Below are 144,179 nucleotides of genomic sequence, written 5' to 3' on the forward strand. Positions count from 1 at the left end.
GAAAGTTCAGTGTCTGGTACTGTACAGAAACATTCTAGGTGTGCAGCAGAAAATGGAAGCTGAAATGCTGCATATCCTATTTTTTGTGCCCAGATTACTGAAGTTTGTTTCTGCTGTGATTGGCTTTATTATAACATCCTTGTAACATTCCCAGTGCTGCTCTCTTATAACTGTTAATTATATTGAATCTAAGCTCAGATTATCATCATACCGTCTGCTTTTCTAGTTACAACACATACAGGCTTCCCATTAAAAGGAACTTATTTTAGCATGATTGATGGGTGAAAAAAAAATGTAAATTGTGAGCTTTTATGTCTCAAATCAACAATACATGCCTATCTCATTTAATTTCAACAAAGTTGAAGACATCAGGTAAATCTGTCCTTAATAACTATGAAAGGGAGCTGGGTCTGGATAAGTCTTAAAAGAGGCTGTAGTGAACCAGCATTGCCTTGTGTATTTTCCCCCTGCTGCTCTGTGATTTTAGGAGTCTACATTTCTGTTCTATTATTTAATAGATTTTATATTTATTTGTTTCATTGTTTTCAACCTTGATGTTTTGGGCATACCTTAGGCTTCAGTTGGGTTGAAAGGCATAAATATTTTCGTAGATAAATAAGAAAGGAGGCCTTTGATGAACTGCAGTGGGTCAGCACATCTGGCTGTTAACCAGAAGGTCATTGGTTTGAGCCCACCCAGGGACAGCTGTGGGCAGGATTCCTGCACTGCAGTGGGTTGGTCTAGATGGGCCTCTGTGGTACCTTCCAACTTTGTAGTTCTGCAATTCTATGAAGCATTAAGCTTTCAAATTCATATATGTTGATCAGATGTACTCATCAAATGCTAACTTTAAATTTACATTTAGTGTACAGTTTTGATCAAATGTGAAATTTACGTTTTATTCAATATAGTGTGTGGCCAAAAGGCTGGTTGTCACCCTTGCAGCATAGCTCAGTTGGTTAGAGCGTGGTGCTGATAATGCCAGGGTTGCAAGTTCGATCCCCATATGGGACAGCTGTGTATTTCTACATTGCAGGGGGATTGGACTAGATAATCCTCAGGGTCCCTTCCAACTCTACAATTCCATGAAATCAAATCAATCCAAAGACATAGCAAAACAAAAGTTCATAACAATACACCAAACACCAGTAAAGAGAAGGCCAGTTGGCCCATCATGGATAGGGAGTCACACAGCATGGACAATGCAGCTGGAAAGCCTTTGTTCCATGTCCCTACCAATCACATTTCAAAAAGCAGAGGGGTACTTTTGAGCAAGCACTCATGACAGCAGTGGAAGAGCAGGGTTATAGAGGGAAAAGTGTTTGCTGTATATTATCATCTTCCCCTCTCCCATGTTTATTACCATTATTAATGGCTTTAAAGTAGTTTAATTTGCTTTCCCATTCTGTATTTGAAAACTAGAAAGTAGATTGGCATGCAGTGCAGAGATTCTAAATTATACAATTCATTTGTTTTAGTGTTGTTTTTTTGTTGACCTCCTTTCATCACGGGATATCTCTGCACTCCTGAGAGAAACTATTTCCCCCTTTTAAAAAAGAACTGAGAACCGGATGTATATTTAATCTGGTATCTGAAGCGTGAAACATGATAAAAATATAAAGGCAATCAACATGCTACTGTGATCCATATGGAATGGATGACAGAATTAAAATGTACATAAACACAGTAATCTATCTCCAAACAGAGATTTCCCCAAAGCTTTTTGCTATGACTACTTTTCAAATGACTTTGCCTATTTAATTCTTTGGTTTTATTTATTTATAGACATTTGGTCTCTGAGGTTTATATTTCTTTTGAAACACATTGTTCCCGTTTTTCTTAGTCTTTCGGGAGGGGTGAATACGAGCATATTTCTTTCCTTTGAATGATGACCCATAGATTTTGAGATTTAGGAATGGCAGTGTACACGCACAGGTCCCTGTCTGCAAGGGCTTTCTGGTTCATTTCTGGGGGGCAGTGCAGTGCAACAGTATCAGACGCCCTGACTTCACAGGCAGCTGACTCATAGACAAAAAACAACCCCAAATCCGCAATAGCTTTTAAAGCTGACTTACATGAGCAAGCATTTTTCTCCCAGTTAACAGTTACACCCAATGTTTTAGCTTATATTTTAGGGTCAGACATTAATTAGAAATCCCACTTTTCAGTTATACCCACTGGGTCATACAGGTTTGCTCCTGTTTGGGAAGGTACTTTACCAGCATAGTTACGCCTTGTGCCAGCTGGAGATTATCCAGCACAACCTTTCTGCCATGTGGGGTGAAATTCAAGGCACATACATTGGCACATGCATAGAACTCTACATTCCTTCCAAACCTTAGAGGTAGGCAGGCTACTGAGAATGTTGGTGGAAAAAAAAGTTCATTTCCCACAATATTTCTCTCTACAGAAGAGTCTGTCCCCAAAGCATGGCATTGTGGGTAAGGTGATCTCAGAATCTTTGTTGGCAGGCTGCAGCAGTAAATACTGTTTAAAGTTTCACAGTAGTAGTAGTTTAAAGAGGCACTCTCTGGGCAGCTTTGTCCACAATAGATCAAGGCAAAGGTTGTAACCCAGAGAGCACATTAGGAGGTCCACCACCAATTGGTTGCAGTGGCAAACTGGTGTTGGCATTCCTGAAGTCCTAGGCAGCTGTCATCAGCCACCTGACAACCGACCAGGGGCCAGACAGCCTGGAAGGCAGCATGAGAAAGCAAGCCTTGGTGCTTGGTAGCCCTGCAGGCAGGGGGAGGCAGTGGTGAATGCATTGGGGGCATCAATTTGCCATCATCTCAAGACAAGAGGCTCAACCTAGCTGATGAGAGGGCCAGCCCTGACGATACCAGCTTACTGCCTGGGCAGATGTAACATCTTAACCAATTCAGCTTTGGGGAATTCCTCCAACTGGGTCTAATCATGCTTAATCATATTGACAACATTAATCATGGTTAAAACTAGGCAAATGTTTCCCCTTTAGCTTATCTAAAACCAATGAAAGCTATTTCAGATCTGAAGCCAAATAGAAACTCTAGTTAGTTCCACCTATGTGACTGCGTTGGAAGCAGTTAGTCACACATGGGTACGGTGGAGGAGCTGGTTTTCTGGAAGAGCGATGGTGGTGAGGAGGGAGTCCATAATACTTTTTGTTTAACCACAGTTAACCAATTAGGAACATTATATTATCTATACAGGTATGTAGTGTTATGCCAAGAGTTACTTTTCATTCCAGAGCTGCAGTCCATTACATAGCAGTAAGTCCTGCTGAAATCAATGGGGCTTTTAATTTTTTTCCCTGCCGAAAGGCATACAACAATAACAACAACATACTTTCAATCAAAGGATTCTGTCAAAGATATTTGAAATATTTGGCTCCTTGGTTCAAATAGCTTGATAGCATGCTTTGTTTGAAACGGGATTCAATTAATGCCCTGAAGTCAGTAATATATTTAAGTAGCAAATAAAACAGGAATGCACGGATATATTGGTGTCTGCTTCAGAATCCAGTGTTTACAGAGAAAATTAGGCTTTGGGTACTGTGAGCTACAAAGTAACCAGGCTGTTGAATGATATTGATGTCTTGTTTTAAAACATAGCTTCACTTTGATCTTTCTTATTTACTCTCATTATTTAAAACCATGCCGTGCAGTATTGGCTCTTGAAAGCAGTATTCCCTGCAGGGAGAGCTATGGGAGATGCTGCTGAGAAATTAAACTAGTCCCTCTTTGAATTCTCTCCTTTTCCCTCAGCACTGTAGGTTCCACAAAGAACCTCTAGTGACCTGCACAATTTCCTGGGAGAAATCAGAAACTTTTGAGCTCTCAACACCATAATGTATTGTTGTTGTTGTTGTGGCTCTGCCTATTACCGTTGGCTTATATAAATCACTCTGATTTCCCATCAGTTTTATAACAAGGATCATGATAAAAAGTGATGGCTGATATTGCTTAGAACAGGTAACACTGATTTGCTGTAGGATTAGTTTTCTTTTAACCTAATTTGGTGGATGCTTTGCAAGCCTTTCCCATGACAGAGAGGCCTATGTTTCCTTTAATTTTCAGCACCGCTGCGGCACGTTGTCAAGGCAACCAGCTTCAGTGTTTTCTTTCCACTAGTAAACTGTGCCTCAGACATGGCCCACCTTAAATCACTGTCTTTCCTGGTAATACATAAGGTCAAATACTTAACCGTTATGCACAATATTTCCCTTTTCTTTATTGGCTATCATGTTGTTATGGAGAACAGCTAGAGTCTCAGGGGAAGGTGTGTATATTAAGGCTTTTAAAGTTAAACTAATTCTACAGCATTTAAATCTGGTTGTGATACCTTGAGGAAACAAGTCCTCCTGATACAGCCTTTTTAATTTTTTTAGCAATAAACAGACAGCTATTGCCAATTTGTATATAAATGATCATGCCCACTAGTTTTTACAGTGCAGGCTTTCCATGGCAAACATTTGAACAAAAAAGTAGGTCACAGATCTGAGTTTTAGGTGCAGGCTGGTTCACACTGTGATTTGCCATAAAGGCTCTCTGTCTGCAGTCGGCCCCACCGTGTGTGGGATAGCATGCCTCTCTCAGAACCTACACAAGTAGAGGTGATCTGTTTGCCACCAAGAAAGAGGTTTACAAATCATGGAAGGGAATGGCATGCACCTACAGAATGTAGGTCACACCTGATGTTTCAACAGCTTTAGCAGCAGTAGAAAAATGTAATGAAAGCCTTGCTTCTCATAATTTACCTGATACAGTTTTGGCTTGCATTCTGAATTCATGGAGAAAGAGGCTGCATGTCACTCTCTGCAAAGGTTCTGTGCTTTTCCTGCTACCATGAGTGTATTTAATTGCACCCGAGGAAATCTAATTAGAAATATAGTGGCCTTCTCCTTCCATTTTTAAACAGTGGGGGAAATGTATAACACAATGATTAAGAAAGTTGGAGTTAACAAAGAACCACAACTGTGCATCTGTGAAATGTTGGCAGGTATATAGATTGGAAGTTAATTATATCCATTTCCATATATGTAGAAAATGGGACCAGTAAGTCAGAACACTTTCGATTTTTGTGTCTTCAGTTATAGGGCTGTGAGAGGCAATTGCCAATGATCACATGTTGGGAAGAACAAATCCAGCCCATCTCTACAGCGGGAAATCGGCACTGTTACAAGACTGCTAACAAGTCATTGGTGAATTTCACAGGCCTCATGCACACAGCCAAATTTTAGCTTGGTGTGAACATCAGGCTCCCAGAGAGCTTGTAGGCTGCTTTGCTCAACATGAACTTGTTTGTTTTAATGCCCTCTATTCAGGGTTAATGAGGATACTGACAGGAAGGTGATGGATATCTGATGAAGGACCCTGCATGAGAGGCAGGGAATGGAAGATATTGGGGGGGGGGGCTGGGAGAAGAAAGGGAAGTTCCCAGGTGAGAGCTGGGATGGTCCACCCCGATTTGTGTGGGACAAGGGTTACGATCTACCTCTAACAGAGGGCTCTCTGTTTTTTGTTGTTAACTTCCTTCCCCCCTCTCTCTGTTCCTTCTTCTCATTTAGATTAGTTTGACTTTTTTATTATATTTTGAAAAGTTTCAATTTTTAAAAATTATATAAAGGGGGGTGGCAGGGAGGAGCAAAGCTGCTGTGCACTCATCCTGAAGCTCACGTGTTCATGCTAACCTGAGGCTTGTTTTAGCATGATGCATGAACCAGGCCACAGCCTATAACAGACTTCTGTGCTATTTGTCCGGGGACTTGGGTGGCGCTGTGTCTAAACCACTGAGCCTCTGGGACTTGCTGATCAGAAGGTTGGCGGCTCAAATTCACACGGTGGGGTGAGCTCCTGTTGCTCTGTCCCAGTTTTTGCCAAGCTAGCAGTTCAAAAGCATACCAGTGCAAGTAGATAAATTGATACCGCTATGGCAGGAAAGTAAATGGCGTTTCCATGCGCTCTGGCACTTGTCACGGTGTCCTCTTGTGCCAGAAGCAATTTAGTCATGCTGGCCACATGATGCAGAAAGCTTTCTGTGGACAAACACTAGCTCCCTCAGCTTGACAAGCGAGATGAGCGCAGCACCCCATAGTCACCTTTGACTGGACTTAACCATCCAGGGGTCCTTTACCTTTTACTGTTTGTTAATACATTTTCTCAGACTTAAAATTTCCCTGACAAGAAGCCTGGGAATGTGACAAAATGCAGATGCCATTCCTCACTGTGATCTTTTGCCCTTTTGCTATGTGATCATGCACTACATTCCTAGAATGTCCCCTTTGAACCATTCAGTTCTCTGAGTTGCTTCAATGGCACTAGCATTCAGGACAGTAACTGACCTGGACTTGGAGCTGTCATTTCTCCTTTGCTAGCAGACTACTGAATTTCTTGTGCTCTGAGGAGCCTTCTTTATCATCTTCATTCTTTTGAAGCTCACTACAAAGGTATGTTTTCCCCTGTTGCAAGCAGTTCTAGGGTACTACAGTTATGAAATGTCTCTACATTTGCACTTTTAATTATATTCTCTCTCTCCCTCTCTCACACACAGACTGATTGCATCTCTAAATGACAAAATTGTCTATGTAAATAGCATATGGTTTGGAAGCTTGTAATTAGATGCAAAATTATAGGAGTACATAAATTACTGTGAGCCAAACCTTTTCATTTAGCTGGAGGTTATGGGAGGCCTTGATGGAGATCATGTGCGTGAGGCAGGAGGCTTGCTATACAACATTGATGAAGAAATGCCTATGCTTTTCTGAGAGCTGTTGCACAAATTCAGAACGTATTTTGAAAGGGAAGAGGATGCCTCTGTGGTTCTGGGGAAGCTTGCTTGATGAATCTAAACATGATTGTTTTAAACAGCTGTCTAATAGAGTGAATGCTTTGCAGGCCATAAGCCCCAGGTTTAAGCCCTGATATGTCCACTTAAAGGGATCTCAGGTGGCAAGACTACAACTCTTGGGAGAGCCTGCTACTCAAAATAGACAATGTGAGTGGTCTGACGCAGTATAAAGACTACTGACTGTATGATATGTGTAGGCTGTCCCTGTGAGCTGGAACCCTGAGCGCTCAAGTTTCTAACTCATGGGGAGAGCTTACATGTCTTGGCAGCCTGCCCCATGCAGCCATGCTCTTAAACATGTGGATAGCATTGGGGAGGAGCCAGCATAGGCATGACAATAAAGGCAGGCTGAGTGAGTTCTCCCGATTCACTGAATTATCATTGCATGCCCTGGATGTTTGAGTGGGGCTAGTTTATTGCAAAATGCTGCTTTGGACAGTCACCTTGCAGTGACTTGGGGTGAAAGAACCTGTTCTAAAGGAGTGCATCTTCTGCAGAACTAGCACTTGAGAGACCCCACCACCAAGTGTCTGGCAAGCTTAATATGCACAAATAAGATAAGAATGCCTGGCATTTATACTTTTCCAAGTGCCCAAAGGGCTTTAAGAGCATTCTCCACAAACCTTAGCAACCCTGTAAAGGAGGCTATTATGACCATGCTGCCAACTAAGGCTCTGAGACACTGACTTGTCTAAGGCTACCCAGATTATTCCTTGCTGGGAGGGGGATATGATGAGGCTAAGGGCAGTTTCCTTTGGGTGGTTGATTATGCATAGGCTTGCTCCTAGGTGCATTGGTGGTCATTTAGTGATTTTGCTGTTTTATGTTGTATTTATTTAGTTACTATTTTTATTTAATATTTTGTTGACCGCTTTGGGAGCCTTTGCGTAAGAGAGCACTATATAAATAAAGAACAGCAACAAGTTTATAGTCAAGTGTTTTGGAGACTTCATGTGTTTTTATTTTATGTTTTAAAGGTGTAAACTGCCCTGTGATTTTCAGAAGAAGGGTGGTATATAAACTCAATAAATGAAAATAAAACTCTCCGAGCTGCTACACTGTAGTAGCTTTTGCAGCAGCTAATTTTTTTTTTTAAATTTATATATTTATTAAGGTTTTTAAATACAAGTGCAAAAGTAATAAACAATATAACATGTATCATAACATAGTTTCATAACTTCTTTGGACTCCCTCACGTCTCCCGCTCCCACTTACATCATTATAAATTTTTTCCAGCAATTTATCATCTTGTTTACATTCTTGTGTCCCATTCATTTAAATATAATCCAATAATTCTCCAAAAAGTTTATATTTCCTTTGATCTCATTTATCATCCTAATTCCACCTAATTTAGTGGTGCACAATTATTTATGATCTAGCATCCTTCTTAACAATCAACCAAATTACAGTATTTTTGTAAGTAAATCTTAAATTTCTTCCAGTCTTTGCAGCAGCTAAATATAAGAATGTATTTTATGCAGACCACCACTGTGAGCTGACTGCCCAAGGCAAACTAAAAATGTTTTTCATCACTTACGAGAGGCATCTACTGCACTGTTGCTCTCCTGATGTTCTTAGTTAAGTTTAGAGATGCTGAGCCTCTTGAGGCAAAAGCAGTGTCTCTGGGATAGCATCCTGTGTTTAAAGCAGTGTGGGAGAAAAGCAAAGGCCAGATCTGTGGAAATGTGTCAACAAATAGTACAGAAGAGAACTAATGAGGCAGAATCTTTAGGACTGTTTCACATGATCTGGTTCCACTTCATCTCAAAAGTGCTGTTCCACAATTGTGGCAGGAAACGGCATAAATTAAATTGCAGACTGAGAAAGCCATCAGCCATTTTCTCGGCTGTACCTCACTTTCCCCAGCTGGTGTGATCACAAGAATCAGAGCATGACCTGCTTTGCACAAACATTTCCCCATCTGATCACGGACACATGTATGATTGAACAAGAACACTAGCTGCTTGAAAGTATGGGAATTTTAAATTTCAACTATGCAAATCAAGCCTAAATAATAGGAAATGTACTCTGCTTAATGATGGTACAGCTGTTTGGATTCATGTTTTACAGAAGGCTCAAGCCAAAATGAAATGCAGTGCAAAACTATATGGTGTTCAATATGATTCCCTTTTTGCTTTTAGTCTAATGACAGAGCTGATAATTGAAAATGAAAACAATATAAAATTGGCAGATGGAACAGTCAGTCTATAAATATACGTTGTTTTTGAAATTGAAGGTTTTCTTTCAGTGGTATCATTTAATTTCCATTTTTAGGCAGTTTTATTTAGTGGCTATCTTTAAATACTATTGAAGTTCTTAGATGCTATTTTTGATTAGATTGTTTTTCAGTTACTCTGTTTTTGTAATCCTATGTAGTTTGGGGGGGGGGGAGGAGGCCTAGATACAGTATTCTAAGAAATATATTTTAACATTAATCTAGACATCCATGGTTGTGCTTAAATCATTGAGAATATGGAACATCTTTTGTACAGTCCTTTGCTACCCTCTAGTGTCTAACAGGCTGCACTTCTAGTCCTAACATTTCAATGTAACACTATTGAAATTTGGAATGTCTGGATTACTACATTGTGATATAACTAGGTGCAATTAATTCAGCAAAGTGGGACATATTTCTGAGCTTGCAAACTTACTTTTTAAAAATCCATGTTTTTATTCTCATTTTGACACTCTGCAACAGAAAATACAATAATCTGACATCAGTGACCAGGGTCATAGTTCAGTGACTGAGCATCAGCTTTGCATGCAAAAGGTACCGAGTTCAGTCCTTGGCATGTCCAGGTATACTCCTTTAGATACGCCTGAAATTACAAATTGTCAAAATAATCAAGTAGTAGACAATCCTGGGCTAGACAGACAAAGTCTTGACCTGGTATAATATACTCTATTCTTCCTTCTCTTCCTGGCTTGTTCCCTGTTGAGTGTGGCTTTTTAGCTCTTTCTTTAGGAACATGAGAAGAGCAAACTGGACCAGGCCAATTGTCTACCTAGTTCAGCAAAGCTGTCTTTGAAGTGGCCAGTCAAATAACTATGGGAAGGCATATGCATTTTCTGCTTCCAGCTTCTACCCCATTTGCCTCTTTCTAGTACTTTTATCAATGCTATTGCTCCTTCCATTGCACCCATGGCTCTTTAGCTATTTTCCCTTCCCCAAGAGCTATGCTGTCTCACACTCTCTATTTTTCCTTCATCTGTCCCAGTCTCATTTTCCTTTATTGCAATGTTTTGCCCACAAAGCTTTAGTTTGCACTTGGTTTGAATGAGGAAGTCGAATACAGCAGACTGTGATCATGAGACTTTCTGACCGACAAGGTAGTTATTTGGTGTTTTAATCTGTCTGTTAAATTTTTGAGTTGTTCAATGGTTGCATTCCTTTACACACTATTAATAGACACCTTGGAAGGCAGGATATATGGTAAGCTGCCCAACAATTAGGTGGCATGATATCTATGAAATTGTAAAAGAAATACCCTAAATGGGGGGGTGGACGAGCATGCATTACTGTCCAGTGCTTTTTTTTCTGGGGGGACGCAGGGGGATGCTTACCCCTGAACACTTTGTGAATCTTCGTACTTTTGTCCATTTACTGTATTTTTCCCCATTTTGAACTATAAAATGGTGATTTTCTTGAGTCAAAATGAGAGTACCCCTAAACATTTTTTTTAGGAAAAAATGCACTATGTCCACTTCTGCTCGTCCCTTGGTTTTTTTTTTTTTTTTTTAAAAATGTAAAACTCAATAAATATGAAAAAGCGGGAGGCAGGCCAAACAAAAGCATCATTAAGTTGATTTTTCTTTCCAAGTTTGAACTTGCTAGTAGCAGTGAGCATGAAGAAAGTGTAAGTCATTCTTATGATTTTTGATCGCTTTCACTTGCACATCTTTTAAAGAAAGCCGTCTGCTGTGCCCACTCCCCCAAAAATTCTCCAAATAAATGTATTGTGCTTCTGTGCATAATTGACTTGGTATCCTGTTGGGGTCGATAAAGTATATCCCCATCCTTTGCTCTTCAGCCGAAAGATGTTCCCATAGTGGCTAATCTGATGCTAGAGTTCTACTCTAACAGTACCTCTAACACCTTACTGACACATCTTGGGCAGATGGTTCTGCTTACTGCAATGTACGTTTTCTGCTTGTGTGTCAAATCTCATAATCACTTCTGCCTTAAGCAGCCATAGTTTCCTTTCTTTTGCCATGGGGGCAGGGGCACACATCATTGTCCAGTGATGGCGTTCTTTTAAATAGTATTAAAAGACAGGCAGGATGTAACTTGTTACAAATAAGAGAAATAGAAATATTTCTGACTTAGTGTGGCAATACTGCACTGGAAACGTCACAGTACTGTATATTGCAAAAAGCAATTTTAAGTTGAGCAGCTTATGACAATGTGTGCAACTTCTGTTTGAAGCTGAAAGCAATTTCATTGGCATGCAAAACTCACCTTATTTCTTCATCTTTCTCCAAGTTTTGTTTTTTATTTCCCTTCTGGCCTTATCAACTATTTGGAGTCATTTTGGAAGAAATGTAGCACGCATATTAAAATGTTGCTTTGAACATGCACTTCAGCCATGTAGTACTACAAGTAGCAGGAAGGTGGCAGTGTTGCACTGCATTACTCCACCACTTGAACAATATTAACGAGATTCAAAAGATGAAAAGCCTGAACAGCTCAGCATTTTAATCTACTTATGAAAGAGGAAAACATGATTTGCATGAGGATAAAAAGCCACATTTGATCCAGAGAAGAAAAATGCTTTTTGCTTAAGTTTCTAGGCCCACTATTGGGTTAATTCAACGTTCCTTATGACAGCTAAGGGACAAAGTAAATGTGGCATTGATTGCATGATTGGCCCTCGCTTGCTTTCTTATTTTGTTACTAAATAGGAGCTGTGGTAGGAAGGCAATCCAGGTTAAGACCACAATGGGAGCAAACCATGGGCATGATCCAGATAAGACCCTACACCTTCAGTTGATATACTTCTTGTTAAAAGCAGAGAAGGAACCAACCATGTGGTTAGTATGATGTCTGAATTCACCCTGAACTCCTCTGGAATTCAGGGTTGAGTGTCTTTCTAAGAATTTCTTAGAGGCCATTTAGTTTCCTTGTGTATATTAGGCCTCTATACCTGCCAGAAGACATTTTAAATACATGCAACAGACTTCAGAGTCGCCCAGTATGGGCCTGGTTCTGTCCCAATAAAAACTGTACTAATTTTAAAAGGAGATAAACTTTCCCATTTCAAGAGTGCCTGTAGTGGCAGAATTCTCTCTTCAAAATCAAACTGCACATACAGAATATTATTTTGCTGGTAGCTGCTACTATAGTCTTTAATGGGACAGGGAAACTTTTAAACAGTTGCTCAGCACGTCACAAAACTAATGAAAGGGTGCCTTCCTTGATAAGCCTGAATAAAATACATCATGGGTTTTCTCCAAAATTGAGCTTATTTTATTAATTTTGCTATTTCCCTTCAATTAAGGAAGCCCTGAATGCCTGTATTTTAGAGAACAAGTAGGAGATTTCAAAATTAAGTCATCCTCATTGCTAAATTTAGCGGGGCAGGGAGAGTTTAGTAACATAAGAACTCCTGCAAACCCAACCATTTCTGTTTGCCATTTGCAGTGGGAAAAACTACAGATGACAACAAGTGAGAGGAGGAAGATTGTCTGCTCGGTCACATTCCACATTATTGCTATTACCTGCGTAGTTTGGTCACTGTATGTACTAATAGATCGGACCGCTGAGGAAATTAAGCAAGGCAATGACAATGGTGAGTGTATTTATCATTTTCTTTATGTTCTTAGGTAGTATGATTTTAGAAATGGAGACAGAGCAAAACTGTAAAGGCAAGTGAGCGCACAGAACCAAAAGCAACAGGTTCAAATGGGAGCATTCACCCAACTTCCCTAGTTCCAGTGTTCTGAGAACTTTGGCTTTTACATAAAAGAAGCAGGTTTCTAGCCCCTTAGACTCCAGGCAACAGGTTTCAAAACCTGTTGAATTCCTGGGAATTCCAGCATCTAGGGGGGTTTGATTGCTCTGCATTGCTCCCCATCCCTGCTGACAGAGCAATTATTCAACATGGGGTTGCACTGCATGCAGGTGGACCCAGGCTCAATGACCAGCATTTCTACATAGGGCTGAGAATGTCTCCAGTCTGAACCCCCAAAGTGTCAGTGTAGACAACACTGAGCAAGATGGACAAATGGTTTGAGGCTCCTTCCTATGTTTCTAAAATGAAGCATATGCTGGCATGGTTAACATGATTTATCTATTCTCAGAAGACGTTCTGACTTTACAAAGCAGCCCTGGCTACTTCGTAGAGTAGCCACTGGGTGTAATGATAGTCTAAAGACAAGCATCTGAGTATATCTACATGAAACAAACACATTGAGTACAGTGGTGCCCCGCAAGACGAATGCCTCGCAAGAGACAAAAGGGTTTTCCGTTTTGGAGGCGCTTCGCAAAACGAATTTCCCTTGCTTCGCAAGAAGCAAGCCCATAGGGAAATCTCCGGGGACCTCTTTTAAATGCTAGCGGTGGGGAGCAAAGCCTCCCCCCCTCCGGCCTTCAGAAGAGGTCCAGGAAGGCCGGCGGGGGCCGAAAGGCTTTGCTCCCCACCGCCAGCATTTTAAAAGCAGTCCGGGATAGCAGGGAAGCACTTCCTGCTATCCCGGATGGCTTTTGAAGGCAGGCGGGGGCGGGGAGCAAAGACTTTTGCCCCCCGCCCACCTTCAGGTCCTGGACCTCTTCTGAAGGCCGGCGGGGGGCAAAAGTCTTTGCTCCCCCCTGCCTGCCTTCCCGGGAGAGCGGAGAAACGCAGCGCAGCGCGTTTCTCCGCTGTCCCGGACGGCTTTTGAAGACGGACGGCTTTTTGCTCCCCCCCCCCCCCGCCTGCCTTCAAAAGCCGTCCGGGATCATTTTAAAATCGCCCCGGGACAGCGGAGGAATTCTCCGCTGTCCCGGGGCGATTTAAAAGCCCCCGGGAAGGCAGGCAGGGGGGAGCAGACTGTCCCCGGACCTGGTCTGAAGGCGGTTTCCATAGGAACACATTGATTGATTTTCAATGCATTCCTATGGGAAACCGTGCTTCGCAAGACGAAAAACTCGCAAGACGAAAAGACTTGCGGAACGAATTAATTTCGTCTTGCGAGGCACCACTGTATCACTGTGCCCAAGATTGCTCTGAAATACAATTTCCAACATTGCATTTTTCCATTTAAAAATGTATATATGCATGCCTTATTTTTCTTTTTCAAGCTTAAGAGATCCTGCTAGGCAAAAAAATAAAAGAAACACAAATGATATTTTACTGATGTGTTTAACATTTTCATGCACCCTGTAAAACTGCCCTCGGCAAGCTTAAATTATGCAGTGGCAAATTATACATTTGGCATTCAAATAGGCAAGATTCTTAATCTCAGCGGCATAAGAGCATTTTAAAAGTTATATTCTGCAGGAAACAATTTCTCTTTCAGCAAATCTTAACTCACTCAAGAGAAATATCTCCTGGGTAAAAGGATTTTCTGTAAATAAATGTTAAAAAGAAATGCTCTGCCCAAAGTAGTGACTTGAAGGTCCTAAAAGTCAATTGCAAATGTGGGTATCTGACAGGGGGTGACCCCCCAAACAAGTGATTTCCACATCCGGTTTAAAACTTAAAGAGGCCTAAGGGACCCATTTAATCCAGTGTCCTATTCACAGTACCCAACTAGATTCCTATGGGAACTCCATAGGCAGGATATGACAGTCTAGAGCTTCTCCCCCATCTAATCTCATGGAATTGAACCCTTTCACATAAATGTCAGGAAAGTTTAGCTTGCATGCATGAGCAAATAATCATTCTTTCTGTTCAGTACAGGCAAATTCATTACTGGGAACCCTCCTATATCTAAAACCATAATATTAAGAAAACTTCAGAGCTTCACTGCTCAACACGAGGAAGCCTTAGGAACTGAGCTGGTAGGGGGAGCCTTTGCATTCTCCATGTGTCAGGAGGTTTCACTAAGCGCAATTTAGAAGCAAATAGCAACTTTGCAGGGAAATGAAACAGTAATATTAACTCTACCTCTTTCACCCCCTTTTTAACTCTGAAAGGTGTGCTGGAGTGGCCATTTTGGACAAAATTGGTTGTGGTGGCCATTGGGTTCACGGGAGGCCTTGTCTTCATGTACGTGCAATGTAAAGTCTACATTCAATTGTGGCGGAGGCTTAAGGCTTACAATCGAGTGATATTTGTTCAAAACTGTCCAGACACTGCCAAAAAACTAGAGGAGAAAAATTATTCCTCCAATCAGAACACTGAAATCAAAGACTCTGTAGTGGTGCCAGTATCACAGACAGGTACAAACTCTCAACAATCAGGAGAAGAAACTGTTTCTGATGTGATGCCAGTTTGATGGAAACTGTGTTTCTCTTATTTTACTGAAGAACAAAGTAATGTGCTTTCCTACTGTTCAGCCACATTAAAACAGCAAAACCACTAAGTAAATCTGAAGGAAGAACAAATGGGGAAATCGATCAAGAGAAGCTACAGGTTACCTCTGGAATGTAATTGTGAAGTGGCTAAGCATAGTGAAAATGCAAAGAAGAAAGCGCATCAGAGATGACTTTCGAACAGGCAAACAAACATGGCAAGTACCACTGTTGATGGCTGAAAAGAGCTGCATATGCAGATTTACTACCAGTGTTCTGTTTACAAGGAGAAAACCCTTACATCTATTTGTTTCTATGGTCTTTTTTGCTAATTATCGTAATCTTGGACACACTCTCTTCAAGGCAATTTTTAAAATGATTCATATTTACCCTTAAAGTCATGGAAAGAGATATGCACCATAGCACAAAGTACCCGAACCTCGTAATGTGATAATTTTACAAAGAGGTGGCTGACCTGCAGCATATATGGTTTGAAGGCGATATGAAGGAAATCCTTTCCAAAAGTTACCATTGAAAACGTATGTTTAAAATGTGAGTATTTGTAAACTAGGTAGCTGAAAATATCCCTTGTATGCACAAATGATCATTTTCTTTCACATTTTTATATTCATTTGGTGCAGCAATTTGACTGCTGCTTATTCATAAGAGCTAAAATTGACAGAATATTCCTGCCACCTCCAAAATCCTGCTAAAGGGTAATATGTTCTATAATCAGAGATATATTGCAGACAGAGCAGCAGGAAACCTTGAAAACATGTTTTTAGTACTTACATATTAGTGTGTAAAATATGCAAAGGGTGGGAGATTAAATTCTATTCTTTTGTTTAAGAGATCAGGATAGAACAGATTCAGAAACTTGTTAGGACAGTATTGAAAGAGTCAAAGTAGGCAGCATTACCCATATCCCAGTATCTCTCTGATGTCCACTAAATTGACAAAGTATGTGGTACCTTCTATACAGGAGTAAAGCTGAATCATTAATGGTTCAGTAGTTCAGTTGTTACTATTGTGGTTTTAGCATAGTAATGTAAGACTGAAGTGTGACTAAATAGAAAATGCAGAAGATATATATCAGTATCATGTTGTACCCAGCAGGGATGACATGCATGGGGGGAAAGCCAATAACTTTGGCATACCATTTCAGAATGATGTACCTCAGCAGACTAAATGATTGGATGTCCTAAAAAGAAAGGGCACTGCACCTGTCCTTATACCACTCTTATGCTTGTTGAATGTATTGTGAATTGTGCCCAAGTAATGTGAGTTATTCAAGAACAGTGTTACTAGTAATGAGAGGAACTTATGGTGGCAAACTGCAGTGGATTAAGTAATTTTTACAAAGGACTATTTCACATTTCATACTTATAAAACACAGTAAGACATAGATTCTGAAAAGACTCAGCAGATGTATGTGATGGATAAGCTGAGACATTGCAAAAAGCACATAGCCTCCTTAAAATTAATGGGCCTTTCCCCAGTGATTTCAGTAGTTGAAATAAGGCCTCTCTTATTGGAATCATGGCACTAGTTGGAAACATTAAAATGAGATTATGTAAGATAATAGTTTAGCAAAAAGAGTTGATAATGGGGATCTTGAGTAGAAGTTGCATACATAACCCATTGATGAAGACTTTAATGCTAAAATGAAGAAATGCATTTTAACATTTAAACTGTCAGATGAAGGAGCCGCACAAATTCTTTGTGGGGTTTAGAACACTGTGTATTTGAATAGAGGTCATAGGAGGGACTGAACAAAATTAAGATCAGAATAACATTAATTCCAAACTGAGTGGTTCATATCCATTTCACTAGGAAAAAGACACACACACACATCCAGATATAGTCTAACTATAAACTGAAGTGATAGATAACCTGGTGATTTTCTGCCCAGCTATAGCCATTTATAATAATGTACCATTGCTTTGCATAAACAGCTGACTACTGTGATATAAATACTTTAAAAGATAAGGCAGCTGCAGCACATCACACCATACTGGACAGGGCACAATATAAATTGCTTACCGAATTCCACTAAAATGCAACCAAATCATCAATGTTTCATCTTTAGGTCCCCATGCATTTAGCACATTAAAAGAAGGCCAACCGATTATTTCTCCCAACAGCACAGCAATCAAGCATTGGATTCATGGAGACAGGCATGACTATAAATCACAATGCATAGGGCAGAAATAGTTTTTTTATCACCAGGAGGACCATGTATGGTTCCATTGCTTAGAAGCAAGACCTTTCCTTTTTAAGATGATGCTTCTGAAATTCACTGCAGCTGGCTGAAGCAGCTATGAAGGAATAGTTACCACTTTTTTTCATGAAATGGAGATGCCAGTTGTCACATACAGACTATAGTGTTATCTGTCTTTTCTAGTGCCAGTTAATAGATGACCATTAGAGATATCAGAAGTTGTATCAAAGAAAATGTTTACATGGTGGAATAAGGTTACCGTTAGAAAACAAAGATGGTGCAAAGTTAACAATGAGGTAGTGTTAAATGCCAAATTAATTGTCTTCATCAACTCTGTATGGGGCTATCGGGGCGTTCCCCTATGGATTGTTCTATTAGCTTTACAAGCATAACTAAGCAGCCTACTGGTGCTATTGCCACAGGTGGAAAGCAGTCAATAGTTTGGTTCTAAAATGTGTACATCAGTACACAACTCCACCACCAAAATTAGCAGTCAAATTTTGAAACTTGCACTGCAATGCAATCTATGATGCAAATATTTTACTGTGTATATTGTTGAGACCCAAAAGTTTTGTTACTTGTTTACCCAGTTCTCTTTTGCAAAAGAGCTTAGATGCTTTTGTGGGTGACTTGTGTATTAAAAAGGTATTTGGGATGGGAAAGAAACTTAATATAAACTACTAATTGTTGTGGAACAAATTTGTATTTGTATTAAACAGATGCCTCTAGGGGTTACTTGTAAGTCATTTGCTTTTAAAGTGTGATCGTATATGTTGATAATATGGACTGCCAACCCTTTCCGAGCCAATGAATGCATTTCAAATTTTGAGAAAATGATGCAGCAACTTGGGGCAGGGGTGTATGTGGCACAACACAATAAGGCTGCTAAATCTAAAGAGCAGAAAAAGATAACAAGGCCACAAAATGGTAAGAGCCATCCCACCATGCACCACCTATAGAGAAAAGAACATTTCAGTGCACAACAGGCCAAGCCAGCGCAAACAGGCACTGTGAGCAAGAGGGCCAAGTGGTCATACACTCTGGATTTTTGAGGGCACTGCAGGAGGTACTGGCACCCACAAATTCTGCACTGGTAAAACCTGAAAGCGGCCACTGCATGGTGACAATTTTATATAACAGTCTTAGCCAGGAAGAAGGGAGGTAGGGTGGCAAGGAGACACCAGTTTTCAAGAATGCACCATGTTAACATCATCCTCCTAACCCAAGCATGAGTGCTTAACCACTGACCCTCCAGATGTTGCAGAACCCCAACTCCCAACAGCCCCAGACAGCATGGCTGACTGGGATGCCAGGAATTGGACTTGGACAACATTTGGACAGCCACAGATTAGCCATCCCTGCCCTAAACCTACTGAACAACAACCCTGAAAGCACATGATAAAAATGGATCCATTTGGGCCAAAATAGACATTATGGCAGCAGAACCCCTTTTAGGAGTCAGGTTGCCACCAAATTCAAGCAAGAAGGAATGTAGCTAAATCAGAGTGTGAGCAGGCAGGAGTAAGGGGACTGAAATTGCCTCCTTGTCTCTATTTTACTTCCCAGCTTGATATACCCCAGCAGGTTTAATGACTGCTGAGCTCAGGTCTGAAAGGAAACCACTCCTTACCCTCCAGGTAAAAACCAGCTGGGAAGAACCTGTCAAAAGGAGTAGCTTTTTCACCCTTCCCTTCTCCTGCTGCTTTAAATAAATTCAGCATGGTCAGAGTACCTAGTTGCTACGTCTATGAACTTAAAATATTTTAATGTTTTTCAAAAGACAATGATGCAACATCATGTTATTACATCATGAATTGAAGGCTAAATTACAGTGCTGGTCATAGTCAAGATAGCTGGGTCCTGCCACATTTACACTCAAAATGTGATTTAGTCTAGCTCTAACTGAACATTAAAATAGCAGCTTGGCAATTTGCTTCAACTGTCATTTCCCATACCAGCAAGCATTTGTTTCTCTGCATCCTTTGCTGCATCCAAGTCCATCTCAGCTTCAACTGTTGCCTTCTTAGTTAAACTGCTAAGAGCATCTTTACTGGATATCTTCCTCATTTTAATGTTTGGTAGCTTCTGCAAATCACCATCCCAGGTACTGTGAAGTAGGGAAATGAGGGGAAATGACAGTAGTTTAGACCATGGAAACCACTGCTAATCAAACATTTCTACCAGTGAATTTAAGGTGTTCCGCCTTAAATTAAGGACTTGGGAGTGACCAAACTTTGTTCTGACGTGAAGACTGCCCCACACTGACACCCCCCCCCCGAACTGCTACAGCATGAGTGAGTTTAAATAAGAAAACAACTCACCTGAATGTTTTAAGGTGCTTCGAGATCACAATGTCAGGGATCTCTGTTGGAAACGGAATAAAAACCAAGATCATCCAACCATTTCTAAACAGAAATTTTGATTTGAGACACTTTAAAAGGCTAGCTGAAGGACCCTCTACTTCTGCTTCTGATAGTATGAAAGAGACTAATCAATTTGCTCTGAGACTTAGTACCTACCTAGAAGAAACTGAGAATTTCCACACCCCCGACCTTCAAAAAAACAGAAAACAAATACTGGACTCTTGCCAAGAGTTCTGTCTACTATGAAAGAAAGAATTATTAGGGAAAGCATCTTTAGCACCAACCTGTTAAGTACTGCTATACATCAGGGGAGGGTGCTTCTTTTGAGAGCTTTTTGAATTTGGCTAAACCTCAATGATCTTCATGCATGTATCAGTGGTGATAATGATAATACCTCACTTCTGATTCCTTTGTCCAACAGTTTACAGCTGTGGTTATATTACTGGTCACATACTAAATCTTACAGTATCTCCAAATGCACAACACCATAGATTATATAACATCTGTGCTCAGAGGTTCTGAAACAAAAGAAAACCTTGCCAGATAGTGCACTTCATCTACTGAATTCTCATCATTTTTCTACTGATTATACTACTTAGAAAGGTCAAAATAATAGCAACTCTAGATGTTTTCAGCTACAACTCCTCTTGGTCCCAGTCAGCCCCCTACCCACAGTTTGGAGAACACCTGGTTGGGGAAGGCTGCACTGAAATGAAATGGTAGCTGCTTTAGATGTCTCAAGGTCATGCCCCTAACAAAGAGCAAAAAACAAATTGTTTAAAGAAAGCTACCATTAAAAGCAGGGCTGCAATTCAATTGAAGACACTTTAAATTGATCATATGATATGAGTGTCAGTTGACTGATTAAATTTGCATAGGAGTGTTAGCTGGCTGATTAAATTTGTATATAATTAATAAACATTTCTGAAGCAAGAATACTTCCCCCCCTTCATTTTGGATGAAACAAGTATTACAGCAAACATAGTCTTAGAAGAAGCATATCTCCTGTGTTTGACACAAGGGAGAATGCTTCAAGGTGGTGCTTGCCGTATGGAGTTTCTAGAAACACTTGTGTTTAAAAATATGTTTTGAAAAATTCGATGCCCAATCAGGGACACCATTTTAGTTGATTGAAAGCTTTTAATCAAACCACTCCTAATCAGAGAAGTATATTTCTTTGTCAAATAGAACTAGCTCATTTGAGAATCCACTGAAGTTAAGACCCATAACAAGCAGGTGTCACAGCCGCCTTGCAATTTCAGGGAGCAGATTGGGGCAGAGCAGGGTAGTCATACTAGCAAATTGCTCATTCAACATAGGTGATCGTGAGAAAGGTAGAGCAGAAAAAAATTATCGGTGCAGAACGAACACTCTTGACATTGAGAGCATTAAAGCATGCAGTTCCCAATTTGACTGCTGCATGAGATTATTCTGATGGACGCTTTGACACTAAATATATATTGCAATGTTCTGACTGAATTAACACTAAACTGTCCATTGTCTAGTAGTTGATTCATACAGCCATTGTGTGTGTCAGGGGTGTAAGATTTTGGATTTATTTTGCAGATTACTGACATCAGCATGCAGTTCCCCAAAATGGAGCTATTAACAGCCAAGAACAGAGTGCTTGAAAGCCCAAACTGCTCATGTACCATACTGACGGGAACAGGAAGGGGGAAGATAAAATTTTCAGTGAAACCTCCTAATTCCGTTTTGCCTTCAGCCAATGACACAGCACAGCAAAGGAAAGTGAAAAGAATGATGCATGGAAAGTAACATCAACCACGTGTTTGGGGGTTTGATATATTAAGGCAGGTATAGAAACTCAGGGAAGGTCACAGAATCTCTTTGGAAACCCCTGTCTCCAATTGCCAGAAAGCCTCTGATCTTTAGGCAACACCTGCTCATTTGCCTGGACAGCCCGGTTTGTTACTGTACTATTTTTAAAAAAACATATGCAGCTTGCTGAACAAACACTTGTGTTATGTGAGCTGCCATCACACCACACTCTCAACTGCAGTAGTGCTACTGTTCACCAGGACCAGGATGGGGTGTGACAGCAAGAGCAGAGGAGTAAAAGGTAAAGGACCCCCAGACGGCTAAGTCCAATCAAAGGCGACTATGGGGTGCAGCGCTCATCTCGCTTCAGGCCGAGGGAGCCGGCGTTTGTCTGCAGGCAGCTTGTCATGTGGCCAACATGACTAAACTGCTTCTGGCGCAATGGAACCCTGTGACAGAAGCCAGAGCGCATAGCAGAGGAGTACCAGGTTGATGGCAGTAGCGACAGGAACAGATGTGTGGGCACTTGCAAGTCTTGCTACCAATCTTGTGATTTCCCTGCCCTCACTGCCATGCCCCAAACTGGCTCCAGGACGTGGTTAGGAGGGCAGTGCGCCACCATGCATCATGACAACATAAAGTGAGACAGTTTGCTCATTGCTTAACACCTACAAATCTTGGAAGGACACATAAGCTTTCCTATTTTGCTGCTTATACAAGTCCACATAGTCTTATTTTTCTCTTCCGAAAAGGGATGAGAAACTTTATCTTCGGCAAGAATTAATTAAATCAAGTCTACATAAATTCTCTCTCATTAAGAGAAAGGAAACTGCAGGGTGGGGGGAGACTTCCTGGAGATGCCAAAGGTTTTAAAACTAAGTTACGCTACATGGTCTAAATGACTTCTTGATTTTAGACTGCAGGTTCTAATTACACTATCTGCTGCAACAATTTTCCTTAAATTGAAGCTCAGTACAGACATTGTGCCAACATCCACAGGAGGAGCATTAACAAGGAATGAATGATTGGAGGTTACCTTTAACAAGGGTCACCAACAAATCACACTTTCTGAATATTGCTGAGGTGTATTTTTAGCTTGTATACAACATGCAACCTTTAAAATGAGTTTTCCTTCTGCTTCTTGAATAATACAGAGTTGCCTGTCTTGTGTCTCTCTGTTTACTCTGCATTTGGAAACCTTAAGATATTGTAACCAAATTTTGCACAGTGGGTCCTGAGATCGAAGGCAGGTTTTCATCTACATTTAGATACAAATGGATGTCGTTTTTAATCAAGATGGCAGACTAACCCTCTCAAAACTGCACTGCCTTTTTTTGATTCCTAGGATTCCCAAGCAACTCAAGTATCTACTCACCAGCTTCCCCCCATGGAGATTCTAACCCACTATTGTGAAGGCCATGTGAGATACAACTGCACTGGGGAGGGGAGGGTGTCACACAGTAAATTAAAGGAAAATAATGCTAAGGAAACTGTTCAGGTTATGGAAGGGGTTATGTCCAAAAGCAGAAATCCAGTGAACTACTGCCCTGTATAGAGTTCTGATTTGCCTGCAAGAAATTATTCATAACAGATTCAGTAGCATGGCAAGGCAGTAACGCAGTCATACCTAGCCCATATCCTTCATACATCTGTCTTTCACGTTCCATAGTCTGTTTGATGGCTGTTTCTCTGGAACTGTGCTGTCTGCCCTGCCGTCCTTTAATACTGTTACGCAGTTCAATCTGCTCCAACTCATCGCTGAAACGCTGCAAATAACTGTAACACAGTAAAAATGTCAATGTGGGGAAAGGTTTTCATCCTTCAAACATTACACCCTTGCAGTTGCTCTACAAAGTCCACAAGAACCAGCTCTAACAGAGGTCTTAAGTACTGGCACCTTTTTAACAACAACAAGTCACTGTCTATACCAGAGTTTCCCAAACTTGGGTCTCCAGCTCTTTTAGAATTACAACTCCCATCATTCCTAGCGAGCAGGACTAGTGGTCAGGGATGATGGGACTTGTAGTCCAAAAACAGCTGGAGACCCAAGTTTGGAAAACACTGGTCTATACCTATGATCTATATGCATCACAAGAGTGAAGAACCTCTGGCCTGTAGGACAGATACAGCCCACAGGGCCTTCTGCTCCTAGCTCCAACTCCATGCAGCAATTAGGCTTGAAAAATGCCTTCCACTGGCATTGAAGTGTTAACTGCTTGGGGGTGGGGTGGCAGAAGGGGTTGCAGACAGGCACCTCTGAGATCACCCTCCCTCTGGAAATCCCTGATGAAGCAATTAAGATTTTTTAAAGGACTTACACTGGCTCCAAAGGGAGGCTTCTTCGGGTGTCATTGCTGCAAAAGAAAGGAGTGGAGGAACAAGAGCAGCGTGGTGTGGGCGTTTGTGTGTGAGAATATGAATGAATGAATGTGTGCTATGTGAGAGACTTGGGGTTGCCCCATCCACTTTTGGCTCCATTCATAGCTGCCATGTAGTGACGCCCTCCATCTGAAAAGCATTCCCCACCCATGATTTCACATGACAGAGCAGGAGAAAGCTATGAAGGGAACAAAGTGGCAGGGTGAAGCCACTATGCTAGCTTCCCAGAAGGTAGAAATAAAATTGGAGGGTATAGGGTTATTCATGCTTCCATGATAGTACCATACACACCCACACTAAAGCCTGCTGTAGGAAGAGCAAGGTGGCATAGAGGTTGCTGTCTTCTCTCCTCTTCCTCTTGATAAGCAACTGAGACCCACTAGCTGGGAAATTGTCCCAGCTCCTCCACCCCACCCAGTAAGCAGCTTTCGGAAGAGGAAAATAGACCTGTGTCACCTCTTTTGAACACATTTTGACCAACCATATTGATTTTAACATCAGTTCATTAAGTACTAGATTGCTTATGTTGCTTTCACTTACTTTCCCTATCTCCTGGCTTCAAATAACTTAAATAAAAAACGAGGTCAAGTATTTCACAGATACTTGTAAATAGGTGCAAAATAATTCTGCACAACTGAAATAAAATGATTCTGGAACATTAATGAGCTAAGGATTACTAATTATTACAGTTACTTTTTTGGCCATGTAATACTTAAGTCTTCTACAAAGTCATGAAAACTGAGCGCACATAAAATGTTAAAATAAGACAAGAGTTGGTGAACATCAAGGGGGGAATAATGGCAAAGGAAAGGCATCCCATGCATGTAAACACCAGCTGGGAGAAGGCACCTCATCACTCTTGCATCCACCAAATCAGGCCTTCTGTTTCCTTGTGTGCTGCAAACTTACTTTTCTGTTAGTTCACAGGCTTCTTTTTTTGTGTACTCCACTTTGTCGGGATCAAGGTGACTTTGAAACCAAAGCAATTTTTCCCCTATAAGAAAAAAAAAAGTGCTCAAGAGCTTACTACACCTGTTATATAACACAAGTGAAGTAAAAGCCTTCCACTGTTTCTGGAACAAATAAGAGATAAATATTTTAAGGGGCAGTTAGCTAAATGATGAGAACTTGTTCCACAGAGTTGTATAGGATCCAAGAATGAAGTCTCGGCTCCCGGACAGGCCCCTGCTGCCAACTCCCATGAAGTGGCTGTTAGAAGACAAAAGGTGGTCAAGAGCCATGCATTTCCTAGAAGTCAGAAGAATGCCCAAGAGGCATGATGGGTTATGGCAATCTTTTGTCACTTATTTTATCTGCCAAGGACAGTCTTTAATTCAGCTCAAGGGTATCTGCTATAAACCCCCAAATGCAAAGAAGGTACAGTGGTACCTCGGGTTACATACGCTTCAGGTTACATACTCTGCTAACCCAGAAATAGTGCTTCAGGTTAAGCACTTTGCTTCAGGATGAGAACAGAAATCGTGCTCCAGTGGCGTGGCAGCAGCAGGAGGCCCCATTAGCTAAAGTGGTGCTTCAGGTTAAGAACAGTTTCAGGTTAAGTACAGGCCTCCGGAACGAATTAAGTACTTAACCTGAGGTACCACTGTACGTGCAACATATATTACAGGAAAAGACGCATATGAGTTCAGACACTTTACACATGAAGTCAGTTCACACATCTGTCCTGCTGCTTACTTTTCTCTAAGCAACTGCTCTTAAACATTCTCAAACAGACCAGCTGCATAAAGTAACATAACATGTGACAATATAAATGGATACACCCAGAGGGATTTTTAGTAGTAGCTGTAACATTTTTTTTTAAAAAAATCAGCTCATTGAACATATTTGTGCCACCTGACTGTGTGACTCCAGTTGAGTTCCTTGTCTTGACTGAAAAAAAGTACGAGCATCTTCAAGATTGATGGCGTGGAGAAAGCAACCAGCAGGATACATGTGGCAAGTGAACTGTAGCTTTCCTGTCTTATGGATGCCATGGGGGTTTTACCCATCCAAAGGCTACGTCTCCGCAAATACAATGAGGCATCTGAACATCCTACAGTTCCACAGTGCACTAAGATATCTAGGAAGATGGAGAACTTTTAACGTTTTCAGCAGAGGACTAGGTGGCCACTTATGAGAATCAACTGGATTGGCTGTGAACAGGACATAGGTTACCTTTATCAAATGTTTATGCAAGCTATACTTTACAAAATGGGAAAGTGGCAAGAACCACTCTTCTTAAGATTTTGTAGCTACCTGTTTTTAGATAGGAGCAGAGAAGCAGCACAGCCAAGACTGACTTCCTGCACAAATGTGACAGTGATGTTCCTAACTAAAACTTCAATATGCAGGAGCCGTGTCTATTGTTAATACTAACAGTGAACAGATAAAACTGCCTCACCATCAGACAATTTAGTCCAGCCAGCCTAACACTGCTTGCCAGGATATGCCATAACTCTTCCTATGTCGAAGGAGGTTCTTCCCTACCCTTCTACCCAACATCCTTTGTGGGGAAGGAAGGAACTTGGAACCTTCTGCATGTAAAACGTATGTTCAACCACTGAGCTGCAACCTTTTCCCATTCCCTCACTGAAGGAGAAGAAAGAGGAGCCAGGCAAGGTGTTTGCTAGTTAAGCATCTTGGCAATGTGATGCGGAAAACTAAGTTAGTCCTCTTGCTTGTAAAAGGCAAAAAAGTTTAGATGCACTAAGTGTGAGTAATGGCAAATCAGAACTTTAGAAACGCTGATGTTTGTTTGTTTTTAAAAAACATCACACAACACAGTTTCCAAGATGCACACTTTAAATCCAAAGCAAAAAGCTGATACCTTTAGCTAGCCACATGTGGCCAAATTCTATTTGCAATTCTATTCTGAAGGATGCCAAAATGCCCACTGCAGCTCCACAAGGAAGCAGTAATAGAAATGTCTGCAAGTGCTTCAAAGAACAGACATCAAAGGAACCAAGTATCCCAGTAGCAGTGACTTCACCAGCTTTCATGAAGCCAAGCTGAGAGCATTGTCATTCTAAAGGTATAGAGCATGTTGCCTTATGTAGGCTGCCTTTTTTCCAGAAAGGCTTAAAGGCTTAAGGCATGCTACAAAACTTAATTCTGCTGAACTTGGAGCCTAAAAATAAAATAGTTTTTCACACTCACCCACAACGCTGAGACGATAGGCCTTTTCATTTTTCAACCTGCAAAAGGATAGCTCCAATTTAATAATTCCCTATATAAAGAACTTATCTCTCTCACATACCCAAACACACACATAGCGGGGCGGGGGGAGACAGAATGGTAAGATTAAATTTCTCACGTTCATGAGAAGGAGGCAGAGTTTTACAGTGGTTTGACTCCTGCTTATGGGGTCAGTACCAAAGAGCATTATTGGGTCACTGTGGCTCAGCCCCCTGCAGGATGCCATAGGGCACAAATCTGTCCCCAGTGCTATTCAAAATCTATATGAAACCACGGGGGGCAGTTAACAGGAGATTAGGATCAGTATACTGATGATACCCAGCTCTATTTTCTCTTGTAATAGCTGATACAGGCAAGGCCATGCCTGAATGCAGTTATAAAAATAAAGTTAGTCATCCATACTATCACTAAGTTTACTAGCATTGCTATTCCACAAATTCAGATTGTGGCAGATCTTCAGAGAAGCTGCTAGTGGGAGTTCTTGAGGGGAGGCATAGCTGTAAGTAGATGAGGAATGAAGTAAATATTGGGGGTGAGAAAGGAAAAAAAATTATGCATCATTTGCTAGAGTCTCCAGAAAGTCCTCTTCTGTCAGTTCAATATTTTCCCTTGAAGTATTTTTGCTCTTTTATAATCTTTTATTTCAATAGGTGAGCAACATATATTTACAATAGAAATAGCATTACACGCCTACAAATGCCATTAATACTTTCCCATATAATAGTCAACGGAAGCAAAACATCATTACTCAGGAAGACAAGGTGAACACCTTTGAAAGAGCATCCTATATGTAAAAAGCTCTGCATGTCAACATGAAGGCGTATATTTCTAGGATATAAATACAGTTAGAATCTCAGTTGACATATTACTTCTTGTGAAATACAGGAATGTCCTGGCACTTTAAAATATGTGCATGATCCATGATTCACTGGCAATATAGATGCTATTCTAAGAGTCCGCCTCTACATTAAAACTATGTAACAGAAAAGCATGCTTTTTTAAGGTCACAAAATGTTAAAGATTATTATGAAGTAGTGCAAATGGGTTCCTTATACCTTCCTCTCTGTGTACCATCACCCTTCCCACCCCCCTCTCACACATATACCAGACTTTCATGGGCTGTAACCCTGATCCATACAGCTGTAAAACAGGAGAAAAGCCACTGTCATTGTCTCTGGTACTGCTGACTTTGACTGTTGTACTAGCTTCTCCTCTTCTACCTCCTTTCCTGGGATCTAGTGAGAGCATTTCACCCAGAGCAGGTAATATGTAGAAGCTCAGTCAATCTGCATTTGCAGACCTTTAGCAGATGCACCTTCACAGCACTCGCTCCCTGAAAAATGCAACCTCTCACTTCCCCCACCCCTTTCACATACATGCACACAGGTAAGTCAAGAATGTGCAAGCCAAGAAAGCGCTGCTTTTCTGGAGCAGGATCAAGTGAACGTCTACACCACCTGTCCAATGTCTCCCAATTCTCCACTCCAACTGCATTTGCCTACCCTATATCCGAAGCCACTCCTGAAAATCCCCTGACCTACAGCAAAAGGGGGCAAAAAGATCCCTACATTGCAAGGGCTTGAACTAGATGACCGTCAAGGTCCCTTCCAACACTACAATTCTGTTCCTTCGAAAACCACATGAGAAATGTCAAGCGTTATAAAACTGAATCATGAGAAATGGCAAGATCTTCTGACAGTAGCTTTCGTTGATGCAGACATCAGAAAACAGTTATGCTGAAGAATATTTGTGCAGTGGTTGCATGGTCAAGATGCAACAGGTTGAGAGGAAGGCCTTTCAGTAGCTGATGTTTTCCATCACAGCCTCTAATGTGTCAGCAATCCTGTGAGATCACAGGCGAAAGTGTTTATGGCCTTAGTGGTAATTGGCTGTCAGGGAGATATCTACCTGTAAATTCATCTTATTGTTAACCCACTTTAAGAGAAGCTTTGCAAACTCAGTTATTTCTTGACATTTCTAGGGCAAGAAAAATCTCTGAAGAACCCAGCAGGACAGTATTTCTCTTCCCTGCCTCTGAAGAGTACAAAGGGACTCACTTTTCCTTTCTTTCTTGTTTGTGTGCTTCTTTTGTAAGCTGAGCAGCTTTTCTGCTGTAGGGATGGATGACTTTCTTCTCCTGTGCTCCCCTTTTGCCCTTTGCTGCTTTAGGCTGAAAAAAAGAATCAGAAGAAAGACACAGTAAGAATTTTGAGAAGTATTTTCCTTCAAATGCTTCTTGGGAGTTATTGCATGCGGGTGAAAGGCAGCTCAGAAGCAGCAGGACCTGATGAAAAATAAACAGTCAAACCTTAAATTCAAGACAGATTATGTCACTTAAAACATTCTATTTACCAAAGTAAGGGTTTAAAATGAGATATTTTAATAGACTCAACGTATTTAACTACATATTGATGAAATACAAACACACCCAGCTAAAACAATAAAGCTATTATCTGAGATAAAGCAAATTTACATACCAATAATAATTTCTAAATGCACAGCTGATAAGACTTATTCCCGACACCCCACTGCTAACAGACTGGATCCTGAGCACTGCTGTCATCACGTGGCAGCAATGGACTTGATCTAGGCCTTTGCTGTACCAGCCTGGGAACAGTGAAGGGCCAGTTTTTCTTCCCTCCCCACCCCCAGCAAATTTCACCCTGGCTGGTATGTGCAATAGGATTGTGGGGGTGCTACTGGCTACACAGCTCCTGTTGCAGTCTACCTTTTGAAATGTTAGTGATAATAATCAATACATCCAGTGCCCTTGATGTGTCTTGGTGACAGTGTTATTCAGTTTGTAGGATTGATGCCAAAACTAGGTTTACAATAATGAGAACATACTAACAAATATTAGAAGGAGCACTAAAAACAACCAAGGGGAGAATTATGAACAGGATCTATATAAGGCACTTGGTAATTAATCTCAAACAACCACTATGGATGTTCAGTTTTTACATCTGCATTAAATGTGTCGTTGTCCTCCAGCTCCACAAACACTTATAGTACATCAGCTTTCTGAATCCCAGGACTCTTAGCTGTGAACCAGGAAACAGCAATGAGATGCACTGGTGGCCTTACTATCTGCATAGTGTCTAGCAGGTGAATCACCAAGGGGGGGGGGGGGAGAGAGATAGAGAGAGATGAAAAAGGTACATACCAGGATAATCAAAAGAATCCAAGAGTAGATGCATTCAACACAAAAGAAAGGCTATGGTGTTTGAGCTTTTTAGAGGGAAGAAAAAGATGACCAAATAGAGACATCGACAAGGTGTACACAATTATGGGTAGAATAGAACAAGGTGGGGAACTTCCCCTATTACTCATATACCATATGTGACAGCTAGCTGGGGCTATCTGCTCTGTTGCACAGGTGATCCAGCCATGTCTTTACCTGCCCACAGCTAAGATTACTTATGAAATCAGAAGTAGGGCAGGTGGGCATGGTTTGTGGAAAACTATCACACTGCCAAATTTAGCCTGTGAGCCAGAGTCAACTGTTGTAGAGAAAATTGAGATTTTTTTTCCTCCCTCTTCCTTAAGACTAGAACTTGGGGGTCACTCTGTGAAATTGATTGTCAGAAGATTAAGAATAGATAAAATATACTTTTTGTTGCAGAGAACCAATGACAACTGCATGTCTAGTACATATGAAAATTATGTATAACTTCCAGGACCCATTTCCCTCTCCCTCAGTTTTCCTCAGTACACTGGTGACAATAAAAACAGCACGTGAAGTTTTGGTGTCTATGCACAAATACAGTGGGCAAAGCAAATGCAGCATACTGTTATCCTGCCAGCTCCTCTAGAATAGAAGGGGCTATAACTAAAATAAGATGAAAAATATTGAATTGCTAAAACGTTTTCCCCCCTAAAAAGAGAGATAAAGATGGGTAGCTAGAATAGAATGAAAACCTACCACTATGAAGAAAGAAAAAATACACTGAATGGGCTACAAAGAAATTACAAACATCAAAATAAAGTTTATTTCTGGATACAGATAGGTAGCCGTGTTGGTCTGCCATAGTCAAAACAAAAAAAAATTCCTTCCAGTAGCACCTTAAAGACCAACTAAGTTAGTTCTTGGTATGAGCTTTCGTGTGCATGCACACTTCTTCAGATACACTGAAACAGAAGTTTCCAGACCCTTCTATATAGTGAGAAGGTGGGGAGGGGTATTACTCAGAAGGGTGGTGGGAATGGGTGATTGGCAGATAGCTGTGATGAGCCTGTTGACGACTCTTAACGGCTGCAATAGGTCTTACAGGAAAAAGCAAGGGGTGAGAAGGTGAAAAGTGGCTTTGTCATGTATAATGAGATAAGAATCCAATGTCTTTGTTCAGACCAGGTCTCTCCATGGTTTTAAGTTTGGTGATAAATTGCAATTCAGCAGCTTCTCTTTCCAGTCTATTTCTGAAATTCCTTTGTAGTAAAACAGCTACTTTGAGATCTTGTATAGAATGTCCTGGGAGATTGAATGTTAGACGATGAGCAATTAAATAGTCCCGAGATGGTATGTGTGATGTTGTTGGGGCCAGTAATGGTGTTGTCCGGGTGTATGTGGCAGCAAAGTTGGCATCTGGGTGCTCATCGACTAACATTGTGTATGCCATCAAATGCCAACAGTGTCCTTCAGCTCTCTATATTGGACAAACAGGCCAGACCTTACGCCAAAGAATAAATGGACATAAATCGGACATCAGGAATCACAAGACAGAGAAACCAGTAGGAGAACACTTCAGAAATAGACTGGAAAGAGAAGCTGCTGAATTGCAACTTATCACCAAACTTAAAACCATGGAGAGACCTGGTCTGAACAAAGACATTGGATTCTTATCTCATTATACATGACAAAGCCACTTTTCACCTTCTCACCCCTTGCTTTTTCCTGTAAGACCTATTGCAGTTGTTAAGAGTCGTCAACAGGCTCATCACAGCTATCTGCCAATCACCCATTCCCACCACCCTTCTGAGTAATACTCCTCCCCACCTTCTCACTATATAGAAGGGTCTGGAAACTTCTGTTTCAGTGTATCTGAAGAAGTGTGCATGCACACGAAAGCTCATACCAAGAACTAACTTAGTTGGTCTTTAAGGTGCTACTGGAAGGAATTTTTTTTTTTGTTTTTATTTCTGGATTTATAGTAAAGTATATCTTGTATTTGTCTCCTGCAGGGAGAGGCAACCAGTACCCTTCCAGATGTTGTTGAACTTCAGCTCCCATCATTCCTAGCTAACATGGCTGAGTCAGAGATGATGGGAATTCAACAACATTCTTGGTATGAAAAGAGAAGAAAGCCAAAGACAAAACTGCACACCCTATATTAGCAACTTCATTAACAAATGTAACAGTTGCTTAATTGTTCTATTTAAATGTATTTCTGTAAAATCAGGCACGATTTTGGTTAAAGGGTGTATTTTCCTAAGGTCCATTATGAGAATTGGAATAGCAACATTTTATGTATTCATACCGCAGAAGGGTACCATAAAAGCTGCATTATCCTGTAGCGATTTTTAAAGTCAGAAACATTACAATACACTCATATTCAGCTATCAAACTGGATGTGTAGGTGGGGGTTGTATAACTGAATGTTAACACATATAAAACCCGAATATCTTGGAGAAGGCTACACTTGGACCCTTCTACCTATATGCTGTCTTTCCACAAGGATTGTTCTGTTGATTATGTAGGATGGCTCCAATATAATTTAACCTCAAGTGTATTCTTTGACACAATCTCCCTATTATCTTCCAAACTCAATTCAAAATTAAAGGTTTGAGTAAACAGCCCTTCGGGCTTTCTCCCTTATATTCTGTGTCAATCACCAAGAGTTCTAAATCACACTATTATTCTATGTACAACAAACTTTCCCAGAGTCTTGTGTAATGAAAAGCACATTTCCACCTTGGCAGGTTTAGTTTAAGAAGGGGGTAATCATTTTCCAAACATAGTGTTCCATCACATTTTTTATTTTACTGCCAGCCAACTCACACAGTTGGGGGACATCCAGAACTAAAATAAAAATGTGTTTCCTCTGCAGCAAATTATGATAATAGGTTGCGCAGATGGTGTGTTTTTCATTTTGTATTCAGTACAGTATTACTGGGGACATTTTTGAAGAGGGTGACAATCAAAAATAGAAGTATTGCACAATGTAATGCTATGCATCTCTTTTCAATAGTATGCTCTACTGAGTTCAATGGGGCTTGCTTCCAGGTAAACAGGCACAGGACTACAGCCTTAATTTTCTCTGAAGCATTTCAAATCAGATTTTATATTTTTCCATATGAAGCCAAAACATTTCACCTCCTCTTCTGAATTTCTTGTGATGATGAAAGTATTCAAAAGCAGTTATTCATGCACTTATGCTGCCCAATAATATGGTTTGCAGAAATCTCACTAAGTTTAATGGAAAGAATTTTAGTCTTAGACTGGAGCACTGAGCATATTTACTCAGAAAAGATCCATGAACATAACATCAATGAGACTTATTTCCAAGTAAAGGCTATGGGTGGTTACAGAATGAGTAGCATCACCACACTATTCCATACTGCAGCAACTAAGAGACTGACCTACAAATCAGAAGTCAGGAAATTTGGATCTCACCTCTGTCATAAACTCACTAGGTGGCCTGAGGCAAGACACTCTCAAACTCAATCCCACCCCATCTGCAAAATGGGGGATAATTATATTGACTTACCATGCAACATTATTGTAGGAACTACAATTACACAATACAAGTGAAGTGCTTTGGGTACTTTAAAGTGCTACAAAATTAGTATTGCTTATTATTGTTCATTTTTATTGTTCTTCTTCTTCTTCTTCTTCTTCTTATTATTAATTACCAAAATAATATAATGATTCAGTTAACAAAACATTTCCACATAACATGTAAAAGAAGAATGGTCACAAAGATGTACTTGGAAGTTTGAGGGGGAAACCTGTTGAAATCTAAGACAGGACTTCCTAAAAATATCTCAAGGACTCAAAGAGAGACTTCACTGCCCCCTATAGGTTCTTCATCTTCCCTAAAAGTAGCAGAAAATAATTGTGCAAGAGAGTAAAAATATTAATTATACAGTGCAGAGAATAACCTTTTCTTGTAGCATCTGAGCACAGATGCTACCAATAACTTGCCAAACACCATAGATTATCTAGGGACAAATGCTGCAAACACCTGATATAGGCTAGCTGTTAGCTAGCAGTGAATAACCACTAGTGATTAAACATGTGCTCATACACAAGCAATAATACAGACAACCATTTACTATATGCAGTACTTTTCTACAATATATGGCAGCCAGCTTGGCTGTAGCATCTTTCTTTCTTACGTACTTACTTATTTATCCATGCCTCCATCCGTTCCCCCCTTCCCTCCCTACCCCCTTTTCCACTGCGTGTTCTGTGTTTTAAGATTGTAAAACCTGTAGTCAGGGACTGCCTTGTTTCAATTGATGGCCAACCTAAGCCATTCTGGGAGCCTCTTTGACTGAAGAGCAGGGCACAAATGTTCTCCATAAACATTAAATAACCATCATCGACAGGACACAGCCAGTTACTAACTTACTAAGCACAAGCAGGTGTGAATGGGTGGGGGGACGGAACGTTGTTAACCGTTTGCAATGTAGTTTCCAGGCACGTCTGCTTAGAAATGAGTCACACTGAATTCACAGTAGGACTCAAGTCCTGATGATGATGATGATTTATTGAATTTGTATACCGCCCTATACCCAGATGTCTTAGAGACAGAGCAAAATCAATATATATGTGTGTGTGTTTGTGTATGCATACACACACACACACCAATAATTCCCCCCCCCCCATAGTAGCAGTTGCAATCCAACAGCATTTGCGGCCTGCTGCAGTGGCCGCAGCAGTTCAGGGGCCCCTTAAAGGACAGAAAACCTATTTTTGGCCAGAGCTTTCCGGCCACTGGAAACGAGCCGGAACAGGCCTGTCTCTCTCGCACGGGCCTTTGCTGCGACAACCGCGCTCGGTAAAGAGTCGTGTACATTCCCCCTCGCCTCCGCTCTTTCCGAAGCCCAATCGCCCTCCCGAGCTCACCATGTTCGCGGAGGAAGAAACCAAGCAGAGCTTCCCGGCACGCTCGGCGTGCGCCTCAGAGTGGGGGAAGGAGTCCGTCGCTGTAAACCACCCGGCTAGACCCTGCGACCCACGAGCCCTCGGTTCCGCTTCCTCCCGCCAATTAACAGCAGCCTCCCGGTGATTCGCCGTTGGCTACGTCACTCCTGCTTCCGAGCTGTGATTGGGAGGAGCGGGTGTTGTTCAACCGTCAGAAGAGCGAAAGTACCCGCCCGCTTGTTCAGTCTAGCTGCGTGCGCGTCGAAAAAGCGCAAAATTCGCGGGTTGCGTGTGTGCTATTTTCCTCTTATGAGCGTTTACAGTAGCTCCTTTAGCGATCAAAAAGGATCCTTTAGAATGAGAGCTATTCAGTTCTAGGTCTATTTTTAAATTAGCTCTCTGGTGAGTTTTATTCACAATAGCGCCTGCATGCACAGAACTTTAGAGCACATTGAGAGCGCACACGAAAAAGTTTATCCCTGCTCACAAAACTGCAGTTCCCAGCACCCTTAACAAACTGTAGCTCCCGTGCTTTTGGCATGTGGTGCTTTGAATGTGCTTTAAAAGTGTGGTGCGTATTTCACCACTAATTTGGTCCCCCCCCCCCCAAGAACATGAACTTCTATTTTGAATTCAAGAAATAAGTCCTTTTCAGGGGAAAAGGCAGGGCATAAAGAAATAAATTGTAATAATAATATTCCTACTTAGAAGCGGCCACCTACCACGAGGTTGCAGGAGGCTGAATGGTTGTTGCTGTTCTTTTAACTTAATTGATTATTCAGTTTAGCCCCACATTTCCTCCAGGGTGCTACTGGTCTTATTAAAAAGAAATAGCAGTAGGTCCCATGACCCACTAGGCGACCACCCATTGATAAAGTAATTTGGGACAGGGCACTTGAATCAGCTAGCAAAACAAGCATCCAAATGAACCGTTGTTTATTTGTATGCCATCTTTCCATAGCAAATTATGGACAAGTTGGCTCACAACATTAAAAGGTCTTCATAAGTCCAAAATGGTTTTTCTGGAGTGTCCTACAACTCTCAGGAGCACGAAATGGGAAGTGTTGCCACTGCCTCTGCTCCCACCACTGCTGCCACCACCATACCTACCGCCACAGCTGCCTACGTCACCTGCTCTGCTGCCACTCTGCCGCAGCTATGACTGGTGAAGTGCCACCAGCATGGGCACACATTTCAGGCAAGATTGCACCCATTTGGGGCGAGGATTCTCTCAAAATAGATGCACCTATGGTAGTTCCACTTCCTGCTGCTGGCATGGGCAGGCAGGATATCTGCAGGGATGCCACCTTGGGGAGTTTCTGCCACCTGAGACAGTGGCCTTACCCTGCTTAATGGCTCTGGTTAGAAGGAGTCAGGTAAGGAAAAACAGAGTCACCCCAAGTTGCAAAAGCGGAAGTTATTTGCATTAATGCAAAGTCACCACTGGATACAATCCACAGTATTTCGTGGGATTGATTCCTATTTAAAGGCACATAAGATTTGCAGCCTTGGCACCAAGCGCTGCCCCCTATCTCCTTCTGTAAAGACGGCAGCAACTTACAACAATTTACACTGCTCACACTGCCTGGATGGTTATACACAGGGGCGGCGCATCCTTTTCCACCAGTCGAGGCGAAATTGAAAATGCTGCTTGCCCTGCTGCCGCCGCCACTTCTGCCACTGCCTACCTGCTCCTGCAGCTGCCTGCTCAGCCACTGCCATGCGCCCTGCTGCATCGGCGCTTATTTTAGGTGAGGTGGTGCCAATTTGGAATATTTCACCCCAAATGGATGCTTTGCCCAAAATCAGCACCAATGACAGTAGTGCTTCTCCACTAGCCAGGATTTATGTTAGCAGGGACAAGCTTCATGGGGGGGGGGGGGCAGAACCTCAGTTAGTTATTTTTATTGATTTACTTGACTGGGGGGCAGCTGCCCCCTTCCCCGCCCATTGGCTATGCCCATGGCACCCATGGGTGTACCACCTGGGGGGCACTTACCATTTAAGGCAGTGGCCTCATCCTGCCTAATGGCTGGGCCAACTCTGGTTATCCATGTTGTTACCTGCTATCTATATGTTGCCTAACACAGTTAATTCTCAGGGCTACTGACTATTAGGCTTCATGTTCTCTAGCTAGTGGGACGCAGGTGGCGCTGTGGGTCGGCGGTTCGAATCCCTGCGGCGGGGTGCACTCCCGCTGCTCGGTCCCAGCGCCTGCCAACCTAGCAGTTCGAAAGCACCTCCGGGTGCAAGTAGATAGATAGGGACCGCTTAACAGCGGGAAGGTAAACGGCTTTTCCGTGTGCGGCTCTGGCTCGCCAGAGCAGCGATGTCACGCTGGCCACGTGACCCGGAAGTGTCTCCAGACAGCGCTGGCCCCTGGCCTCTTGAGTGAGATGGGCGCACAACCCCAGAGTCTGTCAAGACTGGCCCGTACGGGCAGGGGTACCTTTACCTTTACCTCTCTAGCTAGACAGCCATGCTGATTTGTGTAGGGAAATGTGAGGTGCTTTTTGTAATGCTGCATCCAGTGTCTAGGTATTTGAAAAGCGGTTTTCTAAATGGCATGAGTGAGGTGAGAAATAATGAATACGATTTCACGGCTTCAAGAGAAGATTGCCCTTTATTGAGCCTTGATTATGGTAACTACAGATGCCAGTCATGATATTCTGCCAAGTCTGATTTAGGTACAGATGAATACATTTACAAGGCTTCTGCAGAAATTTACTGTACTTTATGGAATGCTTCAGTTGATACAGATTCAGTTCAAGAGGGTTTTTTTTTTGGGGGGGGGGCTTATATATAAAAAAATTCTTCTGAAACAAGAGCTAGTTTTATACAGTGCCGGAGTGTCGGGTTTGACAGTGGGAGGTGTAGAATGGGGCATGTTAAAACATACAGTATATGATTATGCTGCACTGCTTGTTTCTTCAACTACACATGACAAGGGAGGCATAGATCACCCGTGCACACAATTCGTAATTTGGATCTTGGCTCTGTGGTTTATTCAGTGGTTTTAGATTACTTAGTTACTCTCTTGCAATCTAATCTACCTTGCTTGATTGTTGTGAGGCTAAAGTGCTTCTCTCTGCACCTTGCAAAAAAGGGTGGAAAGAAAATGGCAGATCAGGGAAGTATCAGCACAGCAGTGGATAACAGAATCTACATCTCAGGTTCCCTGAGGATTATTGCACAAATCCTCATGAAAATTGGTACCTCTTTTCCTATGTTTTTTTAAAGGTACTTCTAGTTTAGTGTTAAAGACTAGCACTCAAAGAAGCTGCTATCTGGACATAGTCTGGTTGGATAAATATTATTTTTCAGTAAGATATAGATGGGAGTTAGGGTCTGATAGGGCATTTTCTATTAACATTTTGGAATAGTAGTTTCTAAATTTAAAACACTGAAACACATTTTCAAATATCTATAGACAGGTTTCGACTGTGTTCTTGTTTTTTATTACAAGAACTACACAGCTTGCCTCCTATAGTGCATAATATTTATATTTCCCCTCCACTCCAACTATAGGATTAAAATAAGGGGAAGTAGGTCCAATTCACAATCTACTAATGGTCTTGCTTGGTTTAAAAGAACCAAAAGACCAAAAATCACTTTTCAAAATGAAAGTCCTATATTAACTGATTGTCGTAAGAGTAATAATAAATGTGATGTGCATCTACAGCCCGGATACAGAATGGAAAATTACAAGTAATGTAAAAAAAAAATGATATCTCTTATTTTAAATTATCCTGCTCTTTATCATATGTTTGGTTTATTTAATATAATAAACTTGCTGATCAACAGCTAATCCCTGTGGCTGTGCCACTAGACAACTTAAGAAGCTGTCCTTATCAGGGAAGGTAGGATTAGTCAGTGCTAAACAACACACCAGCAAATCTTTAATTGATTTTAGAATTACCACAATAACTGAGGAGTAAATAATAGCGCTCATTCATTTGGCTGGAACAATAAGATTAGCACATTTTCCATTACATGCTATGAGCAAGTGTCATTTATTAACCACAGGCAGTTGTCATGAAAGTCTTTGAGGACACACCAGTCAAGGAGCTAAAAAGACACTTTATCATTTCACTGCGCTATGCATTTAAAGCAGCAGCACACCACTTTAAATGGTCATACCTTCCCCCAAAGAATCCTGGGGAACTGAATTTGTTATGGGTGCTAGAAGTCCTCTATTTCCCTCACAGGACTACAATTGCCAGAGTGGTTTAGCAATCAATGTCTCTTCCAAGGGACATCGAGAAGAATATCCTCTTCTTGGATGCCACTCCCTGAACTTCTGGGTGTGATGAAACTACCAAGAGGTCCCCCTCTACTAACCTTAACATGCAAGAGGCTCTGTAGGGAAGGATGTAGCCCATCCAATATTTGGAGCCTGAGTTGTTTAGAGCTTTAAACACTAACACATGCACCTTGAACTGGGCCCAGAAATGAGCTAGCAACTTGTGCAGCTGTTTTTAAAAAGGGCTGAGTTCTAAATGGAACCCCTACTAGAAATCTGGCTGCTGTGTTTTGGACCAGTCGAAGTTTTAAACCATCTTCAAGAGTAGGCATAAATAGAAAGCATTCCAATGATCAAATCTGGAATAATAGAATTGTGGAGTTGGAAGGGATCCACAGGGTCATTTAGGAATGCAGGAATCTTTTGCCCAATGTGGGGCTTGAACCCATGACACTGAGATTGTGCTGTGTTGATTACAGTAGCAAATCGTCTCTGCTGAAAAGTGGTCATAGCTGGCAAACCAGCCAGAGATGGAAATGGGTACTTCTAACCACCAAAGTCACTTGAAACTCTATTGACAATGTTGACCCCAGGAGCACCTTCGATCTATAGGCCTGCTCTTTCCAGGGGAGTGCAACACCAGCCAGAACAGACCATCTCCTCATCTCTCAGACTCCAGAATTCAAACATCTCTGTCTTACCATAATTAACCCTCAATTTATTGATCCACATACAGCCCATCACCACTTCCAAGCACCAGTCTAGCACCTAAACCAGCTGTAATTAAGAAGGCAGGCAGGTGGTGATGGGGGCTGAATGATGGCCTACAGAGGCTGGTGAGGCAACATGCCATTCACCCTAACAGACCAGCCTCCTGTGCTGCATTATGTCTTTGGTAAAATAATCACCTTCTCGGTATGAAGTGGACAATATTTCCATATGAATATATATTAATAGCTGTCTTGTCTTAGGTTGGTTTTATATTCTGCTGCCTGATATGGTAAATTAGCTAACTGGATCTTTGGGTAAATAAAAAAGACTCTCAGAATAGATTTTCCATCTTTTCCTTTGGACTGAATATGTCAGTAAACATAGCAACCAATGAATAATAATGAGAAATACTTTTTTTCTTTTAACATCCTTGCTATAGGCATGACTTTTAGCAACCTAACTGTAGGTATTCTGTTTTAACTGTTTTTAATTCTGAATTTCTTGTAACTTGAATCCATTAGTTTCGGACCTCCTCTGGAGCAGGAGAAAAGAAGCTTGATCCATCTTCCATGCGAAAGCACCTAAGATACTTGAAGATGGCTATCAAATCTCCTCTTTTACAGGCTAAACATAGCCAACTCCCTCAACCGTTCCTCATAGGGCTTGAATTCCAGACCCTTTATCATACTGGTCGCCCTCCTCTGCACACATTCCAGCTTGTCGATCTCCTCCTTAAATTGTGGTGACCAAAACTGGACACAGTATTCTAGGTGTGGTCTGACCAAGGCAGAATAGGGCGGTGCTATGATTTCTCTTGATCTGAACACTTTACCTCTGTTAATGCAGTGTAGAATAGCATTATCTCCCCCCCCCCCCCCGTTGCATCGCACTGTTAACTCATGTTAAGCTTGTGGTCTACTAAGACCCCAGATCCTGTTTCAGTCATAATTTTATTGAGATTCACTCTTATGGAAGTTTAAGTAAACATGATTTGTCTTGGTGACATATGTTCCTGCCCCCTCCCAACCATATTTTAATAATATTGATTCCAGGAAATCATTCAGCCTTCTGTGCTACAAAACCAAACTGATTGTAAAGCACTTTACCTGCCCTGATTTCTCTAGACCTTACGTAAAGATCAAACCACCTTCCCATCACACCATCAAGTTGAGAAATTTGGCCAAGGATCTATGAAAGCGACAATGGCATTTGCAGCAAATCGCACTGCTACCCAAATAAGCAGGCTAGCAGTTATTTCTGCAATTAGAATCTCATTAAAATTCTTTCATTAATGTAGCCTATGAAATTAATAATATTCGGGCAAAGAAGATGAGAGTTGCGGCAGAGGTTTAGGTATTGACAAGGGCAATAGGCTACTCCAGAATCCAATTAAAAATTGTTCCATTGCTTCTGCTGCTGCCTTCTGTTTGTGTTCATTGCTGCATTTGTAAAGACATGTTGAATGTATCTGCTTGTTAATTTCACATGCAGTATTCCTATTAAGTGCCCTGCTTTTAATAAAGCCATGGTGAAATAGAGCAGCAGTGCACGCAGTGTGAAATATCTTAGAGGAGACTGTGTCCTGCTGTATATTGGGGCAATAAACTGTCACTGGGATGGGATAGAGAGAAAGCAGGTTGCCTACAGCCCATATCTGTCATTACTGATAGATTCATAGTGGGTGTTGCTAAACAAAATCAATATTTATTATGTTGTTGTTGTAGTTTAGTCATTTAGTCGTGTCCGACTCTTCGTGACCCCATGGACCAGAGCACGCCAGGCACCCCTGTCTTCCACTGCCTCCCACAGCTTGGTCAAACTCATGTTCGTAGCTTCGAGAACACTGTCCAACCATTATACCATGCTCTTAAAATTCCCTTTGGCTACATGGATATAATCAGACAGCCTACCTAGGAAGGACCAGCAGAGAAGAGAACTGAGACAACAGTGTTTTACTTATCATTAGTCTTACCCACTGACTGAGCAACAGCTAAAAGCTAGCTGTTATTGTGCTTCTCTTGAATCTGGCAGGCCACAGGTTTGCCCTCCCTGTTCTAAACTCTAGGATGCAAGAGGATTTTCCTGCTGTGCTCACTTGTTTGTCACCTATCTGACACATTTTAGCAAGAGAGTCATATCACAGAGTGAGAGTTTCATAGATGAGTTCTTCCAGGCTTCATGGGGACTGCTTTGTCAAAGGTGCTGTGCTGATCTTCATCCTGTTTCCTTCATAAATTGATTTGATATTTATAACCAGCTGATGAAAGTCAATAGTCCAATATGTTTGTCTTTTAGCAAGCATAACAGTATCCTTTAATAAGCATTCAATCACCAGGAGGTGTGAAATCATTTATGGCTAGTGTTGCCAACGAGACAATGATTGTGGACAGAATCCACACCTTAGATAGAGAAGCAAAGGACAAGTCTTGTTTTGAGGTTTTCAATGGATCCCATGTAAAACATTGTAAAACGGTACCTTTGTAAAGCAGAGATGCACATTAGTGACTCACATCCAACTCAGGGACCGTTCAAAGAAATAAGCAGGTAAGCTCCATGCATTATGAAAATAAATGATGAGGCACTAGTAAGGCAATGGGGACCACAGCTCAAGTAATTTCAGCCTCTCCCTATGGCAAGCCTTGTGTATCTCCTGGTTTCCATTCTGCTGCTCTTACCAGAAGCTGCCCCCAGATTTACCAGGCAGCTCCTGGTATGGCCTGCTTTAAGCTTGTTGCTGCTGCTATTCTTCCTTGCAAAATGCTTGTTCCCCTCACACAGACGCCAATGTGTGCGTGTTTGGTGGAGTGTTTTGAAAACAATCTCTGTGGGAACATTATTCCCATGGTGAGATTCAGGCCCTTCCCTTTTGGGAGCCCATGGGTTCTCCATGCAGGCTTCCTACCTGCTGGGTAATGAGGGTGGCATGGCTGGCCCATCCATGAGGCAAGGTGAGGTGACTGCCTTAGGCAGCAGGACCCACAGGGGCAGCAGAGCCTTATATCTTTATTGCCCTCTTGTTCCTGATGTAGATATTCGCTCATCCCTTATTGTCTGGTGGTGGGCGGGTAGCTATTTTGTAGTTTACCTCAGGTCCCAAAATGTATTGTGCTGGCACTGGAGGGCAGTTACCAGTTATGATAAGGCTGTGAGGCCTTCCTTTGCTCTGTCAGTTTCCCTGGCAAAAGGGCAGTTGTTAGCAAGCTGACATGGGATTCAAACTAAGCAAAGGGCTGGAGCTTGCGTTCACAGGTGGCTGTTTCGACCTGTCCATTGCACTAAGAGGGCTTGTTCTGGTGCATGTGCATGCTGTATAGCAGGGGTGCCAAACCTTTTTCAAAGAGGGCCAGATTTGATGAAGTGAACATGTGTGAGGGCCAGCCAAAGTTTTTAGGATTAAAATTGAGCTTTTAAAAAGATTTTACCCCAAAGTTGTTGAGCTTTTTTTTGACAGGGGCTGGATAAAACTGGCCGGATTGGCCCCCCAAAACAGACTTTGGACATGCCTGCTCTATAGGGTATCATTGGCTGTCTCATTGTGCGTGTAGAGATAGAGAACCTGTGGCTCTCCAGAGACTGTTGGAGTCTGACTCCCATCACCCCCAGCCAGCATGGCCAGTATTCAAGGGTGATGGGAGATATATGCTGCATACTGTGCAATGACTATCGATTGGTGCTTTCCTTGCTTGGGGTGGGGTCATCATTAATGCATACCAGTAATTGCTGTGGTTGGTAGATGGTGTTACCATGGACATTCTCTCTGGATGTTGTCACGTAATCTCATTTCTACTGATACCATTTTGCTCTCTCCTTTGCTACTAGGAGTGCATAAGATGGGCACTATCTTACACTAACATAATCACCAACGTATCAAGAGCATAAAAGCTGCCAGTCGAGTAGGACCATAAGATCAGGATTTCACTATGTACCAATCCCATGCTGCCTGGATGAAAATAAGGGACTGCCTGGTAGAAATACTGCGGCAACATTTTAGTGCTTATTCAATTTTCTCATCATTCTATGTTCATACACACACACACACAAAATGAATGCAAAACAGCATGAAATAATATTAATTTCATCTAGATGTGTTCATATATATAACAAGTTAGAAAAAGACACCCATTTGAGCATTCATTTATCCATGTTTTTCTTTGTAAGCCTATGGATTTATTAAAATGTCTAATTTAATGAATTTATTCTTGGCTTGTTGCTATCAGATCTTGCTGTTCTGCTCCCAAAGATCAATTTAATTTTTCATTTAAGACCCTGGATCAACCACCAGTTATCTGTGTTGATATTTCTTGTTTGCCAGGCTTTAACTTTGTATTGGATTCTGCACATAAACTCACCACTGTGCACTTAAGGCAGGCTGCAATATTGATCAGTTCTTATGTATCAACTGGCTTGGGCAGTTAGAGAGTCTAGACTGTAGCTGTAAGAGCATGGTTGGGGGCCACAGATTCTTTTCTTCACTCTGAAATGGTGGTAGATGACAGGAACAGTCACTAGGGTCTTCTGTCCCCAATACAGGGGGATACTGCAGTTTCACAATTTATGGAAATGAGTCCCATTCCTTATGTTAGAGTACCAGTAAAACATTGAAAGGTCCACCTACAATTGAAGAGCAGACATGATGGGGATATGGGATGTTTTCATGGTACCAGTTTGACACCCTTAAACCTATAGTCCCATCTGTCTTTTATTTACACAACCTTACACTTGCCAAGCTAGCATAGAAAGGCTCTGCAATGGGTCTTAGAGAGGCAGCTAGAGCAGAACGGGAAAGCTGTAGCCAAATTGGAAAACAGCCAATGTGATTATAGCACCTTCTGGGGCACAAAGATATGCTTATGCTGAGAGAGATATAATGGGAGATATGACCAAGTTGTCATACCGCACTTTAAAGAAAAGATCAGCAACACAGCTCAATTCTTTCAGAAGCAAGACATCCCCTTGTTGAGCTAAACTTTGGTATTAAAGTATAGCCGCTTGATCCACAGTACAGACATACCAAAGTGCAAGGATTTACGTTCATGCAATCCCACTGAAGTCTCTGATGTGATATAATACAGTAGGCGGCTCCAGAACAGGAGTGATACAGAGTATTTACTTTTTTCTGTCTCCTCTCTCAAAGCTGCACTCCAGCAAAACTAATTAGCTGAATCCTGATTTTAAACTTTTGCCTCTCTTTTTTACTGTATATCTATGTATGTTTGTTGTAAACCGCTTTGATTTTTTTTTGAAAAATGAAGTGTTATACAATTTTTTTCTAAATAAATAATCTCAAGCAAGAGTTCCCTGATGCACGTGCTTCTATTGTACTTGTCTAAAGCGTAGCTTGCATCCCACATTAATCCTACTCACAGAATACCCATTGAAATTAAAGGACATGAGTAACTTAGGTCCATGGACTTCAGTGGATCTACTATGAGTATGACTTAGTTGAGACAGCCCTCAATATACACAACATGGGTACGTGCTAAAATGTAATGCTGGTTCTTTCTTATCATTGTCTCTTCCTTCCCTCTATTGTCTTATTTAGATTGCAAGCTTCTAGAGCCAAAAACTCTGATACAGTAGTACTAAACAATAGAAAGTATGCACAAGCTTCTTTTCAACCAGGTTTATCCAATAGCACCCAGTTTCTTAAAATAGAAATTGTTTATATCATGCAATAAAGAGATTGCCTTATTTATTCCATTCACACAGAAGCCAACAATTTATTTAAAAAGAAATATTGCCTAAAGAGCAATGGGTTCACTTAGGACAACGATACATTGTTCTTAATATTTGATTGTTACCTCATGACAATACAAGATTTGCAATCTATATATCTTTGACATGATGTTAAAGCAGCTTTAGAAGGAACTTTGTGGAACTGCGTTTCAATATTGCATTTCTGCTTATAAGGTAGCATCCAGTGATATTTTTCTAGAAAGAGAGGTTCCGGGACTCACCATGAACACCTCTCTTGTTCTCTTATACAGTAATGACAATGGCGCGCATCTGAGAAGTGCAGGAACTGAGTTCTGGTGAAAAAAAGCCCTAGTAGCATCCAACACAGTGCTTCTCCTGACGCAAGGATTTTTGACTACAAAGGAGACCTTCCCCTCTGTTTTCTTCTCTTTGAGCATCCTCTAAATCTGTCCAGGGGATTCCCCCAACCCTCTGGAGCAGATTTGGGGAGGGCATGGGGTTTATGGGTAGAGGGAGGGGAAGTTCCCTTGCACAGGTCAGAATCCTTGCACTACCAGAAATACTTTGCTGGATGCCACCCATAGTGTACATATTGAAAATGGTCTGTTTCTTTTGTACATCGAATAGATGCCTCCTGAAAGAAAATCTGACATGAGTGGTTGTCATAGAGGGAATGATGAGAGGATTGTAGATTGACCATTGACACCTGGCATGTTTACAAACTGAGAAGTGTTATCAAATCATCCAACCACTGAGTTAACCTTTGTCACATTAAATGGCCAACAGGAACTTTCCGTAACGCATTCCTGCAAGCAGTCAGATGATATGTTTCACAGTTTGAACCTGTGAGGATAGTAATTTGAGATTTATTGTTCCATTTACAGCAGTTTTATGATAATTGTAAGCATGGAATAAGGGCCATCAAATCAGCTTTTATGCCGTTATTAAGAAATCCATATAGAATGGGATTTAAACAGCAGGACATCATGCCCAGCAAATGACAAATACAGTACACCAATTTAAAATGCTTGTTTGAGATGAGATTGCCATTAAAATCTGTTACAACGTGGAAAACGTGAAGAGGCATCCAACTGACTGCAAAAACTATGATCAGCACCGTCAGTCGGCAGAAAACCTTCCGAGACCTTTTCCTAATCCGAGTGGTGGATCGGGCTATTGTAATCCCATCCTGTGTTTCAGAACTCTCTGGTTTCACCTCAAAGCAGATGGGAATCCCTGGGATGAATTTGCTGGACGAAAGATGACTTCTTTCTGTCCCTGATGTTTCAGGGAGATCCCCAGAAGTATTGCCCCGATGGTGCCTTAATATTGCTGGCACCACGCTAGCTGTCTTTTTGCTGTACCTCCTCCGATGTTTCCTAACTAAAGTATAACTCCACCTCTCGGAGCTAGAGAGCTGTCCCTGAGGCCCCTGGCTCTTGGGTGCATGGAGGGTTAAGTTTATCATCTCGTTCTCTTCCAGTTTGTTTTCTTTGCCTGACAATCTGGAACTTACGGACCTGCAGACTCTGGTGTGACTGACGGTGAGGCAAACCAAAGGCAAAATGTACTGCATGAGCAACAAGGAAATAGTGAATGCAACCCTGTAGCATGTAGATGGCCAAGACTCCACACACAAGCGCTTGCTTTTCAGTGCTTCCAGGTGGAGATCTTCGAGCTTGTGGAAAACAAGCAGAGGGGAGCAAATGGCTAAGCCAAGAGTCCAGATGGCGAAAATGAGGTAGCAGCCGTGTCTCAGCGTCAGGTTACTAGAAAGAGGGTGGCGGATCAAACGGTACCTGACCACAGCAATGGAAATCAGCATCCAGGTGGACAGCAGGACAGACACACATTGGAGGAAAGGCATCACATGGCACATGACTTCGCCAAACATCCACTGATCAAGTAGAACTGAGGTCAAGGTGAAGGGAGAGCAAAAGACCACCACTAGTATGTCGGAAAAGGCTAAGTTGCCAATGAGGAAGTTTATTATGGTTTTTTGCTTGCACTTCATTAGAGCCATGAGGATCAGCAGGTTTCCTATGAAGCCAGCGAGGCTGATGAAAGTGTAAAGCCCAATCAGGAAGTACTGAATGTCATCTACGCTGTTTTTATAGTCTTCCCAGGTAGGAAAATGGGAGCCCTTGGAAGGGGCTGAGTTGTTCTCTGTGGCAAGTGTCCTGTTACTGTAATCTTTGAGGTCTCTGTCCATAATGAAGTCCTGTTTGGAACCAGAAATAGAATGATTATCAGCTGCAGAAACAAGGGCACTCATGCAAACCACATTTCAATACCTAATAAATAAGTGTGGTGCTGTAATTTTACTTATGTTAAGTGGCAAATGTATTCCAAAGAATGTATTCTATCCAAAGCTAAATTTCAAAAAACAGATTTTTCTCTCAATCATCTTTCAGAAGCAGCTTTTTAAAAATGATGCTCAAAATGTATTTCCCACCTTTCTCAAGGCAAGTTGCAAAACAAGAGAACTAAGATAATACATAAATAATACAAACAACGACACATATCACAATCAGCTAAAAAAGAAGCAGCAGTGTAAAATCAACTTAATGGAAATAATTTGCAAAAGCTCACCAAAGTGAAAAACTGTCTGCTGACTGTCTAAAAGCAGGAGGCTACTCCAGCTCTTGGATGCAACGGCCAAACTCTGTGCAGTACCCAGCCATAGTACTGAAAACGGTTCTTTTCTGTGAGAGGAGAGAGAGAACGCAGGCAGGTTCTAAGAAACATCAGAACTTCAAGGAGAGTCTTTTGTACAGCACATCATATCTGGTTCCCAAACCTTTCCCTCCTGTTGACCACTTGAAGACTGCTGAGGCTTTTGGCAGATGACTTGATGATTTAAATTTTGATTTCAAATACAATAAAATGCAATATAAAAGAATGAAAAGAAGCAATAAAAATACAATTGAAATGAGTATGGATATTTAACGTGATGGATGTGCCATCTTCTGCCTTCAACCACAAATCCACAGAAATGCCACAGACAACAGGAATGAAGCTCACAAAACACTGGTGATTCACAGACCACAGTTTGGGAGCCCCTCAACTAAAGCATGAACCAATGAGACTACAAAATTATTTTACCATTCCCCCTTTTATTGTACTGCGACTCCTTTTCTCCACCCACACATAGCAGTTAATAGCAGCCATACTTTCTACAATACAAATAATTTGTATTATGCAAAATGTGAGTTCTGCCTTTCCCTTCCACAAATATCTGTATTATTTGTTATGGAAGGAAATTTTCAGATTGTGTGCCAGCAAGATTTTGGGTACCGCATATGTGCTACCAGAGGCTGTATTATTTGTATTTTGAGGATCAGTATTTTGTCTGCTTATATATAATTTTGCTGGGATGAAATACCAGTCTCTTTTTAAAAAATTAAAATAAAATAAAAACCTCACAAAAATACAGAATTCCCTGGAATTATTCCAATAATTGATTCTTCTCACTAGGCAGTCAGCATTAATGTGAAAAAGCTCTTCAGTGGTGTCAAGAGATGGCTCTTGATTTTGGTTACTAGGGTGAAGTAAGGACCTCTTCTGATTAGATAAGGGATTTTGTGTGCAATTAACATGCTGGGGTTGTGAGTTACTTTTCCCCCCTATCCCCTTTTGCCTGAAATGGATTGGTAATAAAATACCATTTTCTTTTGCAAAACGACACCACACATTCCCTGAAGGTTACTGCCTTATATTTGATCATTAAGTTCTACAGCACTCTTGAAAAACAAATAGAGATAGATGATATAATTCCAGCAGCTTAAGTTCTCTAGCAGGTGCCTATATTTTGTCAGCATGAAAATTGCTATTGATTGCCTGTATCTCGGTCACAGGCTTCACTAGTTCCCTGCCCACTGTGAAATAACCAGACCTCTTATATACTTTAAACAGCCTGGGATAATTTTTCTAACACCATTCTGAAAAATGGGTAGTAAGCATATATTGAATTCTTAAACCTGCTTAGGCGAACAGGGCTAGCCTGAAGGATGTAAGAGATCTGAGCAAACCCAGACTCCACCTTTCTGATTCATGTATTATATTTTCTCATTGGTTATACTTATACAAAGAGGCACACACTTTCTCATGTTCTACTCATTCAAAGCCTGAAATCTGCCAAAGGCCAGACAGTGGCGCCATTGCTGTCCCAAGTATTTTGCATTTAATAAAAAAAGAGAACACAATCATTTTGTTCTTTCCAACTGATTGAGAGACACTGTGTTCTAAAATAACTCTGATTAAAGACTACGAGCCTATTCTCCTAACCATGGCACTTTAGCCTGTAGAGGTTGCTTGATAAACTGTCTTTGGTTTCCAGTCTATGGTGCACCAACCATGCCTCTATACTTTATTTAATTTTCTGTATGCATTAAGAAGTCCTTTTTCTCATGGTTCCCAGCAAAATTATATTCTCTGCATGGCAGTGTTTGCATATGATCAACTTGCCATGCTCAAAGAATCAAAACTCACAGGCTCTTCTCACATCTACCATGATGATCGTAATGAGAATAGATTAAGATACTGGTAGGTAACCTGTTTTCCATCAAATGTTTGCCATCATACTGCAATTCCAACCATCCTTGACCACTGGTCATCTTGGCTGGGATGGATGTAATTTAAAGTCCAACAACATGAGGAAAGCCACAGGTTTCCCCATCCCTGGTTTAGGAATTTGCGTATCACAAGGAGGAAGTGATATCATCATTGATGGTCCATTCTATTTCCAGCCAAAGCTTTCTGGGAAGTCAGAAGCATGAAGGCAACAGCTGCTTCCTACTGTTTGTCCACTGTAACTTTTAGATTGCTTTGCCTCCCCTAGTTTATAATATGCCTTAATACCAGCAGAGGCACGTGCCATCATTTTGAGTGACAGCAACTCTGGCTCCCAAGAATCAGATGTATTGAACATAGATTACAAACCACATATAAGAAGGGCCAAGACATGATTTTCCACTGCTAGTTCTTTCTTTCATGAGGGTGAAAATGTATTCCTGTTATACTTTTGATTTCTGCCAACAGCTTAACATGAATGAATCAGGGGTTGTTTGTTATGGAGATGAGGGATTAGCAAACCACATGGGCTTCTCTTCAGAATTGCAACATACTGTAGTATTATTCGTGAATGATACCAACTAAATAGGCAGCCTTTTTACTTACTGTTGCCTCACCCCAGCAGCCAGTCCTACCATTGGACATAGTGGTCACCTCAGGCATCTGATTCTTGGTGTCACAAATTTGGAACAAAGTGCCATCAATATACAGATCATACCTAGCTCTGGCTCTCTGTTCTATCTGAAACAGGAGAGGTGGTTGAGATGTCAGACCAGTGCTTAAAGGCAGTGATGGGCTGGATGTGGGCCAATAAACAGAAGCAGAATCTTGAAAAGACAGAGGTTTTGCGTGTCCTCATTTCTCATGTCTAAGAGGTGGGGAGACGGCCTGCCCTGGATGCGGTTGCACTCCCCTGGAAGAAGCTTGGAGATTCCTGGATTTAACACTGTCATTGGACCCTCAGATGACTTCAGTGGCTAGGAGTGCCTTTTTCAGCTCCAGCAGCTTCACCAGCTACAACCACTTTCGGACAGAAATGTCTTGAACTCCATGCTCTGATAACTTCTTTTGCAATATGCTCAATGTGGAGACATTCTGCCCTGGCACCTGAGGTTTCACTTTTCTGATCTTCCAGATCTCTTAAAAAAGCACCTTTCAACTGGAGTTATCACTGGGGTCATATGCACTTACTGGCACAGATGAGAAAGCGGAAAGATAAATTTACTGTAACAAATACATGGATTCATTCAAGTTTGGCCCATTCTGTGTCTTACTTTCCTCCATGTTGCTTCTGGGTAGTTTATATGGTACAGTTAGCTACCACGGGAGACGAAACCATTGTTTTTACTCATGATGTAAAATGCCAACTGGCAGGAGAGGACCTACTTCTTCTCTTACAGCTTTTTGGGGGGGTCTTTCTTTTCCTCCAGGTTCAAGCAAACAGCATATTTATCACTAGGCAATCCCCACTGCAGCAGACAATTGCTGTACCCAGTTCTGTCACCTTTTTAAAAAGAGATTGATAATTTTGGCATCCCTGAAGTCTGCTGGGATCGCTTCTCTCTCCCAGATTTTTTTGATGAGCTTGTGAAGTTGTTGTGTAAGTTCAATTCCACCCACTTTGAAGATTTCAGCAGGTATCCCATCAGGTCCACTGGCTTTGTTGTTTTTCACTTGGTTAATAGCTGTACACAACTCTCCCAGATTTGGAGATACTGCAAGCTCATCTCTAATTTGTTTTTGCGGGATTTGTGAGAGGACCTCAGCAGCTATGGGGGAGTTGTGGTTAAGGAGATGTTGGCAGTGTCCTTTCCAGCACAGTGCAATAGCTTCTTTATCTTTTAGAAGTGTGGTACCATCTGCTGAGTGTAGGGGGGCATATGCCATGATTTATTGGTCCATAGATGGTCTTTGTGGCTTTAAAGAAACTCTGTGCATCATGAGTGTCAGCTAAGTGCTGGATCTCTTGAGCTTTTTTTTTTTAATCCATCAGGTGTTTTTTAGTTCTCTGGTTCTTAGCATTGGCATATTTTTTTTTCTTAGTGGCACAGTTTCTTTCTCTTTGCCAGATCTGAAATGCCTTCCTTTTCTTGTCAACCATGGCATTCAATCTCACTGTCCTTCTCATCAAACCAGTCCTGGTGTGTCTTGGTTTGGTATCCAATAGTTTGTTCACAGACTGTAATAATGGATGTTTTTAGCTTGGTCCAGTGTTCCTTGATGTTATCGGGGAATTCTGAAAGCAGATGGTCCTTAAGAGTCATTTAGAAGCAATCCCGCTTAAGGGGAACGTGAAGGGCTTGAGTGTTCATTTTGTGCCTTGGTTTTCTTCCCTGAAGCCTGCGTTGAGGTATAATCTTGATAGCCATCTTGGCGCGTATTAGTTGGTGATCTGTCCAGCAGTCGTCGGTGCTCGTCATAGCTCTGGTAAGGAGCACATCACGTTGATCTTTAGCACGGACAATAACATAGCCTAATAGGTGCCAGTGGTTTGACCGAGAATGCCTTTCTGTCAAAAGAGTGTTTTGGTAATAACAAGGTTGTGCGCTGCACATATCGTCAAAAGTAAGATTCCATTCTGGTTGCTGTTGCCAACTCCTTCTTTCCCAATAGTCCCAGGCCACAGATCAAAATCTCACCCAACTCTTGCATTAAAATCACCCAGAAGGATAATTTTATCTTCCTTAGGCGTCTCTGATAGGATGGTATCCAGCTGAGAGTAAAAAAATTCTTTAATGTCTTCATCATCATCCAGTGTTGGTGCATAAGTGCTTATAATAGTAGTCTGTTGGTTTTTTGTGAGCTTTATTTGAAGGGTTGAGAATCGCTCATTAATGCCAGTAGGGACTTCTGACAGGAGCTTCACAAGGTCGTTTTTCATAGCGAAGCCTACCATGTATTCAATGTTCTTGTTCAGATTGACCTTTCCAGAAGAATGTGTAGCCTCCTTTTTCTTCCTTCAGTTGTCCCTCGCCTGCTCTTTGAGAGTCTTGAAGCGCTGCGTTTAGGATGTTCGCTGTCTGTGTTATCTGACAGTCCATATATTCCATGTTCGAAAGTTCAATTGTCTTTTACGACCCCTGGGTGGTGACCCCACTGGGCGTGGTAATCCAGTCAGGGAAAAAGGGAGGCAGACTATGTTTAGGGCACCGTTTCCAGCCCCTTCCCCTTTTTTGGGTGAGAAGAGTGGATCCTAAAAAGGGCTGCTCAGTCATGGATACAGCTGCTGAGGTGCTCAACTGCCTCATTCCTTGAGTCAGAATGACTGACCGCCCATGTGTCGGTTCATGGCTAGGGGCTTCCAGATTTCACATTCCTGCCTCCGTAGCCATTTAGTGATCGCCATGGGGGGGAGGGTTTGCGGGGGTTGGGTTGGGTTTTTGGAAGACGCCTGTGCGTGAATTTGTTTTATGTGTAGAGATCAGTGCATGCTGACCAACACACAGTCTTCGCAGTAGGGCTCTGTTCTGATGGCATGAGTAGTCATGACGAACTGGTGGATCCTATCTGCTGCAGCCTTCATCCGCCTTCACAGCCGTTGTAACACACTGCTTGTTATCACCCGCCTGTTCTGCCACTGAGGACTTCTTGGATCATTCTTTGTCCAGCTCCTTCCCTGTTATGTACTAAGCTTGGATCCTAGAAGAATAGGCAAGTAGGATCCTAGAATGCAAGAACTGATTGGCTTGCAGGAAAAGACTAATCAGGCTCCAGGAGGAAAGCAGAATCAGCCAATCAGACAGGACTCATTGTGTAAATAATGTATATAAAGGCCTGAGGTTTGGGGGGAAATTCAGTCACTGTTTTACATGCTGCAATAAAGAGCATTAAATCACTACAGGACTCTGAGCATATTTAATTTTCTTTGACCTTACCGCCTTGGGTGACCCTGCTGGGAGTACGAGATTCCCGACGGCTTCACTCACAAGGGTCATATGAATGTGCAAGCCCACTCACCATGACAAGTGAGAGAACTGAGATAGATTGCACTGAGCCCTGGTCTCATTAGACAAAGCGTTCCACCAAAAAGGCTCTGGCTCTGGTCGAGGACTGCTGGATATGTTTTGGGCCAGGGACCACCAGTAGGTTGCTGTCAGATGAGTGTCACAGTCATGGGGGGGGGGTTGTATTGGAAGATAATTCCCACAGATAAGAAAGGTCACAGACTGTTTAGAGCTTTAAAGATTAGCACCCAAACCTTGAACCTGATTCAATACTCCACCTGGAGCCGATCCAGCTGATGAACAACAAACTGAATGTGGGCTCTCCACAAAGTCCAAGTAAGAACCCATGCATTTTAGACCATTTGGAGTTTCTGGAGCAGTCTCAAGGGTAGCCTGCATCTCTCTCTCTCTCTCTCTCTCTCTATCGCATTTATACCCTGCCCTCCCCGGCTCAGGTGTACAGCAAGTTAAAGTAGTCTAGTCTGCAGGTGACTATTGCATGGATCACCATGGATAGGTTGGAAAGTGACAGATACAGTACCAATCTCCTAACCGACATAGATTAAAAAATGCCAGTTTGGCTACATTTGTGACCAATACCTCCATAGAGACAGAAGCAGCCAGGATCACACCGGGACTCCTGATGGCGGCTACAGGTGACTATTGCGCCCCATGAAGAGCTGGGAGCAGGCAAACCGAACCAAAATCATTCTGGCCCAGCCATTGGAAGACCATCTTTAATAGAAATTCGGCCGACTCAGTTTCCTCCATCCCAGCCCAGCACACCCACCTAAAAAGTGGTCTGTATATCCAGGGTAGCATCTGGCCAGGGCCATGAAGCAGTAGATACATAATGTTTGTGGTCAGATCTGTGGTTATGTACAAGATATTTGAATAAAGGGTGAATTTGGGGTTCCCCAATGCAAAAAGCGTGAGGATCCATGAGGATATGTGATTCAAAACCATGTTTTGGGGCCATAGAGTGGCCAGGAAGTCGTGGATCCGTGATTTTTGTGGTGCAGGCTGTGCCCCTGGCTATGACGTGTGATCTGACGGTGAGTTAGGGTTGGCCCAATGTGAAAAGCGTGAGGATCCATGAGGATCCGTGCTTCAAAACCACATTTTTGGGCTATGGAGTTGCCAGGAAGCCGTGGATCCGAGTTTATGTGGTGCAGGCTGTGCTCCTGGCTATGACATGTGATTTGACAGTGAGTTTGGGTTGGCCCAATGCAAAAAACGTGAGGATCCGTGCTTCGAAACCACATTTTTGGGCCATGGTATCACCAGGAAGCCATAGATCCGAGTTTTTTGTGTGTGTGCAGGCTGTGCCCTTGGACATGATGTGTGATTTGACAGTGAATTTGGGGTGGCCCAATGCAAAAAGCATTAGGATCCGTGAGGATCCGACCTTCAAAACCACATTTTTGGGCCATGGCGTTGCCAGATAACCGTGGATCCATGATTTTTGTGGTGCAGGCTGTGCCCCTGGACATGATGTGTGACTTGACAGTGAGTTTAGGGTGGCCCAATGCAAAAAGTGTGAGGATCCATGAGGATCCGTGCTTCAAAACCATGTTTTGGGGCCATGGTATGACCAGGAAGCCGTGGATCCGTGATTTTTGTGTTGCATGCTGTGCCCCTGGCCATGATGTTTGATCTGATGATGACTTTGGGCTGATCTTGTGCAAAAATCATGAGGATCCGTGCTTCAAAACCATATTTTTGGGCCCCCGTATGGCCAGGAAGCTGTGGATCTGTGATTTTTTGTGGTGGATGCTGTGCCTCTGGCCATGATGTGTGCAAAAATCATGAGGATCCATGAGGATCTGTGTTTTTTAACCAGGTTTTTGTGCCCCTGCGGCCCCACGAAATAGTGGATGCATGCTTTTTTTGATGCTGTCTACAGAGTAAGATATGGTCTACACTAGTATCATGGTGGTTTTACTTAATTTGAATGAAAAAATCATATGAATTCACGAGGATCCGTCTAGATCCGCCTTTTCGCTTTTTCCCTTCTCCAGCTAGGACTGGAAGACTATTTTTCTGAACCCTGGATATCTGTTGCTAAGCAGTGGATGACACTGAGTTAGATTGCCCAATGGTCTGATTTGGTATAAGGTACAGTGGTACCTCAGGTTACATACGCTTCAGGTTACAGACTCCACTAACCCAGAAATAGTGCTTCAGGGTAAGAACTTTGCTTTAGGATGAGAACAGAAATTGTGCAGCGGCGGAGCGGCAACAGCAGGAGGCACCATTAGCTAAAGTGGTGCTTCAGGTTAAGAACAGTTTCAGGTTAAGAACAGACCTCCGGAACGAATTAAGTACTTAACCCGATGTACCACTGTATTGTTCTCGGTTTCTATACATTAGCTATGCATCCAAAAAACCAGCACATAAATACTTAACAATTTATTCTAACAACGCAGTGCTAAACATATCTTCTCAGGAGTAGCTCCTAGTGGGTTCAGTGGTCTTTTCAAATAATCTTTAATTGTGAATCTGCCAAATGGATTACAACTAACCTGTTGCACCACCGCGAATCCAGAAGGCAGAGTTTCTGAACGCTCCGTTTAAACAGAAGCCTGGCTGATATTCCCCAAAAGAGCAAGAGTTTGATTTAGCTTTAGATAAAACACGAAACGTGGGATAATTAGAAACCGATTGGCAGCCAAGTCAAGCACAAGGCAATTAGTGACGGTTTGGCGAATTACGCCTTCGCCCGTGGCGGAAAGTTTCCACCTTCTTCTTCTTTATATAAAAAAAGATTTCCCACTTCTATTTCAAGCAAGGCTGAATAAAGTAGGAAACGCTCATTATCTGAAGGACGCCGCGAGAGAAGAAGTTCCTTAACCCCCTAATATCCAAAGTAAGGGTGTTTTCAGAGAAGGGTTCCCCGTCTGGGTCGCGCTTTGGAGGGCGTTGCCAGGGGCGGGTGGAAGAAGCAGGGCCCGGAGATCCTCGCCCCTGCTTCCTCCCCAGGGCCGCCTTCTCCCCTTCATCCACCACCTAACCGCGCGGCACTGCAGACCGCGGAGGGAGAAGAGAAGGCAGAGATTCGTTCTGGCACGGAGTCGAGTTCCCTGGGTTCTTGGTGCGAAGAAAACGCTCTTTCTGGAGCTTCTGGGCGCACGCAAGCTCTCCAACCGATGGGCGCGCTGAGAAGTGTTTTGGGTTTAAGAGGAAAAATGGGGAAAGGCGGGTTTGTTGACAAAGCGGTTATGAATCTAAAAGGCGCGTCGATGAAACCGCCGTAGGCAGCGACGCGGGGAGCCTTGAGCCAAAGCTACGGAGGATCGGGCTGCGCGTCTTTCTTTACTGGCCCTGCGCGCCTTCCTGGGGCACGGCAGCGGGGCCCTGTCTCGGCGTCTCCCCCGGACCCCGCTCCCAGCGCGGCCCTTTCCTGACCTCGCGCTGGCTCCGGAGGCTAAGCTCGGCTTCCAGAAACCTTCCGGCAGCAGCGCCCCCCGAGGACCGGCTCGCCCCTGGCTCCGCGTTGTGCCTGGTTTGGGTCTATCAAAAGCGCCCCCAGGCAGCCAGGAAGAAGCTCTCGCCGACCCGCTAAAGCTGCCTTGGGCATCTGCCTTTCGAAACGCTTAGCGGGGAGAGCAGCGCTTACCCGGGGTCTCGAGGTGCTCCGCGCCGGATGGGGAAGAGCCAGGCTGCCCGTTCCGCGTCCGCTCGGTTACAAGGAGATGTGCGCTGCTGCTGCTGCTGCGCACAGCGCGCTGCCTCGCCTGGCCCCCCGACCGCAGCGTCTCCCTCGGCTAACTTTCCGCCGGATCGATCTCCCTTCCTCTCTCCGCGTCGATTTCCCAATTAAGATGCCGAAGGGGGGGTGGGAGACACCAGCCGCCCCTTGCCTGCCTGCGTTTTTTAGGGTCCGCTGCTGCAAAAGCTGCAGGAGGTGGAGACCGGCAGAATGCTCGGGCTGTAACTTCTGCAATGGTGGCATATTGGATAAGTTGGTCGTGCGCGGAATATCCTGCCTGGCGAGTTAGTCACACAGGAGATTTATCACGTTTGAAATAAGTCTTCCTCTTCCTCTTTCTCCTCTTCTTTAAGATTTGTTTCTCATAATTCACACTTTGTGTTACTAGGAAAACACCGATCAGCGGTGGAAGGAAGGGTTTTCCCTTCCCGTTCGGACTGCCATGCTGTTAACCTGTGCGAGGTGAGCTGTGGTTGCTTTAGCAAAGAGGGAGATGCACTCTGCATACGCTGAACAATCCCTTCTCTCTATGTCATTATTTCCACTGTCCAGAGCGGAGTCCTGGTGTTAAAGCGACGTTCCATAGCTGAGCTCTGTGTCAATTTAATCTCTGCATTTCCCTATTTTATTTCATGAAAAAGGCCACTCTTCACCATTTTATGGCAGGACTTTGGCTTTTCAGCCAAAATGTTTTCCCAAGCATCATTTCAAAATTCATCCGCTTCTTTCAGTGCTGTGGGGAGGGGCAAGGCAGCGGACCCTTTAATGAAACCTACAAGCCCATCACACCTGGACTTCATTTTATCTAGGAACATAGGAGGCTGTGTTACATCATCAAGCCATCAAGCTCCACACTGACTGACAATGACTTTTCAAGGTTTCAGACATTCCAGCCCTGCCTTGGGACACAGGAACTGGCCCTGGGCTCGTCTGCATGCAACAGGTTCATAGACTAGAAGGCCACACTTAAAATTAAGGGGCCAGCCCCCCCCCCTGGAGCTTGAGGACGAGTTTCTTCCCCTGCCACCCCACGCCTGGTTATCTTCTTTTCTGACTTAATTTCATCACAGACATCACCAATCCACTCACACTTTCTCCATTAATTCTAGCGCAAAGAACAGAGCTGTAATTATATGTTCTTAGAGCCCCTCTTAGGCTTACCTGAAACAGCAAAATTCCACCTGGAACACATTTTTGCATAGGGAAATAGCCTGTATGAAAAAGGTTTGTATATTATTATTATTATTATCGTACATCCCCTTTTTGTGTATGTGCAACTGGAAACAATGGGCGATTGTTTCCCAATGTGTATACATACAGCAGCATTCATGAATATGAATCATGACACCAATTATCTATACTAGGGTGGGAAATGCCCTGCTCTCCAGATGTTGCTGGACTTCAGCTTCCATCAGCTCCAGCCAACATGGCCAATGGTCAAGTATGATGGGAGTTGCAGTCTAGCAACATCTGAAGAGCTGCAGGTTCCCATCCTTCATCTACATCAATCTTTGCCAATGTGGTACCCTCCAGATGTTTTGGATACACCAGCCCCAGCCAATACAGCCATACTGGAACTGATGGGAATTGTACTCAAAGACATATGGAGAGCATCAGACTGGGGAAGGCTGAGCCATGCAATTATTTCATGCTAGTTCCTTTGCAGTAGAGCAGGAATAGGCAAACTCAGCCCTCCTGATGTTTTGAGACTACAATTCCCATCATCCCTGACCACTGGTTCTGTTAGCTAGGGATGGTGGGAGTTGTAGTCTCAAAACATCTGGAGGGCCAAGTTTGCCTATGCCTTCTCTACTGCAAAGGAACTGGCATGAAATAATTGCATGGCTCAGCCTTCCCCAGTCTGATAAAGTAAATAAAATTTATTATTATTATTATTATTATTATTATTAGTCCCAAAACACATGGAGGGCCAAGTTTGCCTATGCCTGCAGTAGAGTATTTCATGTTGGTATTTGTGTCTTCTTTAAAGCACCCCTTGCAATATAAGTTCTTTTCACCTCCATCCTTGATCAAGAAGGTGGGGGCTTTTATAATTGTGGGCAAGTCTTTCCTTCATGCTAATTGTCCAATTATTTTGAAATGTTCATATAGGGTAGAAGAGAGACCAAACCCACTAATTGACTCTGGCCTTTCAACTTCAGATTTATGGATGGATGAAAGCAGTGGTGCAATAACAAAGGGAAATGCATACTTTGTCAGGGTTCACATAAGGAGTGGGCTTCAAGAGCTCTTGCATAAGAAAGCATTCAAAAGAAAGGCTCTTTTTATTTATTATGGTGTTTATTTTAAACGTTTAAAACATTTAGAATGTATGTACAGCGGTACTTTGGTTGTTGAATGGCTTGGCTCCCAAACAAATTGGCTCCTGAATGCTGCAAACCTGGAAGTAAGTGTTCTGGTTTGCAAACGTTTTTTGGAAGCTGAATGTCCGACGCAGCTTCTGCAGTTCCGATTGAGTGCAGGAAGCTCCTGCAGCCAATAGGAAGCCACACCGAATGGACTCCCGGAATGGATTAAATTTGAGAACCAAGGTACCACTGTATTCCCATTCTTATCTCAGAGTGGTGGTCCTTTGATAGCCAAAGTGGTAATCATCCCCACACAAGAAGGAGGGATCCAGAGGCTTGGCGAAACTCCCAAAGTTTGTTGAAATACAAAAGCGGGTGGGAGGGTTAGAAGAGTATTCTGGGCATCAACACCAAAAACAGCCCAATGAGGAATGAGCATGCTCAGTGGCTGCAGAATGCAGGGTGAAGGAATGTGAGAAAGGGAATGAAACGGAGTATCTGGAACAGGAGCATTTTGCACTGAAACATTTTTCATAGATTCAGATGGCCAGAATCTCAGCAACACTGCACTTTGCAGTGTGACAGACGCTCTGTAAGGAAAGCTGAAAAAATAAAATAAGGTTTCAAAGGGTCAGAAGATCAGGGGGCTGGCTCAAAAGGGAAGAAACTAAACTCTGTGGCTTGCCCCATCCAAGTCCCACTTGTTTGTGTTTTACTACCACTGTCCGAGGTAGTATGCCTCTGAATAGAAGTTGGGAAACACAGGTGGAGGTGGTGAGAGTGCTGTTACCCTCAGGTTCTGCTTCTGGGCTCCCCATGGGCACATCTGGTTGAACGCTTTGGTAACAGGATTCTGGACTATACAGTCTTTGGCCTTGCGGTGAGAATTTACTTCTAAACCACCTCTCAATAGTTCATGCCCAGGTGATGGCATGACACTTTAAAGAAAAATACAACCAAGAGAGAAATATGAGCTCAGCATCCAACTAGGGACCCAGTTTGAGTGATAAGCTATTGCAATAGCAACAGTTACTCAAACCAGGAGTTCAGAGAACCACCAGTTAGGAGAACTGTGTTTGAGACATGTTTTAACACATCTTTTATAGGGTTTTTCGCTCATAGAATGTATGCATGAAAGGGAAGGTCACAGGTCAGGGAGCTAAAACTGTCTTGCTTGTCTTAGTTAGCTCATTCCATCCATTATCTTGGGTGCCCCTTGGCATCTTAGGATTTAACATTTTACTCACTTATTGTCCTTTTTCTTGACATCCAGACCCTCAAAGAGTGCGCAACATACAATTTCTATAGTTTCCTATGCCTGGAAGGATTCAAGGTAATTTCACATTAACATTCCATTCTTAAACTATGCAAACAACACTTAGAAAGATAGGAGGGTCAGGGCTGAGAAGTCCACACGGCATAGAAATTAGAACATTGATGCATAGGTTCCATTATAGAGTGTAGCTGCAGGGATTACAAAAGTACATACATTTTTATTCAATGCTAAATTCTATACATTCTATCAAATGCTAAACGGGTTAACTAATTTTATAACAGCTTGATCCAGCAGGGCTCATGTTCTTGCATTTCTTCTGGCTGAAGTAAAGCCATGGCGATGACTATAGTCTTTATTCCCCCATCCCATCTATGCAAGCCATTAAAGAGTCACACTTTCTTGAAGTTCTGCTGAAACAAAAGGTCACATCATTATTACAGGGGACGTCAAGGCAGGAGTGTGGAAAAAGCTTTATTGAAAGGGGATCTTTTAGAGAAGTGCAAAAAATGCTTGGTTACACCCCTGTCAAGGGGCTGTTTTAGGGACTTCTGAATATTTCATGCTGAACTTAGCCTGAACTTTAGATTATACGTTCTGTGACAGCTCTGCCGTTTCTTTCTGCGAAGTTAGAAGTTGCTCAGTGGAACATTTGCGACTTTTATACCACAGCCAAAGGAACAGAAGCAGTGCTTGTTCTGAAGTGTGGGATGTGGCCACATCCGTACCTTACATTTAAAGCACTATAATAGCACATCAACAGCTGTGGCTTCTCTCCAAAGAATCCTGAGAACTGATCAATCATTCTCATGGTGGTTTATGAATTATTCTTCCCAAGAACCTCTGGGGGTTGTAGATCTGTGCGGGGAATAGAGGGCTCCTTAAAATTCCCAGTGCTTGAAAACAAACTATAGTTCTCTGGATTAATTGGGGGAAGCCATGACTTTTAAAGTGGTATTGGTTGGTTGGTTGGTTGGCTGGCTGGCTGGCATCCATCTGTTTTGGAAGACAATGGAAGAATGTGACTTTGAGGGTGAAGTCAAATTGTTAGAAGGTTACAGCACCTGCTGTAGACACTGATACAGGAGAGACATGTTTTGTTGCAGCTGGGGCAGATGATGGTGTCCAGTTGTGCTGCTGCAAATGCAGCATGGAGTTTCTTCTCTCTGTGCTCCTACCAGCAGTCATTCCTCCTCCAGTCACTGCAATGGATTGTACTGCAGTCGCCAGCAAGGGATTCCCACATGGTGGGGTTGATGTTGCCAGCCTTCATGCCATGTTTGCAGACATCTTTTTAGCACAGAGTTTTTCCGCCAACAGGCCTGGGGCCTGAAACCAGCTCCCTGTAGAGCACATCCTTGGGGATCCTGCCATCTCCCATTCTGTGGACATGACCAAGCCAGGAGAGAAGTCACTGAGAGAGGAGTGCAAACATGTTGGGAATGTGAGCTTGGGAGAGCACATCTTTGTTTCAGACACTAGCCTGCCATGTAATGCGGTATAAGTGTGCTTTAGATGTGTGGTGTGGTGTGACTTCTGTTTAAAAGCACCGTCTCTTTGTCTGTTTAGGAAAGTGCTGGGTACATAAGATACCTTCTGAACATACTGTATGGGTCTCCCAACTTTTACAACACAGTGCTATGTAAGTTTACTCTGGAGTAAGTTCATCTGTGTTCAAGAGAACAATGGTTCCCATTCTTTCCCCAGACCACTTGCAAATTGCTTAGGGCCTCAGTGGACTACTTTAGGATCTCTCTGCCTATTGTAGCAATTATAATGTGCCGTGCTAAATAATGTATGGTTTTTTATTGTATTTTATTGCTTCAATTGTTTATTATACATTGTGTTTTATTATATTGCTTTTATTGCAATGCAATGAAATACAATATCAGAAATAAAAGATGCAATAACATGCAGTTATTAATTCCTGTATTGCAGGGGGCTGGACTAGATAACCCTTGGGTCCCTTCCAACTATGAGTCTATGAATTAAAATCAATAGGAATATTTAATATGACGAATGTGTCATCTTGTGTCTTCAACCTGAAATCCACAGACATGCCACAGCCCACCCAGCTGATGCTTGTGGAATAGAGTTTGGGACCTGCTCAATAGAGCTTACCTGCACGTAAGTGTACAGAGTTTTGCACCCTGATGTCATAACTTTTTTTAAAAAAAGTCAATCTATTTGTTTTTATTGCTAGATTTTTTTCCTGGTCTACCTGAAGGAAAAGGGGACACTTAATACTACTGAAACTTCTGCTCAAATCAGTAAGATAAAACTCTGTATTAAACTGTAGAATGCATTATCGTAAAACCAATGAATATTAGCTCATGTTTGCTAAACCCAAGACGTTTAATTTATCTGTCTCTTTATTTCTATTGTTCAAATGAGAGTGCAGATGCAGGCATTTATGTAGCCAAAATGGTGGCATCCATGCTGAAAAGTGAATTCTCAGGAGACTTGGGGGAATGACAAAGTACAAAAAAAGCTTAGGGGGAAATAGTTAAAAGTAGCAAGTAGGGAGGATAACCCAATGGAGGCTGAGTGTGTTGAGTCGCTGTGAATGCTGGCTGACTGTTGGGGTGGGTGGGAAACAAATAACCAGGCAAGAGATCACAGAAATGAAAGAAATCATAGAATTGTAGAGTTGGAAGGGACCCTTAGGATCATCTAGTTCAATCGCCTGCAATGCAGGAATAATGCAGCTGTCCCATTTGGGGATCGAACCCACAACCTTGGCATTATCAGCACCACACTCTAACCAACTGAGCTATCCAGGATGGATTAGAGTGTCTTGGACGAGGGTATAGCTGGCTGGCTGGCTGGAACCCTGAACAAAAGCACTCCACACTGCAATGTTTGTTTCAGGTCACTTACTTTTAAAAATTATTATTACCAAAGGAGGTCAGGGTGACATACACGAGTTTATTTATCACCACAGCAGCCAAAGGGCAGTCTGTTAGGCTGACGGAGAACACCTGTGTCAGCTTAAGTCATGCAGCGAGCGAGATGGCTGAACAGGGATTTCAAGACATGTTTTCCTAATCCATTAAATCACAACTGGGTGTTGAATCCTACCTGGCAGCCCAAATAAGAAAGTGTTGCAGCATTCCCAAAAGTAATTTCTGTGGGGAAGAAGCTTCACAGCTTCCACCAAGAACAGCTCTCACCTTCTTGAATACAGTGTTCAAAGGGTACAGCCATTAAGGCTTTAAAGCCATGATAGAAGAAATATGTGTAGACTTGAAGGGACTTCTATGGATGAAAGCAAACACTTTGTGCCCAGAAATTAATAGGAAAGCAGCTTGGATGATAGAATAGTGGTGTTGTGTGCTTGCGCTGAACAAATCTCTGTCATCTGCTGTATTAGGGGGGCTCTGCTCCTCTGCTGTGCTCACCAACCGGCTTCCAGTGCTGCTCGGATTCACTCCGCTCTGGCCTCCTCTTTCTCCACAGCTCACTCCCAGAGGTGGACTTTGGTAATATGGCACCCAGAGTGAGGCCAAAATTTGGTGCCTCCACATGGACCTTCTCAATTATGCATCTTCTCAATTTTGCATCCCCTCGGCTTGGTGTATAGTTAGCACAGAGGTGCACGCAGAGCTGGGCTCTGCAGGTGAAACATTTTATAAATTCTTTGTGATAGCCAGGATGCAAAGGGTTCCATCACACTCTTTTGCAGTCTTCAAATGTCACTCCTGGAAGTCCTGTGCATCTCTCTGAAGTCCATGAGACATGCAATACTATGTCCACTTAACTTGGGAGTAAGCCCCACTGAACTTAGTGGGATTTGCTGCTGAGTAGATGTGGGTTAAACCACAGAGCCTAGGACTTGCTGATCAGAAGGTCGGCGGTTCGAATCCCCGCGACGGGGTGAGCTCCCGTTGCTCGGTCCCTGCTCCTGCCAACCTAGCAGTTCGAAAGCACATCAAAGTGCAAGTAGATAAACAGGTACAGGCTCTGGCAGGAAGGTAAACGGCGTTTCCGTGCGCTGCTCTGATTCGCCATGCTGGCCACATGACCCGGAAGCTGTACGCTGGCTCCCTTGGCCAATAAAGCAAGATGATCACTGCAATCCCAGAGTCAGTCACGTCTGGACCTAATGGTCAGGGGTACCTTTACCTTTTTACCTTTAGATGTGTATAGGATTGCACTCTTAGACTTAACCAGGTCTAATCTCAAGTGAATCCTATTCTCGGGTGAGTAGAGGATTGCAGTGTTTGTCATTATGCAGTGCAAATCCACCCCCCATCCTTTATGCAAATATTGGAACTTTATATTTCACAACAGCAACTACTGAGAGGTTTTTGGTTTTAAAGAAAAATATGAATGCAACTGGGTTAAGTTTTCAACTGTTTAATTTTTCAATAATTTCCCCCCCCCCCCTTAGGAGTTGGAGTAGGGAAAGCCCAAAACCATTAGTGTGCTTCACTCAATAAACCTTCAGATTACATTTTTCCACTGAAGCGGACACGTCAATAGGCAGGAATCTGTTTGAGAAGGGCTGGGAGTTATAAAAGTATGAAGTTTTCAAATGCATGCTAGACATTAATTACAAGGCTAATTCAATGTTCCTTAATGCCTAGAAAAGAGCAATACATTCTTGATCTGTTCTGCCTTCCTAATTATAGATTGTTGGATGCTGATTTTATTACGAACTTGGCACTTTTGGGCAGGATTTCAAAGCCCAGTTTAATTAAAGCTGCAATGTTCTGCACACTAACTTGGGAGTAAGTCCCAAGGAACTAATTGAAACCTACTTTGGAGAAACATGCAGGGGATTCGTCTGCACAGCAACCTAATGGTATCATTTGGTGAGTTTGGTGGGGTGGGGGAGGAACAGAGCGCTCACAGGGCTGCCGTCCTATGAGATTCTGCCGCCCCAGGCAGCTGCTTCAGTCTGCCTCATGGGTGAGTTGGCACTGCTTGCTGTGAGTGGTCAGATGGGGAGGAGGCAGTGGGAGGAAATGGGAGACTTGGGAGGAAACCCAGCAGGTTGGGAGGCAATGATCAGGACCCAGGTAAGGACTCCAGTGGATGGTTAGGACAGCAACTGGTCCAGGTGTCAATGGATACATTGCATACTGCATCCCAACCAGCTAACTTGACTCCACAGCCACCTCTTGTTAGCAAAGAACCATTCTTCTCAAGAGAGGTGCCTATGGATAAATTGGACATCAAGGTAGCCCCACCTCTATCTTCAAGGCCGTGAAGGCAGCCTCAGTGGCATGAACACAGTTTGCACGTTCAGCCTACTTAAAGGAGTGCCCACTTGCTTGCCCAGTCTTGAGGTTGGGGACAACCACACGAATGACCGTGTCCTCCCCACTCTGCAAAAGGAGAACTTATGGGACATGGCAGTTGTTGGGACAGCATCTTAGCTTACACCTGGCCATGTACCTTAATGCTCTGCTGTGCCTTCTGACTTTGTAACCTGTAACATGAACTATGTTGGGGCGCTGTAGTGAATTTTGGAACACGCATCATACCTGAGCCAAGAGTCCGAATACTGAGTCTGAAACTGGGAGCCAGGTCACCTTTGTACTTCTGCATTCATAGCTTCTGAATATACACACACTCTGTCCTCCATCCGAACGAACAACAGTCATTATCAGAGATCAAGGACACCTTCCAGTCAGGCAAAAATCACTCAAGGAGGGTGTGAACCAAGGCCAGTGAGGGGGCTGGCCTGGAGTTGTGGATTTGGCCCATGAGCCTGAGTTTCCCACCTCAGCTATAAAGGGAACCCAAAAGCAATTTGGCCAAGGCACTCTGCACCACCTGTAGTTTTTAAGGTTTAGAATTTGTGACAGAAGCTGAACCTGGACAGGACCAAAGCATGGCTGGCAATAGCAAGATCTGCCTTCTCCAGAAAAGGATGCAGCTGGTGCACAAACAAGGCTATGGAGAAATGCTCATAGTTGCAGTTGGAACCTGAACATCCAGGAGCCAAACCATGTCTAGGAGCACCAATGAGTTTTTAGGTGCACAATGATCATCCCTTGCTCGATATCAGAGAGATACTAAAGTTAAATCAAGATATTAGGCTTTAGTTCAGTGGTAATCTGTGTGGTTACCCTCAAGGGGTTATTGGGCTAGAACTCCCATCAGCCCCAGCTGGTATGGCCAAAGGGCAGCGATGATGGGAGGTGTAGTCCAAAAACATTGGGAAGGCGCCACATTGACTACTCCTGCTTCAGTGATCCCAAACCCGTCTCAGAAGCAACTGCATGCAGTCTAAACAGGGCAACCAGAAGCAAAGGAGGGACTTTAGAAAATAAAATGAGTTTGGCTTAATATGCCAGGATGAAAAAAGCTGGGCTAGTGAAACGCCCTCATCTGACCAGCCTAGGCCTTATGGATATGCTCTCCACGTACTGCATCTGGGTTAAACGCAGCAGTCAGTCTGACATTTTCTTTCCTTTGCCAGTTATTGTTTAATCAATAGTCTTCTTCCAGGAGCACTGAGATGTGTATCTGTTTAGTATCCTTAGTCTGTTGGGAGTATGACTGATAATTATTCATGGCATTCATCCGGCAATTTGAAATGACAAGCTGGTCCTTGGCTTGGAGCCTGCCACAACAGCTACAAAACAAGGTGCTCTCAGTTGGGTTTCTTTTCATTTTCTTTCTTTAAAAAAATGAATGTGGCCTTGGACTCACAGCCTCTGAAGCGTGAGCCACCAATATGCAGGATCTATTCTGTTTTTCGTGGGTGTCAAAAATCTATATTTCTCTTACATTTTAACTTTGGCAGCCAAAAACCACCTTTCTGCTCCAATCACAACAGTCACATCCACGGGCATCAAACTTCTGCTCTTTTCGCTTTGCTAAGCCTGGCCTAGGGGAGTTCTGCACACAAGTTCAATGAAACAGGCTCAATGTACATACAGCTGTATGCTGTGACCAAGGTGCAGAGCTACTGGTGTCCAGGGGGTGGCTGCTGCATGGCTCTGCCCTATCACATGGGCTGCAACTACAATGGTCGGACCCTAATATGACCCAGCATCAGCTACCTGCCTCAGGATGGGTCTCAGAAGGAGGTGGGCAGGGGACGCAGTCCCTCCTTTCCCTGCTCACTCAGATGCCCTGTACCACGAGGGAGCAGACCTCTCAGGGAGCACAAGCAAGATGGCTGCTGCTGCCACCAGAGCGTATCACAAACTAAATAATTCTGTATGTGATTTACAAAAATTCATTGACAGTAATCAACACCACCTAATACTTAAGAGTTTTAAATGCTATCTACAATGCCGAAATCATAGTGACACACACAATTCAATATATCGAAGTCAAATATTCCAAATAGAAAACTCTTATCTTTGTAGTTGTCTGCTGTAATAAGAAGGATCCAGGATGTCTGGGCGTGGCAAGAAGCCAGCAAAGCCTGCAATCAATGTTTTTTTTAAAAAAGGCATTCCAAATATTCCTGCAATGAGTCCAAGAGAATAATTCTCGATGTGTATACTTGTTGCTGGTGCAATTGCAACAGAACTCTGACAATGAGATTTCAATCTCTGTTTCATGAATCTTCTTCTGGTTGGGCCAAAAAGGAACTATGCAAGGGCAATTCACTGCTCAACTGTTGCATGGTTCCTTTTTTGGTACATTACTGTCAATGAATTTATTCTGTGATATTCTCTGTATTCCTTGGAAAGTGGTACTGAGCCACCATTTAGCCTCGGAGGCTAACTAGGAAGGCCATCAAAACACAAGGACCTCATTAGGCTCCCCTCTGCTGCCCTATGCAATGAGCCGCTGGATGTCGCTTCTGTTCCATGGCTGGAGGTAGTATGCTTTTGAATTCCAGGAAAGCACAGGGAGAGTGCACTTCTGTTTTGGTTTCTCACAGGCATCTAGTTGGCTGCTGTGAGAACAGGATGCTGGCCTAGGTGGGCCACTGGCCTGATCCAGCAGGCTTTTCATATGTTCTGTGGCTGCACTTGCAGTGTCTCCTGGCCCCAACCTGGGTGGGTCTTGCACTCTTGTCCAGTGTGTCTGTTGGCGTGTGGGTCTGCCCAGGGAGCTATATAGAAGTGATGTCATGTGGACTCTCTTTCTTCCCTTGTGTGTGTTTGCTGAAAAACAGTAGTTGTAAGTGTGGCATTCGAACGGAGCCCCCGGTCGTCTCATGGACTATTGACCCATACACCACTAATCCGCTGCCACCAACCAGGTCCTCCCCGGTAAATCACTTAGTCTCAGTCAGCTTCTTAAGTTAACAAAGAAGAGTGTAGTTTATTGCAAACACAAATAAACTTTAACTGCATTCAAAATGTTGTTACTCTTTACCTTCTTAGTCTTATTTTATCCTGTCTCTTAACTCTTCTACCTCCCCTCACTCAAGAACCAACTGCACTAACTGTCTCTCTAATTCCAACTGTCGGCCAACTGCTTTCCCAACTGCCTTTTTCCAACCAACCAACCAAACAAACCATGGACTAAGCCCTTTTATAAACAGGTAGGCTCCGCCTCTGGCTTTTCTAGTGGTCTACCTATTAACTCTTTCTCTCCCCCTGTACAGGCATTTTAAAAAGAACGGGCAAATGCCACAGTAAGGAACACATGTGGACTCAAAGCCCTGCCTGAGAGCATGCCTGGGGACTGGTGGCAATAGGGTGCTTGCTAGCTGCATCACCATGGCTTAACAGAGTAGGGGGTTCCGTGTTGTCATTTTGTGGTGATGATGGGGTGCAATGGGTGTGTCCCAATTGTGCTGAGTTCATTGACTGCCTCTGTGGGGGAGTGGCATCGCTGGGCTCAGCACAGCTTTGGAATGGTGGGCTGCGGTTGGAGTTTCCAGAGATGCCAGGAGACTGTCTGTCATTTCCCCAGAAACATCACTTTTGTATTTTATGCTAATTTCTCCCTGCCATCTTGGGCCGGGCACACATTGGATGTGGTATCCTGTACTGCCAGCATAGCAATGGTATATCTCCAGTTCTGGACTAATGTATTGCTCTGTTCCTGCCAACCTAGCAGTTCGAAAGCACGTCAAAGTGCAAGTAGATAAATAGGTACTGCTCCGGTGGGAAGGTAAATCGTGTTTCCGTGTGCTGCTCTAGTTCACCAGAAGCGGCTTTGTCATGCTGGCCACATGTACACTGGCTCCCTCGGCCAGTAAAGCGAGATGAGCACCGCAACCCCAGAGTTGTCTGCGACTCGACCTAATGGTCAGCAGTCCTTTTACCTTTACCTTTTTTGCTCTGTTAGTTGATTTCAGAAGTGATAGCTCATCTTCTTTGTGTTTTCCATTTAACTAATAGATTTTTTTTATACACACACAAACACACACACAAAACGTTTGGGCCTCTCCATCAGTCGAATTTTCTCATTCGAAAAAGCCGAGGGTTTCTTTTTTTGGGGGGGGGGGTCGCACATGAAATCACATCCCAGCTGCCACTCCCGCTAATGATCGTTTTACATAACCCCATGCACAGAGAAGGGTTCGGCACCGACGGGCTTCGGCCACGAGGTGGCGCAGGCTCGCAAACCACCACGCCGACAAAAATCCGGATTGCAGAAGCATTTCAGAAACTGTCTCCCACACCCGAGAGCTCTTCCCAGCCCCTTTCCTCCCCGCTCCCCCTCCTTCCCTGCAGTTTCCATACTTAATTACATTTATTTCGGAATTACTAGGCAACCCACCTCCAGATGTGCAGCTTAAAGGTGAGGCGCGTGTGCTGGGATCTTCACATCCCGCACCGCACACCGTCATGTGAGAGTGGGAGAATAAGGTGGAGTTCAGCTTTAAGGGGGACGCCTCCTGCTCCGCTCACCCAATCTTCGGGATCCGTGGTGGGCAAATGCCAGCGGGTCTATCCTTCTTTTGCCTTTCGCTTCCCAAGTCAGCCGTCTCTTATCCTCTCGCTTCAGCACTTAGGATGGTGCTTGGAAGAAAGGAAGAATGCAGGTGAGAGACTCTTTTGTGGCTGTTATTATCCTTTTTTTAAAAAAAGCCAGCGGATCTCTCCCCACCCCCTAAAGGCGTTTACCTGTTCCCATTTGCACATTGGACGGAATGACCGTGCCCGCGAAACGAGCCATCTCCCCAATCTGGCACGTGCTAGACCCGGGCTTCGCAGGAATGGCAAGAGAACCGCTTCGAGCGTAGTTCTCCAGCCGAGCCGAGGCAGTGCCGTCGGACGCGCCTGTTGGGCATCTTGTAAGGGGCGCATCTCAAGCCACCAAAACTTGCGAAAAGATCGGGAAGAGAGAGGGAGGGAGGGAGAGGGAGAGAAGGAGGGGAGAAGTGGTTTTTTCTTTCTTTCTTTTTTTGCTGGAAGAGAGAGGAAAGAAGCTGTGAGAAGAAGCCGAGGGCTGTTCTGTAGGTCTTCAAGTCAGCCGATGCTGGGGAGAATCTGCCAGCAACGGCGAAGGGCGAAAGGGCAGGCAGAGGAGCGAGCGCTTCGCAGAAGGACCTAGGCGCACGATCTCTGGCCCCTTTCATCCGCACGCCTGGCTCTCCCAGCCAGAAGGAATGTAAACATGGGGAAGAAGCTGGTATACAGGGAGGAAAGGAGGGGAATTGTAGGGGGTTGGGGTCCCTCAGCCCATTGCAAAGCAGGAATCTCAACTAAAGCATCCATGACAGATGGCCATCTAGCGTCTGCTGGAAGTGAGAGTCTTTTCGGGTTTGGGTAACCCGCGGAAGGGAAGTAGGACCGCTCTTTCCGTCGAAAGGGACAACAGTGGGAAGCCTGTGTAGCCCTTCAGATGTGGTGGGGCTCCGCCTGCCCTCCTCGCCGGCCAGCATCCCCAGTGGTCAGGGGTGATGGGCGTTGGAGACATTTGGAGGTTCCCCATCCTTCTCCAAGCCTGTATTTTCCAGAAAGTATACGGAAGGGGCAGTAAATACCCCGCTGAACCTTGACCCTTAGGAACCTTCGGCAGACGCAGCAGCTTTGGCTGCAGGAAGTCGCCTGTAGTTAATGTTTAGGGCAGATCCGGACTGGAGGGTCCGATTGGAGAGACGCGGTGGGATGGGACCGCGTGGGTGTCAAGTTACAGCCGGTCGGCTCAGGAGCTCATGAGGTTCCCAGGAGACCCGGGGGGCGGGGAGGACAGCACTGTGGGTAATGTTGTATTGGAAGAGAAGGCGATCGTGGCAAATAAATGACCCTCGTTTTCCCAGAACCAAGACACAGAGGAGGCTCAGGTCTCCTCCGCAGAAAAAGCGCGAGCGCAGATGGAATTAGAGCAGATGGAATGAACTAGCCACGTCTCCTCAATTCCCACGAGGGGGTTCGTCGTTGGTGGAGGGTTCTCCCCATGTTAAGTGGGGGCTTTTGTTGCATGAAAGCAGAGAGGCTCAAACAATGGAAGACAAGTGGAGGAAGACGGCCTGACGTCTGCTGCACTCCACAGACTGGTCGTGAGGATGAATCGGATTGAAGCCGGTTTAGATCCCACTTCCCTAACCTCCCTTGGTTGCGTCCACACACAGACAGGCAGATCATTTCCCCCTCCTCCCTCCTCTTAGGGTGCTGTTTTAGGTTCCCAGGATTCAGGAGCCATGCAACCTGTGAGAGAGGGGGTTGTGGAAGATGCTGACTTAATGTGGGAGCTTCAAGGCTGAAGAGGAAAACTGGAAGTCTTGCATTCTCTGCCTCCCCTCAACACACACACACACACACACACACACAGCGCGTTCTGCTGATGCACTTGACTATGTCTAGTCTCATCCTATGTATATTTTCTCCCATTGAGTTCAGTGAGCATATTCTCATGGGAGGGTACATCGTTTGCAACCTGACATCTCATCCTCAATATGTGAAGGCAGACAACTTAATAATAATAATAGGTCTCTCCCAACAACAATAGTATAAATGTATTCAGAAGATTTCAACAGAGATCTTTTCTTTGTGTTTAAGAGTAGGGAGTGGGGTTGTGCATGTTTATTTGGAATCAAGTCTCACTAAGTCCAAAAGTTTGCCATGCATAGAAGCCAGTTCCTCAGCTCCCCATCCTACGTCCTTTGGCTTAACTGGTTTCTGGATCGGGCTATATTGGGGTCCATGTAAGTTTTCTGTCTACACCTCCTGCTTTTTGCCCTTTTAATGAAGCAGAAAGGGTTGAAGTTTGGTCAGTGACTGTGATCCTCTGGAGCTATGTTTTGACATTGGAGCCAACTCCTAGGGCCCAAGGTCCCTTCTCCCCCTCATAAAATATTTGAGCCCCTCCACCCCCATTGATGGGCATTGCCATTCAAACCGTGTGCATGTGTGTGTCTTGTGATTGATTATGCCCCCCAATATTGTATTCAAGTTGGCACCCCTGCGTTCTGATGTGAGGATTTGCCTGTGTCTGGGTCAGAAAGGATTATCAAGATTCCCTTTCAGGAATAGGCTCTTGCCCAGTGAGAGCCAGTGTGGTGTAGTGGTTAAGAGCAGTGGACTCGTAATCTGGTGAACCGGGTTCGCTTCCCCGCTCCTCCACATGCAGCTGCTGGGTGACCTTGGGCTAGTCACAGATCTCTGAAGTCTCTCAGCCTCACTCACCTCACAGAGTGTTTGTTGTGGGGGAGGAAGGAAAAGGAGAATGTTAGCCGCTTTGAGACTCCTTAGGGTAGTGATAAAGCGGGATATCAAATCCAAACTCTTCTGCCCTGGCAGTCCAGCCTCTGCTCAGGGCAATCAACTTTGGAAAGTTTTGATAGATGGGAAAGAAGGCAGGGTGCGAATATTAAACACCAGCATGATCTTAACCATGCCTTTCCTTACTTAACAGTGCAATCCTGTTCTACTGGGAACAATTGGGTTCAATGGGGCTAACTCTCAGTTACCGTAAGTGGTACAGGAATGCATTCCAAAGAGGCAGTTCCATTCCCTCTTATCTGACAGCAAGCCCCACTGAAGTAAGAAAGACTGACATGCATAGGATTGCACCATTGTTCTTGTTGCACTATTAGTGTGTTTAGGGTGGCACCTATGCAGCCTGATACCAAAGTATAAGTTTTTCCTAAATTCCTGGCGCCAGCAGTATTAGAATTTAACAAAGGCTTGGGGGTGTTAGAAGCAGGAAATAGCCAGATTCTGTGTGTGCATCAGGCCTAACCCCTGTGATTAGGCTGTGTGCTAGACAATGCTAATCCAAGGGAATCAACATAAATTAAGTGTTAATTAAGTCAGACGCATCCCCTTTGAGATGGCAGCCTGGGGGTAATATAGCACAACACAGGATCAAAGCGAGTGGGACATCTCCTCTGCCTGTGTTGCAAAAAGCTAGGAAGAGAATAGAGAGTTAGAAGTAATGTGGGCAGAAGCTTCGTGCAGAGTGTTGTAGAGTTATTCAACAGAATTAGTAAGCAGTGGGCTGGAGAGAGAGGCAGAGAAATGGCAGGTGTCTGTTTAATTCCAATGCTGCCTCCCTCCAGCTTGGACTCAGGTTGTATATATGTGTAAATGAACTATACATTCTCCGCTGTGCCTCATTTCCAAAGGAAACACAGGTCCTGTGTAAGCACTTGGTCCCCTGGAATCTTGCACCGCTGTGGAGATTGGGGTCCTGTGTAACAGTATGTAAGGCTGCAAAACTAATCACACTTAGGAAGTAACTTACTCCATGGGGCCTAGAAGGAGGATAGTTTTCCAATTAAAGAAATCTTAACTGATTAATCATGGGCTTTTTCACATCAGTTTACTGTGTGTTTGCAGCTGTTTGCATTCGCATTTAATTTGTGTTGTCCACATGATGTTACCCTTGAACAATGCCCATCTTAATGCTTCTGCTTGTAAATTCAGGTTCACCTGATACTGGAATAATGCAAATTCCCTTCCAAACCACTCCACTCGGGATCACGTATTATTATTTGTTTTTGTGATTTTGGTTGATTGGAGCGATTGCCACTTTCTTCTCCTCCCCTTCCCATACCCAGTACTTCTTCATTGCTTTCATTTCTTTTATGGCCGTTCTTGTAACTATTTCCAGTGTGTTTTCCTTTCTTTCTTTTGCACAAAATCAGAAAACAGAACGAACAAATTTGCTTTTGCACACTTCTTGGGTGGGGTGGGGAAATGTTTATTAAAAACAAGGCTCATGAAGCTACCTGCACACAGGCCCTGTCAGTACTTAAGTGGCATAATAGTATCAACAAATTGGAAGGCAGGGATAAGCACAAAACAGCTACAGGCATGAATGGGAAGAACAGAAGCTGCACCTTATATACAAATTCAGATATGTGCAGGTGTGGGCAGCCCCCATCTAATTCAAATAGAGGGGAAGTGTATTAGCAGCTAAATAATGTGCAAACATGGATAAAGCCCAAAATGAGTTTTAATTGATGGTGGAATGATATTTTATGGACTTAGCAGAAATGCTATAAGAAGCTAAGTATATATAAGTAATTTAGTCTTAATGGGAAATAAGGTCAAAAAATATGTTATTTATAATATGATAGAAAATAGAGAAAGGTGGAAAGGATTTGCTGAAACAAGTACTAGAAGTGGGATACAAAAAGGGAGGTGTGAGGAAGTCGAGGAAACAAGGGAATGAAGGATAGAGTATGGAAAAGGAGGGATGTTTTTAAATTGTTTTTGTTTTGCTTCATTTATGTGTTTAGTTTAATGGGTTCAGGTTGGGTTTTGTATTGTTTATATATTGTATTGTATTGTTTTTGCTTTCTTTTCTCTTCTGTTTTTTTCTTTTTTGTCTTTCTTTTTCTTTCTTCTCCTTTTTTGTAACTTTTAAAAGTAATAAATATTATTTAAAAAACAAAAACAAAATGAGTTTTAATTGATTGATTATTCAATATGCATAAAGGAGAGAAAAAAAATAAGGGAATAATATGCCCTATTCATTTTTAGATGATGATACATGTATTGTTGCAGCAAGCATCATTGAGAAGACGCATTCCCTCTTCTCTGTCACATAGAAGGAGAAGGGAATACCTCTTCTAATTTATAGATGCTTCATATTTACTAATTTACTAATATACTAATTTACTAATAAGAACAGCAGATGACAGGCACCATCTTAGACAGGGAAGGGGAACCTGTGTTCCTGCAGATTTTCGTGGATTCCGGCTCCAACACCCAACCCTGAGCATTGGGTCACTGGCTCTTCAGATATTGCTAGATGACAACTCTAATCCGTCTCAGCCAGCATGTCCAATGCTCAGGGATGGGTGCTGGAGCCAGAATCCATGAAAATCTGCAGGAACACAGATTCCCCTTCCCTGTCTAAGATTGTGTTTGTCATCTGCTGTTTTATTAGTAAATTCTGTCCTCCATTTTATCAATTTTGTTGTGCAAATTGTTGTTGTTAAGAAAACTCTACCTGAACCATATGCGTGTCCTCTGAGCCCCTTCTCTGTTTGCCCTGTCTGAGAAAGCTTTGGTGGGTGGCAGCAGTAGAGAGGGACTTGTCTTTGTTCCTCTCTGACACCCCCAGATCTCCAGACTGTGACACGCTGTCCTAGAACTGACATTGACATATTTTTGGCACCACATTAAGACTTTTCTCTCCACCTAGGCATTTGATGGAATATTGTTGTTGTTGTTTAGTCATTTAGTCATGTCCGACTCTTCGTGACCCCATGGACCAGAGCACGCCAGGCACTCCTGTCTGCCACTGCCTCCCGCAGTTTGGTCAAACTCATGTTGGTAGCTTCGAGAATATGACCCAGCTAAGCAAAGATTTCTATTGCTACCAGTCTAGGTTGCTGATAAAGCCCCCATCCCATTTGGAATCTGGTGTTCATTTTATGTTCTGATCAATTGCTTAACTTTTGGTAGCTTTTGTTTTTACAAATGCATGTTTTAAAACCTGGCTGTAAATTGCAGAGAGGCCATTATGTGAATAACAAATTAAATAAATTAACAACAAGATCAATATTATTATTATTATTATTATTATTATTTAAACCTGATGGTCAGTAAGTTAGGGGAACCTTTTTAGCTGACCAATATATTTTAATGGATTCATCATGCTGATAAAATTCGCTAAACTCGCAGCCCTGTTTCTGATTAAACATGTTTAGGATCACACCACATGTTTCTAAAATGAGGGATGTTGGCACATGAATGCAACTCCACCATCTAGCCTGGAAGCTTTTCCTCTTAGTTCTAGATGCATAGATGATGTGCATTTTATACAATACGATACGATAATCTTTATTGTCATTGTCCCATACAGAACAACGAAATTGAAAAAAATCTAGATCAGACATTCAAAAACCAACAAGCCTGCTATCCCAGCTATCCCAGCCTGGTTAACCCCCTAAAAACTCTGATACTCCATAATTAAATACAATATACTCTCACAGAGACTACCTTACACTGTGTTTAAAACCAAAATCGCATTTGGATAAAAACTGTTTCTCAGGCGGCTAGTCTTTATAACCCTGTGCCTTCTTCCAGAAGGCAGAAGCTGAAAGAGATAATTTCCGGGGTGCGTACTATCCTGCACTATTTCTGCAGCTTTCTTATGCATAGCTGTCAACTTCCCCCTTTTCTTGCGAGGAATCCTATTCGGAATAAGGGAATTTCCCTTTAAAAAAGGGAAACGTTGACAGCTATGTTCTTATGACACCTGGAGCATAGATTTGATCCAAGGTGGGAAGAGTGCACCCAATTATTCTCTCTGCAGTCTTTACAACCCTGGACAGCATTGTTTTCCCCCCTGACTGTGCAGCTCCCAAACCACACGCACAGACCATAAGTTAATACACTCTCAACAGTACAATGGTAGAATGCCATCAACAGGTCCTTTGAGAGATTATTTTTCCGGAGCATTCTCAGAAAATATAACCTCTGCTGTGCTCTCTTCATCAGGTCTTTACAGTTTCCCCCCCAGGTTAGGTCTTCTTTTAAATGGAGAAGCTCACCTTTTCTCCATGCTGAGAGGCTCTGCTTTCTAGTCCAAGTCTAAGTCCTGTTATTGAAACCTTGCTTGGGCCCTTGGTTCATCTTTCCTCCTGTGTTAGGCTTCCTGTTAAAAAAACCAGACACACCCGAGGGGCAGACCCTCCAAGTGTCCCTATTTTCCAGAGACAGTCCCGCATTTACAGAAGCCATCCTGGTTTCTGATTTGATCCCTGAATGTCCCACTTTTCTTTAGGACGTCCCTATTTTTATTGGAGAAATGATGGATGGTATGGAGTTATTTGACCCGAATGCTGTCTGAAGGCAATCCTGTACAGTGGTATCTCGGGTTACATATGCTTCAGTTTACATGCTTCAGGTTACAGACTCCGCTAACCCAGAAATAGTGCTTCAGGTTAAGAACTTTGCTTCAGGATAAGAACAGAAATCGTGCTCTGGCGGTGCGGCGGCAGCAGGAGGCCCCATTAGCTTAAAGTGGTGTTTCAGGTTAAGAACGGATCTCCGGAATGAATTAAATACTTAACCTGAGGTACCACTGTATAGGGAAGGTTTTTTAAAAATGTTTAATGTTTTATTAGGTTTTTATATCTGTTGGAAGCTGCTCAGAGTGGCTGGGGCAACCCAGTTAGATGTGTGGGGTATAAATAGTAAAATTAACATTATGGAATGAGACGTCTCTATTTTCAACAGAGAAATCTTGGAGGGTATGCAGTGGATGCTGGTGAATGATAACCTCCCTGGTTGAAATGCCATGTCTTCTTCTACCACACTTCCACTATTGTAGCTTTCATGTTCGTCATCTATGTTGCATTTGCTGACCATGAGAAATGAAGCTAGTTTGTTTATCAGAACTCGGAGGCAGCCAGCAAGCTCCAAAGACCGTTGAAGCTGGTTTGGGCTTAAGCTGGTGGGGAAGCTCAGGCTTAGGGGCTGAATGTAGGCCTCCCTATCTAATCCTCAGGACTCTTTCCTCCCCTCCCTAAGCTTCAGACCCTCACCAGTTTTGCTCGTTCTCTCACAAGTACTTTTGCCTGGCTGAAATGTGCCTTCCTTGAAAGTTGATAGTGCCTGAATGGAAGTGTGTAAGAGTGTGTGTGTGTGTGTGTGTGTGTGAAACTGTGACTCTTCTAGTATGGCTGGAATGTATTATTTTATTCCCTTCTTCCTCTCCAGCTGTACAGTGGTACCTCAGGTTACATACGCTTCAGGTTACAGACTCCGCTAACCCAGAAATAGTACCTCGGGTTAAGAACTTTGCTTCAGGATGAGAACAGAAATCGTGCTCTGGCGGCGGCGTGGTGGCAGCGGGAGGCCCCATTAGCTAAAGTGGTGCTTCAGGTTAAGAACAGTTTCAGGTTAAGAACGGACCTCTGGAACGAATTAAGTACTTAACCCGAGGTACCACTGTATTCGCTTCTCACCCCACTGGACAGCAGTCAGGTTTCTGTTAGCACCAGCTCCCCTTTTAAGCACAGGCAAGGGGCTGAGGAGGAGAGGCTGTGGGCCAGGTTGGAGGGACCCATGGGCCACCTCTGGCCCATGAGCTAAAGGTTCCCCATCTGTGATATAAGCCAATGAATAGTAGGTGCTCTTATGGATCAAGGCTGCGGGTTGCCTTGGTAAACTCAGCCTTCAGCTCAAGCCTTTCCATTTAAGGGGAAACTTAAGTTGCATGAAGAGGTTTCAGAAGAGGGGGGAAATATCCCACAAGACTTTGCTGTCTATTGATTGCATCAAATGCGGGTCAATTAATTGCTGGTTTAAATTTCCATTGATTCCGTCTTTCTATCCTGCTTCTTTGTAAATGGCAAGAGATTGCTCTGTTGTGTGTATATTTGAGTTCTGTGGATAAATATTGATTTGCTCTTTCCCTCCTCAAATCCTCTTTAATTTTGAATCCTTTTCATTTTGTTCCTGTCTCCTCAGTGGCTGCCCTATCCCTGCAAGACAGCAGTTCTGCCAGAGATGAAAGCAACCAGGATAGCTTATTTGTGCTCGGCCCCCTACTGTTCTTCCGGGGGTCAGCTGGAATATTAACTAGGGAAGGAGTTTGCTTGCAAGAACCGTTGGAGTAACTCTGCTCCAATGCACTGGGCACTTGTCTCTTGGTAGCTGAAAAGAGCATGGCCAAAAGGATTTTTTTTTTAAAGTGGGAGCAAAGGAGAGCAAAGAAAAAGAAGAGGTTTAGAGTAGGTCACAACACAATATATATATATGGTAGAGGTTGGCCCATTAGAATGGGGCACCAGCTTCACTCTGCCCTCAGTCAGTCCCCACCTGCCTGCATGCTTACTTACTTAGAAGCACTCCAGGGGGTAGCACTGACTCGTCAGAATCCTGCCCCTTATTAGCACTCAGCAGGGAGGAGGATGGGGACAAAACTATCATCATCAGGCTCTGCCTATTGGTCTCCTTGCCTTCTGTCCCAATGGGCACCAGTCACCACTGACTAGATCAGTGCCAAACCCAATGGCAAGTGAAATGTGTCTCTCTCTGAAGCCGTGCTTGGAATTTTCCACTTTAAACTTGAGTGGGGCATGATCCAGCTCAGAAACACAGTACAGTGGTACCTCGGGTTACATACGCTTCAGGTTACAGAATCCAAAGCACAAAGCACAGGATTCGTGCTGTGGTGGTTCGTGAGGTAGATGGAGAATGCATAGGGGCCTGACAAGTTGGCAACAAGCTCCAAGGAGATCTGGAGGGCGGGTGTGTGTGTGTGACAGCCACTCAGGTGCTTATCACAGCTAATTAGATCCTTGAACTGAAAGTATAGCTCCATTATATCTGTCTATCTATCATCTATCTATATCTATCTATCTATCTATCTATCATCTATATCTATCTATCTATCTATCTATCTATCTATCTATCTATCTATCTATCTATCTATCATCTATCTATCTATCTATCTATCTATCTATCTATCTATCTATCTATCTATATCTATCTATCTATCTATCTATCTATCTATCTATCTATCTATCTATCTATCTATCTATCATCTCTCTCTCTCTCTCTCTCTCTCTCTCTCTCTCTCTCTCATCTATCTATCTATCTATCATCTATCTATCTATCTATCTATCTATCTATCTATCATCATCATCTATCTATCATCTATCTATCATCTATCTATCTATATCTATCTATCTATATCTATCTATCTATATCTATCTATCTATCTATCTATCTATCTATCTATCTATCTATCATCTATCTATCTATCTATCTATCTATCATCTATCTATCTATCTATCTATCTATCATCATCTATCATCTATCTATCTATCTATCTATCTATCTATCTATCTATCTATCTATCATCTATCTATCTATCATCTATCTATCTATCTATCTATCTATCTATCTATCATCTATCTATCTATCTATCTATCTATCTATCTATCTATCTATCTATCTCTATCTATCTATCTATCTATCTATCTATCTATCTATCATCTATCTATCTATCTATCTATCATCTATCTATCTATCTATCTATCTATCTATCTATCTATCTATCTATCTATCATCTATCTATCTATCTATCTATCTATCATCTATCTATCTATCTATCTATCTATCTATCTATCTATCATCTATCTATCTATCTATCTATCTATCTATCTATCTATCATCTATCATTGTCTCAGGCATTTACAACTAGTGACCTACCAGTCCAAATGCAGTCCTCAATCTATTTATTGCATCGTGCCCTTCTGTCTTTGAGATCGCAGGCAGACAGGCAGGCAGAAAGGAGGCAAACCCATAAGGTTTAACACATCTCCAGTGGACCATCATATATATCTGCTGCCCTGGGTTCAGCTGGGTCGGTCACAAGTCATTTTAACCCCTCTCCTTAGAGTCACTGTAAAATGTTTTCAGTTCTGTATGTGCATGGAATTTATTCTGAACCATTCTGTTCCACTGACATTTGCTGTACGTTACAATATAAAGAACAGGAACAAATTTAAAAACAAAACAAACCTGTAGCAACATCTATTGGAATGAAATACTTAGCAATTAACTTCAATCATCTGAACCTATATCCGTACGCAGAATTCTAGGCACTTGTCATTTTAACTCTGCAGCGCATATCAAACTTCATGCTTTTGCAATGTGACTGAAGAACCAAGGAATACATCTTGATCATGGTCTTTGAATTCTGGGGACATTAGGACAAAGGTAGTCAATGTGGTGACCCGATGTTGGACTACAACTTCCATCAGCCCCAGCCAGGATGGTGAATGGTCAGAGGTGATGGGAGTTGTAGTCTGTGACAACCTCTGCAGGGCACCACATTGGCTAATCCTGCATTAGGATGATATTGAAGGGCAAGGAGTCTTCACCTTTGAGAGAACTTCCATGAGCTCTCAGCCTGACTGGTGGCTGGAAATTTTTCAGTGGGCTGACCCCCTCCATTGGATTTCTTTGAGGATTGGGCTTCTCACAGTGACCTGCAATATTATTCCTAATGTGAATGAGATTGATGATTGCTTAGTGTTTCTCTGCTCCGTGACCTTTCCAAATGAATAAGTGCTTTGAACTGGCCAAGAATGTGTTATGTGTTGTTTTGTTAGTACTCAAGAAGTACTCGGTTTGATCATTAAACTGTGCTTGCTGCTGGAATCTCGTATGCTCTGGGTCTATAGAAAAATTCCTATATGTGACCATTCAGTCTGAATTCCAAATTATGGCAGCTAAACCCTTGAACTGAGTGTCAGAAAATAGTGCAGATGAATGTACCATGGCATCATTCTTAATCGTAACTCATCTGCGGGTTTATGCCGGCACAATGATAGATTTCCTGTTGAGGCTCTCTTATATTAGGCTGCGCTGTTGTAACCTTAGACACACTTACATTGCAGAAAATTGCATTTCAATTCAGTAGTACTTACTTCTGAGCAGGGTTGTGTCAAGTTTAAGAGGCCCCAGAGCATTACTCAAAAAAGTTTATTATTTTAACAGAAAGGACAATGAAAATAGAAACAACACGCTTTTATATTTGCAGACATCCCACCACATAGGCAAGGAGACAGCCGAAAATGAAACAATCTAACTAAAACAAATATTTTTGCAATAAGCCTTTTTGCATGTGGAATAACTTTAAGTGAAGCTGCCTTATGATTTCTTAGTTAGCATATTTGAAGACTTTGTGTTTCAGCAACACAAGAGCACTTATAACACTTATTCACTGGAAGAAACAACACAACATGCACTAGGTGTGTTCTACACATGGCATCAAAATTAAATCACTGCCATGATTTTTTTTAAAAAAAGAACCTTTGAAATGAGACATGAGACTAATTTATGATTAGGCCAAATATTTTCTGCAGTCAAGACGGGTATGGTCTGCCACCAGTGCTCTTTGACAGCTTATGGACACCTGGCCGAATGAAATTTTGATATTAATTGTGGTTATTTCTGTACGTGATGTGACCAATAATTGCATAGTTATTAAGTATATACACAACAGAACAATAATGTCTGGTTTCATAATTTCTTCACCCTGCTCCCTGTGATGTTGAAATGATTTATGTAAAAGTTGAAATTTAGTATCTAGGGGGTGCTAAACTGCAGATTACTTAGCTTGTGTGTTAATCCAGCACTGCTTCTGGGTAAACATGCTTAACATTGGGCACTAAAAGTAGCAGCATGTGTAGATCTCCCATGGTTATTGTCTCAAAGTCCCTGGGAACTTGCACCCCAGGGACGACTTTCAGCCAGATGCCTGTGAGTTAACCTGATATTGCTTGTTGTCTTTGGGTGCAATGCATTGCAATTAAGCTTTATGCAAAGAGGAAGATTTGAATCCTTTCTCTGGGTACGAAGATGTAGGTCTAATTAATATTGTCTCTGGGCAGGGCAGGGGAGCTTTGCATGTGGGCGTTCAGTTGTTGTAGATTCTAGTGCCCATCAGCACGGCCAATGCTTAGGGATGATAAGAGTTGTACTCCAATGTGATCTGGAGGCACCATAGGTTAGCCACGCCTGCTGTAGGGAATGAGAAGTTGGATCATTTTAGAAAATGTTCTTGGTTGTGGGCAGGCCCTCAACACAGCTCCACCCCAGCATAGGTGGAATGAAGCCTTCCATGCCGGGGTGGCACGACAATCATCCCAGGCCTCCTTGCCCAGTCACTTTGAGAGAGGTGATTGTGTGTGGGGGGGGGGTATATGAGCGGCAGCGCATCGTGTGCTGTGCACTTGCTTTGCGCTGCCACCTGTCCACCCGCCCTTTTATTTTAGGTGTCCTCTGTCCTTGCTTTGGGCTTCGGTTGGTCACTTGTCTTGGGACGGGAGCCAGGTAGCAATTTTTCCATTTGGCAGACTGGCATTGGCCACTTGGTTTTTGCCTACCTCTTAGCAATCATCACAACTTTGTAAGGTTTGGCGGTTAGGCATTGGCTTATTGATGTGTGGGGGAGGGCATGTCAGCCATCGCCTGCCCCTCCATGTCCAAGGATATTCCGTTAAAGGAATTCGAGGCCTGGATCTTATCTGAAGTCCACTTGAGGGGCTAGGGCCATGCCAGGCCTCTGGGAACATGGAGGAGAGCTGCAGGCAGGTTCCCCTGATATGAAAGGTTTACCGTTTCATGACTTTCTGCAAGGTGGGCAGGAATCAGATATAGTCTATTGCCAATGCCTAAGCCAATACCACTTACATTTGCTGTAATCAATAAAGTTGTGGCCTAAATTTTGCCCTAAACCTAAACCAAAATTCTGTGCTAGTGTGAATTTATTTCTTATGGGGGGCTGGCTTGGGGCCTTGACACGCAACTGATAACCCTACAGTCCCTTCTGAATATTACCTCAGCAGTGAAAATTCAGGTTTAAACAGCCACTCCATAATAGAAAACAATAGCCTATTCCGGGCAGTGAGGGGGAATAAATATTCCAACTGTGATTAAGGAGGTCCCTGGTTTTCCAATAAAGTACAAAACACCTCCCTCCATTTCTGAAAACCCAAGAAAAATAAATCCGTGTACATTCTTTTTGCCTTTGCAGGTTGTGCATTATTGATGGCATGAACATTTCTGTGGCAGCTTCTGCTGGGAGCCTGTTCTTTGTGTAAGGAGAACAACATTAACACCTTGAATGTGCTTCTGAGAAACCGATTGCCGTTTCAGACCACTGCTCAGCGTGGGCCCAGATTGTTGTGTGCGTGTGGGGAAACCCAACATGAATTCATCACTTCTTTCCTCGGCAGGAAACTATTCCATTCAGAATGTCTCAAAGGAGGCTTCTGGACTCGTGCACTTTGAGGATGAAGACTGTCACGTGCCTTTGGCGATGGTGTTCACCTTGGCTCTGGCTTACGGGGCCGTCATCCTTCTGGGCATCTCTGGGAACCTGGCCTTGATCATCATCATCTTAAAACAAAAGGAGATGCGCAACGTGACGAACATCCTCATTGTCAACCTTTCCTTTTCGGACCTCCTCATCACCATCATGTGTCTTCCCTTCACCTTTGTCTACACCTTAATGGACCACTGGGTCTTTGGCGAGGCCATGTGCAAGCTGAACCCTTTTGTGCAGTGTGTCTCCATCACAGTCTCGGTTTTCTCTTTGGTCCTCATTGCTATTGAGCGCCACCAGCTGATTATCAACCCTCGTGGCTGGAGGCCAAACAACAGACATGCCTACATAGGGATTGCTGCGATCTGGACTCTAGCGGTGGCTTCATCTTTGCCTTTCCTGGTGTATCACATACTGACCGACGAACCTTTCACCAATCTAACGATAGAGGAATACAAAGGGAAGTACGTGTGCTTGGATTCCTTTCCACTGGAGACAATCAGGCTCTCGTATACCACAGCTCTCTTGGTGATACAGTACTTGGGACCCCTTTGCTTTATATTTATTTGCTACTTAAAGGTAAGAGAGAATCGTGTTTTCGTGATGTGTCTTACCTGTTCTTTGTTTCCTCCAAAGAAATGCCTGTAGGATCCACAGTTTTAGGTCACAGAGTTGTTCTTGAATTTTTGTTTTCCCGCAGATATACATGCGCTTAAAAAGGAGGAGCAACATGATGGATAAGATGAGAGACAATAAATACCGATCCACTGAAACGAAAAGGATCAACATCATGCTCATCTCGATTGTGGTGGCCTTCGCGGTGTGCTGGCTCCCTCTGACCGTTTTTAACACAGTCTTTGATTGGAACCATGAAATTCTACCTGTTGCTTCTTGCAGCCACAATTTGCTGTTCCTGATCTGTCACCTCACGGCTATGATCTCTACCTGCGTGAACCCCATCTTTTATGGGTTCCTCAACAAGAACTTCCAGAGGGATTTGCAGGTTTTCTTTCGCTTCTGCGATTTCCACCCGAGGGATGACGACTACGAGACGATAGCCATGTCCACCATGCATACAGACATTTCAAAGACCTCTTTGAAGCAAGCGAGCCCCATTGCGTTTAAGAAAATTAGTGACAGTGACGATGAAAGACTATAGCTCCCAAAGCTCCCGCTACAGATGATATAGTTTCAGGGATCAAGCGCAATGCTTTAAAGAAGTCAATATCTTCCCCTCTCCCTCACTGAGGAACTTTAAACTGTAACTTTCCTATCTGTGGTTCAACTGCTGCTGGTCCCTACCCCCTTTTTGTTGCTTGTAAAAACCAGAGCAAATCTATCTAATCCCTAATATATAATGAAAGTTGGGTCTATTTCTGCTTGAAGCTCTCATCAAAAGAACATTTTTGAGTCTTTTTCTTTGTGCATTGATACATTTCTGTCTTTAGATTTGTTAACTGTATTTATTTAAAAGAGTATATTTTAATTGGGAATGCATACTATTTCCTGGGGGCGGGGGGGGGGGAGAGGTGTTACCCCTTCTTTTCCTAGGTTTTATCCTCCCTGCCCAAAGAATACTTGCAGGTATACCTGGAAGGTCCCAGGTATCAATCTGTGCCATTTCTAAGTAGGACTACTTCTGCCTGAAATCTTGGAAATCCTCTGCCAGTTAGTATTGAAAATACTTAGACAGATGGGCCAGCTGTCTCGACTTGATAGCTATCTATATTCCTATGTATTTGTTCCCCACACTAAGCAATTAGAAAAAATGGGACCCCCCTGCCCATATATCATTACTATAGGAATGGGGAAAATAAATGTTTTCAGAGGAATGGTAGTAAATGGGGGCGATTACCATGGACCGCTCCCCCACATAAGGCTCCCCTTAAAGCCTTTAGCAAAAACCCACTTCTAAACAGAATCAGGCCATTCTGCTTTGAGCAGCTGTTTTGCAGCAGAATCCTAACCATGTATTAACTCACAAGCAAGGATTTCAGCCTTAGTCTTAGAAAATACCTTCCTGTGTCAGAAACAACAGACTGCCATTGAAGTATTACTCCAAAACCTGCAGATTATACTTAAATTTACACGAATCGCTAACTGCATCTGAGTTATTTAAAGATGTGTGTAATTCGAAATGAAAAATGAACAGGATTAATGGAACTAAACAGCCAGTCGTGGACCCTGTCCAGCCTAGGATTAGCACTTTAAGGCCCCAATGTTAAGCACACATGCAAGGAAGTAAGTCACGCTGGGCTAAGTGGCACCTCCCTCTAGGTAAGGATTGTTAGGATTGCGTATCACACCCTTTAGCATCCATGGGGTGTGATGTGTAATCCTGACTATTATTTTAATATCTATACTGGTGATAGTTGGTTACATGCTTAGCACCCTCTCTTGTAAGTCACTGGGTCTTAAAATTGTGCAGCTCATACACACAATAACTTTGACAGCAGTATCCACAAATATATTTGACTGAGTTTTGTAAAGAAACTACCTGTACCCGTATATTTTGTCCCACAGGGTAACTAGCAGCTTAAATGTCTGTGTGGGTGTTTAATTGGGAAAATGAGGCAGGGAGCAAGATTTATCACTCCTGAGCCCAGTGCCGCAGCCCTGATTAGAGTCTCCTGACCCCACAGCTGCCATTAAAGTCCTTTTCTTTAAAACAAAAAAACAGAGCAGGAGTTCTGGTCCCAGGTCTCCTAATGCCACATCTAGTTGTATCCCAAGGGCAGCTCAATTTACACAAATGTACACAGGGAGAAAGCACACTGAGATGGTAAATTAGGACTTAAGTCCTAATTCTGAGGTGCCACATTTGATTAACTCAGTATGCAGGCTGACTCACAACCTAATAGGCAGTATTAGCCACTGTTATTGTTTCTAAGCATCTCAGGTTATTACATAAAATATGTCCCAGTGACTTGATACTATTCAGAGTCATTAGCCTAATTCGGTAGTATAATTATGCTCATGGTCTGTGACCAGATTTTCATGGTTTAACCCTCTTGAAAGGTAGTGGCGGCGACTGCATCCATTGTGATTTCTGACTGAAAACTAACTTGATTATTTGAGGCTCTTCATTGTCTGTCAGCTATGGTGTACCATAGCAATCTGGGGAAATGTTCAGGGCTGTAGCCACAAGGTAGCCAGCACCCCATAAAATAAAAAAAGAGGAAATGGAAGTCTGCTTCGGTGTGCTGCTCTGGAAAACCCTCTCCTATCAACCTATCCTTCTTCAGAAGCATTTCTTTTTTTTTTTTTACCAACAACACCTTGATGAAGGGGTTTCCTTGTCACATGTTGGGAATCATATCTACTCTTCTTTCTTTTGGCTTTTGATGGCTTTTCCACCCTTCCTATACAACTGCTGTTGATCCTCTGCTTTTAAAATATGAACAAAGCAATTCTAAAGCTGGCCAAAGGCCTGCTGAGGGACCATTTGAAGTGGTGCAAGTGCTTTTCTGTGGTGATGTACCTTACCCGAGAAGATGCTAAGATCTGTGGGCACAGATACCCACTGGTGTTAAGCGTGTAAGAGGGCAGGTAGAATGCATAGGCGCCGACTTCATGGGGCCTGAGGGGGCTCGAGCCCCCTCAAAAATTCGTTTGGGGGGGCTCTGCCCCCAATAATTTAAGAAAATTATTAGTTATATTATGCTTTGTAAAATCACAAAATTATGTTGGTATTTTTTATTTTCCTTGTTTGACGATAGTTACCTTTTAAAATACATTCAGTAATGAGTTAAAACAAAGCCACTCCCGATCTAGAGAGGGGGTGGGGTTGCGGGCTCTCGACCCATCAACAATCTCGCGGGGCTGGCGTCAGCCCTGCGAGAAGCGGGGATTCCCCCTAGCTCATTAATATTCACCGCCCACGGCGGTGCAGCCCAGGGCAGCCCTGGGCTCGCTCCTTTCGTTCCCCCAGCAACAGCGGTTTGGAGGTCTTGGGCCCCCCCAATATTTTTTATAAGTCGGTATGGGCCCCCGCCCCCCCAATATTTTTTATAAGTCGGCGCCCCTGGTAGAATGTGGATAATTTGGGGGGGGGAGGGCTTAGAGCAGGCATCCTCAAACTCGGTGGCCCTACAGCTGTTTTGGGACTACAAAACAATTCCCATCATCCCTGGCCACTGGTCCTGTTAGCTAGGCCCAAAACAGCTGGAGGGCCGAGTTTAGGGATGCCTGTCTTAGAGACACAAGATCCAAGGTCCCCTCATTTTGCTGACATGCCCCTGAAAAGGGCAAAGAACTATACCAGCCCTGAAGATGGCATAGTGATTCCTCCCTCCCTCACTGATATCAGTTGAAGGGAATGAGCAACCAAACCAAACCAAATTGTGGTGGAAACAGAATAAAGCTGACCATGGCAGGATTTTTGACATGGCAGAGCAACCACCATGAAATAAGCTGGTGGGGTTGTGGATATGGCAGAGCAGTCACCATAAAACCTCACCACCACCAACACAGGACTGCAAGGCAAGCTAAATAGACCTTTTATTTGTGGCCATGTAAAGGGGGAAAAATACATATACATCGAGTATTTTATTCCAGTAGCTCCTTAAGAAATAAACTGATATTTTCCTCACAGTTTATTTGTCAATGAGAGCCCTTTATTGGGCTAACTGACAAAGAGGGTTGCCCCCCTTGTTATATCCTTATATAACCCTTTTTTGAAGTCACATCCCCATAATAAAAGGTAATGCTGTTACATAACTTTAAACATATTAGGCTACTTTAGTTAGATTCCAACTGTTCTGCATTGATTTCCCTATAACTGACATCTTTTTAGGCCTCCTCAGCGCAAAATGTCTTACGCAGCAGGTTGGCGTGTGCACCTGTAGCATCATCCCTCCCCCCCCCAACACTGAAGTGATTGGGCCATCACCACCTCACACAAAACTCAGAGCTCGGTTGGGCTCTTGCAGAGCTTTGGATTGCAGGGTAACAATGTATTGTACAGTCTTGTAGATAACTATATTATATTAGAAGGCTTTCTAGTGTTCAGTATATATAGTTACAGAGTTGGGTTGTGGGATCTGTGTTGACATAAATTTATTGAAGCAAATGGAAAGACACTGTTTTCTTACAGCTGTTAAAATTTCTATATAATGATTGTGCCTGTCAATTCAATAATCACCAAGGGTCCAGGTCAGGTATTCATTCTTGTTCTTGTTATTATCGATGCAGTGACCAAGCAATTTAGTATAAGTAACGGACAGACTTTGTACCAATAATGATGATGAACTTTATATATTATTATAAATTTGCCAAGAATAAATGCCTATGAGATTAAAATACTTAACTTTTCTCCAGTCACTTGAAAAATCTCAAACTAAATTGTGCCTTGTGCAATATTTTGAATAATGCATTTACACAGTGCAAAAATCATACAGTATGTCCTTGTACTAACATCAGTCCAGTTATCATTTCATTGTGTTCTCAATGTTGTTGTTGTTTAGTCGTTTAGTCGTGTCCGACTCTTCATGACCCCATGGACCAGAGCACGGCAGGCACTCCTGTCTTCCACTGCCTCCCGCAGTTTGGTCAGACTCATGTTTGTAGCTTCGAGAACACTGTCCAACCATCTCGTCCTCTGCCGTCCCCTTCTCCTTGTGCCCTCCATCTTTCCCAACATCAAGGTCTTTTCCAGGGAGTCTTCTCTTCTCATGAGGTGGCCAAAGTATTGGAGCCTCAGCCTCACAATCTGTCCTTCCAGTGAGCACTGAGGGCTGATTTCCTTAAGAATGGATCACTTTGATCTTCTTGCAGTCCATGGGACTCTCAAGAGTCTCCTCCAGCACCATAATTCAAAAGCATCAATTCTTCGGTGATCAGCCTTCTTTATGGTCCAGCTCTCACTTCCATACATTACTACTGGGAAAACCATGGCTTTTACTATACGGACCTTTGTTGGCAAGGTGATGTCTCTGCTTTTTAAGATGTTGTCTAGGTTTGCCATCGCCTTTCTCCCAGGGAGCAGGCGTCTTTTAATTTCGTGACTGCTGTCACCATCTGCAGTGATCATGGAGCCCCAGAAAGTAAAATCTCTCATTGCCTCCATTTCTTCCCCTTCTATTTGCCAGGAGGTGATGGGCCCAGTGGCCATGATATTCGTTTTTTTGATGTTGAGCTTCAGACCATATTTTGCGCTCTCCTCTTTCACCCTCATTAAAAGGTTCTTTAATTCCTCCTCACTTTCTGCCATCAAGGTTGTGTCATCTGCATATCTGAGATTGTTGATATTTCTTCCGGCGATCTTAATACTGGCTTGGGATTCATCCAGCCCAGCCTTTCGCATGATGCATATAAGTTAAATAAGCAGGGAGACAATATACAGCCTTGTCGTACTCCTTTCCCAATTTTGAACCAATCAGTTGTTCCATATCCAGTTCTAACTGTAGCTTCTTGTCCCACATAGAGATTTCTCAGGAGACAGATGAGGTGATCAGGCATTTCTTTAAGAACTTGCCATAGTTTGCTGTGGTCGACACAGTCAAAGGCTTTTGCATAGTCAATGAAGCAGAAGTAGATGTCTTTCTGGAACTCTCTAGCTTTCTCCATAATCCAGCGCATGTTTGCAATTTGGTCTCTGGTTCCTCTGCCCCTTCGAAATCCAGCTTGCACTTCTGGGAGTTCTCGGTCCACATACTGCTTAAGCCTGCCTTGTAGAATTTTAAGCATAACCTTGCTAGCGTGTGAAATGAGTGCAATTGTGCAGTAGTTGGAGCATTCTTTGGCACTGCCCTTCTTTGGGATTGGGATGTAGACTGATCTTCTCCAATCCTCTGGCCACTGCTGAGTTTTCCAAATTTGCTGGCATATTGAGTCTAGTACCTTAACAGCATCATCTTTTAAAATTTTAAATAGTTCAGCTGGAATATCATCACTTCCACTGGCCTTGTTATTAGCAGTGCTTTCTAAGGCCCACTTGACTTCACTCTCCAGGATGTCTGGCTCAAGGTCAGCAACCACACTACCTGGAGTGTACGAGACATCCATTTCTTTCTGGTATAATCCCTCTGTGTATTCTTGCCACCTCTTCTTGATGTCTTCTGCTTCTGTTAGGTCCTTTCCACTTTTGCCTTTTATTATGGCAATCTTTGTATGAAATAAAAAAAAAAAATTCCTTCCAGTAGCACCTTAAAGACCAACTAAGTTAGTTCTTGGTATGAGCTTTCGTGTGCATGCACACTTCTTCAGATACCTGCATCTGAAGAAGTGTGCATGCACACGAAAGCTCATACCAAGAACTAACTTAGTTGGTCTTTAAGGTGCTACTGGAAGGAATTTTTTTTGTTTTGACTATGGCAGACCAACACGGCTACCTATCTGTATTTGTATGAACTGTTCCTTTCATATCTCCAATTTTCTTGAACAGATCTCTGGTTTTTCCCATTCTATTGTTTTCCGCTATTTCTTTGCATTGCTCGTTTAAGAAGGCCTTCTTATCTCTCCTTGCTATTTTTTGGAAATCTGCATTCAATTTCCTGTATCTTTTACTATCTCCCTCGCATTTTGCTTGCCTTCTCTCCTCCGCTATTTGTAAGGCCTCGTTGGACAGCCACTTTGCTTTCTTGCATTTCCTTTTCATTGGGATGGTTTTAGTTGTTGCCTCCTGTATAATGTTACGAGCCTCCATCCATAGTTCTTCAGGCACTCTGTCCACCAAATCTAAATCCTTAAACCTGTTCCTCACTTCCACTATGCATTCATAAGGGATTTGACTTAGATTGTATCTTACCGGCCCAGTGGTTTTTCCTACTTTCTTCAGTTTAAGCTTGAATTTTGCTATAAGAAGCTGATGATCTGAGCCACAGTCAGCTCCAGGTCTTGTTTTTGCTGACTGTATAGAGCTTCTCCATCTTTGGCTGCAGAGAATATAATCAATCTGATTTCGATGCTGCCCATCTGGTGATGTCCATGTGTAGAGTCGTCTCTTGTGTTGTTGGAAAAGCGTGTTTGTGATGACCAGCTTGTTCTCTTGACAGAACTCTATTAGCCTTTGCCCTGCTTCGTTCTGAACTCCAAGGCCAAACTTGCCAGTTGTTCCTTTTATCTCTTGACTCCCTACTTTAGCATTCCAATCCCCTATAATGAGAAGAACATCCTTCTTTGGTGTCATTTCTAGAAGGTGTTGTAAGTCTTCATAGAATTGGTCAATTTCAGTTGCTTCAGCACCAGTGGTTGGTGCATAAACTTGGATTACTGTGATGTTAAAAGGTCTGCCTTGGATTCGTATCGAGATCATTCTATCATTTTTGAGATTGCATCCCAGTACAGCTTTCGCCACTCTTTTGTTGACTATGAGGGCCACTCCATTTCTTTTACGGGATTCTTGCCCACAGTAGTAGATATGATGGTCATCTGAACTGAATTCGCCCGTTCCCACATTTTAGTTCACTGATGCCCAGGATGTCAATATTTATTCTTGCCATCTCATTTTTGACCACATCCAACTTACCAAGGTTCATGGTTCTTACATTCCAGGTTCCTATGCAATATTTTTCTTTACAGCATTGGACTTTCCTTTCACTTCCATGCATATCCGCAATTGAGCGTCCTTTCAGCTTTGGCCCAGCCACTTCATCAGCTCTGGATCTACGGTACTTGTACTTGTCCTCCGCTCTTCCTCAGTACCATGTTGGACGCCTTCCGACCTGAGGGGCTCATCTTCCAGCATCATATCTTTTATATGCCTGTTGTCTTTGTCCATGGAGTTTTCTTGGCAGGGATACTGGAGTGGCTTGCCGGTTCCTGCTCCAGGTAGATCACGTTTGGTCAAAACTCTCCACTATGACCTGTCCATCTTGGGTGGCCCAGCACGGCATAGCTCATAGCTTCTCTGAGTTATTCAAGCCCCTTCGCCACGGCAAGGCAGTGATCCATGAAGGGGGTGTTCTCAATACTGTACATAAAATGTAGACCAATGTACATTGCTGATTTGTTCTTTGTGACATTTTGATCAACTCACAAATATTGGCTCTTCATTCTGCAAACAAAGTCATTAATTCTGATAGCCACAGTCAGGGAAAAACCGCTGGTTCCATCCATACATGTCTGTATTTCAAATTTCAAAGAACATTTAGGTTACAAGCCAGTCAAATGTGAGGCCCAGTCCCATCCGGGTTTATTCTGATGCAAGAACCACTAATTTCACTGGAGCTTACTCCCAGTCTGGTGTGCATTTGATTTCAGCCTCAAACCACACTGAAGTTTTGTAGATTTCATTAGTTTCGTTAGGTATTTGTTTAGGCTACAATAGGCTATCACAGGACAGTTATAGCATGCCAGGGCTTTTATTTATCATTGCTGTTATGAATTATTGTGTTCGCATCCCAGAGAGAGCCATTAGTATTATGAGTAGAATAGAGCAACTAGCTGTTGCTGGATTTTTGTCTCTGCACTAATAATCTCTTGTTTATTTATCCTCATTTAAAAACCATTTACCTTTCTCAGCTTATTTTGGAGTGCAGCATGCTATGCCTGGAATCCGAAGAAATGTTCACAGTAGCCCATTGGAATTTTGTGTCTTTCAGCAATTGACACACACATGCCACAAACAGTGTTGCTGCAAAGTGCTTTTGAAATTCCTGTGGGCTTCCAAAGCAATTTGCCGTTACAGCCTACCTTATGCTCACACAGCTAGTTTCACAGTGCGTTGGATCCTGGCTACATTTCTCACAAGCGGCACAATGTTAAAACACTCCCAACAGCAAATCCACTGCACTATATCAGATCCCCCAGAGAGGCACTTTGCAGAATAGGCACTTTCCAGAGCTCCATGGTACTCAAAAGCTGCAGGTACTGAATGGGTCTTAATTTAGGTCCTGCTTGCAAGGCAGAGGGAGGGTTATGTCGTGAGTGGTGATTGCTTGGGAGTAGAGCTGGTGGCGCTGTGGGTTAAACCACAGAGCCTAGGACTTGCCGGTCAGAAGGTTGGTAGTTCGATCCCCGCGATGGGGTGAGCTTCCATTGCTCGGTCCCTGCTCCTGCCAACCTAGTAGTTCAAAAGCACATCAAAGTAGATAAATAGGTACCGCTCTGGCAGGAAGGTAAATGGCATTTCCGTTCGCTGCTCTGGTTCGCCAGAAGCGGCTTAGTCATGCTGGCCACATGACTCGGAAGCTGTACGCTGGCTCCCTTGGCCAATAAAGCGAGATGAGCGCCGCAACCCCAGAGTCATCTACGACTGGACCTAATGGTCAGGGGTCCCTTTACCCATTACCTTTAGAGCTGGTCTAAGACATTTTGCCTCCTGAGGTGAAAGACAAGATGGCGCCCTCTCACATCCCATGTACCAGACCAAACAAGACTGGTAACTGAATCTTACTTCAACACAGCTGAGGGAACAGCATCCTCCACCACACTTGAGGACACTAGGCTAGTTTTGGTGATCCAGGGCAGGTCAGACAGGTTCGCACAGCTCTGTATTTCAACTCACCACCACCATTCATTGTCCCCATCACCCATCATCTCACTCTGCTGGGCCTAGTGAAATCCCACCTCTGGGTTCAGTCACTACTTTATAGGCAGTGTGGCCATTCTCTCGCTGAACCCATTGGGACAGCGCATTTGCCAAATAGTTGTCTCCTAGCTTCCCTTAGCATGCCTGACGCTAGTGGAAATGATATGGGGAGTGTGTTGATTGCTTCTGCTCTTACTGGTGGACTGGGCTAGAGCAGAATCTGTTTGGGTGGCTCAGTCCAGAACAGAAGCTGTTCTGCATTTCCTCCCTCTGCCATCCCAGGCATCTTAGTGGCATATTTATGCTTCGATTCAGATTTAGGGCTAAATCAGCCATGGCATAAAATAAAATAAAATGCTGTCTTTGATATATTTGGAGTAGTTTCTTAATCAGAGCGAGGAAATGTGTTCAGTCCCTAGGCCTTTGGTATGTCTGGAAACATTACAAGTAACATCAGACAAAATTGGTGTAGAGAACCTGAACTTAACCCCGAATCTCATATTTCATTGCACACCCTTCCTTGAGCCTTGTTGTTATGAGCTGCACTATTACATCATACTCTTATGAGTTAACGTATTCTAGGACAATGTTATCTGCTAAACAGAGAACATAATGGAAAGTTAAATATTCACGTTACCATGTACCCTTCTTCTCCCTCCTGCTCTGGTTAAACAGTTTGCTGCACAAGACTCTGCATTCGGTATGCCTGGGCTATTGAAATCCAGTAAACAAAGTTAAACTCTTACCTGAAGTCATATACTGATTCACTACATCAAAGATGGAGAAACTGTGACCTTCCAGATCTTGTTGGACTTCAACTCCCCGCAGCCCCAGCCAGATGGATCTAACTATCAGAGATAGTGGGAGCTATAGTAACAACTTCAAGAGGGTTACATATTCCTCTGCCTTGCCCTAAGTGACGGGGTTAGGAAAATGTACAGGGATAAAAAGCAAATGCACTGAAGAGTAACCCCATTCTGGGAGTAGGACACACTCAACTGGCACTAAGGTCTCGGCTTGAATTAAGGAGAAACAGCACAGCTTGCAGCTGCTCAGCTTCCTGGAAGAGTCAGCAGATTCTTTGCTCTCCTTCATTGCTACTTGAAACCACGAGGAACAGAGTTGCATCTGCATGGTGTTCTCATTCTGCCCCATTTCTCTTCCATTCCCTGGAAACCTACAGTTGCAACCCTCTTGGTCCTGACTCAAGGAGTGCTACTCCTTTGCATCTCAAGGGCCTGAGCAAAATAGTTCTGCAGTACTGAACAACACGCCTTTGTCTAAGTGAAAAGAAAAGCAGCAACTGGAAGCTGAACGTTTGAGCATTTTGCCCACTCAGCCCCTCTTCCCCAGTTGCTTTCCTCCTCATGGGTGAGGGTCTCAGGTACATGTTTGCAAGGGTAGAGCTGGACAGAGGCTCTGGGGATGGACATATCATTCTATTCTCTGTCTGTGTCAATTTTTAATATGATCATTCATAATTTTTTTCTGTCCTACGTTCCCATCAATTTGCCATTTCTTTTAAAATCACATGAAAAATCCACTATATTTTAACATCTCCCCCCACACACCATATGTATTTTAACAGACATTTTATCCTAATGTGCACTTTTATGTCTGCACTCTAACCTAGTAAATACATGTTTTAATTTGAATTTTGGAACTTTTTTTGAGCTGAGAACTTTATCACAAATTTTGGAAGAGTGTATACATCGAAGGATGCAAATAACTAAAAAATGTGGACCAAATTAAATCCCTAAGGATCCCCAGTAAGCACTCATAACAGGATGTTGACTAGTTGCCCATCAGCTGATCTGCATATGGGCCCATCAGTGCAGGCTTCATACAAGCTCCCAGAAATAATCCAAAGTGAGGGTGGAACTCCATGCTGTGTGTAGTTTCTTGGTTATTTTATGGGAAGTTATTTTATTTTTTATCAAACATAGCCACTGGGGCTGCAACTTGGAGACTGGTGCTAGGAGAAAGAGGCGGGCATTAAGGTAGCCCTGTTTAGGGCAGTTTTTAATGACTGATGTTTTAATGTATTTTTAATCATTTGTTGGAAGCCGTCCAGTGTGGCTGGGGAAGCCTAGCCAGATGGGCAGGGTATAAATAATAAATTATTATTATAATAATAAATTATTATGTATTTCTCCAGAGGGTGGTGGTGGAAATCAGCTGGGAGGGTGATTTTCAGAAAGGAAATATTGCAAGCTGTTGTAAACAAAATCTGCCCTTATAGAGTCTTTTGTAGGTTCTCCATCGGTAGGAGAAAATAACAGAGGCCAACCAGAGAACATTGAGAAGCAAAGCAGCTAGTAAGCCTGATCTTTATTAAAGCTGTCCCCTCACACACAGGAGAGCAGAGGAGGGCCCAGAACAAAGGTGTGCCCGCCCTTATATAGACATTTTGAATTGCCCTGCCCTGGAGCAAAAGACCACCCCTCCATACATCATACCTACATCACAGAAATGGCGGTCTACAACAGGAATTGGAATGTTGTTGTTTTTCCTGTCTGCCAGGTTATCTGATAATGCCTTATCTGACTGCCTTTACTGGTAGTCTGGCCATTCTTTTGAGATGGTAATTACTTAATTCCTGAGACAATGGGAAGGTTCCCTCACCCCCTCCCTCCTTGCAGAGAAACATTTGGTCAGTTTGGGAATCAAAATGGTTTCAGGACTGTCTTCTTGTGCTGCTTCTGACATGTGGTTTATATATTTATGTACGTGTTTGCTTGGTACATTTATGAACATTTTATATATATATATAAGACCTTAATTTTTTTTATTACAAAGCAGACACCCCATTCAAAGTACAACCTCAACAGCTTAGTCTTGGGTAAACTTTGGGAGGGGAGTTTCACCCTGACTTAGGAGAGTTAAAGGGATTCTTGTTATTTTGTTTAATTGCAAACAGATGTGCAGCCGCTGAAGTTTGAAGGAAGTATACAAAGTCTTTCAACCAACACAGAAGCTTCAGAGCGGGGAATGTACATGGCACATGACTTTTCCTCAGCAAGATTTGTGACTGTCAAAGCTCCTTCAAGCATTTAAGCAATTCATGGGTTTAGTGAGTGCTAGATGTGCACCATGCATTATTTATTTTCAAATAAAAAATGTAGAATTCCCCCTTCCCTAAAATGCCTGAGAGCCATCCCTAGGGGAATAAAGGAAATTGATTTTGCTGTTTGTTTGTTTTTAAATAGCATGTGGTTGTACAATACAGATTAATTCTAAAGCTAAAAGGAATACAGCTGGATAGAGGGGGGAGATAAGGAAGCAATTTATAAGAGTGATAAATTACACTGGATTTTTTTCTTGACTCTAATCGAGATCAAAATTGCAGTGGGTTGCTCTACTCTGACTGTTTCATTTCCATGTCAAATGGAGCACGCCTCTCTAATATATATTTTTTAAAAAACTGGTGAAATAAACACCTGATGATTCTATAGATTGTGTTTCCGCTTTTTGGCTGAACTTCTTCAAAATGCAATAAAATGTTATTTGTTAAAAATGTTTTTATAATTGTGTTGCTTTTTGCACGAAAGTGCCTCAAAGTGACTTACAAAGTAAGAAAAGAAATAACGAGCAACGTTAAACCTAAATATGAAGACATCAATTAAAACAATAACTTAAAATGCTCATCTATAAATATAGATATTTAAAGCACATATTCACCCAATCCTACTAAAAGAGGTCCTCCAAATTAATGACCATAGACCTGGACAAATAAAAAATGTTTTTGCCTGGCATCTAGAAACAGACAAGGATGGCATGCCCCCGGGGAGAACATTTCACAAGCCATCACTGAAAAGGCCCACCCTCCGGAACTCTATTGGAGGGGGTACACAGATAAGGGTCTCTCAGACACTACAGTGGTACCTCGGGTTAAGTACTTAATTCGTTCCGGAGGTCCGTTCTTAACTTGAAACTGTTCTTAACCTGTAGCACCACTTTACCTAATGGGGCCTCCTGCTGCCGCCGCGCTGCCAGAGCCCGATTTCTGTTCTCATCCTGAAGCAAAGTTCTTAACCTGAAGCACTATTTCTGGGTTAGCGGAGTCTGTAACCTGAAGCGTATGTAACCCGAGGTACCACTGTATATGAACAGAAGCAGTGAGCTGCTAACAGGCATCGACAGCAGCAAGTTATAAGCCTTATGGAGGTATCCTTCTTCTGAGTTAAGCAATCAGTTGAGAGGGGGTAGCATGAATTCACTAGCTCTACCCTTTCCCCATCACCCTCCATGGTGATGGGGAAACCCAGCCAGATAGGCAAGGTATAAATAACAAAATTATTGTTATTACTATTAAATACCTGAAGCAGGGAGCCTCCTGCACTACATTCAGGGCCGGCCCACCCATGAGGCAAGGTGAGGCAACTGCCTCAGGCGGCAGGATTCACAGGAGCATCTGATCTGGCCCCCAAGAAATGCATCTCCCACTGTTGTTGCCACTGTGGCCTAGCACGATTCAGAGCTATCGTACCATTGAGGCACCTAATCATAAGCCTGCATTTTTATCAAAGCTTATATATTGCAATCAAGGCTTGTATTTAAAAATGAGCTTAAAAAAGGATTTTCAAATGTTTCATGCCAGGCAGAAAGAACCTTGGCAAGAGGTTTTTCTCCTAAGACAAGGGGGGCCCCATTGATTTATAGTAGAAAAACAATTCTCAAAGTCATAAAAAGGGAGAATTACATATGCTGCCCCAAGGCTGAAAAAACACAATTAAGAATGGGTAAATAAGTAAAATAATACCAATGTGCCTCCCAGTAAAATGAGCCAGATCTTCTTTCCAAGGTTGAAAGGCCAAGAGCAGTGAAAAAGGCAACTGGCTTGGCTAGAAGAAAAGAGAGCATTTTGGGGAAATTTTCTAAAGCTGTTTCTTTCTTAAACTGAGAGAGTTAAAAAAGGCAATAAATGTTGGGAAGAGCTAATGGGAGAAGCATCTAGCTGGCTGGGAAAGGAGGGGGAAAGGGGGGAGGTGTACACTGAAGAGGTTTATTTTAAAAGCTGTGTTTTTTTACTGAGTTCCTTCCTTTTTACTTTGAGAAGCTTTATTCTTTTAAAAGGCTACCTATGATAAATGAATGAAATATATTAGCTTAAATATATTGGCTTAAATGTAATTATGCAAAGGATTTAAGGAATGCTAGATTCTTATTTCATATGGTTGTAAGAGTTGTATTTATCCTGAAATTAAGTCAGCCACCAGCCTAGCCCCCCTGCCAGACAGAAGACGCCATCCAAGCACTCTTGATATATGGTTGTCAGGCATTTGTTTAGAAACTTTCAAATGAAGGAAATCTTTCAATATTGATGTGAAACTCAAGATCCTTGACATCTGTTGAACATAAAAATGTAAGATTAAACATTTGTTTTAGAAGGCAATAGGGCAAGGAGGGCAAGAGGTGAGCTGGTAATTAAGATTCCATGTAAGATATATTATTACTTATTTGTCATTTATATATAGCTCTTTGTCTCCCTTATAAGGACAGGAGGATATGGGTGTATCTTTTGTGATTGGTTCTAGCAAACAGCCAATAGGAATATTCAACCAGGCTGATTGGACAGAGGCAGCCACAGGAGGAGCAAAGGGGGCTGGATTAAGGGAATATAAGTGCTGGCCAGGATGGCAAGAGGGCAGGCCAGAGCTTGGTAACCATATACCACTGTGCCTCTCATTTATTTGTCTGACAAATAAATTATTATTTTAATTTCTCTATTGCTGCGTTGAATATTTCATTCCAGCTAAGCGTTAACCACAAGCAGGGTGCTACACCATAGCTACCTTTGATTCCCACTTCAACCCTCAAGTAAGGTTGATTTGGTTCCCCTTCCCCTTCTTCCCTATGTATATCTCCACTCACTCCTTCTTCCCTGGAAGTGGGTCACCATTTTGTGGTTCGCCTCAGGTGCCAAAATGTCTTGGGCAGTCCTGACTACTGGGGTGCTTCCAGTGCACTTTAGAATCAGGGTTCTAAAGCACTCAGGGAACCTCCACAAGAACTTTAGACATATGCTCTCTAACTCATGGAAGGCAACAGAAATGGCAAGGGAGCGGGCAGAGCTGCCATGCTCATCCCTTCTGAACCACCGCATGTGCTTACCTAACTCCAAAGAAGACTGCCCAAAGAAGGTCAAAATCAGCATGTGTTTTATATTTTCCATGTTGCTTTTGGTCAAAGCAGATGGCTATTCAAAAATAGCAACAAACATTTTGCAATATATTCTTAAGACTTACTGAAAGAAACACTAAAAAAGCAACATTTAGCTCCAGCTGCAGTGTGTACTGAGCTCTTAGCACTTGTCTGCTATATATCTACGTAATCATTTTGACTGATCCTTTAAATTCCACCCTATTCAAAACTTCCCAAAGTCTGCATTTGCTAATGATTGTGAGTGTTGTTGTTATTATTATTATTTGGAATTTTGTTATCGATTAAGAATAGTACAGTAACCACTAGGATTATTCTTTCAGTCCCTCAAAAAAATTGAGCCATATATGATGAAAAAGTTATGCCTGATTACCAAGTGTTCAAAATTTAAGTACAGTGGTACCTCAGGTTACATACGCTTCAGGTTACATACAGACTCCTCTAACCCAGAAATAGTGCTTCAGGTTAAGAACTTTGCTTTAGGATGAGAACACGGCGGCAGCAGGAGGCCCCATTAGCTAAAGTGGTGCTTCAGGTTAAGAACAGTTTCAGGTTAAGTACGGACATCCGGAACGAATTAAGTACTTAACCTGAGGTACCACTGTACTAGCATAATGTAAAGGTAACTAAATGCAATAATAGAATGATAATCAATGAAGTAATAATCGTTTTGCATGAGAGGGCACTCAGTTCCAATTGGAATGGCATAGTGGCAGACATAACGCAAACCTTTTGATTGTGTGTGTGTGGGTGTGTGTGTGCAGTTCAGCTCCATCAGGTTAGAAGAGGATTGGCCCTTAGTCAATGGATTCTAAATTGTTCCCAAGGGCCAAAAGCTAGAGAGAATTGAATGCAAACTGAACTCCAACCAGGAAAGCAGGCAATTTTATAGCCAACAATGAGAAAGCCAAGACTGTTCCTGCAGTGATCACGTTTGATCAAAGCAGTTATAGGGTTTAGACTGCATTCAGATACGTTAGGTTGGAGTGATCCCCATTGAATTCAAAGGAGTTTCAGCGGAAAATATCTAGAAAAAAATAAAGATTTGGTGATGCCATTTGGGGCTTTGTCTATCTATCACATGACAGCTTGATCTTGCTGGGAAGCCAGTTTTTAAGTTCAAATTTGTTCTCAGCAGTCCATATCCATATTTTTAGGGTTTCCAGCTTTTGAACTGGCCCCTCTAGATGCCTTTAATAGCAGTTTTGTTCTGCAGCAAATAGCTGATGATCATATACTTTCTATACCATGCAGAGCTTCACTTTCTGATTTCTGCATGTCAGACTTTTGTTAAACAGGCAGGCAGACAAAAGCAAGGTTGCTTATTTTCTGCCTGTTTGTGGCCTCACTTAATATCTAGAGCTGCAAGACTGGTACCCGTCTTATGGACAACAAATACATAAATCATCACAAGCAGGAGCTGGAGTCAGCCCTAAAGGCAAAGACAAGGCATATAACAGTCACAACAATGACATAAAAAAAATGAATTGCCTTAGTTGTTTTGTTTTGTAGTTCTTGTTCTCTAGTGCAATTAAAGAAACGACCTTCTATAAAACTCCCTTCTAGTGAAATCCAGTGTTTTTCTACTTTGAAGTTTCTTTTGGGGGCTGAAAAGGTTATAAACCCCAGGAACTTATACAGTATATTGAAAGCTTAGACACCAAAATAGTTTGGTAGGTTCCCTGGGGAAGAATGATACAATTGCAATCCATGGTCTTCAGTTCCAGTCACCTCCTAGTCTTGGCATAAAATTTCCAACTTCTGCAATTCAGTAATTGCCACAATTCACAATGAGAATGTAGAAAGCCATGGGACGCAGTTTTGCTTTAAGCAACCGGTGGCACCATCCTAAGCATTTCTATGCAAAAGTAAGCCCTGCTGAGTTCAACAGGACTTCACACAATCATAGAATTATAGAATCACAGAGTTGGAAGGGATCCTGAGGATCATCTAGTCCAACCCCCCGCAATTCAGGAATATGCAGCTGTCCCATGCGGGGATGAAACCTACAACCTTGGTGTTATCAGCACCATGCTCTATCCAGCTGAGCTTCATCCTAGGTAAGGATGTATGGGATTGCAGCCTTATTATTGTACATCTGAGTTTTCACAGTGTGCTGCCTTTTGGTTTTACGACAACGTTCTTTTGTTCCCAGTCTTTGTTCCTTATTTTCTCAATGCATATCCATATTCATGAGTGAATGAATATTCAGGTAGCAGGTGATGAGAAAGGCGTCTTGAGACTACGGAGAGCCATGGTCAATGTTGGCCCATGTCAGTCAAACCTAAATGCCTTTAACCCCATAATTCGACACTATGCCATTGGGACACAATGTTTTTTAGATTCCGATCTCACTTTAGCCTCTTCCCAATTACCATTTATATTCTTTTATGACTTTCATTATACTCAGTATGTTGCTTCCATTCATTTACCGGTCATTCGATGAGCAAGATTATATGTTATATGCACAATGCTTTCTGTTTCGAAGAGCTATGCAAACAGCAGTTAATTAAGCCTTATAATATTTGTGTGACTAAAAAGATTATTATCCAATTTCTCTGGCTAAGCGACTGATGACCTAATGTTGATAAGGATGCTGAGTTATAAAAAGGATTTAGATGAGCTTGGTTAGGCACTGGCATGGTGTTTGGGGGCTTTTCGTTAACTGGAGAAACTACCTAAAGTCAGTTGTTTCAGAACTAAAGTTTCTCTGTCCTGGGGGGGTGTATGGGTGGGTGGGAATTAAAGGTTGTCATCACCCATAGGCAAAACCATTTTCAACTAGGACTTTCTCCAAGTGTGGCGTACAGTGGTGGTTAAAGTGTGGGACTAAGGCCAGGGAGACCTGGGTTCAAATCCTCACTTGGACATGAAGCTCATAGGGTAACAGTAGACCACTCAGTCTCTCTCAGCATTAACCTCCTCAAAGAGTTGTCTTGAGGAAGGATGAAGTAGGGCCTTGATCTCCTTGTAAGAATGGTGGTTAAGTAAGTAATGGCGATTATCAATCATTAATACTATTAAGTTAAAGAATGATCGTTTATCACATTTATAAACTTGTCAAATTTACTGGATGTGCTCCCATGCCAGACGTTCAGAAAGTAAGTGGATGAAATCTTCCTGGAGATAAGCCTGGATAAGGGTTTGATAAAGCAATGGAAAATTTCAGCTAATAGTCAGACCACTATAAGAGAAAGGAGCAGCTGGCAATCCAACTGCTAATTCCATTTTTTAAATGATAGAACTATGAAGACTTTATGAAATACTGTACAGTACTATGGAAAGTAAAGGTTAGTTCACATATGCAACACCCAAGTGTTGACTTTCATGTGTGAAAGAGGCCATCACAGATTGAAGGCCACAGGCAGAGCTTTCATAGCATCTGAAATATTTCAAATTGCAAGCTTTAACCAGTAGATAATTAGTTGAGGCTGCAATCCCATGCCTATTTACCGATTTTCACTGTCAACATTTAGAAATGGATGGGACGTGCTTATAGCTAGACATCTAAAGAGGTGCATTGCAAATCATGGGTGGAAAACCTCAAACATGGGGGTTCTCTGCAGGCCATGCCCTTTCTCCCCAGGTCACACCCCTCACTGGCTCTGCTCTGCAACCCCCTCAAATGTGTTTGCCTGGCTGGATTGCGTACTTGAAGTGTACTTGTATTTCTTGCTTGCTTACATGGAGGAGAAAGGTAGGTATGTGTGGGTATATATGCGGAACCTCTGACCTGTGCAGACTGTAATGCAGCCTACAGCACAAAGAAAAGTGTTGTACAGCTGCTTTCTGTACAGTGCTTAAGAAAAATGAGAAGGATGTGAAGCTTGAAATAAAAACAACTGCTAACGAGTCTTTTGCAAATGCACTAAATACAAATTAGAGACTTCTGGAAATGGGGTCTGGCAATCTTGATGCATGGCTAGGGCTGCCATATGTCCGGGAATTCCCGGACATGTCCTCTTTTTGGAGTCCTACATGCCCACCCAGGGGGAATTTTTGTCTCTGGATTTTTACCTCTTGAAATATGGCAACCCTATCATCGCATGCTTTTAGCAACACCTCAATGAGTCCTCAGTTGTTCAGTGCATATAATAGACATAAAACGTTTAAGAAGAAAACTAAGCCTTAGGGGCAACAGTGAGGCTTAAGGGCCACCACCACATCTGCAGCTCCTGCTGGCCAGAGTAGAAGGCAAATATGAATTTGTTTTCATATCATTCTTTTCTACATGCCTTCAGACTAAAAGAATGTTGTCCATTCTGCAAACACATTTCAGAAGCCTTAATGTGCCCCCTGCCATCTTCTGGATCATGCAATGAGAATGGGGCTGAATTAGGATCCAGCGGATCCTGGGTCATCGCAGACATTCCCCACCCTGAATGATCCATTTTGGCACTTTCTGTGGACTGCTGCTGCCATTTGGAATCCTATTGGCAGTACATCCATCCACCCATTTGGCAGGTGGAATGGAAAGCTCTGCACCAGCGGAGTGATCCTAGGGTCACTCTGAGGTCAGGGGTCAGTAGAAGCCAGCAGAGGTATGTATGGAGACATACCTCCTTCCAATTCAACCCCACCTTTCCAGCCTTGTGCAAATGGGGTTTGGATTGCAGCTCTCAAAATGTCACTTCTATCTACTTACATTTCTCTCTGCAGGTTAAGTTCCTGCTGATGATAGAGAGCTCAAGCAGTAAATTAAATATCTTACATTTTTAGTAAATGATACAGAATCACAACTGCGCTCAGTGTTTCTGTGCTCATGTCTCAACACCACATCCTTAAAAATGTTTTCTTTAATATTATTTTTTTCAGGCTCAGGGGGGGAAAATTACTGCAAAAAGAAACTGATGAAGATAAGATGGCATAAACAGTCTTCCTATTTCTCCCATAAATAACTGCATTTATCTAGGCTGTCCTTTCCTTGATTGAATTTAATGCATGAGATAATTATTAGTTTAAATCATTTCCTGTTGGAAACATCGGTTTTTCGTATCAGCGGGCCAAGGTGACAGGTACACATCTTGCTGAGACTCCTCATTATCTTTACTCTGGAGAATACTGTTTGGGTGGAAAAAAACCTCCACTCTTCTTGCCTGAAATCCCAATTGATTCACCCAGAAGGAGCATCTTGACAAAACGAAAGTCTGCTGCGCTGTCAAGGTCAGCGAAGCTGGCACAATGAGAACTTTTTAAAAATGTCTTAATGATCTTTTCATTTTGTGAGCTATCACTCATCTTCACATAGTGCCTAAAGATTTAATGGCCTTGGAGAGGACTATGCATTTATCTTCACCCTGAAATGGCTGTTCCCAGGTACAGTAAAGCCGTGGTCCACCAATGGAGCAGTAGGAGCAGCTCATTTACTCAGCCAGGAGGGGTGTGTGTTGACCACAAGAACTGGTTTAGATTTGGATTTGGAACTTTGTAAAACAGACCAGCATGTTCTTTGGTTGCCCAATTCAACCTAGCTGTCTAAGTCTGCTTTGTTTTCCCTCTTCATTATTAGGAAATTAAAAAATGAGTGTAACTCCTGCACCCTTTTGATAGAAGTGTGTAAAATTAGCATGCTAGCCCCTCCAGTGTGGATAAAGCATGCAAAGTTACAGGCAAATGGGTCCAGGGGAATATTTTTTGCTTGTGGAGGATTTCTGTCTATTGTTATCATCCCATCAACACTGCTACCAGTTTTGGATGTTTCTTTTTAAATCTCTACTGTTATCTATCTATCTATCTATCTATCTATCTATCTATCTATCTATCATCTATCTATCTATCTATCTATCTATCTATCTATCTATCTCTCTCTATCATCTATCTATCATCTATCTATCTATCTATCTATCTATCTATCTATCTATCTATCTATCTATCTATCTATATCTATCTATCTATCATCTATCTATCTATCTATCTATCTATCTATCTATCTATCTATCTATCTATCTATCATCTATCTATCTATCTATCATCTATCTAATCTATCATCTATCTATCTATCTATCTATCTATCTATCTATCATCTATCTATCATCTATCTGGTCATCTATCATTCAACTGCTTTCTCTGCTGCTGCAGTTCAATTACCATTACCATTTAATTATAAAGCCTAATTCATCCACCAGTAACTGTGGTTTATTCATGGTACAAAACAGTCCTGACACTGTTTAAAATCAGGCAGATAAAAATCAAGATGTATTTTAAATAACAATAAATAAAACAAATGATGTTGATAACGTTAAAAGTTGCTTTATATCAAACTTAATTTGGCTTCTATTGCTTCAAATAATGATGCATACTATAGCACCTCCCCCTACTCAAAACCAATTGTCAGTCATCCTATGCCAGCCCCACTATAAGTTGACTCTCATAAATCCAGGCCTCTGGAGATGCTCAGACTACTGTGGAGGGGTCCTGCCAAAGTCCTCCCTCTGGTCTAGGAATCCTCTCTTGCCTCAGGAACTTAGCACTGACTCCATGCTATCTTTTGGCTTCTGAGCTCCCTCAAAACTTGTCTTCTGGGATTTCTCCTTTTCTTCACTGCTCTTCTTCTGCTCTAGCAGTGATTTTAGCTCTTTGGATTTTCTTCAGGCTCCCCAGGTCTCTTTAAGCCAGGATGTCCCTCATCTGACTCCACCTTTAGCTAAATCTTCTTTGCTCACCTTCAGGGACATTTCCACCAACCCACCCACATTGGTCAGAGATCTGCCTTTTATGCTCCAGCGGGGACTTCCTCAAGCCAATCATTTTAAATCTGACAGTTCTTGTCCAATGAGGTGCGGCAGAATGCTCACTCATCTCACCAATGAAAAATACCAGATTTCAGTTTTCCGTTTCTGTATAAATAACCAAGACCTCACTTCTCAAAGCTCTTCCTGATTTGGATCTGGGTCAGTTTATTCTCCATTTCACAGATATCTTTATTTGAATCTGATTTTTTAAAACTGTCCCTTGGCAGGGGGCCTGTGTCCTTTGGATGTTGTTGTTCTCCAACTCACGTAATCTACAGCTTGTACAGCTAATCGTTCAGAATGATGGGGATTTTAGTTTAGCAATGCCTGGAGGATCACAGATTCTTCAGATACTTCGCTTCCTTTAATGTCACCTCCTTTTCCTGAGCTGGTGGTGCGGGCCCATCTCCCATTTTACTCAGTTCTTCGGTTACTAGAGAAACATAATGAGATATCTGATGGCTTTGTGATCTCCCATTCCCTGCAAGGATTCCCTCCAATATCACCCAGAAGTAATAAGAAGGAAAAAAACCCCTGTTGATTATTAGAGCAGCAAAAAGCAACTGTGTTAGTTTATACAGTGAAAAGGCTGCTAGAAGCATTTTAATGAACATGGGTTTCTGATGACTCTTCGCAAACAGTGAGATTGGGAACAGCTCCCTGAATACATTCCCAGCTTGTTTCCTAGTCAACAGGAGTGCTTACATGTTCAAAGTTTCATCAGCACTTCTGTCTTGCTAGGGATATATATATATATCATCTGCTCATCTAGCAAACCTCTCACCGTGGTCTTCTGCATTATCATTGCAGAAGACTTAACTTTCCTACCCGTGAGGGTCAATCCATACACTTCAACACAATGCAGAAGTGCTGAGCTTGTAGCCTTTCATTTGTGTAGAGATCCTTCCTCCATTAAAATGGATGTAAGCAACCTGAATGTGCATAAACTAGGTCACCCAGAGGAGTAGATTGTGTGGGCTTGCATTGTCAGGAACTATGTATTTAGCAATGATGCTCCAATTGCATAATCAGGAGTATTAAAATGGTAGCATAATCTGTGGAGTGAAATGTGAATGGTGTGTAGCTGAGGGGATTTCAATAGGTAGAACTTTTCCTGCAGCATTATGACATGAAAAGCTGCACTTCCTTGTCTACGTAAATGTGGAAGATACAGACACTCTGTCCTCCTTTGCGTCTAATCGCCCTACCTAGATGTGTGATTTTTATTACATAACCAACCAATCTGTTGTTTGCTTGTATACCACATAGTATTATTACTTGTAAACAAATGCAAAGCCATCACAGCAATGTATAGGATAAAAACAGAATAGAACGCAGAAGCACGAGCTCTAAGAACAAGAAAACCAGTCAATCAAACTTTAAAACAATAAACACAGACTCGAAAGACAAGCATTTCATCACGTATAAAATTGATCTTCCCAAAAAGATTATGAGAAAGAATGCCAATCACATTCTGCAGATATCTAGGGGGAAATCTACAAGAACTGTCAAGATGGGTAGAATCTGCAGAGTGGAATCTCCCCCACCCCACAATAATTATTTTTCGAAATAATGGCTGTGCATGTGTTCCCACCTACATTTCACTCAATGCAGAAGTGGCGTACACATGACATTAGCCACAATCCATATCTATCCTGTCATTCCTCACATACTACAGCATTTTGATACATTCTCTCCCTCACCTTCACCCCTCCAAAAAACCCCCAGCTTCAATTCAAATTGAGAAAAAGAATGACCTGGCTGCATTTCAAGCTGGTAATGTGTGGACAACCAAAGCTGCACTATGAAACCGAGCCAGTTGCATGATCTGCTTTAGGTTTCTGTTGTTCCGTTAATCCTGTTTTAATGATCTTCAGTGTGTCTCAAGAGGTGATGCTAAATTTAAGGTAATTACAAAACAGGAGACAAACACCCCTGTTCTGCACATAGGCAACAAATAGTCCTGATAATTAAAAATAGATTTTCAGTATGGAACAGCAAAACACGAATAAAAAGGTAAAGCGTAAAGGGACCCCTGACCATTAGGTTCAGTCGTGGCCGACTCTGGGGTTGCGGCACTCATCTTGCTTTATTGGCTGAGGGAGCCGGCGTACAGCTTCCGGGTCATGTGGCCAGCATGATGAAGCCGCTTCTGGCAAACCAGAGCAATGCACGGAAACACCGTTTACCTTCCCACTGGAGCGCTACCTAGTTACGATATCTATTTGCACTTTGATGTGCTTTCGAACTGCTAGGTTGGCAGGAGCAAAACATGAATAGATGATGACTAATCACAGGGTGCATTTCTCATTTTTCCTTCAAGGAGTGGAAGGAGGCATTCATGGGTCCCCCTTCATTTTATCTTCACAACAACCCTTTGGGGTAGATCAGCATGAGAGACAGTGACTGGTCCAGGGTTACACAGAGAGATTCTTGGCTGTGGGGGATTTTAACCTAGCCCACCCCCCCAGTCCTATTCTAACAATCCAGGGGCTGCCAACATGTGGCTTCCATGGGCTTAGAATCAAAGAATTGTAGAGTTAGAAAGGACCACAAGGGTCATCTAATCTAACTCCCTGCAATGCAGGATTTTTTTTGCCCATTGTGGTACTCAAACCCACAACCCTATTGTTGGAATTCAGCTCCCATCTGCCCTGGTGGTCAAGGATGATAGGTATTGCCGTCCAACAACATCTGAAGAGCACCACATCAGACTTCCGGAGGCGGCGCGAACGGTAATGGCTGCCCTCTTCTAACTAGGAGAGGGAAGCTCCGTTGAAACGGGTCGCCGCTACGGCGAAGCGGAGACCCACATCGGAAAACCGCAGGCGGCAGAAGCCTGCGGTCTTGGGACCCGGCGGGCGCCAGGAGCTGCCCCCAAAACGTTGAAGGAACCCCGTAAGGGGCTCCGGATCGCGGAGGGGGTAGCGGCGCTGAGGGTCGCTCCGCAATCAACGGAGTGAAGCCGCGAAGCTGTTGCCGGTGAGCGCTGACCTTTCTTCCTGGAATTTATGTTTCGGAAAGCAACAACCCGTGAGTAATAAGGACTTTAAAAATTTTTAAAGTTTTAAAAGCTACGGAATTTGGCTGAAAGCGGATTGACGAAAAAAAGGAAGTCCGTCTTCCGCTGCTACTGAACTTCAAAGCAAAGAGCAGGAGGAGTGGAGGCAGAGAGTGAACTTTTAACCTAATGGATCTGAGCACCCACTGAACCTCCTTTGAAGCAGAATAGGACTGTAAGCATTGGATTTTGCGTTTCTAATTTGGACTGTGACATCTTCTTCTATTGGAATTACAATTTAAGTTAAAAACCCAGGTGCTGGAACTGCCTGAGCAACTGTAGCAGTCAGCCTGCAGATCTGGATACTTTGAATATAAACTTGGAAACAATCTGAGCGGGTCTGGAATTGCTACTTTGAGGCACCATTTGGAATACCAGCAAGCACTATTTGAGACATTGTGTTCATTTAATACCAACTCTGCTAAAATTTATTACTTGAAGGCTCCTGGACATTAATTTTGATTTTATGAACTTTATCGGAATTGATCTCTTCCCGAAAGACTTTTTAAGCTCCCCCTAGAGGTTTTGGAATTTACAGCAGTGGCATTGTTTTACTTTCTCTTTCCCGGCCTCCTGTTTGACTGTTACCATCTGGGCCGTCTCTTTCCCATGGGAAATAACTCAGCTTGACCTTGACTTTTAGATAACTTTGGAATGAGTGGTTCAAGAAAAAAGGAGCCTAAAGAAAAGGAGCCTAAAGAAAAGGAATCTAGAGTAAGAACTAGACAAACAACCTTAGCCACAGCCTTACAGCCACGTAGATCGTCTGTGCCTATCTTGCTTTCTGAGGAAGAAGCTGCATCCCTGCCAAGGGCAGGGGAAGGAGAAACTGAGGAATTACAATTGGAAGATATGGCCTCAGGAACAACTGCTTCTATTTTAGAGAAAATCTATGAAAAATTGGAATCTTTGGATAAGAGAGTTGAATCCTTGGATAAAAAAGCTGATGAGCAAACATTTAAAATCGACCAAAACACAGAATGTCTAAATAGACTAACTGGACAAGTGGCACAGAATGCACAAGCAATTGGAGAACTGAAGGAGGCTACAGGTGAAAATCGGAAATTGGCTGAGGATACCAGCCAAAGACTTGGAAAGTTAGAAAAAGAGGTGAGACCACTCAGTAAACAAGTAGGAAAACACCAGACCTGCCTTTCTATGATTGAATTACGGAACAGGGAGACTAATTTAAGGATAAGGTCGGTCCCAGAAGTGGAAGAAGACAACTTAGCTGAGTTTCTGACCAAAATATTTTCCAAGTTCTGGAACTTAGAGGAAAAAGACTTTAAAATTGTATCAGCTTTCAGGCTTGGAAGACTTATAAAGAAAGACAAACCCAGAGACTGTTTGATAACATTGAGATCAAAGGAGGAAAGGGACAAGATTCTGGGCCTGCACTACGGAAAGTCACTGGACATTTTGGACAAAAGAATTGAAATTTACAAGGACATTCCTAAACAACTCTTGGATCTTAGATCTGAGTATTTGGAGCTAGCAAGACTGTTGAGGAGTAACTCAATCATCTTTAGGTGGGACTTCCCTCAAGGACTATCTTTTACTTTCAGAGGGAAGAAGATTAAAATTAGAACATTGGAAGATAGAGATAAATTTCTAAACGTGTACGGAGAGGACCTTCAAAAAGGACTTGAATTACCCTCAGGGCCTGGAGCACCAGAGGCACCGGCACCCTTGGATTCTGAAGACCCAGCGAACAAGGTACCACCCCCAGAAAAATAACCAGATTTATTCAGGATGTCTCTGCAACTGTTGAGTTGGAACATAAATGGCTGTAATATTCCGGAAAAAAGGAGGAAAATTTTTCATATATTAAAAAAGGAACAATTGGACATTATTTGCCTACAAGAAACACATGTGACTAGGCTCCATAGAAAAGTGTTAATAAACAAAAGACTCGGTCAGGAATTTATATCCTCAGACAGTAAAGAAGAGAGGCGTGGTGATTTATGCAAAAGAGAGCCTGTCACCTAAATTTCTATTTAAAGATGAACATGGAAGAATTTTGGCAATCGAAATACAACACCAAGGAGAGAAGATTCTGCTATTAGGAATTTATGCACCAAATGAAGGAAAATCGGAATTTTATAAGAAGTTGCATGAGACTATGCTGGAGTATCTGGACTATGACAACATCATTATGTTGGGAGACATGAATGGAGTCGTATCAACTTACATGGATAAGTCACAAAGCCAAAATGTTACGAAAGATGGCAGACTACCAAAGACCTTTTTTGAAATGACTGACAATATGGACTGGATTGACATTTGGAGAACGAAGAACCCCTTGGGAAAAGAAGGAACATTCTTCTCTGAAGCCCAGCTGACTTGGACAAGAATCGACCAAATATGGATAACTAGAGATCTGGCACCCAAGGTCAGGAAAGTGGAAATCTGCCCAAAGACCTGCTCCGACCATAATGCACTGAAAATGGACATGACACTATTACCAACCGGTTCCTTTAGATGGAAGATGAATGACAATTTGTTTAGAGATCAGGAGATTATTAAGAAGGCCCAAAAAGTTTTGAAGGACTACTTTGAGATAAACATGAGCACTACGGTGGAAAAAAGAATCATTTGGGACGCAAGCAAGGCCGTGATGAGGGGGTTCTTGATACAACAGAATGCTGTAAAAAAAAAGAACACAAAATGAGAGGAAAGACAAGATCTTGGAGAAAATTAAAGAGTTAGAGAAGAAGTTAAGATCGAATCCGAAGTCACAGCCGACTCTGAGAGAAATTAAACTCCATCAGGCACAATATTCTAAACTGATGAACCAGGAAATAGAATGGAAGATCAAACTAATGAAACAAAAAACTTTTGAATCAGCAAATAAATGTGGGAAACTGCTGGCTTGGCAGTTGAAGAAGAGACAAAAGTTAAATGTAGTCACAAATTTGGAAATTGAAGGAAGAAACATTCAGAACCCCGTGGAGATTAGAAAGTGTTTTCAGAAATATTTCAAAAAATTATATACTCAAGGGCCGCAGAATGAGGCTGAGATTAAACAATTTTTGGGGAAAAATGGACTTAAAAAACTTTCACAAGAAAATAGATCACTCCTGAACAGCAAAATAACACGACAAGAGATTGAACAAGCCATTCAGAACATGAAATTGGGAAATCTCCAGGGCCAGACGGCCTGACCTCCAAGTATTATAAGACATTAAAAGATTATTTGATACAACCATTGATGGAGGTCAGTAACGAAATTATGGAGGGAAAGAAGGCGCCGGAATCGTGGAAGGAAGCTTTCATCACATTGATACCAAAATCGGAAATTGAGAAGACACAACTCAAGAACTATCGTCCCATCTCCCTTTTAAATGTGGATTACAAAATATTGTAACTATTAGATTATATTTAAACGAGTGGATATAAGATTGCAAACAAGATGATAATTTGCTTGAAAAAACTTCTTAACACTGTAAGTGGGAGCAGGAGACGTGAGGAAGTCTAAACAAGTTATGAAATTTTGTTGTGATATAAGCAATGTTGTTTGTTACTTATGCTTTTCTTTTACAAAAATCTTAATAAATATTTATATATAAAAAAATGAAGAGCACCACATCAGCTACCCCTGCTCTAACCACTACACGACACTGAATCTATCTATCTATCATCTATCTATCTATCTATCTATCTATCTATCTATCTCTATCTATCTATCTATCTATCTATCTATCTATATCTATCTATCTATCTATCTATCATCTATCTATATCTATCTATCTATCTATCTATCTATCTATCTATCTATCTATCTATCTATCATCTATCTATCTATCTATCTATCATCTATCTATCATCTATCATCTATCTATCTATCTATCTATCTATCTATCTATCTATCTATCATCTATCTATCTATCTATCTATCTATCTATTTATCTATCATCTATCTATCTATCTATCTATCATCTATCTATCTCTATCATCTATCTATCTACAATCTATCTATCTATCTAATCTATCTATCTCTATCATCTATCTAGCTATCATCTATTTTTATGGCTCTTTCAAGTAGCCAAAGCACTTGATATGAAACATTATACATACTGCAAGATTTGCAACAACCTTGTAATTTAGGTCGGTACTGTTGCCCACTAACAGAGAGCATCAGTTATAGCAGCCTTGTAAGCAAGATAACAAATACTACTAGCCTGCAAAGCAATACAGAGTGCACAAGTTCTTTCTTCTTCTTTTTTAAAGTTGCCTTCTACCAAACAGGCTGGTAGAGGAAAGAGAGGACTGCAAAATGAGTTTCCCCTCTTCTTCTGTCAGCAATAAATCCACTTTTAAAAATGATTTTTTTGCAGTTAGGAAGGTGACAATGAAATATGCAGAAAGGTGTGGGAAGAATGATGATTAATGGGAAGATGTATAACCACTCTGCAAGCAAATCAGGTTGAATTCAGAATCTATGTTCATTGTCCTATAACACCGCCATGTAAATGCTCAAAGAAGGCTGGATCGATGCAGACCGATTCCAGGTGACCTGTTTAATAACCATTCTGCCTGATTTGTGTGCAAAGCAATTAGAGAACTGTTTGCCAACAATTTAATGAGCATTGATCTTGATTTGAATGGACATTGCATCAAGCATCATCCACACTCTTTCCAGTGCCTTTCCCCATCACTTTCCTTATTGCAAAAAGTCCAAACCTTTAGGGAAGCAGGTGTATTCCACAAGAGCTCCAAATGAGCTTTATTTGTGTGTCCTGAATTTGCCCCCTGAAAATAACGACAGTCTGGAAGTCTTCCTGGTCTAACCTCTGCACAAGCTTTGCAAAAGGAGATGAGAAAGAATGCAGTTTTTTGTTTTCCTTTAGTGTCCTCTGCTCTGGGCTGCTTTTTGGGTGCATGGATTGCACACACATGAAAGTAGTGGATGGCTGGTGGAAGGAGCCTGAGTGAGAGGCAGGGAAGGGAAGACCTCCCAGGGTGAGGGACTGGGAGAAGAAAGGAAAACTCCAGGGTGAGAGCTGGGAGGGGCCATCACTTTCTGTGTGAGACAAGGGTTAAGAGAGTCAATTTTGAGAGAGGACCCTGTCCCTGTGTTTTCTTCTTTCTTTCTTTCTTTCTTTCTTTCTTTCTTTCTTTCTTTCTCTCGCTCTTTTTGATTTTATTTAGATTAGTTTCTTTTATCTTATTGTATTGTGAAAAAAGCTTTAATAAAATATTATTATTTAAAAAAGAATGCTCATTAAACTGGTCATTAAAAAGCTTTAATAAAATATTATTATTTTAAAAAGAATGCTCATTAAACTGGTCATCGGGAAGAGTCCAAAGCACAGCATAACCATACCCAAAATTTAACTGCTCCTTCACCCCTAATCCTATCACAAAAGTATTTGAATACAGTGGTACCTTGGGTTAAGTACTTAATTCGTTCTGGAGGTCCGTTCTTAACCTGAAACTGTTCTTAACCTGAAGCACCAGTTTAGCTAATGGGGCCTCCCGCTGCTGCCGCGCTGCCGGAACACGATTTCTGTTCTTATCCTGAAGCAAAGTTCTAAACCCGAGGTACTATTTTTGGGTTAGAAATAGTATAACCCGAAGCGTATGTAACCCCAGGTACCACTGTAGTTCATTTAGCAAAATAATAATTCTAACAGTATATTGCCTCTTAAATTTTAACCACCTCATTTATTGGCATTTAGTTTCATTATATCTCTAATTTTTAGAAGAATCTGTGAACAAAGATGATTTAGGGTCTTGAAACCTACTTCTTCATTTCATAGTTCAATTTATGATGCCTTTAAAGAGATTTATGAACTTACGAGGGAGTTTTCATTCTATTAGGTAGGGCATGCTAATGTGAGACTCTTCTTCAGCAAAAGAAAAGTGAAATCACTGCATTCAGTGTCATTTTCTGAAAAACCTGGGGCTAGGATGATAACTTCCCAGTTGAAAGCTTACGTAACTATAGCTGGGTAACAGTCTAATTTGTCAAGGTGACCCGCTGAGAACTCTCAACATTTAAGAATGTTGTTCCAATTTTAACAGCTTTGCATACCTCAGACACATGAACAAATAAAGCATTGCTAATCCAAATTTCATTGAAAGTAGTTCTCTCTTTCTCATTCTCTGATTTCAGAAGGAGCCTTAAAAAATGAATCATCTAATATTTTAGGGTCATAGCATAACTGACACTATGTGTAAAATATGCAGATCCTTTCCCCCTAGCACGTACAACTTAGTAATCCACTAAAGGGGTTGACTGTTCTCTGGTGTTTCCATCTATGCACACCACTTTGTGTGTGTGCTAGTGAATCTGAGGACTTCGCTGGAATGGCACCGGGATCATTTTGACCCTAATTAAACTGAAGGGAGGGGGGAATGACACGATGGTGCTGGGAAGGATCTAAATGACCTCAGCATGGTAAAAAAAAATGCGCTTAATAACACCTACAACAAGAAAACACTACTTTATGCACATGTGGCAGTCAAGATAAAGAGGTATTAAGCATTTGGTTGTTGTTTTTTGTTCATACTTCCAGGAGGTTTTGCACTGAGGCAAAATGCATAATTAAGATATCAGGAGTTTGTGAAGCCTTATAGGAATCAACGCCGTGAGTCATTGCAGAGCCCATATTCAATTTATATTATGGTATCTGTTTTCATGGTTGTTGCTTCTGCTATTAATTCTATCCCACTTTTTAGGGCAAGTGAGCACAAAGTGGCCCACAATAAAACAAATAAAACAAATAGTATAAATAAAAACAGCATCGTGTAAAATCATAGTGGTGGGAAGGGAGGAATCAGCAATAAAAAGCTTGGTGAGCTTAAGAAGTGTTAAGGTCCCTTTAAATATTAAAAGGGAAGGAGCCGATCAGAGTTCTTGGGAGAGGGAATTCCACAAGTATGGGAGCCATCACTAAAAAGGCTCTGTCCCTGATACCTGTCAACCTGACCAATCTTAGTGGTGGGCCATTTGGATGTGGCTCGTGCTTCAAATAACAGTTTCATCCCTTTGCTATAAATTTCATATTTTTACATTAATTGTTTTTACATCTTTTTCAAAATTTGAAAAACCACCCAGGCAGAGCCCACTTGACAATAAGCCCCATCTAACTCAGCGGAGCTTACTTCAGACTGCAAGAGTTTTGTTTTCTATTGTTGCTGGGTAAGAGATTATGATGCACCGGTATTTTCTCTTCAGATCTCATGGGGAGCTAGGCTGTCAATTGGTACAGGTTCACACCACCATTCTCCACATATGCAAGAATCACTGACAAAGCCAATTATGTACAATAATATGCAACAGAATCAAGCTGAATAGGGCTGTCTAAACCAGAAAACAAACTAGAGGAAACGCTTAAGAAAAATATTGTGGTGGTTAATTTTTGGGCCCTCTGGGCTCCTTTAGTCTTCATTTCCCCTGAAATATATTGAACTAAACATGTGGGAGAAAATCAAATATGTATGTGACATTAAGAGTTAAGTGATTCCAGATTTTGAGATGCACTACCCTACGATAAAATCTGTTCAGCACTTCTCATTTCATAATCTGATTAGATATTAAAATAAAATTAGAAATTGGTTTTATATAATGGACTGCAGAGAAATTAGTGGTCTCATTATGCAAATGATGATGAAGAACGTAATTTCCTTAAGCCACAACCCATTATGCTTGTGATGGTCTTCTACTTATTGCTCTATCCCTCAACGTAACCCAGACATAGACTGACCTTTTCTTAATTTGAGTTGTCAGATGCACATTAGCGCCTGGGATACCCTCCCAGTCTGCACAAATATCAGCATTGCTGATCAACAACCATTAAGCTGACAAATAAGCTACTCAGTATTTTAATTTCCTCCTCTGTTTCCTGCGGTCCCCAGGTTCTTTCCTGGGAATAGTTCATTAAAGAGAAAGTGAGAACACAGCACAAGGATGCTCTTTTAATGCCACTAGAATCCATTTACATGATGATCACTGAATAAAATAAACACAATGTTTTTCCTTTAGTGATGTTGGTTTTTTGTTTTGTTTTGACAAAATTAAAAGAACGGTGCAGTGATGGGGGTGTAGTTATATAGAAGAGAAGAATTCTGTTTATATTTGCATGGGGGGGTGGAATGTGCAGCTACTCAGTCCAGGAAAAATCCACACCATCATCTCACAAAGGACCTCTTTTTCCACCATGAATTGATTGTTAATGTTAGCTTCCATCCCCCGGATCATGGATCAGGGTGGTCTAATACAATGGCACCTTGGGTTACAGACGCTTCAGGTTACAGACTCTTCAGGTTACAGACTCCGTTAACCCAGAAATAGTACCTTGGGTTAAGAACTTTGCTTCAGGATGAGAACAGAAATTGCACGGTGGCGGCGCAGCAGCAGCAGGAGGCCCCATTAGCTAAAGTGGTGCTTCAGGTTAAGAACAGTTTCAGGTTAAGAACGGACCTCCAGAACGAATTAAGTTCTTAACCTGAGGTACCACTATACATGGCTCAGGGGTAGTCTTGGCCAGTACTGTGCAAACAAGAGAATCATGCCACCAGCCACTGCTATGGATTTCTGAAGCAGCTGATCAAATTTGGACAGGAGTCTTCATTACCATCTGATTTTATCTTTAGCTCAATTTTTGTAGAGAAGACCATTTTGACTGTGAGAAATGTTGATGCTTATGGAGTAGAACATAGAGGTGCAGCTGGAACTGGCTCAGTGGGGAGGGGCGGAAATATTTCAGTACACTGGAACCTACTTTTTATGTTCCAAAAAGACCAGGGTATTTGGGACTGGCGGGTTCAACAGCTGACACTTTTGATTTAGCAACATACAGATTTTTCTTAATTGTCTTTGGCTGTGGGATGAAGGGGATTTGAGTTTCCAGCTGTTCTCCTCTCTCAGACTGTTCATTGAGGTCTAATTTGAAAATTTTAATTACCGGTACTTTCCACATTCCCACCCTTCCCAACAACCCAAATCCGAGGGCTAAAGGGAGTTTATTACTAACCAAAGCACACCATTTAAGAGAAGGGCATCAGATGTTGTTATAGCTTTAAATCAAAAAAAGTAGTAGATAGTTGTGGACCTAGTTGTGGGCAGCAAAATGGAAGAACCCAGAGAAAAGTGGTTTCTGCATTCCTGAAGGACATCTCAGGTTTGAAGAGAAACTTACCGTATTTTCGCTCTATAAGACGCACCAGACCACAAGGCGCACCTAGTTTTTGGATGAGGAAAACAAGAAAAAAAAAATATTCTGAATCTCAGAAGCCAGAACAGCAAGAGGGATCGCTGCGCAGTGAAAGCAGCAATTCCTCTTGCTGTTCTGGCTTCTGGGATAGCTGCGCAGCCTGCATTCGCTCCATAAGACGCACACACATTTCCCCTTACTATTTAGGAGGGGGAAAGTGAGTTTTATAGAGCAAAAAATACGCTACTTTGCTTGTTAAAAATTTGAGACCCCAAAGTCTGCCACTGTCTCCAACTCCAGCTTCCCCCCCACCCCAGAAAAAAACCATTTGAAGTGTTACAAGATCTACAACTTTTGTAGAGTAAAGGGTCATTGGGGGTAGTTAAACTGAATTAGACAAAATAGTACTTCCTCAAATCCAAATAAACACACACACACACACACACCCCTACACAAAGAACAATTTAAGGTATAAAGGGGGCAGAGTCAGTGCATCCTTTTGCCAGGTTTTGTTACTCGGTGCTTTACATAGTGCTTTTTTCGGGGGGGGATGCAGGGGTACGCATACCCTATAACATTTAAGTTTGGCCTCATTGAGGGGCAGTATTTCAATATGAATAGGAAAATGTTTTTGTTTTTGTTTTTTTTTTAGAAAAAAGCATTGGCTTTAGATATATTTTAGCTATTTTATCAAAGTGCCCATTATGATGGGCTGGGTGAGTGTCTGGGCAGGGTGGGCTTTGCATGCTATATGGACCCCTGGAAAGCAGAGTTTACCTGTGTGCTCTGCACAAATGCAGATACAGAAAAAGAGAGGGAGACCCTATATGGGATCCTCTCTGCAGTCGTGCCAGACCAGTAGTGCCAGAAGTTGCATGAGTTTCTTTTAGTCTTTAGAATGCCCTTCAGAAGGACAATCTAACACCAGATTAGGACATTAGTCACCAAGCACATTTGAGGAAGATTGGAAAAGCATGACCTGGCCTCCCAACTAAATAGATTTATGTTGACTTTTGCCTTCCTTTGCTTCCAGTGTCGTAATTCCAGCTCCTGAACTGTATTCTGCACTATTCCAGGCATAGCCAAACCCCACTGTCAGCAATACAAAGGACTCTGCATACAACCTGTTTCATAATGGACAATGAGAAAGCCCTCACTGCTTTTGTAGATACATTTGCTGAAGCACACAGTCCTGGACTGTTGCAGATGTTCCCAGTAGTTAGAGGAAAAGCTAGATTTGAGAAGAACACAGGGCTTTTCCTCCTCCTTTAATGTGGAGATATTCTACAACATGTAGTTGACACAATTACAGTGCATTGGAGTCATTTTGGACTCACAGCTGTCCTCGTCCTTTCTGCAGCTCTACTGCCATTCTAAATATGATTCTGCTGGCACAATATTTCAAGGATAAGGTCAAAACAATCTAATGTTAATTAAATATTGCATGAAATATTTAATATTGCATAATTCTATTTCTCAACCTACCCCCCCTTCCCTGGATAGCCATCCTCTTCTGTTTGCTTTGCTTACAGATTGTGAAGCACCATCAATATTAAAACAGGGCAAGCAGTGCCAGTAGTTGTACCAGATGCTCCTGAAATGGATTCCCTGACTGTGCCGCAAGGGCACCGTTTGAGTCATAACACTCAAGGCTGAGTCATTGGAATGGCTTATATTAATTTTCTGAGCCTGCAACTCAGCAACTCAAAATTATTGTGGAAGACAGCAGGAATAAAGTACCGATAAGGTGTGCCTTCCACAATAAATGTAATAATGATAGGTCAGCATTTTTCAAGATATTTTAGACTATAGCTCCCATCAGAAGTTGATGGGAGAAGTTGCGTTCTCAAAGGCCGCACTAGAACCTAAGCAGAATTTGACCAACAGAATGTTTTCTGATTGCTATGGGCTTGTATGGAATTCCCCATGACAAGCAGCCACACAGAAACCAAAAGTGACCAAGAATGTCCAAGGTTAGAGGTTCTTATTCATGGCAGCAGTACATGCAATTGGTGAAAAGATGAGTTGATGTGCTACAATAATTGTGGCTCCTATAACCCCAGATATGTTCAGGCCATCAGGCAAGATGCTCCACAATAAAGATTTTCCATTGCCTGTGTTATGTACTGAAGTTCTCACCCTGAGCCAGCAGGGGGATACTGTAAATAGTTATGCAAATGAAGGATTGAAAGTGACGTTCAGTGATTGGATAGTTTTAGAAAGTTGTTACAGTAACGTGGTACTGGAGCTCTATATAAGCAGGCTGACTGAGCCCTTCAGTTCAGTTCTGTTTTGGCCTCTGAATAAAGAAGAGCTGTTTGAAGAATCGATGTGTCATCTGATATGTTCACCCACAACTTAACACTGTGATGTAAATATTATATACTCTTGTGCTTGTGGTGGTGTAGCTTTACCACAAATGAGAGAGGAGAATGAGAGACGATAGAAGTAATGAGCAGGAGATAGCCATCCCAGTTCATCCACCAGCAGAAGATTCTCATGTAGGCCTTGCATCATCCACCTGCTCCCTTCAAGAAAATGCTAGTTCTCCTCCACAACCTGCTCAGGTGATTTTTATTCCTGAAAGGAAGGGGAGAAATGGTGCCGTTGGGTATTATAATGGACCATCTACCTCACACATTGTTTGGTATATGATGAAGGGGATGGTCAGCATCCCAAAGTTCCTCAGCTACTTACATTACATACTTAAGAGGATTGACATACAGTGGTACCTCGGGTTAAGTACTTAATTCGTTCCGGAGGTCCATTATTAACCTGAAACTGTTCTTAACCTGAAGCACCACTTTAACTAATGGGGCCTCCTGCTGCCGCCGTGCCGCCAGAGCATGATTTCTGTTCTAATCCTGAAGCAAAGTTCTTAACCTGAAGCACTATTTCTGGGGTAACCTGAAGCGTATGTAACCTGAAGCGTATGTAACCTGAAGCATATGTAACCCAAGGTACCACTGTACAGCTTAATCAGAAGTGTGCATGCACACAAAAGCTCATACCAATAACAAACTTAGTTGGTCTCTATGGTGCTACTGGAAGGATTTTAAAATTTTGCTTAACATAAAATATACATAGAAATTAGTAGTTGAGTGGTCATATATGGGATATGGCAAACTACTAGCAAAGCCATTGCTAAACAATAAACCAGGACAGACAACAGGTGAGAAAGGGGTAGGGTGAGAAAAGGACAGGCAAGAATGAAGGCATGGGGGGGGGAGAGGAGATTCTTCTGTGGGCCATTGACTGGGGTGGATGGGATCTCTCTGTGTTAAGTTGCTATTGGTAAAAACAGCCACTGAAAACCTCAAGTAGCTACAAGTTCTTGAAATGCCATATGTGGTCATTCATTGGGGATCATACTTCCCAGTTTCAGGTACATATTTGCCATTTCAGGTAAAACATGGACTTGCTGATTCACAGGTGTTTCAAATTATAATTATAGTGTAGGCTGACATGAGGAACAGTTATAAGCATGCAGTTGCCTTTCCTATTTTTATCTTCCTTCTCCTATCAGCCCACATAGCATTATTGCAACAACACACTATGTGAAGGTGTCCACCCTGCTTTCCCAGTTTGTGTAGAATCGATGTGTTAGGAGTGAGACTCCAGGAAACCAAATAATTTATTTTGTATACGTAAACTGATTTGCAAGCACAGAATATTTTCGCCTAATATTTTAACACATTGACAAGAGCACCCAGAGGGGGTTGGATGGGCATTTTGTAATTGTTCTTTGCATTTATACATTTAAATATGTTGCTTTTCACTTTTTACTGTATCAGATCACTTAATCTTGACCCTTACCTCTCTGAGATGTCATGACCTTCTCTCATTTATCTATTCAAAAATTTATCAGCTGCTCTTTCATAAGCTATAGCAAAGTTGTTTACCACATATAAAATAAAACCGGTCTATGAATTTCTACAAGACTAAAAACATCAACGAGACATTATTAGAGAGAGAGAATAAATTGCACAATTATGTACAATTGATTCATTTGCCATAAATCCATTGAACAAATAAAAATGTGCAATATATCATGCTGACTTCAATTTGTGTGTGTGTGTGAGAGAGAGAAAGGTTAATTTAGTTCTATTTTCTAGTCACTAGGAATTTTCCATAGGTTTCCTATAAAATGTTAAGACTTCTTGCCACCAGTTTCCAACCCCCCTTCACCTTATGAAAAGCATGGGACATTTATTAATTGAAGAGTGCTTTGAAGTTTAATTAAAAAAACATTTCAGCTCATTTAATCAACTATTCATTGCATATATTTGTACTGAACAAAATTCAACAAGCTTAAGAAAATATTGTGTGAAATCTTAAAGGGCTCTGATAGCTACCATACATCAATGAACAGAATTCTTATGTAAAATCTATACAGACCCCTGTTTTGTACTGTCCTCATGTCATGCAGTCATGAGTGGCAGCCTGAGTCTCAAGAGGGGACTCAGCTATACAGCTGCAAATGAAAAGTTTTAAATGTTATAAATTGCAATATACAAATGTGACACTATATGGCGACAGTGAGCTATGCCAAATTCAATGTATTTTTCAAAACTTTTTTTAAAAAAGCATTTCCACAGTGTTTTTTTATCTGTGTGCAGATTCCACCAGGATCAGCTCAATGACTCATTTAAAACAGTTGTTTTGACTTCCGGAGGCGACGCGAAACGGCAATGGCGGTCCTCTTCGCGCTGTGAAGAGGGGCTCCGCGGAAAAGGGTCGTCCGCTGCGGCAAAGCGGAGACCCATCAAGAAAAACCGCAGGCAGAGCGAGCCTGTGGCCGTGGGACTCGGCGGGTGCCCAAAGCCCCCCCAGAAGCGCAGAAGGGACCCCGTAAGGGGCTCCGGAACGTGAAAGGGGGAGCGGCACTGTGAGTTCATCGCTCTTTCCGTGGATGCAAAGCCGCGCAGCTGCTGCCGATGAGCGCCGCCCTTTCTTCTTGAAAAACATCGGATTGGCAGTAACATACCCGTGAGTAAGGGGTACCAAAATCTGAACTTAAAATTTAAAAATTGGAAATTTGGCTGAAAACGGGAGGCGAGTAACAGGAAGTCCGCCTCCCGATCTTGCTAAACAGATCAAAGCAAAGACTCTGAGGAATGCGGAGGAGATTAAAGGGGATCGTAAAAGTGGAACTATTGTGCATTTAAAGACTTATTTAAAGGATAAAGGAGAAGCTACTTTCAAAACTGTGGGATTTGTTCTTGGAACTTTTTTCTTGCTTTACCTTTGTTTTTGGATTTAAAAGGGACAACCAAGCCGTCGGGCTGCCAGTGCTTAAGAGAGCTGTCAAACTGCGGATTACTGTTGCAAGAGTTTAAACTGTTACATGTATTGAGGTTTCAACACTTAAACATTGTTGTTGCCACCTTCCTTGCTACCTTGTGGCTATTCTTTAAGAAATAGAAAGCTTTGGGAACTTCCCTTTTGTCTCGGAACTATAAGGATTTAACACAGGGAATATAGGAACTTTAATGACGGAAAAACTCTTTCCTTTCTTGAAACTGTGAGCCACCCCCCCTAGTGGATTGTGGAGACATAGAGGCCTGGGAACTACATTTTGTTTGGACTTTCTGAGGTTAATTGTTTACACTCTGGATTTGTCTTTCTCATGGAATAAAAGACAATTTGACCTTGAACAGAGGCTGCTGGGGAATGAGCGGCACAGGGAAAACAAGAGCAGCTAAAGCTAAAGAAAAAGAAAAGAAATCTGCCCAACTAACTCAAACAACCTTAACTCATCAACGTAGATCATCTGTTCCAACTGTGCTGACAGCACAGGAGGTGGAAGTCGAACAGCCTGCTGCAGAAGATATGGCAGCAGGAGGGTCTGAAGCAGCTTTGAAACAAATTTTGGAGCAATTAGCAATTTTGAATCAAAAAGTAGACAATCAATCAACAAAAATTGACCAAGCAACATCCTCTATTAGTAAATTGACTGAAAAGGTTTCTCAGCACACTCAAGCAATTGAGAATTTGCAAGGAGCAACAGCTGAAAATCATAAACTAGCTGAGGAAGCCTATCAAAAAGCAGAGCAAGCGAACAAAAAGGTTGATGAGATTAAGGGAGAAGTTAGGCCTCTGCAAAGACGGGTAGGGGAACAGCAAGCCTACCTGTCAATGGTGGAACTGAAAAGTAAGGAAAATAACCTCAGGCTGAGGGCCATCCCAGAATTGGAGGAAGGTAATTTGGAGGGATTTTTGACACTTTTATTCTCCAAATTCTGGGGAGTAGAAGAAGACAAAGACTTTAAAATCGTGACGGCATTCAGACTGGGTAGATCGGTAAAGAAAGACAAGGCCAGAGACTGTTTGGTCATTTTGAGATCAAAGGAAGAAAGAGACAAGATACTAGGCCTACATTTTAAAAAATCTTTGGAGATACAAGGTAAAAAGGCTGAAATTTACAGAGACATACCCAAACCGCTTTTGGATCTTAGAGCCACATATTTAGAACTGACAAAATTGTTGAGATACAACGCAATCCCTTACAGGTGGGAGTTTCCACAAGGACTATCATTTACATACAAAGGAAGGAAAGTAAGAATCAAAACATCAGAGGACCAGCAGAAGTTCCTACACGACCACGGGGAAGACCTCCAAAAAGGAGCAGCAGCTTCTTGGCCACCGCCCCCACCGGAACCTACACCTGGAGCTGGACCAGTACTACCACCACCGGGATCGGAGGAAAATCAAGACACCCCATTGTAAGACTTACGAATTGATCCAGGATGTCTCTGCAACTACTTAGTTGGAATATAAATGGCGGAAACTCTCCGGAAAAAAGAAGAAAAGTGTTTCATATTTTGAAAAAAGAACAATTGGACATTATTTGCCTGCAAGAAACTCATGTGACAAGGCTCCATAGGAAAGTGCTAATTAATAAAAGGTTAGGCCAGGAATTTATTTCCTCGGATAAAATTAAGAAAAGAGGAGTGGTGATATATGCAAAGGAGAGCCTGTCACCAAAATTTTTATTTAAAGATGAACAAGGCAGAATTCTGGCGATTGAAATTCAAACACAAGGAGAAAAATTTTTGATATTAGGAATCTACGCACCAAACGATGGAAAATCGGAATTTTTTAAGAAGTTGCATGAGACTTTACTGGACTATCTAGACTACAACAACATTATTATGTTGGGAGATATGAACAGAGTTGTGTCTGTACATATGGATAAGTCGCAAAGTGCAAACATAACGAAAGATGGCAGACTACCTAAAACTTTTTTTGAAATGACTGACAATATGGACTTGATTGACATATGGAGGGTTAAGAACCCCCTAGGAAAAGAAGGAACTTTCTTTTCTGAAGCTCATCTGTCATGGACACGAATCGACCAAATATGGATATCTAAAGGACTGGCACCCAAGACTAGAAAAGTGGAAATCTGCCCAAAAACCTGCTCCGACCATAATGCCTTGAAAGTGGAATTGAGATTAAACACAACCGGATCCTTCAGATGGAAAATGAATGACACTTTATTAAGAGATCAGGAGATTGTCAAGAAGGCCCAAAAAACTTTAAAGGACTATTTTGAGATAAATTTAAACACTACGGTAGAAAAAAGAACAATCTGGGACGCAAGTAAAGCAGTTATGAGAGGGTTCCTAATACAACAAAATACGATAAAGAAAAGACTCTGGAATGAAAGGAAGGAGAAGATATTGGAGAAAATAAGAGAAGGAGAGAAAAAATTAAGATCTAGGCCTAAGTCGAAGGAGGTGCTGAGAGAAGTGAAATTTTTCCAAGCACAATATTCGAAACTGATAAATCAAGAAGTGGAATGGAAAATTAAACAAATGAAACAAAGATCTTTTGAATCAGCTAATAAGTGTGGGAAACTGCTAGCATGGCAGTTGAAAAAAAGACAAAAATTAAATACAGTCACAAATCTAGAGATTGAAGGGAGAATTGTTCAGAAACCCGAGGAAATTAGAAAGTGCTTCCAGAGATACTTCAAAGAACTTTATGCACAAGGGCCGCAGAAAGAGTTTGAGGTGGATCAATTCGTTAAAACCAATGGACTACAAAAAATACCCCAGGAAATGAGAACAATCCTGAATAGTAAAATTTCACAGCAGGAAATCGAAAGTGCCATACAGAATCTCCAACTAGGCAAATCTCCAGGCCCTGATGGACTTACCTCCAAATATTACAAGGTTTTGAAGGACTATTTGATACAACCCTTGATGGAGGTCTGTAATCAGATAATGGAGGGGAGGAAGGCACCGGAAACGTGGAAAGAAGCCCTCATCACATTGATACCTAAACTAGAAACTGAAAAGACCCAACTTAAGAACTACCGTCCCATCTCACTCCTAAATGTGGATTACAAAATCTTTGCGGACATTTTGGCAAGTAGATTTAAAAAAGTCCTTAATGAAGTGATCCATAAGGACCAGGCAGGCTTTCTCCCAGGTAGGCATTTGTTTGACAACACAAGAAACATCATCGACATTTTGGAACTTTTACAAACAAATCTCAACACTAGAGCGGTGTTAATCTTTATTGATGCGGAGAAAGCCTTTGACAACATTTCTTGGATGTTTATGAAGAAAAATTTGGAAGGGATGGGAGTGGGACGGGGGTTTGAAAATGGAATAGAAGCAATTTATTCAGAACAAAAAGCTAAATTGATAGTAAACAATGTGGTGACAGAGGAATTTAAAATAGAAAAAGGGACACGACAGGGGTGCCCCCTATCACCTCTACTGTTTATCTCAGTCCTGGAGGTGCTATTGAACATGATTAGAAAGGACCGGTTGGTACAAGGAATCGAGGTCGGAGTGAAACAATATAAACTGAAAGCATTTGCAGATGACTTGGTATTAACATTACAGGAGCCAGTCTCTAGCTCTAAAAGAGTTTTAGAAATAATTTCTGATTTTGGTCGAGTGGCGGGATTTAAGCTGAACAAGCAAAAGACTAAGGTTTTAGCAAAAAATTTGGCACCCACAGAAATAGATGAGTTCCAGAAAGAGACAGAATTAAATGTGGTTAAAAAAGTGAAATACCTAGGGGTATATCTGACCTCCAAAAATTTGAATTTATTTAAAGATAATTACGAGAAATGTTGGTCCGAAATTAAAAGAGATATGGAAACTTGGTCAAGATTGAAACTTTCCTTGTTAGGCCGAATAGCAGCTATAAAGATGAATGTATTGCCGAAAATGTTATTTTTGTTTCAGGCCCTACAGATCGTGGACAAGGTGGAATGTTTTGGAAAGTGGCAGAAGGATATTTCTAAGTTTGTTTGGCAGGGCAAAAAGCCCCGAATAAAGTTTAAAATATTAACTGATGCGAAAGAAAGAGGGGGATTTGCCCTGCCAGACTTGAGGTTATATTATGAATCTGCAGCCTTCTGCTGGATGAAAGATTGGTTTTTGCTGGAGAACACTGATGTCCTAGATCTGGAAGGGTTTGATAACGCGTTTGGGTGGCATGCATATTTGTGGTATGACAAGGTTAAAGTTCATAAACGGTTTAAAAACCATATTGTCAGAAGAGCAATTTTTATGGTCTGGACGAAATACAAAGACTTATTGGAGAGTAAGACCCCGAGGTGGCTTTCACCGGTGGAGGCCAAGGCGCGTAAGAGACTTAACATGGAGGCCTATTGGCCAAAATATTGGGAGATAATTGAAAAAATTGGAGACAATTGGAGGTTGCAGAGCTTGGAAAAATTAAAATACAAGGTGCGAGATTGGTTGCATTATGCCCAAATTCAGGAAGTTTTTAAAGTGGACAAAAAGGTGGGATTCCAGGTGGAAAAATCGAAATTAGAGATAGAATTGTTAGAACCAAAAAATAAATTGCTTTCGAGAATGTATAACTTGCTGCTTAAATGGAACACACAGGATGAGACAGTCAAATCCGCCATGATAAAGTGGGCACAAGACATTGGGCACAACATTATGTTTGAAGACTGGGAAAAGTTATGGAACACCGGAATGAAATTCACGGCATGTAGTGCCTTGAAGGAAAATATTATGAAAATGATATACCGGTGGTACATGACCCCAGTCAAGCTTGCTAAGATATATCATCTGTCTGATAATAAATGTTGGAAGTGTAAGGAGGCGGAAGGGACATTCTTTCACCTCTGGTGGACATGTCCGAAAGTGAAGGCCTTCTGGGAGTTGATTTACAATGAGCTAAAAAAGGTATTTAGGTATACCTTACCTAAGAAACCGGAGGCCTTTCTTCTGGGCATGGCAGACCAGAATGTGTTAAAGAAGGATAGAACCTTTTTTATGTATGCTACTACAGCAGCAAGAATCCTCATTGCAAAGTATTGGAAGACACAAGATTTACCCACTCTGGAGGAATGGCAGACGCAGTTGATGGACTACATAGAACTGGCTGAAATGACTGGCAGAATCCGAGACTTGGGAGAAGAAGCAATGGAAGAGGACTGGAAAAAATTTAAGGACTATCTACAAAAACATTATAAGTTGTATGAATGTTAAGAAAATGCGCTTTATAGGAAATTTTAACCCCAGCAATAGCAATCAGGTGAAATGAAAACCAAGGTATAAGAAGTTTGAGGTGGAATCAGGAAATAATTTTATTGTGTTTTGACTAAAATATATAAGAATTGGTGTACAACATTTTGAATTTGATAACATGATAAACTGAAAGATACAATAAGTTATGAAACAAGATGACAAATTGCTGAAGTTTGTATTTTAAATAATGCAAGGTCTGGAGGATGTGGGGAAGTCCAGTAGTTTTGACAAAAGGTTTATGGAAATCTGAAATCTTTATATTCTTCTTTCTTATATCTGTTTTTCTTCTATAATTCTATATCCTGTAAAATTAATAAAAATATTTTTTTAAAAAATAAAACAGTTGTTTTTTGAAAACACCGTCTTTGAGCTCTATGTTTTCCATGAAAGGTACACTGGCTTTAAAGAGTACAATTTACTTACTGAGGGATCAAATATTAGTCTCTCCCCCCCCCTTCTGCCTGTGGCAAGTGGAAAGATTTGAGGGTTATGTAGGTAGGTTTCTCTGTGCTCCATTTTGAAGCAACGTCATTTAAATCCCAAACTGCTATTTCAAAGGCACAGCTCAAGATAAAGGAAGCAAAAAAATGTGGTCTGCGATCAATGTTTAGGCGTTGTTGTTGTTTTTAAATAACCATATGAAATAGGCTTAGGCAGAAAGATAGCTGTCATCACTCCATTTATGAATGTATGAAGCTCTCTTAGACATACAGTGGTACCTCGGGTTAAGAACTTAATTTGTTCCGGAGGTCTGTTCTAAACCTGAAACTGTTCTTAACCTGAAGCACCACTTTAGCTAATGGGGCCTCCTCCTGTGGCTGCGCCACCGGAGCACGATTTCTGTTCTCATCCTGAAGCAAAGTTCTTAACCCGAGGCAATATTTCTGGGCTAGTGGAGTCTGTAACCTGAAGCGTATGTAACCCGAGGTACCACTGTATACAGATATGTCACATTCACTAACAAAACAGTAATTGTCTTAGCGCTTATCAGTCACTAACTTAAAGTTTACTGATGCCTAGAAAAGATCCTAGTTGGAACTCAATAACACAAGTTTGATGAGAAAGGAAAATGGACCCCATGTATCAAAGGGGCATGTAATAGCAGTATACCTCCAAATCACATTTCATAGAGGCAATTTCAACCCAAGCTTCATGTCACCGCACATAGAAACCTCTTATATTTGGGCTCTTAACCTGCTCTCTTCACTCTGTAGTCCTCAGAACAATTGAAGCAAAGCTCAAAAGGGTATTGGCAACTTGTCAGTCAGCCCCCAAAATCACAATATGCAGCACACCTTAACTTTTAGGGAAGAAATAGCAACTTACAACCTTTTCTTAAAAATAAAAATAAATCCTTCTCATGAGATTGAAAACAAAACCCAGGACACAGAAGTCATGGCAAAGGCAAACAAACGCTTGTTGCCCTGCAGGAAAAAGGATTGAAAAGCTACTATATTTGATTATCTTTAATCAGCGTAGTTAAAAGAACTGAATAAAACTACTCATTGATTCTTCTGGGAGTCTAAACACAATATTTACTATGCCACAGAATTATCTGCAACAAAGAAGAATGTTGATTGCAGCAATAATTGAAAAGGCAAGCAAGAATGGAGTGATTGCATATTAAAAGTTTGCCCTTTAAAATTGGTTTCCATGAATGATTGCTTTTCATCAGCCTTTATACTTGTTTCTATGGACAATATAAAAGCTTACAAAGGAGAAGTGAAAACAGAAATAATAGAAATTTTATCAAGCTCTCTAACGTGCCTTATTAACCTTTAACTTTAATAAATATAATTATAATAAATATTCTACAACTATAGATTAAAATACACAACTAAAACATTTATTTATATGTATCTATATATAATTATTTTTATGTCATTTTTAAAAAGTCAGTTTGGGCTCAACCATACTTCTGGTTTGCCCCAAGCCTAGAAAGCGTAAGTCTGAGAGGTTTGGGGTCCAAATGGGTTGGGTTTTTTTTTGCCTGTCCCATTGCTTTCCCCAGGAAAACCAACTGTTTACTGCTGAATTGGAACAAATGTCAGTCCACAAAAAAACTGATTGGCGTTTGTTCCGTTTCAGCAGTAAACAGCAGGTTTCCTCGGGACAAGCAGAAGTGTGGCTGAGCCCAAACTAACTTATGTAGCATAAAAACATAGTACGAAAGCATGATTATAGCTGCAGCACTAGCAATCATTTAAGGACATGTGCCAGTTAAAACAAATACAACAAAATAAAGTTACAGGAGACAGAGAAAAGCTATCCATCTTAAGAGAGCTTTGTAACAATGAAAGTCTTCTTTAGGAGAAGGTGCCCCCAAATCAACAGTAGGTGTGATGTAATAGTTGAGATGCCCCTTGTAGATAATTCATCCAGCCAGAGGTCGCTTGTCTTTGTTTTATATCTCCTCATCCTGTCCCAGGGGTGGGTGGGAAGTGAAAACAAATATTCTAGTGTTTATGAAAATTAAACACCATGTATCAAATTAACACACTGTCTCTAGAGACACTAACTGGGGAAAATTATTGCTGTTATACATCTCTGAAATGTGTGTCTGAGGGCAATTCCAGACTGTCGTTATTTTCAATGAGATCTAGTCACATGCTGGAGGGTTGATTGGGAGGTCTTGCACAACAAACCCACTTATCCAGAAGATTGGACTTTTTGGGGTAAGAAAAGTGACCAGGAAACGCACTGGAAAGTGTGATATATCATTAGCTTTGATGCAACATCATCTCACCTCACCACCAACAAATCAGATTTAATGCCCGACAGCCAATGTCATCTAATTTCCCTGCAATCAAATCAAGATAAAAACAACAACCCAGATCATCTGGAAATACGCTGAATGAGGAATATTCCTATTTTTTTGCTGGAAGGGCTGGGCTTCGCCATTGAGACAGGACGGGAAAGCAAGGACATACAGTAATGGCTTGGAAAAGCAAGAGTCTTATGGAGATATATTATGATTGATTCTTCCACTGTGAATAATAATGTCCTTGATTCATAATAGAAGCTACCTGTCAGTTTTTCTGTACATATATTTGTGTTGGCAGGTAGTCATTTTGTTCGTTTTATAAAAGATCTTAAAGTACCTCTTGATGATTTATAATTTACTCAAGGCAATACGAGTCTCTCTTTTCCACCGCAGTATAATTTTGCATTTCTTTTCACTGTATAGTATGGGAGCGAGACCACAAAGGAACTTGTTACTGTAGGCATTCTGTTTCTTTGAAGAACTGCCATTATAGAAGCAGAACTAGTGATCAACAATCAGCCTGTGTTTAGGTGAATGGCGTTCCATATGGAAATGCCTATTCTTTCAGTGCTAGGCAGTCATCACCTTGCCTGATCACTGCATGTATTGAACACATTTCTTGGTGGCAAATAACGACTCGACAGCATTGAAATTATAAGCAAAAAAATCACAAGAGAATTTTTGCCAGAAGTCTTAAGGCAGTAACCCCACAAATGCTGTAGCTTCCAAGACAAGGTAGCCTTGTGTCCTCTATATTTCCATTGTGCTGTAAGAAGAACCATATTGAAGGGAAGCTGCCCATCAACTGTTAGCAACTGGACCCCAGACTGAACAGGCACAGCTCACCTGGTTAGTTTTCCCTACTATAACAAGATGTACTGCATTTCTATTTAAATCACATCGGCTATTTCTAAATTTGCACCTATATATGTACATTAGTACCTGCAAATATAATGCAAATCTGCACCACATTTGGTCCTCTCTTTTTTTGATGTTTAACGTGATATTGGCAACCATGTCTGTTGAAAAAGAAGGCATGGGGCAAGGGGGACTCGATTTTTCCATGAAGCATTTTTTGGGTATTTACCTTGAAATTTGGTAATGCCAGCTTAAACAGCAGATACCGGCAATTTCAGTTTACCAGCTGGGAATATATATATATATATATATATCTTCATACATTTAGAAGAGTAAGAACTAACTTCTGTGGCTGTCCACATAAGCTCTACTGTCCTCCTTCAAATGAATTAGTGAGAAAGATACTAAAGCCCTTCCTATGCTCCAAAAGGTTATACAAGGGGAAACCAGGCTTTATTTGCGGCAGATGCTGTCTCCAAATATGAAAAGTAATCTCACTGCAGTCCTTCTCTGTCATCCATCTTGACACAGCTGTGATTATTTACTTGTTCTTCTCTCTATCATGGGCACTGAAAAGTAATTTAGTAATTTAACCTTTACATAGACTTAGATAAACATCTGGGAATAAAATCACACTAGGGTGGTTAGAGGCACAGTTAAGGTTACTGGTGAGTAAAGAAGGGTTATAAAGTAACTGGATGATAAACATCATGTGTAGGTTTGTGTAGGTGTACGTAATGTACATGTTACATATAACGTTTATGAAAGAGGCTCTCTTTCAACTTCAACTTCGCTTTTGATCACTAGGTCTGCAATGCAGTTAACGAAATCTATAAATTGTCTGCAGACAAACGTCGGCTCCCTCGGCCAGTAAAGCGAGATGAGCGCCGCAACCCCAGATTCGTTCGCGACTGGACTTAACTGTCAGGGGTCCTTTTCCTTTACCTTTTTTATAATCTCATCAGTTACGTCAGCATAAATCTGCACATCACAAGCATATGTTTCCCTGCTTAATATTTTGGTAAAAATAAATAAAAGTCAGTAGTATGATCCAGAGGCTTTAGTGTAGGATAGTTGTGTTAGATGAGCTGCAGAAGGAGGGATCCATTGTGCACATGTCAAAATGCACCGGATTCGGAGCACTGGATTATTATTTGGGTTGTCACTTAGGGAAAGGAAACATTGTTTTCATGAGTTTATGAGGTCCAATTGATAAATTGATTAACTAACCCAATTTGCAAACAAAAAGGCAATGCTTTGGAAGGAGACACCTCCCCCACTGATTTTTGGCTTCCACATGTTGAAGCCGGTTCTGCCTTGGAAGAGGTATCTCCCTATCCAACTATGCATAAATTCTGGTTTTGAAACCTAATAGATGGGGATGTGAAATTATATGGAGGAAAATGGATATGTTGTTTTTAAACCAACCAACCAACCAACCAACAAACAAACAGTTTTAACAAGGAGAAATAGTAGAGATGGGTACAATGCAGAAACGAACACCAAAAAGATAACACAACAGAATCTTTCTCAACTCCCTTCTTACTGTGCTCAAATCTTGTTTTTAAGCTGCCACTCTTTCCTCTGTGTCACCTCCTGCTCACCCCAAACTCTGCCGCCATTGTTTCCCTCTCAGTTTCTTTCCAAGGATTTGATATTTCATTGTATGAAGGTCTAACCTCCGCCATTGCTTAAAAGTTCAATTTCCCTCTCAGTTCTCTGCCTTCCTGCTTTACTCAGGCTTCTTCTGTTGTTTTAGACCATCAATTTCCACCTGTCTTTGTTTATTCTTTCTCACTCCCATGTCATAGATACTGGTGTTGTGCAACCGGCCTTCTCTTTTGCTTTTCTTCCCCCCTCCTACCCTGACTCCCTGCAAATATCAGCTTCCTATATGCACATAGGAAAGAAATGTATATACTGCTTGACTGTAATAAAACATCCAGGCAATCTACTGCATGTGTTCATTAGGCGAGTAATATGGAAAACAGTTTTAAGAATAGCAATGTTTTTTTTTTTAGCCACCATAAGACATTTCTTAACTTTATGTAACAATCCTGGTTGTCAAGGGAACAGAAAACAAAGCCAGACTCTGCTCGTTATTGTTTACCCAGGAGTAAATATCACTGATTTCATTCCTGATAAGTGTGCACAAGAAGAGTGCAGTCTCAGACTGAGCATCTCTTTCTAAGTGGCCTTTGAATGTTTACACATGCACACACCTTTCAGTCTCAGGTCAGAGAACTCCAAATTCCAGAGGTACTACGCTCAGTTGTCATAGTTACTGAACTCGTTAAAATAAAGCCTTATGAGGAACAGTTGAAGGAGCTGGGTATGTTTAGCCAGGAAAAGAGGAGACTGACAGGAGATATCTCAAGGGTTGTCACATGGAAGAAGAAGAAGAAGAAGAAGAAGAAGAAGAAGAAGAAGAAGAAGAGGAGGAGGAGGAGGAGGAGGAGGAGGAGGAGGAGGAGGAGGAAGAGGAGGAAGAGGAGGAGTTTGGATTTGATATCCTGCTTTATCACTACCCGAAGGAATCTCAAAGCAGCTAAGATTCTCCTTTCCCTTCCTCCCCCACAACAAACACTCTGTGAGGTGAGTGAGGCTGAGAGACTTCAAAGAAGTGTGACTAGCCCAAGGTCACCCAGCAGCTGCATGTGGAGGAGCGAAGACACAAACCCGGTTCACCAGATTACAAGTCTACCGCTCCTAACCACTACACCACAGTGGCTCTCCACACAGGAAGAGGGAACAAGCTTGTTTTCTCCTGCTCTGTAGGGTAGGACTTGAACCAATGGCTTCAAGTTACAAGAAAGGAGATTCCAACTAAATATCAGGAAGAACTTGCTGACAATAAGAGCTGTTCGACAATGGAACAGTCTCCTTTGGGAGGTTGTGGACTTTCCTTCCTTGGAGGTTTTTAAGCAGAGGTTGGATGGCCATCTGTCATGGATGCTTCAGCTGAGATTCCTGCATTGCAGGGGGTTGGACTAGATGGTCCTTAGGATCCCTTTCAACTCTATACTTCTGTGATTCTATGAAAGGAACAATTATTTCCCTCCCAGTAAGCAACAGTGACCCACCTGCCTGGAGGTTAGTGGAGTGACTCCATCCCATCTGGTGAGCCACTTCTGCCTGGGAGTACACATGTGAAGGACTGCAGCACTATGACTAAGTCAAAATCATAACAGACCAATTGAAATCAATGGACATGACTAACAAGCCAACTGATTTTAATGGATCTACTCTGAATATGACTTAGTCAGATGCAACCCATTGATTGAGAAATGCTCTGAACTGGCATAGCTGAGAATGGAGCAGTTTTGATTTCAGAAGATTTGCGGACACTCCTGCTCCTCTCCCCCCCCCCCCAACACCCACTTTCAAGGCCATATGCTTGCTTCCACTGGTAGGAACTCCATGTTCTTTGCAGTTGAAGTAGGGGCCTTCATAGAGGCCCCTATGCCTAGGGGCCACCAGAGGCAGCCAGTAGATGGACATCTCCTCCTTTGTCATAACCCGCTCCAGCAGTGAAGAGAAGGATTCCTCTTTATGCTTTTTTTAAAATAAAAAAGTATAGCTTGTGTTATCAAGACAAATAATGTATCTCTCTAGTACAGTATCCTTATTTGTGCAGAAAAGTAACAACGTAGATACGGCTGATATTAAAATAAGTGATGAAGCGCTGAAATATTACTATGAAGCACAGTAAATATTTAAATAAGAAATCTATTAAGCAAACAAACTTTGAAATATGATAAAATTATTTATCCTGGTGAAGGAAATTAGAGAATGAAATAGCTGAAGAATAAATAAGCAACAGCTGTATATTTGCCCAATAGATAAGTAATTGTTGCAAGTGTTATTCTTAATTTAACTTTTCCATAAAAGGGCCCATTTGCATATACTGTAGCACTCAGTATTGCACAGCAACAGATCCAACCAATTGTGAAAAACATTAAGAATCGATTATTTAGCCATTCCCTGTCCCACCCTTCCCTGGTTAAATGGAAAGTTGAGCTATATAAGCCTCATTTTGCATGAAAACACATACAGTGGTACCTCAGATTACAGAGGTACACAAACCTAAAAAGCATCTTTGGTGACAGGACTAGGAAACCAGAAAAGTCTGAGACCATGGAGAGTTACATCCATAATAAGCAATGCTGACTGTACAGTGGTACCTCGGGTTACATATGCTTCAGGTTACATACGCTTCAGCTTACAGACTCCGCTAACCCAGAAATAGTACCTCAGGTTAAGAACTTCGCTTCAGGATAAACACAGAAATCATGCTCCGGTGGTGTGATGGCAGCAGGAGGCCCCATTAGCTAAAGTGGTGCCTCAGGTTAAGAACAGTTTCAGGTTAAGAACGAACCTCCAGAACGAATTAAGTTCTTAACCCAAGGTACTACTGTATAAGGAAGCCAAGCTTTAATTTAGAAAAGCCTCTGTAGTGGAGACATAAGGCATTCCCCCCCAAGAGCCCCCAGCCAAACTTATTCTCTTCTTGTGGGGTGCAAGTTACTCTACCATTTAAGAACATCCATGCCCCACCACCCACAGAACTGACAAAGAGCCAAGCGTGGCTGGAGGGGAGAGTTGGTGCTGTGCTAGCTTTTACTGGGAGAGGGGTGATGCAATAGGGAGGCCAGTCTTGAGTGGGCACACTGGCAGAGCCAATCTGGTGCTCCCACCATTGTACAAACACAGCACCAAACTTCCTGTCACCTCAGCATCAACACCCCCAAAGAGTCTTGTTTCTTCTATTAGTCTCAGCCTTGGATTCCAACAATAATCAAACATCTCTCTCTCTCCAGCTTGATGCTTTTCTATCCATTTGCTGTCTTGTACAGAGCCCCTTTCCTTTGTTCCCCTTAATGGCCCATCACCCAGGCAATCGCCTCATCAGGAAGCTAGCCTGGCTTATATTTCAACATTTGCTTGATCCAGGGGTGTAATGGTTCTAGGGGATGCTCGTGTGTAAGTTGTCGCCACTCCTGGCTAGGTTACCTGGGTGAACCCGTGGCTGTCTCAATCGCTGGCAGAATCCGTCAGTGGGCGTTTCTTGAACTTCTTCCAGCAAAGAGGTTCTTTGATGCCTGGTCTCCTCCACTCTCCCTGCGCGGAAGTCTTCTGTGCAGGGAGGGTGTGGGCAGCGGAGGATCCGTGCTCTCCCCGCTAGTCTCCGGCAAGGAGTCCTGGAGCCTCCTCGCCGATTCCCCCTTCTGCCCCCCTTCTCCACTGGTGCTATGCTGATTTCCTTCCCCAGCAGATGCGCTGCCTCTCTCCCTACTGGGACCCTCTCTGGCATCCCTCTGGAGCCTTTCCTCCGCCTCTGGCTCCGATGGCAGTTCCCTGACAAGGGGTTAGAATGGGCTCGGCATACAGCCTACTCTCCCCCCCCCCCTTTATTTCTTATTCTTAGAAAGTTGTATAATCTTAGAAGGGACATGGCTACGAGGAGGCATGGCTGTGATGATCATGAAGGGACCTTGCACTTCTGAATTTGCCACTAAGCTACTGCCCTCAAGGTGGGGAGATGAATAAAGCTTTTCAAGAAACGTAAGGCGCAGATGAAAAATGTAAGTACCTAACCAGCCTATGTTTATTACCACTATCCCCAGCATCAGTTAATTACCAGTTAAATGTTACTGTTAATAAGAACAAGATTATTATTACAATTTTGTGAAAATCCCTGCTCCTGCATTCTTCTAGGTTCCTCACACTAAATGCCTTCTGATGTGCTGTTAAAGACTGTTGTTTTATCTCACCAGGCCTTTGATTGGTTCCAGCTTTCTTTTTCATTTTTGTTTGAAATACTGGTTTTCTGCTAATTGTGACTGCAGGTTTATTCTCCTTTATGATGCATTTTTATTCATGGTTACTTTTACAGTGGTACCTCAGGTTACATATGCTTCAGGTTACATACGCTTCAGGTTACAGACTCCGCTAACCTGGAAATAGTGCTTCAGGTTAAGAACTTTGCTTCAGGATGAGAACAGAAATTGTGTGGCGGTGGCGCGACAGCAGCAGGAGGCCCCATTAGCTAAAGTGGTGCTTCAGGTTAAGAACAGTTTCAGGTTAAGAACGGATCTCCGGAACAAATTAAGTACTTAACCCGAGGTACCACTGTATTAGCAACTTCAATGGGCAGAAATGCAGCTTAGATGTATGAATGCAAATAAATATAAATTTATAATAAAAAAATCAAAATGTCAGGCAAGATAATAAAGCAAGAACTGGGGGAATTTTTTTCAGACTGAGGGCTACATTGCTATCTGGACAATGGTGGGTGGGGCAAGAGGCGAAAGTGGGTAAAGAAACAAATGTAAATTCTACCTTTGTATAGTAGGCTAGTTTCTACAGGCAAACGCACACACAGACACCCTTCTATCTAGGCAAGCAAGAGACAATATCCGAGTTCAAGCACACATTCCAGCCATGCAAGAGCACTCAAGGAGAGTGTGAAACAAAGCCAGTGTAGTCACACTCTCAGCCAGGGGGTGTGGCGAGAGAGAATCCTGATTCACACAGAGGGTGGATAGCTCAAACCTTAAAGCAGAGCTTTACAAACTGTGTGTCGTGAAGTGTTGGTGTGTTGGCTGCACTGTGTAGATGTGCTGCATGAACTCTCCCCATGCTCCTCCTGGGGCTGGAAAGGTGTTCCTTTAACCTCTGGTTTGCCAGTAAAGCTGTATTACTGTGTCGAGAAATGATGCATGTCTAAAAAGTGTGTCACCAACATGAAAAGTTTGGAAAGCTCTGCTGTAAAGCACAGGACTCATAACCTCAATGTCATGGGTTTGAGCCCCATGCTGGACAAAAAAAATCCTGCATTGCAGGGGGTTGGAGTAGATGACCCTTGTGATCCCTTTCCAACTCTACTATTCTATGTGGCTGATGGTGAAGCCATGGACTCGTGTGTGCCATCTAGGCTGAACCCTCCTGAGAGAAGTCAAAAGGTTGCACAGACGTTTCAGCTGGTCTAAGAAACGTTTCGCCTTCACTACCACCACCACAAAGATGGCACACTACTTTGTGACATTTTGTTGGCCTGATGAAAGTTTTTCAGTCGTTTTCTTATGGGGCTCTAGGGCAACTTTACTATTCCTGGGTTAGCTCAGTCGGTAGCGCATGAGACTCAGGATTGTGTGCTGAAGCCCCACGTTGGGCGAACGATTGAAACGGGCTTGACTTCAACGCTACCATAATTCTAACTGTTCGCCTGTTACGTATTTAGGCAAAAGGCGCCTGCGCACACACTGGAGTCCCCAGGTCCCCGCATGCGCGAAGCTCTTCCTCCCATGCGGAGAACGAACGAGGCCGGAAGCAGCGTATCCGGCGCGCGCGCCGCAGCTCCCGCCGTTGTTGCCAGGGCAGCTGTGCGTAATTACGCGCGGAAAGAAGGCGCGCAGATGGACGAGCTCCCGGCTTCGCGGGACTCCGGGGACTCCGGCCTCGCGGGCTGCCGAGTGACGCAGCGGCTGCAGCAGCTGAGCGTGGCTGGCGGTGCCGAGGGGAGCTCGGCCGGGACCTGCCCGCTGGCCCTTGCCGTGAAGGAGGGAGAGAAGGGAGCCACGGAGGCCTCCGAGGCGGCCGGCCCTCATGGAGGCGGCGTGGAAGGAGGAGCCCCGCAGCCCGGCCCTTGTCCGGGCCTGCTGCAGCCGTCCGGCGCGGCGGAAGGGGAGCCGCCTCCGTTGGGAAATGGCTCGTCGTCGTCCTCCGTCGGCGGCCCGCGGCTCAGTTTCAACGCCGGAGAAGGAGACGAGCCGGGCGGGGGACCTCGCCGCGACCCCGATGCACCCGCTGCACCGGCAGACGAGACGCCCCTCCTCGGCGAGAGAAGGGAGGAGAAGCCGCCGTCGCCCGATTTGAGAAGCCTTCCGGATTTTAACGGCGACCTCCAAGATGTAGGGATGGGTGTCGCGGAGGAATCGAGGCCGGCGCCGCTAGGGATCGAGCAGGACTCGTCGGCGATGGAAGGCGGCGGCTCCTCCTCGGATTCCGACAGGTGGGTAGTTCCGCAAAGCATGGCAGGAAATCCGCCCGGCCGGAATCTTGCATTTTCGAACTTCCCGGGGAAGTAGGAGAGGAAAGCGGGTATTTGTACTGCTCGGCTTGCCACCTAGCTGCGCGTCACCTTTTAATGGCTGCGAGACTGGAGAAAAGCACTTGGGGAAAGTTAGACGCTGGAAAAGGACCTTGCGTGGCTGTGCTTCGGCAGTGATGGGTTGCCGGTTGTGTAGCAGGAAAAAAAGTCGCGTGCTGCTCTATAGAGTCTGTTTTATTTTGTGCTACCTTCCACTTTTGGTTGGTACCACCTTTATAAAAAGCACGAGATTTTTCTTCCTTAACATATTTTAAAACTGACGTCTGTCCTTACATATACTAGGGCAGTATGCGGCAGGAGTGATGTAAGTTAATATTAAAACAAATTTAAACGGAGTTTGAAGTAGTTAAAAATGATGGAGCAGACTACCAACACTTAAAAATGCCAAATATTTTAACTAGCTCTTGCAATAAACTTGTTTATGTCCAGACATATTGATAAGAACATAGTCTGCTGG

General features: G+C 42.4%; 5 protein-coding genes and 1 long non-coding RNA gene across 18 annotated transcripts in view; 3 read left to right on the top strand and 3 right to left on the bottom strand.

Moving 5' to 3' along the window:
- MARCHF1 (membrane associated ring-CH-type finger 1) overlaps nt 1-18,209 on the top strand; it is a 117,197-nt gene extending 98,988 nt beyond the window's left edge. For all 6 annotated transcript variants that reach the window (XM_083755930.1, XM_083755927.1, XM_083755928.1 and 3 more), the window contains 2 exons: nt 12,470-12,617; nt 14,945-18,209. In XM_083755930.1, coding sequence (XP_083612056.1) covers nt 12,470-12,617; nt 14,945-15,246 — 450 coding nt within the window. In that variant the 3' untranslated portion in view covers nt 15,247-18,209. The remainder of the gene's footprint in view (nt 1-12,469; nt 12,618-14,944) is intronic.
- TMA16 (translation machinery associated 16 homolog) lies at nt 14,135-35,433 on the bottom strand. Of its 2 annotated transcripts, none has more exons than XM_083756068.1 (7): nt 35,268-35,433; nt 29,257-29,369; nt 27,161-27,198; nt 24,914-24,998; nt 23,253-23,401; nt 19,805-19,847; nt 14,135-19,590 (listed from the first exon to the last, which is right to left on the bottom strand). In XM_083756068.1, the coding sequence occupies exons 1-7, from the start codon at nt 35,268-35,270 to the stop codon at nt 19,419-19,421; spliced, it is 603 nt and encodes a 200-aa protein (XP_083612194.1). In that variant the 5' UTR covers nt 35,271-35,433; the 3' UTR covers nt 14,135-19,418. The 2 variants fall into 2 exon arrangements, with proteins under 2 accessions (XP_083612194.1, XP_083612193.1); XM_083756067.1 differs by lacking the exon at nt 35,268-35,433 and adding an exon at nt 33,810-33,869.
- A 10,625-nt stretch (nt 35,434-46,058) lies between these two features.
- NPY5R (neuropeptide Y receptor Y5) lies at nt 46,059-72,657 on the bottom strand. Of its 5 annotated transcripts, none has more exons than XM_083755862.1 (3): nt 58,072-59,300; nt 56,978-57,041; nt 46,059-48,157 (listed from the first exon to the last, which is right to left on the bottom strand). In XM_083755862.1, exon 3 carries the CDS (start codon nt 48,146-48,148, stop codon nt 46,826-46,828), a length of 1,323 nt encoding a protein of 440 aa, XP_083611988.1. In that variant the 5' UTR covers nt 48,149-48,157; nt 56,978-57,041; nt 58,072-59,300; the 3' UTR covers nt 46,059-46,825. The 5 variants fall into 5 exon arrangements, 4 of the variants coding, with proteins under 4 accessions (XP_083611988.1, XP_083611986.1, XP_083611989.1 ...); XM_083755860.1 differs by having other exon boundaries at nt 56,978-57,076; XR_014568090.1 differs by lacking the exons at nt 46,059-48,157; nt 56,978-57,041; nt 58,072-59,300 and adding exons at nt 60,447-62,156; nt 71,398-71,639; nt 71,745-72,657.
- On the top strand, nt 69,442-87,270 carry NPY1R (neuropeptide Y receptor Y1; the record flags this gene model as incomplete). 3 transcript variants are annotated; one of them, XM_083755846.1, is made up of 3 exons in its annotated part: nt 69,442-70,210; nt 85,582-86,451; nt 86,573-87,270. In XM_083755846.1, 2 exons carry the CDS (start codon nt 85,756-85,758, stop codon nt 87,029-87,031), a joined length of 1,155 nt encoding a protein of 384 aa, XP_083611972.1. In that variant the 3' UTR covers nt 87,032-87,270. The 3 variants fall into 3 exon arrangements, with proteins under 3 accessions (XP_083611972.1, XP_083611970.1, XP_083611971.1); XM_083755844.1 differs by lacking the exon at nt 69,442-70,210 and adding an exon at nt 71,404-71,662 and having other exon boundaries at nt 85,784-86,451; XM_083755845.1 differs by lacking the exon at nt 69,442-70,210 and adding an exon at nt 71,555-71,662.
- A 2,650-nt stretch (nt 87,271-89,920) lies between these two features.
- LOC310852596 lies at nt 89,921-91,294 on the bottom strand. Its single transcript, XR_014568303.1, has 2 exons — nt 90,327-91,294; nt 89,921-90,008 (listed from the first exon to the last, which is right to left on the bottom strand). It is a non-coding gene; the product is annotated as an uncharacterized lncRNA (long non-coding RNA).
- A 51,601-nt stretch (nt 91,295-142,895) lies between these two features.
- The window catches only part of NAF1 (nuclear assembly factor 1 ribonucleoprotein), a gene marked incomplete at its 5' end in the record, with an annotated part of 13,819 nt that continues 12,535 nt past the window's right edge, over nt 142,896-144,179 (top strand). The window contains 3 exon segments of the mRNA XM_083754701.1: nt 142,896-142,911; nt 142,914-142,956; nt 142,958-143,623. Of these exon segments, the coding sequence (XP_083610827.1) occupies nt 142,896-142,911; nt 142,914-142,956; nt 142,958-143,623 (725 nt within the window).

The sequence above is a fragment of the Podarcis gaigeae genome (assembly GCF_964106915.1).
Source record: "Podarcis gaigeae genome assembly, chromosome: 9".
Taxonomy (NCBI): domain Eukaryota; kingdom Metazoa; phylum Chordata; class Lepidosauria; order Squamata; family Lacertidae; genus Podarcis; species Podarcis gaigeae.

Excerpts from the sequence above, each read along its gene's own strand:
- NPY5R (XM_083755863.1), bottom strand. The coding sequence starts at position 48,148 with ATGGACAGAGACCTCAAAGATTACAGTAACAGGACACTTGCCACAGAG.
- TMA16 (XM_083756067.1), bottom strand. Across the intron at positions 23,402-24,913 it reads GCCTGTGAACTAACAGAAAA|TTATTTGCAGCGTTTCAGCG; the intron begins GTAAGTTTGCAG and ends ACTGTGTTACAG. Across the intron at positions 19,591-19,804 it reads AAGCACCTTAAAACATTCAG|TACCTGGGATGGTGATTTGC; the intron begins GTGAGTTGTTTT and ends CCTACTTCACAG.